At 44.5% G+C, this 144,179-nt stretch overlaps 2 protein-coding genes and 1 long non-coding RNA gene across 28 annotated transcripts; 1 reads left to right on the top strand and 2 right to left on the bottom strand.

The window, feature by feature from the left end:
• Positions 1-17,380: 17,380 nt before the first annotated feature.
• Positions 17,381-22,120, bottom strand: DRD1 (dopamine receptor D1). Of its 2 annotated transcripts, XM_014860043.3 has the most exons (3): positions 21,950-22,120; positions 21,036-21,600; positions 17,381-20,936 (listed from the first exon to the last, which is right to left on the bottom strand). In XM_014860043.3, exon 3 carries the CDS (start codon positions 20,449-20,451, stop codon positions 19,111-19,113), a length of 1,341 nt encoding a protein of 446 aa, XP_014715529.1. In that variant the 5' UTR covers positions 20,452-20,936; positions 21,036-21,600; positions 21,950-22,120; the 3' UTR covers positions 17,381-19,110. The 2 variants fall into 2 exon arrangements, with proteins under 2 accessions (XP_014715529.1, XP_070373178.1); XM_070517077.1 differs by lacking the exon at positions 21,036-21,600 and having other exon boundaries at positions 21,950-22,118.
• Positions 22,121-57,938: 35,818 nt separating this feature from the next.
• SFXN1 (sideroflexin 1) lies at positions 57,939-103,926 on the top strand. Of its 22 annotated transcripts, XM_070517059.1 has the most exons (15): positions 58,009-58,075; positions 58,968-59,020; positions 59,938-60,037; positions 69,612-69,807; positions 72,033-72,205; positions 83,960-84,130; positions 84,865-84,963; positions 86,572-86,647; positions 87,205-87,290; positions 88,217-88,344; positions 90,501-90,550; positions 96,250-96,322; positions 97,199-97,248; positions 97,654-97,701; positions 101,737-103,926. In XM_070517059.1, exons 5-15 carry the CDS (start codon positions 72,042-72,044, stop codon positions 101,764-101,766), a joined length of 975 nt encoding a protein of 324 aa, XP_070373160.1. In that variant the 5' UTR covers positions 58,009-58,075; positions 58,968-59,020; positions 59,938-60,037; positions 69,612-69,807; positions 72,033-72,041; the 3' UTR covers positions 101,767-103,926. The 22 variants fall into 22 exon arrangements, with proteins under 22 accessions (XP_070373173.1, XP_044633586.1, XP_070373176.1 ...); XM_070517064.1 differs by lacking the exon at positions 96,250-96,322; XM_070517058.1 differs by lacking the exon at positions 59,938-60,037 and having other exon boundaries at positions 58,013-58,075; positions 69,615-69,807.
• Positions 103,927-116,418: 12,492 nt separating this feature from the next.
• LOC139046130 (uncharacterized) lies at positions 116,419-130,333 on the bottom strand. 4 transcript variants are annotated; one of them, XR_011505714.1, is made up of 4 exons: positions 124,340-130,328; positions 123,886-124,208; positions 122,501-122,562; positions 116,419-120,743 (listed from the first exon to the last, which is right to left on the bottom strand). It is a non-coding gene; the product is annotated as an uncharacterized lncRNA (long non-coding RNA). The 4 variants fall into 4 exon arrangements; XR_011505712.1 differs by having other exon boundaries at positions 122,501-124,208; positions 124,340-130,333; XR_011505713.1 differs by having other exon boundaries at positions 123,886-130,329.
• Between the last annotated feature and the right edge of the window lie 13,846 nt (positions 130,334-144,179).

The raw sequence follows: 144,179 nt of genomic DNA, 5'->3' as shown, positions 1-144,179 counted from the left end.
CCAGGCCCAGCAAAATTGTGAAAGATGTTTGCTGGTGGCTTCAGGAAAGCAAGGTTTCACTCTTCTGAGAGAGTTTCTAGAAACAAACTTGTCTCTCTCCCTGGACATAGGCATCAAATCCCAGAAGATTTTGGCAGCCCTCTGACAGCTACAACAAGAAAGAAGACAGCCTTAGGCTGAGGCTGGCATGGCAGAAAGGAAAGACCCTGGATCCCTGATGATACCATTGAGTGGCTGAATCAGACCAGCACTGAAGCCCACCCAGCCTCCTTACTGCCAGGTTACATAAGCAATTAATCTTTTCTTTAAATTGGTTGAGCCCATTTGGGTTGGATTTTTGGTTACTTGCAACTGAACGCACCCTACCACAATACCAGATGTCAACGATTCCCAACAATTTCCGTCACCCCCAGTAGCACATGTTCTCAGATGAATGGCATCTTCTATCACGTGTCCTTGGTGGTTCCCAGAATCAAAAGACTATTACTCAGTATCCCTGTTATGATTCTTTCTTTCCATAGACCATGCTATGATGTGTGTTCAATAATGATTTAATAATATTAAAATGTAACGTCTGTTAAGTTCTTACTGCATGCCAGGCGTTGCAACAAGGCTTTTGCTGCATTCCTTCATCTAACTTTCAAAACATCCCTACAAGGTAAGCACCATTGCCTCCACTGTGCAGAGCAGGAAACTAAGACTTAGCCTGCTTAGCTACTTGGCCTATGTTTGTCATCAGTACCGTCAAGTCGATTCTGACTTCTAGCGACCCTCTGGATGGCAGAGCAGAGCAGAGCCCTGCCTGATCTTTTTGCGCCATCCTCTCACCTTCTGGCACTGTATCAGACAATGCTCCACTATTCGTAGAGTTTTCATGGCCAATTTTTTTGAAAGTGGGTGGCTGGATGCTTCTGCCTAGTCTGTCTTAGTCTGCAACCTATGTTACAGATCAATAAACTGATGAGTCCAAGAACCAAACTCAGATCTCCTTGACTCCAAAATCAAATTCTTAAACACTAGGCTGAAACATCTCTTAAAAAAACATTTACCCAGGGGCTGGCCCCATGGCCGAGTGGTTAAGTTCGTGCGCTCCGCTGCAGGCGGTCCAGTGTTTCGTTGGTTCGAATCCTGGGCACGGACATGGCACTGCTCATCAAACCACGCTGAGGCAGCATCCCACATGCCACAACTAGAAGGACCCACAACGAAGAATATACAACTATGTACTGGGGGGCTTTGGGGAGAAAAAGGAAAAAGATAAAATCTTTAAAAAAAAAAGAATTTACCCAGCACCACGTATATGCCAGTTACCAGAGCTACAAGAGGAATCAGACAGTTTTTGCTCGAGAGTCGCACACAGGCTAGTGGGATACAAAAATGTGTGCACAGATAATTATGACAGGGCACATGGGAGCAGGGGCTGAGGAGGCATGGTGATGCCAACTCAGGAAAAGTCTGTTAATTGTGCAAAGCAGCCAGGACTCTCCCCCGACGGTGATGGGGAGCCAGTGAAAGGTTTTTGGCAGAGGAGTGACACGATCAGACAAGGGTGTGTACACAGTGGGTGTGACTGTGATGTGTCAATGACTGACGGAGGTGAGACGGGAGTCAAGCAGACCTGTGAGGAAGGTGTGCAGTAGTCCAGTGAGATGCAGAGGAACATTCAGGTGACTGTCCTTCGAGGGAAAGAAAGAAGCATGAAGTGCTTCTATGGCATCCCCCTGCAAGCCCACACTGCACAGGACATGCAGCCCGGGGGGATCTGCAGAGGTTGGCAGCATGTCATGCGTTAGGAAGCCACGGAGCCACGGCCCTCTGACTGAGAATGAGCTGCACTCTCCAGGAGCCCTGCTGAACTGCCCAGCGAGCGCTCACCATAGCCGGATAGCAGAGAATCCCACCAGAGTCGGCCAAGAGGGGGTCGTGGCCTCCAGAAGAAGAACGTGCTTCGTAGCATTTTCAATTGTTGTAAAGACTAAATTGATTCTATGACTCATCCGTTCTCACCGTGGAAATTTGTCATTAACCCTGCCTAAGCACACACGTAAACACCCATACACACACAGAAACGTATAAACACACATAGACAGGAGGAAACTAAAGGAACGCTCAGTGGACCGACCAATCATTAGTTTAAACCATTTATTTCTTCTCACGTCCTAGTCTTTGCGGCACCACTTCTGAGCCGAGGTCATAATTGAATTGTAATTGGCTGACACTTATCAAGCACTTACCCTATATCAGGCACTGTGCCAAACATTTTACGCACATTAATCTCATTGATTCCTATAAAGAAAAAAAATCCTGTTATGTATTACTATCCCGATTTTGAAGATAAGAAAACCAAGGCTCATCAAGAGAGTGCCTGAGCAGACATTCAAACCAGGTCTGCCTGACTCCAGGCCCCCAGGCCTTCCAAAAATGAGCACCATCCCTCCCATTTATCCAGCACTGGAGAGTTCTAGTAACAATTTATCTTGTTTGATCAACACAGCAACTCTTTGTAAAACCACTGCCCTGTTTAAGGGGAAGAGGCTGAGGCTTGGAGAAGGACAGCGACTAATCTAGGGTCACACAGGAAGGACTGCCAGCAAAGTTTGCATCCCGCCTCCCCAGACAATGGTCCTAACCATCGAGATACACTGCCTGTTCCGTTCATGGGAGCTTCGCTCCTGCCTGCATGGATACACGTCTTCCACCTCTGATTCTGAGTGGCTGAGCAATGGTCTCAGGGTAACGTATCAACCTAAATTACAGGAGAAGAGAATCTAAAGTTGACCACTGCCCATGTATTTCGCCCAAACACACACAGCAAATAATAATAATGATGATAATATTAATAGTGGACATAGCCCTGGCCATGCTCTTAAAAAGCAGTTTTCTTATTATTTTGTTCTAAAAGTGCCTGTGCACCAAAATTGTACCATACTTCCCAGAACTGACTTAAAGCGCGTTTGGAAGTAGCGTGTTTCTCCTTCCTTTACCAGGCCTGGACTGAGGTCAGGGACACCGGTTTTATTCTAAAGGAGCTTGAAATCTCTGTCCTTTACTTTTTAAGAATCAAACAAAGCATAAAAAGAAAAGTCATCAGTAAGGGGCTTCGCGTGGCTGGCCAGGACTGACTCCACCAGCTTCTGTCCAGTGTCCGTCAGCTCTGGCCATGGGGAAAGGCCACGATGGCCATCCAGAGCGACCAATGAACCAGGAGAAAAGGTATTACCCCTTTACTAGACCCACCGAGTGCCAGGGGCTGTGCTCAGCACTTATGCGTCCGGGAGGGCGTTTGGCTAAAGGGCTAGGTGCAGAAGCTCAGGAACCACCTTGTCTAGGTGTCAAGTCCAGATCTGCCTTACTAGCTGGCGGTCTCAGTCAAGTCTCTTAACCTCTCTGTGCCTCAGTTTCTCCTCTGTAAGATGAGGACTGTAATAGTTCCTACCTCATTGGATTGTTATGAGTCGGTAAATGTAAACCTCTGAAAACAGCACCTGGCACACAGTAGGATCTCTTGTAAGTATCAACCCTAATTACTACTACTGTCTTGTTTAGTCCTCACCTCCATCCTGTGAGACAGGGGTTCTCATCCTCTCCTGGGAGACCAGGAAACTGAGGCTCAGAGCAGTAAAGCCACTATGGCTGGGGAAGTGGCTGAAGCCCAGGTCTGTCCGACAGCGGGCTTGTGGTCTCTCCACTGCACCCTCTCACTTTCAGCGGATGGGCTCTGTGCCCAGGCGTGCCTTCAAGGTGCATAGTCCACTTGAATAATGCCCCACAAGTAGAAATTCAGAAGTGCCATCACCATAGGACAGTATTGACAGGCTGCTGACCACCAGACACGCAATAGCCTGGTCGTGTTCAATTCTGCTACTGACACTGAGTCTCAGAAATGCAAATGGCACTGTTCCACCCATCATTCTAGCCACTCACTCACCCATCCACCATCCACCCACCCGTCCATCCACCCACCCATACATGTATCCACTTATTCAGCCATTCACCCACCCATCAGCAAATATTTACAGAGATCATTCTCTTTGCCTCTTCCTGGCGAAGCTGCCAAAATCTTTAAAATAGTACCCTGTTGAACTGCAGACTGAATTCTGTACTGGGTGTTGGCAGGACACAAAGGATTATGTGACAGGTCTTAACACAAATGTGCATTCTTTATCTTTGCTATCCAGGATACATTTACCATTTACCCCCTATGCCCACCTCCCCGACAGTGAAAAGATTACTCATGAGCCACTTCTCAGTCCACACCCAAGGCGAACTGACTAGTTATCTGTATAACTGACACATCCAATCGCACAAGCTTGAGATATAGTTTTTTCTTAGTATTCAAGTGAAACAGCTCCACCCTCCTACCCTATATATCAGGGCATGTCTTTTTTCTTTGTTAGCGTGACCCCATGTCCCTGAGGTGTCGATTCAGTCTCAGGAGGCAGGTCTGGTAGTCATCATCAAAAGGTCAGAAAACAGAAATCCCCGCTTGGCTCAATAGCTCACTACCCGGCCTAGGCGACTTGGACCGTCTAGCTTTTGTGGCTGATGGGGCCACACTACTGTATCTCCGATCCATCCAGGCCAACTCTGCCTGGGAGGTGGGTCCTCAGTGCTGGCCCTTTATTGTTTTCTCCAGACACAGAATAAGGAGGGCACGGGCTCCCGGGAGGTGGAGAATCCCCTGAGTGTTTCCTGCAGCTCTGGGTGCCGCACCCGCCTCTGCCCTCCCGAGGGAAGCTCCTTGGAGACTCAGTTCTCTCCATACATGCCACACACTTCCATGCATTATCCATGATCCAGGGAGCCTGTGTTAGAAAACTCAGATATCAAGCCACGTGCTCTGCCTAGAACCAGTCCACCCCTAAATTCTTGGGGCGTCTACACAAAGAGGTGGATGAGTCAGAGCACTGGGCCCCATAATACCTCACAAGGCCAAGGGGGTCATCCCACCATCAGACCCCTGGCTTGGCCTCCATACATCTGTGTCTGGTTAGAGGCAATCCCTTCTTCCCCTAGTCCCAGGGCCCACCTATAACAATTGGCAGTGGGAATGCCCATTCTTTTGCCCCCTGTCTTCCTAAAGAATGATGATGGTACATTTCCCTCAGTCTGGGACACCCAGTCACCATCCTATATTCCTTTCCAAATTTCCCACCACTTTGGGATCCTCTCTTCTTCCCCGGGAAGCATCGTTACGCAGTGGGCCAGGGGTGGAAGGGAGACTCTGCCGCTGTGGGAACATCTCACAGGACTGTTCTGAGCATCAAAGGAGGAAATGAATGCAAATGTGCCCAGCACAGCGCCTGAAACACAGAAGCACTGATAACCTTCAGCTCTCTCCCCTTTCTCAAACTGCTCATTTTCTTTGTAACTAAAACTTCTTATCTAATTGCCCTTGACTTCAAATGTCAGATTCCTTAGCCCATACCCTATTACTAATCCACTTTTGCCTAGTTCCTCCTACCTTCCTTTTGTTCATGTTAAAGACGACTTTTCTTTTCCCCTGTGTAAGTCTTGCTGCCTCCTACACTGATTAATTCAGCTGGATCGAGAAAGAGGCCTAGCTCGTTCTCCACGAAACTCCAGTCAGTCAGTCATCCTAAAATCAGATCCACCTGGTGCGATGGTATTTGGTAGAGTATTGATGTTGCTGTCAGTCCTGGGACATGGCACTTAAGAGCAGAAAGATCTCAGGCAAGTGACTTGACTTCTGTAAGCCTCTGTTTGCTGATCTGTAATACCTTTACTCATAAGGCTGAAGTTTGCAAATAACTAAGAGGCGTCTCCGGGGCATAGCCTGACGCGCAGGTGCAACGTAAGCTGAACTCAATGCACCTGGACAGACAGACCCTGGCCCTGAGTCTCTTTACTCCACTTAGCCTATGTCCATGAATAGAATGTATAGAATTCTCCACCAGACAAGAGCAAAACACACATCCTTCTCAAGCTCACATGGGACGTTCACCAAGACAGACCACATTCTGGGTCAGAGAACACATCTTGAAAATTGTGAAAGAATACGATCATACAAAGTAGGTTCTCAGGGCACAATGGAATTAACCCAGAAATCAATAACAGAAAGATAACTCCCAAATGTTTTGTAAATTAAATAGCACATTCCTAAATAATACATGGCTCAAAGAAGAAGCCTCAAGTGAAGTTAAAAAATATTTCGAACTAAATGAAAATGGAAATACAATTATCAAAATGTGTAGGATGTAGCAAAAATGGCTCTCCAAGGAAAATTTACAACATTAAATGCATATATTAGAAAAAAGAAAGATCTAAAATCAATAACTCAGCTTCCACCTTAGGAAACTAGAGAACCAAGAGTAACTTAAGCCTAAAATAAACAAAAGAAAAGAAAAAATAAAGAGCAGCCATCAATGCCAAGGAAATTGAAAACAGAAAAACACTAAAGAAAATCAACAAACCCAAGAGCTGATTCTTTGAAAGGATCAATAAATTGATTTTCAAAAATTGATAAATGAAGAAAAAAGGAGAGAAGACACAAATGGCAACATCAGAAATGAAAGAAAGTTCATCACTACTGATTCCAAGGATAATAAAGGGATGCTAGGAACAAGTCTATGCCCCGAATTTGATAATCTAGATGAAATGGACCAGTTTCTTGAAAGACACAAACTACCAAAATCACACAAGGAAAAAGAGAGAACCTGAATATCCCTGTATCTACTAAAGAAATCAAGTGGATAATTAAAAACCTCTGAAAAGAGCAAGGACTAGGCCCAGATGGTTTTACAAGTGAATTCCACCAAACAATTAAGGAAGAAATAGTACCAATTTCCTGTAATCTCTCCCAGAAAACAGAAGCAGAGGAAGCAATTCCTAACAACTGCACTCCTGGTATTTACCCAACTGATTTGAAAATTTACATCTACACAAAAACTTGCATGCAAATATTTATAGCACCTTTTTTCATAATCACCTAAAACTGAGAGCAACCAAGAATCCTTTCGATGAGGGAAGGAAGGCAGTCTGAAATGGTTACTTCCTGTATGACTGCATCTGTATGACTGCATCTGTATGACATAAGGGAAGAGGCAAAACTAGAGAGAAAGTAAACAGACCAGTGGTTGCCAGGAGCTTGGCAAGGGGGCGGGCAGGGGGTCAGTTGTTGAATAGGTGAAGCCCAAGGGATGTTTTTAGGGCAGTGAAGCAATTCTGTATAATTCTGTAAGGCCCAACACAAGACATCATGCATTTCTCAAATGCCATCGAACCTAACAGCACAAAGAGTGCACCTTAACATATGGAAATTTTAAAAAAAACCATTTGGGAAGTCAGAAGATCCGAGGATGGAATGCAAACCTCGACAAAGAATCCAACTGCTTTACAAATGTATGAAATAACCTCCCAGAAGGAGGTAGAGGAAAAAAGGGCTGACCTGAGTTCATTTGGAAATGAGTGGGGAAAAACAGACAAATCCCAACTGAGGGACAGTCTGTGAAATACCAACCAGTGCACTCAAAACTGTCAGGTCATCGAAAACCAGGAAAGTGTGAGAAACTGTCACAGCCCAGAGGAGCCCAAGTGGACGTGATGACTAAATGTAATGTGGTGTCCTGGCTGGGGTCCTAGAAGAGAAAGTGGACATTAGGTAAAAACTAAAGAAATCTGAATAAACTATGGATTTTAGTAAATACGAATATTTCTATAACGGTTCATGAAATGTGACCATACTAATGTGAGAGGTTCACAACAGGGGAAACTGGGTGCATGGGAACTCTCTGTACTATCTTTGAAATTTCTCTATAAATCTAAAACTTTTCTAAAATAAAATTTTTAACAAGTGAGATGCCAGCACATATTTCTTGACAAATCACCAGCTCTCTCCTCTGCCAGCTCTCCCTTCCCCCTCCAACCCCCCTCCCTCACCTCCACCTCCTTCTCTGTTGAATTTGGAATCTCTGTCCAGTGAACCTCAGTAGTTTGCTAACTGTCCCGGTGCAAAACCAGAGGAATAAAGCTGAGCCCCTGCTCCCCACTGCTCGTTACTGTGAAGCAGGGGGAGTCTGCACAGAGGTCGGGTGACAAAAAGCCTCCATCTCCCCACGGCAATTGGCCATCAACGTGAACTGATGTTCCGACCAGGTCCCCAAACACCGTCTCCCATATAAACTTGTGTCTGAAATAACTTCGTGGCTCTGTCTGCACGTGGCAATGACCACTTTCCCTGGTCAGTGTCTGGCCTCGCACCCTCTCTGCACTGGACCCACCGTTCCAGTCTCTCGAAGGTCACAGATGCTGAGGCTTCACACTGAAATCTTCCTCCTCTTACAACAAAGATCGAATCAGGAAGGCTGTCTTTTCCTCCAATCCTGCCCCAAATGCTTTTATCCTCACACTTTAAATTTACCACCTGAAGCCTTTTCACATTGATTCTCTTGAAACATCTAAAATGAGCCTGTGGGAGCATTTAACATAAAAATATCACTAAAACATTTAATATCTATGTCAATGATGAGAAAAATAGAATTTGAAAATCTCCCAAAAGGTTAATCCTAAGAACAAACGCTAGGGTGTTTTCAGTTTCGAAGTAATTCGCAGTGGTTTGCCTTGCGGTTGTAGACCACAATTTAAAAGGGGCCCTTGTGCATGTGCGCAGTCACAGCCCAGCCAGAGGGAGAGAGACCACCGCAGGGAAGCCAACATGGCCTCTCCTGAGACTCCGAATAGCACACGGAATTTCTGCTCTCAAACTTGGAGAAAATTCCTGCTGTAGTCTGTTCAGGGGCAAGGGAATAGAGGTCCTCAGGGTTCTCTGGGCTTTACAAAAGCACCCAAAAATATTTGAGACCAGAGGGGAAATGCACTGGTTCCAAAATATGACAAAGTAACTGCAAAATTGAAATTACAAATAATTTCAAAACAACGTTTAAAAATCCTTCTTTTTTGCAGGAATAAAATTATTTAAGAGAGGTGTGAGAGCATCTGAATTTGTTTGATGTGACATGCATTGGGACACCGCAAGTAAGAGTATTCTAAGATCTACACTATGTGTCTAGGTACCATGAAGAAAATAATAAAGAAAACTATATTAGAACCCATGAATAGTGTTCAGAGGAAAATCCATAGTTTCAAAGATTTGTATTAACAAATGAGAAGAGATAAAAATAAATTAAGCAATCACCATAAGAAGTTATAAAAGGAATACGAAAATGTCAAAAGAAAAAAGTAGCAAAAATGAAAACATAAAAGACAGGATATTACTACAGACGCCACAGAGATTAAAAAGATAAGAAAGAACACTATGAACAACTCTATGTACATATATTTGGCAATTTTGATGAACTAAACCAATTCCTTGAAAGTCATAAACTACCAAAAGTCACCCCAGAAAAAAATACATAAGCTGAATTGTCCTATATCTATTTTAAAAACGGAATCCTTCCAAGAAAGAACTCTGCAGGACCAGTGAGTCCACAAAGCATTTAAAGAAGAAACAACATTTCTCTACAAGCTTTCCCGGAAAGCAGAAGAGGAGGGAACACTTTCCAACTGATTTCGTGAAGCCTACGTCACCTGATTCCAAAGTCACACTAAGATAGCACAGGGCAACAACAGTACAGGCCAGTGAATACAGACGTCAGAATTCCCAAGAAAATATAAACAGTCCAGGCCCCTGAAGAGTTGGTCTTTGTTGGCTCCAAGGACTTCAGACACACTCTCACTAGTGACCCCGACCTGGGCTTCCCGGGGACCCCACCATGAGTGCTCTTCATCATTTCCCAAAAGCTGAACAGAGAAAATGCTGTAACCTATCGAAAGGCCACACGGCCTGTTGTTTTCTAAATGAGATGCGTCTGATCAACAAAATTATTCCAAACTCGGGCTCTCTGGAAGCTCAGTAAAAAAGGACCTTCTGCATGAGGACACTGTGACCCCCGTGTGGCGGAGGAGGGCCGTGTCCTGCGGAAGGGGGAGGCTTTGGAGCTGGCTGGCCGGGGGTTCCCGCTCTGCCCCGGTCCGTGCTGAGCCTGGCCCCGCCTCAGTCACATCAGGCTGCGCCCATCACACCACAGGTGTTCACGGGTGAGCACGCGAGGTGTTCAATTACTATTCTTTCTTCCAGGGACATGCCCACGCCCCCCAGCGCCACAGCCAGAGCTCACACCGGGCTCAGCATGTTTCTTCAAATAGATACATTTTAATCACACGTGTGATATATATAAACAGAAGCTTCTTGTAAATATCAAGAAATATACAAAGTAAAAAGTGAAAGCCCCTTGGTTCTCCTCCAAGCTCATGCTTCTCCCCAGAGATACCACTGTTCTCAGGGAGGAGGGCATTTTCGCACATCTTTTTCTACATATTTACATAAGAAATAAATATTTCTGGAGCTGGCCCCGTGGCCAAGGGGTTAAGTTCACGCGCTCCGCTGCAGGCGGCCCAGTGTTTCAAATCCTGGGCGCGGACATGGCACTGCTCATCAAACCACGCTGAGGCAGCATCCCACATGCCACAACTAGAAGGACCCACAACGAAGAATATACAGCTATGTACCGGGGAGCTTTGGGGATAAAAAGGAAAAAAAAAAAGAAACAAAAAAGAAACAAGATTGATTTCCAGGCTCTATGAAGGAGCTTCTTTAAAAAAAAAAAAAAAGAAATATTTCTTACACTGTTTAAACAAAAAGGATCATATCATCCACGTTACTTTGTAACTTGCTTTTTCACTTCACGAAAATCCTTCCATAACAGTGCATATGGATCCACCTTTCTTTTAAACCAGCACATACCGTAGACATCCTACACTTCAGTTTCCATTGCCCTATTACTGGACACTTAGGTTGTCTCCAGCTGGCTTTTGCAAGCAAGGCTGCATCCTTTACACAGACATCTGTGAGCACAGAGGGGAGGCTATATGTTAGTCAGATTCCTATAAGCGGAATTGCTGGGTCAAATCATGTGCACGTTTAAAGTTTGGTTGTTCCTACCAAATTTCCCTTCCAATTAGCCAGATCAGTCTACACTCCCGTGAGCAGTCAGGAAAGTGTCTGCTTGCCATCCCCAGCCCAGAGGTTCTGCTTCTCTACTGGATGATGGAGCTCCATCCAAGGGAGACATTCTAAATTGTGTGGTCCCATGAGCAAGCAAATAAGTTTTAATTTCAATAGGGGTGCAATGGATGCTTTCTAAAAATGACATTAAAATTTGCTTTTTCCGTGAAAGTATTATGACCAGGGTTTTGCAACAAACCGCCACTTTATAGCCCCTGGTTCCCCCTCAGAGTGGAGGATCCTCTTTAATCCTCCCCTGGGACAGTCAGGAACATGCTGATTTATAGCGACCCCACCATCGTGCTAGGAAAACCCCACAGCTGTTCTGGCAGATTTAGCACGGAGCTCCCTCCTTCCTCCTGGTTTAACAGCAACAGCAGTGTGTGCTAAAGCAGCATCTTACAAATGGGGTTGGACATTATCTTAATTACGGTCAACATGTTTATAATGCTAAATACATCTGACCTAAAAACTCGGTCTCAAAGCAGCACGCATGTGGCTTGATCATCTCGAACACGTTGGTGACATTTGGTTGACATTTCCTCTCTCTCCCATGCAAAAGGCTTGATCACTCACTCGCCATGCACATCGATAGATGAGAGAGCCCTAGTGTGCCATTTAAATACCGCTCCAATTATTTTCCTGCAACTGTGTCAGTGATGGAGAAACCTAACTTAGCAGAGAAGATGAGCCTTTATACCCGCAGCAGAGTCAACCCCACAGTGAAAATTAAAGGATGCCTCTAAGCAGCTACCTAAATCTTTTCATACAGTTTTCAATTCACCCATTCATTTAAAAAATATATTAACTTGGGCAACTCCTGTGCCAGGCTTTGCTGGGCACGGGGAATAGAGAGTTGAAAAGGACACACTCCGTGCCTCCAGGAGTTGCCCTGAGAAACGGGAGTAATGACAGCACGTGGGAGGGCTGGGCAGGGTTCCCAGGGAGGCTGGCACCTGAGACGAGGCTCAGAGGAAGAGCAGGATGGAGCGTGTCCCACCTGGAAAGAGGGCAAAGGGGTGTCACCAGAGTCTATTTCAGAGCAGTGAATAGGTGAGTATGGCTGCAGGGAGGGTGTAAGGAAGGGAGGGGCTCATGCTCATGCCTAGCCATTATCACCTGACGGCCTGAATAATCATCCAATGCACTGAAAGGGGCCCCGCAGAGGGTGGAGACCACCCTAAGGCAATTAATTTGACAGCCTGGGGGACCCCATTTGGACCAAACCTTCTAGTGAATTTAAGTTCATCTCTACGCAATTCCTGTATCCAGCAAATTGACCCAGGGCCCATTCCCCAGCCCCACGTTTGCAGACACTAGAGTTCCAACCTCAACTGTTCTCACTCCCTGTGTGTCTGCCAAAGTCCTGTCCACCCCTCAAGCCCACTGGTAATACCACTTCCCTCCCGACCCTATACCCAGTGCCCACACCCCTCCAGCAACACTGTCCCTCACTAAGTGTCTTCCCCAGCCCGTCCCGTCCTCTCATCCCCCTTCCCCACTCCTTCTCCCAAAGCAGAGATGAGCACCAGGCAGGTGGACACAAATGTTGGCTGAATTAAACTGTGTGCTTTGACCAAAGTGGTCGCCGGAAATGGAACAGCCACGCACTCCACAGGGTCATGTTTTCGAAACTGTCTTAACCGTCTTCTTCAACCTTGGCTCCATCCAAAGACACATACCTCCCGTTGTCACTGCTCCAAGACGATCAACCTTAGTCTTGCTAGCGTTCGAATCTGGGTAATGGGATGGGGATGCAGGAGTTTATTATATAGCTCTCTCTACATTTTGTATATGACTGAAAACATCAGTAATAAAAAGTATTTTTCACTCCACCAATATTTGAGGTGAAAACACAATATTTGAGTAACCTAAGTTACTCGTTTAGTTAGGACTAGTTCCTGGTAAACAGAACAGGTTCATATTCAAAAGAATAAGCTTTGAAGTCCTAGAGCCCAGATTTAAACCCACCTCATCCTTTACTAGCTGTGTGACCTTGGACACATTGCACGTCCTCTCTGGATATTTATTATTTTGATCTGTAAAACGAGGATGATGATAACGGTGCTCACCTCATAGAATGGGTGTGAGGACAGATGACATAATGAATGGACTGTGCTTGGCACCAGGCCAGATAGATGGTTACTGAGACTCAATGGAATGGAACTATTGGTATTACCTGGAAGAAAACACTTTCATTCTCCATACATTTCATTTTTAAAGCGTTCTTTGGTGATGGTTTATTTGCATATACGTCTCTACTTTAAGCTCCTCAAAGATCAGAATAGTGTCTGATTCATTGCCAGCAGCCAGCACGGGGCCTGAGTCATAGAAAGTGCTCACAAAGGTTACTGATTGCAGATGGCATCGAGTATGTACATAAACACACGTGTGCGTGTGTGTACAATGACCTCCATACAACCATGTCAGACCCCAGGGAAGTACAGCCCTCAGAGACCACGTGGAGATGACACCCACAGGCCATAGAGAGCCTAGCAGACCTGCACAGACACAGCAAGCAGCCCAGGAATCCTCTCCACTGGAAGTGTGGCTTCACCATCGCCTGTTTTGACTTGCTCGTTCTTTCATTTGTTCAACAAAGCTTTAATGAGCAACTGCCATAAGCCAGGCCATGTGCTGGATGTTTAGGAATACAGAGATAAAGGGAAAGAAAATAAGACAGCTTCCCTCTCAATATGCTCATAATCCAGGGAGAAAGACAAGGAAACAAGGAGATCATTTCATTACAGTTGGTAAGCCCCTGGAAAGAAATAAGAGTAGGGGCCGGCTCCGTGGCCGAGTGGTTAAGTTCGCACGCTCTGCTGCGGCGGCCCAGGGTTCGGATCCTGGGCTCGGACATGGCACCATTCGTCAGGCCACGTAGAGGCGGCGTCCCATATGCCACAACTAGAAGGACCTGCAACTAAGATATACAACTATGTACCGGGGGGGATTTGGGGAGAAAAAGCAGGAAAAAAAAAAAAAAAAAAGAAAGAAGAGTAGAGGCAGGAAGAAGGTGCCAAGAAAGGCCTTCTACACTCACGTCCTACTGAATCTTAACAGACGGGTAGGCGCAGGCAAACAAGGCAACAGGGAAGGGTGTTCCAGGCAGAGGGAACAGCATGTGCAAAGGCATCAAGACAAGAAAAGACTTTGTACACTCCACAAACTGTACAAAGTTCAGAATGCCTATGGGGCAGTGCTAGTGGGGTGATGGTAATACACAAGACTGCAGGGGCCACTAGGGGCCTGATCATGAAAGGCACTGAATGAGCTTGATTTTTTTTCCTGAAAGTAATTGGGAGTCATCAAAGAGTGTCAAGCAGGGCATAACAGCCATATTTGCATTTTATAAATATCACTTTGTTAGCTTTCTAATTGCAAAGAGAACACAGGCTTGGGAAACCTACCAGGGGAAATCTATCAGACTCCTATTTTGCCCATAATGGATCCCATATCTAGTACTGTCAAGCCAAAAAATAGCTTAGAAATCATCTCTTCTAATCCCCTTATTGTAGAGATTAAAACACTTATTTTCAAGGGATGTAAAGTGGTTTGAACTACTTATCTTTTTAAAAAGTTTTAAATGAAATAAAACACTCTACCCTGCAAATCAGTCCTCCTGGGGCCCACTCCCACCTGCCCCTTGGCTGGCATTTCTGCTGGGTGGGCTCACTTGTGTGGACATAACTCAGGGAAGACCGTCCTCGATGGCTCGAAACATTGCCCAATTGAGAGCTGGAAGAACAGCCCTGCTATGAACAGGAGAAAAACTGCAACTGGTTTGGTTTGGTTTGGTTTGGGTTTTTTGTATCACTATTTTCTCCTAGTGATTAAAAAGTTAAACCCTTTTAAATCAGAGATTATTCTTGAGCTTCTAATACTATTTAAATTACAACTCCCAAATCTTGGATGATGTAACACACTCAGTCCAAATGCTGCTTTTTGAAATCTGTACGTCACATGGAATTTACTTAACATGACAGAAGGCGGCGTGACTAGATTGGCCTGGTAACAAAATCTTAGAGGGGTTCTCTGTGCTGTAATGCTCACCATCCCCTCAATCCTCTATAAAAATAAACAGGTTGATGTCACGTTTCTATCCAGGAAATCTCAAAGAAATCCACAGGGGTGCATCTAATCTATATAATGCTACAATCTCACGCTCCACTGGTTAGTTCCTTCAAATGACCTCAGTAACCTCATGCAGAGCAGCAGATCCTAGTTTTAACAGCCCAGAGCCAGCTGGCCATCAATTCATTAATCCTGAAACAAATTCTGCAAGGAAAGTACGTTTCATAGCTAAAACATTGTGGACAGATTTATTTAGTCAGTATCTTGTGGTAAATTAAGGTAACTGTCTTAACTACACAGATACAAAAAGCCACTTGCTGCTGGAATACCAGATAACCACAGCAAAAGAGAATGGAGTCTGGCAAAATCCCACACTACATGAACTGTCAAAGTCACTTCCATTTGCTTCAAGCAAACATGCAAGAAGTCAGATGCAGAGCAGCTCCATTACTACCAATGCAAGAAATATTAAGTCATCGACCCCTTTGATGTAGAGATCCTGCGAAGAATTAGTGAGCCCAACATGCTACTGCTCAGTGCCCTTACAGACAGTAGCTTCATTGAAACCCTCACAAGAAGCTGCTTGTTTCCATTTCACAAATGGGCAAACAGGCTCAGAGAGACACACACATTTGCTCACTCTCACACAGCTTGAAAGTGGTAGCTGTAATGTGAACCCATGTCCTTCTGAAGCAAAGCCTGTGCTTTCTGCATTCCAGGCCCCACATGTGGACTGGCTCCACGGGGGTGGAAGGAACCAGCTAAAGTGCTTCTGGTGCAGGGCCTAGGGGAAATCACGATGGAGCCCCAGGGGGTGGAGAATTCAGGAAGTCCCTGAAGTTGGACTATATATCGGTTTGCTGTTTGCAGTGACACCCCGCAACACACACACTGAAGAAGTTAATGCAGAAGTTGTTTTGTTCCTCTCATTTAACGGATCAGGATAACTGAGACCATGAGCTGCTTAGATCCCAAGAGAAAGCGGTGAGTTTCCCGCATAAACCCCACATCCACCAACTAAAACTACGTGCTCAGTCTCCCTTCCGTAAAACTTGTTCCCTCTCCATTAAGAGCTCGGCATCTATGTGACAGGAACAGCACCTTCTTAGATGGGCAGGGAAAAGAACACCTTTTAAATTGTCTCTGTCTTGCTAAAATATTTCACACATACTGAGCATTACTAAGGCTCATCGCTATAGTTCAAAATGAAAATAAAATCATCCTGTAATTTTGCCTTTATAGTTGCAAATTAAATTCTCTGAAAGATTCTGTCAGTAGAACGAATCTTTCATAAGATATCCTTTATCAGTCCAACATGCCAGGAACCCAAAGCATAGTCTCATCCACGGTGTACTGAATTTTACAATTGTTTAGTACAATTTCTAGACATATCCTTTATTTTTCACTCTTTGCCAATGAAATAAATGGTGAGGCTTTTGTGCCATGTGTCATTGGTCGGACAACCCTGACCATTATAGCTGTGTTGCTGGACTTGAATTAAAGAACAAAATTAAACTGCAAAGAATAAAGATATCCAGAAAGTCATGAAGCAGAAAGGAAAGGCATCACGCTATATGGGTGTTCATCCTAGATGCATTCATTAGATGCCAAAGCCTGGGGAAGGCAAATGTGGAGTTTCAGAAGACGCCATCTGTTGTGTGATGCTACAAGTTATAAACTTAACCCCTAAGTTCTCCATCACCTGCTGTTCAGTCATTCTCCTTCTTCAGGATGAAGAAAGGGGGCCGGGGCACAGGCACCTCAACTCAGGAGTTTAGCAGGATCCATGGACGTAAGACAGTTTGATAAGCCCAGCATCGCAATCCGTGTATTTTCTCCAGAAAAAAATTCCTGTCATATTTTACTCTTAAAACAAACACTACACATACAGAGGTTGCCATAAGCTGAGGGCCCACAACAACCCATAGCACGCCACAGTTTTCTCTGTGATTTTTATATTTAAAATCCCTGGTCTCACTGAAAGAAAAAGCAGAGATTTTAGAAAGGTTTCCAATCTGTGAAATGAAAAGTAGAGTAATTCCTCAAGTGAAGGAGGATTTCTTAAAAAACAAATGTTTTTAAGACAGAGGGAAGACAACAGTATATAACCCAAATCAAAACATTTCCTTTTTAAATATTCAAAGGCAACATGTGGCATGCACAACAGGAGAAATTTCTACTAAAAAGAAAAAAAGTAACATATACTTGAAAATGCCCATGTTTTCTTACTTGCCAATCTGAAATATCCTAGTTTTTAAAACACATTTAACAAATGCAACACGGCTCATTCAAGGTTGATTTGAGTTCACAAAATAATTTTATTATATGTAAGAAAGCATACAGGCAATAAAATTAAGAAAACATTCACAATGCATAAATAACACAGACCTGACGCAGGAGATACTGTTCAGTAGATTTCTTTCTGTTACTCATTTCATCTAAATATTAAGAAAACTGCTTACAAGAAGGCTTTGTAAACATTTCAAAGAAATTCTCTTGAAATGCCCCACATGAATTAGAATCTAGCGAGGGGGAGTTACGATTCTTTTTACAGTCCAGGCGATGACATAGGAACGTGATTCCAAAGCACAAAGGAGGGCTAGCATTTGTCAAGAGGTACTGATGGCTTTGGGGTGCTTAACATAGCCCAAGAGAAGGGGTCTCCTGTTTTTCCCACCAACAGAAGTGTCTTACTCAAGGATGATAATGAGGCACGGTTCATTAGTTAGTACATCATTAACACTTAAAGACTTTTTAAAAAAATCAACTCTAAATTCAGATTCAAGCACTACAAAAAGTAGCCTCACTGAGTGGCTTGGTTTGACCTGGGAAGATGGAGATGCGGGTTTGAACTCTGCCTAGTGCTGAAGCTGCTGTGACACGAGAGTTAAGGAAACCCACTGTCTTCACTACACGCATCTGACCAGCAGGGTCATTGGTTCAGAAAAGCTGACACGTGAAATGAGAAAAGACACAGAGGGCCAATTATTTTACATAAATACAAAGTGGCATATACTTTTTATTACCACCTAAGATGATAAACTTTAAAGTCGGATTCTTCTTAGGCTGGCGTTTATTTACAGAGCTGCAAATCATTCTCCTGGGAGAGTGTCATTTGAAAAATTATGAACACCATAGTAGCTATGCTTTTGAAAATTTTCCCAAATCTTTTTAGAAAAAGAAACATTCACAACATTTGTCAATTCTCACCTCGTATTTATTTATGCCAATGAATTTCAAGGAATCATCACAGCTGCCTTTCCTATCAGGCTTTGCCGTGTTTCTGGAAGCTACGCATGAGCATTTAGAATCTGAGAGAGTCTGTGTGTTTGTTTCATTGGCTTATAAAGTGCTAGTTAAATGGACAAAAATGTGATTGTAAGGTTTCAGATAACTCAGTTTATGCTATTAAATATGATAAATATAGATTTATTATAATAAATTAAAAATATCCATATAATACCATAAATAAATAAAACCAATATCAACAAAGCATCTCTCAATTCTGAAACAAAAAAAGAAAACCCCTCCCCTTCCTCCTGTAAGGCTCGAGTATTCTTGAGGAATCGTTTATAAAGGCATGCACCTACCTTCACCATCTGAACTCTTTGCTTGGACCAGTGTTAGCACCTGTTTGTATACAGCAAATGCAACCCTTCTCATTTCCTTCCTGGAAAGGTTTAATTTTTAAGCGAAGCTGTTCTTGTTGATTCTTTGCCTTATTTTTAAAGTCCTAAGATAAGAATCACTTTCTAAAAGTAATTTTGGAGCCAAAGACATGTCCCTTGTGAACATTCGCTTCACACGCGTCCCTCTTTGATTCGCCATGAACAACACAGGAGACACACTGGAATGTATTTAAAATAGAGTCAGCTGTGTGTTGAGGGAAAGCTGCAGGGGAAGGCCTGCCTGACATCTCAGTCTCACCACACCTTAGGGTCTCACCAGCAAGCCCCAGAGAAATCTCCTCTGGCTTTTGGGATGAGCATGGCTGGCAGGATTCATCTCGGAGTTCAGGTAGGGTGCTGCCCATTTTGTGTGACAGGCTGAATCTTCTCCAGAGAGACATCAGTGTCATAGTCCAATATGACAGACAGGGCCGGGGACAGCTTCTCCAAAGGTCTGGCTACTCCACCTGCCTCCTCCTTCTTCAGGTCCTCAGAGGAGCCCACTGCATGTGGGATCAGATAAACCAGATTGCAGTCCTTGGAGATGGAGCCTCGCGGCTCGTGATGGCTGGAAAACACCACGGCCCCGTTGTTATTGATGCTAACTGTCTCTATTGCGTTATTTGTGGTAGGGCAAAGTCTGTAGCATCCTAAAAGGGTTGAAAATGCCTTCCGAAAATCAGCATTAAAGGCATAAATGATGGGGTTCAAGGAGGAATTAGCCCACCCAAACCACATAAACACATCGAAGGTGATGGAATCAATGCAGAAGGGCTTGGTCTCCCCAGACCCACAGAAGGGCACCATGCAGTTCAAGACGAAGAAGGGAAGCCAGCAGCACACAAACACCCCCATGATCACTGACAGAGTCTTCAGAACCTTAGTCTCTCTTTTGAAGGACATCTTAAAGGAGCTTTCGGGTTGAGAACACTCCACAGGGTTTCCGTTACCTGTAGTGGTCTGGCAATTCTTGGCGTGGACGGCTGCCCTCTCCAAGGCCGAGATGCGCCGTATTTGTTTCTGGGCAATCCTGTAGATCCTAGTGTAGGTGACAATCATGATGGCCACGGGGATGTAAAAGCTTATGAAGGAGGACGAAATGGCATATGTCCTGCTCAAGCTGGAATCACAGTTGTCCACGGTCTCCCCCAGGGAAGTGGCATTCCCATCGGCCGGGCTCGCAGGTTTCGCCTTGTGCCAGCTGAGCTGCACTGGGATGAAGGAGATGAGCACAGACAAGGTCCATGCCACACTGATCAGAATGAAGGCTGCCTTGGGGGTCATCTTCCTCTCATACCGGAAGGGACTGGAGATAGCCCAATACCTGTCCACGCTGATCACACAGAGGTTGAGGATAGACGCAGTGGAGCACATGATGTCAAAGGCCACCCAGATGTTACAGAAGGACCCAAAGGGCCAGAAGCCAGCAATCTCCGCCACCGCTTTCCAGGGCATGACCAAGACAGCCACCAAGAGATCCGACACGGCCAAGGAGATAACAAAGAAGTTGGTCACTTTGGACCGCAGGTGTCGGAACCTGATGACGGCGGCACAGACCAGTGTGTTCCCCAGGAGTGTGGACAGGATGAGCAGCGACAGGAAACAGCCTGTGAGGATGCGGAAGGAGAAGTCCCTCTTCCCTACCAGCCCAGCCCCATCCATGGTAGAAGTGTTCAGAGTGCTCATCTTCCTGAGGGAGAGCACACAGGTGGCTCTGACAGCCCTCAAGTTCCTAAGCTGAGAGTATGGGTCAGTCAGACCTGCAGGAGTCCTCCTTCACCAGGCAGCCCCCTGCGCAGCCCCAGCTGCTCCCCGGGGTGGGGGACCTCAGCAACACCCCATCAGAGCTGCAACAATTGTGCGGCAGGAGCCAGCCGTGAGCAATCCAGGCAGCCCTTCGGGAGAGCCCTCTTGCTTTCTACAACTGTCTTCTGACTCCCTTGCCCCAGGTCACTGTCACAGTGACCAGCTGGCCCTTCGATTGCCCAGGGAGAGCACTGGCTCTTTAGCATATTCTAAACTATCAATCCCAGAGACTCCCAGGCCTCTGCCGAGCTAGTCAATTGTAGTCACATTTCGGTGGTGACAGAATTCTCCCCTTCTGCGCTGCAGCTGAAAATACATGCCTCGGTCCTCCGAGCCCCTAGCTCCGCAGCAGCTCCCCAAACGCCCTAAAAAGCAAAGAGAAAGCGAAGGTCGTTTGCAAAGACTCGAGCAGACCACATCTTTACTCGTGTCAAGCCCAATGCAACCCGGTCCCAGCCACCCACCTTGCCTTGGGGTCCTCTCTCTCAGCGCCCCTGCAGCTCGGAAGGCGGGCTTCTCGGGCGTCACAGCTCCACAACGCCCAGGAGGTGCGCCCGAGTCCTGCCCCGCGCGCCCCGCGGGTTCGGCTCCCGATGCACCAACAGTCGCCGAGGCGGGCTGGGAACGGGATCCCGGGCCGGGGCCCAGACAGCCGGCGCTGCCCCACTGCTTCGAACGGCCAGAAACGGTTCAAAGCGTCCGAGACCCGAAAAAGAGGCTCCCGGGCGCTCGGCGCCTCCTCGGGAGACGGCACCTCCAGGACTAGTCACCTGGGCACCTTCTTGGCTGCCTTTCCCTCTGGCGGCCTCTGGCTCCTCGGGGCAGGACCCTGCGCCTCCCCGCGGCACTGCCCGCTACATCCCAGGAGCCGGTGGGATACTGAGGCAGGGAGAGCCGAGCTGGCACCGGCGGGCGCAGGGGCCGGTTCCCCGGGGCACAGCCCACCCCGCCCCCGCGTCCCCTCCCCTGCCCCGGGGGCGGGCTTCGCTTGACAGGCAGAGTTGCGGGCGACAGCCGCACGTGGTTCCCCTGGATGGTGAAAGAGTTGGAGATGCCCAGGTGAGCGCTCACCAGCCCTAGGTTACCCCGCCAACCCCCGGACCCCCGGACCCCTGGACAGCACGCGACAGGGCCCGAGAGATAAATCCCGATGTTAGAATCTCAAGTAAGCCCTAGTCTCCTAAAAGCAAAGCTCGGCCCGATATCCAACGCCTCTTGGTGTCCACCCCAAGCCCTTCCCAAAGACCACAGCCAGCAGGGACCCTGCCCACCCTCCCACGCACACCGACCGCCGGAACAGCCCGCCCGCGTCCGACCTGCGCTGCCTCCAAGTGCCCCCAACTAGGGTGAGACGTGCCCCGCGGGCGCCTGCACTCACCGCGTGCGGGGAGGGCTCGGCGCGGCGCCCCGCCAGGCCCGTGCGCGCCGCTGCGCCCCGCGGGCGCCCACTCGCGCTCCGCCCGAGCGGCGGGCGCGTCCCGGGCCGCGGTCAACGCCGGACTGCAGCCTGCGCCCCGCGCCGGGCGAGCGCCCCAACCCCAACGCCGCGCGCTCGGCGGCCCGGGGCGCCCTCTGCCGGCAGCTGCGGCTCCCCGAGGCCCGGCTGCGCCCTCGTGGGTACACCTCACCCGCAGGGGCTCCAGCATCCACGCGGGACCTGCGCTCGGATGCGCTCTTCCTTAACTGCCAGAACCTGGGGAAGGGGACTCTGATTAAAATACCCCTAAGAATTGACAAGGGTGAAAAATTCCCTTTGCTGGCATGCATTCATTTAACCAATGTATTTCTTGAGCGCTCGCTGTGTGCCGACAGCGACAGGGTAAGCCAGATATAAGCCTTCCTCTCAAAGAGACCAGAGAGAACTGGCCTTTACTGAGCAGCTCCTGTGTCCCAGGCACATGCCTCATGTGGTTCACCCCTTAAAACAGTCGCTCCTCATAGGCCTGCTCGGCTCCACTCCACCTGAGTGTGAAATCGGGTGCAGAGAGGTGCTCAGAGTCACAGGGTTAAGGAGGGCGCGGGCTGCCTGCCTCTCACCTGCCTGTTCTTCTCACTCACACGTCACTGCTCCCCGAGCTCCGGGTCTAGTGCAGGAGCCAACAGACTAAACAATTACGCAGGGGACTAAACAGAGGGGAGGGCAAGATAGAGGCAAGAGGGCCTGCGGGAGAAGGATCCCCTGAGGCCCTCCCCAGCCGCCCAGGCAAGGCCCCACAGGTCATGGGCTCCTTAGAAACCCGCAGCCTTATCTCCATGAGAACCCCGCGCCGCAGAGCGCCCGACAATTTTCTCTGTAAAAACCCTGAACCTAAATAGTAATTCCATTCAATCAGCCAGTACAAACTGCGCCTCGGTTTTAATGGAAAGGTCCACATTACAGACACAGACCCTCCTGTGCCTCTGCTCTCCACTCTGTCCTCCCACCCTGGGCCTCGCTGTCGCACACAGGGACGCCATGAGTCATGAGTCCTGCTCACAGACATAGTTTTTACCACATGCCCAAAGAACCACATTCTTGTCAAGCCTTAAGCCATGCTTAACATCATACTGCCAGATTGTTGATCTTAAGGCAGTCACTCCCCGAGCTTCTTGACTTTATTTCATCTTTCTTTCCCTTTTCCTAACAGACACAAATGAAAGGACGTGATTCTGGTTCGAGACGGTCATGTGAGCCTGAACGTTTTACTTCCACATTCTACCCACCCATCCTGAAACGAACGTTTCCACTGCAATTACCCAGAAACACACAGGGAAAGGAAATGCAGCATGAACCCCGGAAGGCAGGACGGGGTGGGATCCTTTTCTCCAGGAGAAAGGGCAGATGCGGCTGGACTGGAGGAGGGAGGACTCCCCTGGGATTTCCCATATGCGAAGAAATCCCAAAAGAACACATTACCAAGACTGAGGTAAGAGGGGCTGGAGGTCAGGATGAGGCCGATTTGAGGGGTAATATTTCTCTCTAGTGGCTGCCCTGCAAAGTGCCCCCACTGCCCCAGCCCTCCCAGAGCCATAACTCTGGCAATGCCCACTGCTCTTTACATTAAAACAAGGACGACAGCCACATCCTGAAGGCCCACGCCTCGGCGGTCTCAGCTACAAGAAGCCCGGTAGCAACTGCTCTGGTCTCAGCTGGCATCACCTTTAATGAAATACCAGTTCAACAGCCAAAACCTATTTGATATGAAGTTTAAATATTAACCAAAACCTTTTTGGAAGGAAGTGATATTCATGAGACACTTCTTCATATCTTTGCTTCTCTCAGCCTTGGCAGCTGCTGCAGAAAAAAAAAAAAAAAATGTCTTCTTTCTTTGCTTGAAAAATCCCCTAAAATTTTTCCAAACCAGCCCACACTGACCTGTCTTTTTCTCTCAGCTCATTCACCTGACAGGTCTGGGTGATCAGCTCAGCATCTGCCAGTTTGTAGTGACTGAGAGGTATTTCTCGTCCACAAGTACATTTCTGCCATTTTCAGTGGGGGCACTTTAAATCTCCTCCTTACCCATAACGCAAGAAAGGCTCAGGACCCCAGCTGGAGGACGAGGGGGGACCTGTGAATTTTGTTTTCTCTCACCAGGAAAACAAGAGCAATTTCTCATGACTCCAAGACAGACACCTGAGTGCTCTTCCTGCCGGACCTAGGTTGCTGATTTTTGAACCCCATTGCTGAGGGAACAGGAAAGGGTAAAATGGAGCTTAAATCTCAGGGTTTATTTCACTTTGCACAGTGTGAATTTCAGAGGAACTTACAGTTTGGCTAGAGGTTTGGGGGTTTTCCCGTTTTTTTCTCTCTTGAAGCCAAGGTGAAATCAAGCCTTCCATTTTTGTTCTACAAAAATCTCCCCCACAAACATGCAGGAGGGGAATGTTAAGGGCAGGTATTAGCGTCGATCATGCCGGGAATGGAAACCCAAACACAAAAGCACCTTTGTTTCCCAAATTGGCATGTCTTTTAAGCTCGACTGCAATTTATGCACTGCAGGAAGGGGAAGTTAAAACGATGCTTTTTCAACAAGTTTTATGTGGAGTGTGTAATAGTAAATGAATACAGAAGGCACACTATCACAGCGGGAGGTTAATCTCATAGAGAATAAATAAAACCATTGAACTGTCAAGTACAACAAATAATGTGTTTGGGAGGCTTCAGGATTATTAAAGCTGATTTTATACCAACCACGATTGCTTATAACGTCAGTGAAAAGAGATACAGCTTGGCTGACCTTGAGTTAGTAACTAGAATGCTTGTTTTAGACCATAAGTGCAGCTTCTCTGAAATCTCTAATCTCGTGTTATTATAGTTATTACACAATTACAGTTGTTACACAATTCAAAAGTCGACACTATTAATAATTTTTAAATCAACGACTATCACTTAGGGTGGTGGTTGAGAGGTCTTTCAGGGCCCAGATGTGTTTTGTCTTGTTGCTTCTGTTCTCAGAGTTCGTTTTCCTTTTCCTCTTTTTCTGCCTTCTCTACGCTTAACTGAGTGGTTTTTAAGATTCTGCTTTATCTCTTTAATTGCCTTGTTTTCTACAATCCTTTGTTATTTCATTTTCATGGCTGCTTTAGGGTTTCCATCACATACGTGTACGTCATGCTTGACAGTTCAGTTGTTTTGTTTATTCTTTTATGAGACTAAGCTCTTCCTTTGATAGCGTGACTTCTATATTCCTTTATTTTTAAAAACTCCAGATAAAAGTTTGTTGAAAAGCATCATTTTGACTTCCCCTCCCTGCAGTGCATAAGAGGTGTAGACCTTATACGATACATCTTTTCAGTGCCTGCCTTCGAGTGATGTTACACCATTTCATCACAGTGAAGAACCTTACAATAGTTTCTTCCATGTCTTCCCCCCTAGTCTTTATGCCGCTGTTGTCATTCATTTCACTTCTACATGTGATACAAACCTCAGAGTATGTTGTTAATGATGCGGGGTTGGTGAGCCAAGGAGTCGAAAGAAAGATTTCTTAGACTCTTAAGATCTGGCAGTAGTGCTCTTTTCTTTAGAGAATAGTATAGAATAGCATGGGGACAGGACCCATGGGCAATCAGAGCTTCTGCTGCATGGGGACAGGGCCCACGGGCAGTCAGAGATGCTGCTGGCATGGGGAGCTGCTGCTGCCACCACTGGCATGTGGAAAGGACCCATGGGAAGGCAGAGATGCTGCCGGCATGTTGCTCTTGCTGCTGCCGCTTCTGCTGCCCCAAGTTGAGGGTTAGAGCTAAATTTAAGGCATAGGTATGTGAGTTATCTCTTTACGAGACAAAGGAAAAAAAAGTTAAAATGGTACCAGTGCCAGTAGGGTCCAGCCATTGGGCAGTCCCACAACTTTTAGATAAGAATCAAACCGGACTGAGTAAATGGCAGGTCACCACTCAAATATTATCTTCAACTAAAGACAAAGGAGGATTTTGGGGTGGGGGGTCAGTTACATGAGGTTGCCAGACAGTAAACAACTTAAGTTCGTGCCTTCCCCGTTAAGAGTCTCCAGAGATAAGGCCATCCCCCCTTCCTCCTGGCGCAGAGAGGGAGGCATGGAGATTTCCTTCACAAATGCAACTGTCTCTGATCGAAGGGCAAGCAAATTCCACTCCTCGGAGCCTGCTTCTTATCTGTAGTTTTAAAAGTAACCAGCCTAAAAATCCTCGTCATAAACCGTTTTAAAATTAAGCAGCCTAAAAATCCTCATCATTAACTTTTCTTTAAACAGTCAATTATCTCGTAAAGAGATTTACATAATAAGAAAGAAATATTATATATTTACCCATTTATTGACCGCTGTAGTACTTCTGATGCTCTTATTCTTTTGCGTAGATCCCTACTTCCATCTGGTATCGTCTTTCTGCTTGAAGGACGATCTTTAACTTTTCCGGGACTGTAGGTCTGTTGGTGATTGATTCTTTCACCTTTTATTGTTTCTGAAAAGTCTTTATTTTGCTTTCATTTTTGGAAGATATTCTTGCTAGGGATAGAAGTCTAGACTGACAAATTTCTCCTTTTCGTGCTTTCAGAGGATTGTCCACTGTCACCTTACTTGCATTGTTTCCAGTGAGAAATCTGCTGTCGTCTCGGTCTTTGTCACTCTGCACCTATCATGGTTTTTTTCCTCTGGCTGCTTTTAAGCTTATTTTTCTTTATCCCTGGTTTTGATCAATTTAATCAAGATGTACGTTAGTGTCGTTTTCTTCAAACCCTTGGAGTGCTTGGGATTTGTTGAATTTCTTAGATCTGTAGGTTTATAGTGTTTGTCAAATTTGGAAAAGTTTTGGCCATTAGTTCTTCAAATATTTTTTTCTGTCTCCCCCTTTCTTCTCTCCTTTGGGTTCTTCAATTACATGTTGATAAGAATGCTTGAGGTTGGCCTACAACTCACTGATGCTATGATCTTTTATTTACTCTCTTTTCTCTCTGTATTTCATTTTGGATAGTTTCTATTGCTATATCTTTAAATTCACTAATATTTTTCTTCTTCACTTTCTAATCTGTAGTTAATCCCATCCAGTGTATTTTTCATCTCACAGTTTGTAGTTTTCATCTCTAGAAGTTCATTTTGTGTCTTTTTTACATATCCCCTGTCTCTCTTTAACTTTTTGAATTTGTGAAATATAGTTATAATAACTATTTTAATGTCCCTCTTGGCTAATTCCAACCTCTGTGTCAGTTCAGTTGCTTTTCTTCTCATTATGGGCTGTATTTTTCTAATTCTTTTCATGCCTGGCAATTTTTTATTGGATGCCACACATTGTGAATTTTATCTTGTTGGGTGCTGGATCTTTTTATATTCCTACAAGTATTCTTGAGCTTTGCTCTAGAATGTATTTAAATTACTTAAAAACAGTTTGGCCCTTTCAAGTATTGCTTTTAAGACTTAGTAGGTAAAACCAGAGCAGTGTTTCATCTGAGGCTAATTATTTTCCATGACTCAGGTGAGATTTTTCTATGTATGCTACCCGATGCCCTGGGAATTATGACGTTTCCCAGTTTGACTGATGGCAACAAGCACTATGCCTAGTCCTGTGTGAATTCCGGATTCTATTTTCCCTGTAATCTTCACACTCCCATTTCCTCACGTCTTCCATGGATTCGTTCTCTGCTGAATACTCCCAGGGGCTCTGGAGTTCTCTCATTCTGTCTCTCTGTGCAGGTCTCTCCTCTCCAGTACTCTGTTCTGTGAACAATAGCTGCCTTGGGGTCCCTGGACTCTAAATTCTGTCTCTTCAACTCAAGGAGTCCACCAGACTCCACCTGTGTTCCCTGCACCATGACCTGGAACTTGTCTGGAGTTAGTAAGCTGGGGCGTTATAAGGCTCACCTCATTCGGTTCCCATCTCTTGGGATTCCTGTCCTTTGTTGCCTGATGGCCAATACCTTGGAAACCATTGATTCATAGGTTCTGCCCATTTTATTGATTGTTTCAGGTAGGAGGATCAATCTAGTCCCTGTTACCCGATCTTGTCTGGAAATGGAAATTTCAACTTTTTAGATTTTAAATCTAAAAAGGCAAAGGAGTCTAGGCAGGCAAGGGAAATTCGGGTTGGAAATGAAGACTGGTTCAGCAACACTGATTTTCTTCTGGTTTTGTGCACCCTCACACTGCTACTGGCCCATGGCTCTGGGCTCCTTAAGCACTAAATCTAGCCCTGGCTCACCTGTTATTATTGGCTCCAGTATTGTCCCCTGTTCCCCATCTAAATCCCGCTGTTTTGGGAGATATATGGAGTCAGTTTGGTCCAGCCTGACCTTCTGGAGTTGTGGGCAGAGTTCCTTCTCTGAGAAGAGATGGAATGGTTACAAATGCCATCATGCATTCCATAAATATTGCCTGAGTGCCTCTTATTGGCTAGGTGCTTTCCTAGGTGCTGGGAATATAGCACTGACCAAAACAGACATCCTTGTCCTCAGAGCATTTATAGTCCAGCACTAAGTGATAACTATCTTACTCAATGCAGTATAGAATTGCCATGAGTTTCAATTTTGTTGGAAAAAAATTACTTCTCATACTAGCAAAATCATAACCCAAGCTAAGATAAAAGACAGGCTAATTCACAAAAATTGTTCATACTGTGTAAATATAGGCTCGATTTAAGTCACCTGAGAGAGTCTTCTTTAGGCCATTTACAGAAAACACGAAGCCCGGGGAGAGGTTTTGCGGAGAAAATGCTCAAAAAGGCTCTTGAGGCTGTAAATCAATGTCTATGGAGAAACAAAAGCTGCTAATTTGTCATGAGACAATGTGTGAGTGGAGGACCCCAGAGAGTATTCTTCAGTGCACAAAAGGATTCACGAGCAAGGCTTTTCCCCACAGCCTACCTCTGCCGTTGGGTAAGATGCTTCCCCTCCTGACAACGTAACTGCTGGTCAATCTAACCCGCTAGCTTCAGGTGTCCCAGTTCTGTGAGGAGGTAGCACGGGGCTGCAGAGGGAGAAACAATGAGTCAGGCAGACCTGGGTTTGAATCTTGACTCCACTAACATGTAGTTGTGGAGACTTAGCCAAGTTTCTTCACCTTTCTAATCTTCTTTTTCCACCCCCTGAAAATACAAATACTACTATTTACGGTGCAAGGTTGTTGAGAAGATTAAAAGAGGTCCTGTCTATGAAATAGCAGGTGGATAGACAGAGATCAGGAAATGTTACCTGTCTTTACACGCTGGCGGTTTGTCAAGTGTCATTTGTTGGGTTTTGCCAGCCCAGCACCCATTTCACCTTCTCTGGGAAAAATATCCCAGGTGTTTTGGAGGGGAATTACCTCTTCTTTATTGTCCGCATTCTGGTGGTCTGATAGGGTAGGCTGCCCCTCTGTAGGTAAGGGGGCGGACACCTGACCTGACGAGGCTTCTTCCTTGAGACTTGACTTGAGAAGAAGGGCAGAGAGACTGACAGTGCTTGGCAGTCATGCATCACCCTGACCCGCTGCTTCTGCTGTAAGACTGTTCATGCAACTCCTGCTTCTAGGACCCTGGGTGCTTGGTTCCCTGTCTGTTCCCAAACCTGGCTTTACAACCTCCCCTCCATGCAGTGTTACCTTTCTGGGGAATTTCCTTTTGTTTAGGCTAACCCTGGTGAATTTCTGTTGCTAAAACCAGAGAGTTCTATGAGAGCTCTATCAGCAAAACAAGAAACGAAAAAACATATTTCATGTTTTATTTGGATTCAAATGAAATGGATTCATCATTTTTACTTGCCTGGTCAGCAAGGAGAAAAATTAAATACAAGGAGTGTCAGGTTTTTCCTAACTAACAGAAGAGCCTGTATAGTGCTATATAGCGATGAGTCCTCCCAGTGACTTATCTCATTTACAAACTTCATTTCCCATAACAAACATTCAAGAGATGAAATGAACAAAGCAGTGTATTAGCTGCTTCCAGTGGGAAACCCCCTGCCCATGATCCCTAGAGTTGGCCCAGCCACCTCCACCTGGAAGCCTGTGAGCCAACAGGCTCTGAATCCCCACATTTTGGACCCTGGGGTTTACCTGATTGGCTACTTCTCCAAAGAATGGAAGCACCCATCCCAGATTCAGGAGGGTCGATAGGAGGACCAAGGGAGACTCCCCAGAGGAGACAACACCTAATCTGACCTTAGAAGAAAGGAAGGAAATATCCAGATGAAGAAGGAGGTAAAAGTGTATTTGGCAGAAAGAACAGTAAATCCAAAGACCTGGAGGATGTGATGGTGGTGGGAGGGGAGGGGGAAATAATGAGAGATAAGATTGGAAGACTGGAAAAAATATAAAGAAAAGAGTCTACCTTGCTTTGGAAACTCAAGCATTTTTAAGGTCAATATGCTTTTATTCAGAGGCTTATGAGGGTCTCCAGGGTATCCAACAGGTCTTGTGTTCATGGGGCAGAGAAACTAGAGGCAGAAGCCACCGTGAATCTCAGTGGCTCCAATTTGGAAGAGACAGGGAACACAGAGAAGGACCCAGAGAATGGCCAACAACCTTGCAGACAGAATCCCAGGAACTTTGTAAAAAGGTTTCCTTCCTATACCACCTATATATTGTGTGGCCCCAGTCTCCAGCCACCCACCCCTCTGGAACTCTTGTGTCACCAACTGCCTACTTAGCATCTCCACAAAATCATTATAATTGCGTCCTTTATTAAACTCACATCTTCCTTCAAAATTTGCTGCTTCTCTTGTGATTTCTTTCTTGGTGAAAGACACCTCTACTCCCCCAGACGCCACAATGGAAGCCCACACATTGCCTGATGTCTTTCCTCCTCCCATGTTCAAAGTCATCCACTCCTGCTCATTCGTCTTCTGAGATTCATGGAGACATCTGCCCCTTTTCTTCATTTCCCCCACTGCTGTTCTAATCCGAGTCTCAACATCTCACACAGTTGCTGCAGCCAGCCTCCCAATCATCATCCCAGCATTTGCCTTAGCGAGTTGGTAAGTCATGGGTTATGTGTCTCTAATCTTTGGAAACACCTGGTAAAATGGGATTAGCAGGGAGGAGAAGAACCTGTAGTTGCCCCTTCCATGTTCCTTCCTGAGGCTTCTGGGTATGCTAGTCACACATCACTTGTCCCTTTCTTTGAAACCTATTACTTCCTCGTATATTCTTTCGTTAGGTCTTAGATTTCTTTAAGCATTACTTTATTAGATTCGATTCTAGCAAAAGGAATTATATGTGCAGCCTTGCAAAGGAAACCCTCCTAAATACAGATAAAGGAACAAAAGAAAGCTGGTGTGGCTGCACTTGGAGACAAAATCCTAAATGCTACAGCCTTTTGGGGAAAAAAGTTTAGATAAAGTTGGAGGCAGGAAACATTTACAAGAATAAGACACAGTTCTCTGTTTCAAAACTACACAAGGGGCCCCACTGTCCGTACAAGTCTCTTTGGAGATACCTGGGCTCAGGGTCTGACTTGTGGAACGTGCTTCTCACCTCTCAGAGTCTGTCATGTGATTGGCCATCACAGGGAACATGTTCAAATTGGCATCTCTCATTCCTGGAAGCTTTATAAACTACAATTTTGCTTTTCCAGAAAGAGGAGACTCAGAATTCAACCTTGTCTCTTCTCTCTTCATTGCAAAGATAAGTAAGTGGATGAATCTGGCAGAGTCCTTATCTTCACAATAATTGCTCGTGATTAGGGTTCTATCCCTGGCTGTAGTGACACCTCTGTTTTGTTCACCTGTCGTCTTCCTCCCCATCTGTCATGGAACTCAACTGCCCCAACTACATAGGACAAGCACAGGACCCAGACTGCCCTGTTCAGACTCTCTCTCGGGCATCTGAAATTTGAGTGGAAACTCAGAGGGAAAAAAATAGGTCATAGCTTTGTTTTCAACTAATGTTGTGAAATCTGTATTTCTCCATGCAAAAGAGTTAAGTTGGACCCTCACCTAACACCATAGATAAAACAATTCAAAATGGACCAAAGATCTAAAAGGAAGAGCTAAAATTATAAAACTCTTAGAAGAAAATATTGGGGGAAATCTTCATGACATTGGATTGGCAATGATCTCTTGGATATGGCACCAAAAGCACAGGCAACAAAAGAAAAAAATAGAAAACTTGAGTGCATCAAAGGATACTATTAACAGAGTATAAAGGCAACCCACAGAATGGAAGGAAATATTTGCAAATCATATCTGATAAGGGATTAATATCCAGAATACAACTCAAAAAGAAGATTAAAAAATAGGCAAGGACTCAATTAGATATTTCTCTAAAGAAGATATACAAACAGCCGATAAGCACATGAAGAGATGTTGATCACTAATATTTAGGAAAATGCAAATCAAAACCCACAATGAGATACCACTTTACACCTGTTAGGATGGCTATTATCAAAAGACAGAAAATAAGAAGTGTTACCAAGGACGTGGAGAAATTGGATCCCTTGTGCATTGCTGGTGGGAAAGTAAAATAGTGCCACCAAGGTGGAAAATAGTATGACAGTTCCTCAAAAAATTAAAAATAGAATGACCAGCTGACCTAACAATTTCACGTCTGGGTATATACCGAAAAAAACTGAAAGCATGGGCTCAAACAGATATTTTTACATCCCTGTTCATAGTAACGTTATTTGTAATAGCTAAAAGATGGAAGCAACTCAAGTATCAATGAATAGATGAACGGATAAACAAAACGCAGTATATACATACAATGGACTATTATTCAGCCCTAAAAAGGAAGGAAATTCTAACACATAATACAATATGGATGAACCTTGAGGACATTATGCTAAGTGAAATAAGCCAGTCACAAAAGGACAAATACTGTATGATTCCATTTATATGAGCTACCTAGAATAGTCAAGTCATAGACACAGAAAGGAGAATGGTGGTTCCTGGGGCTGGGGGTTGGGGGAGAGGAATGGAGAGTTATTGTTTACTGAGTACACGGTTTGGGATAAGGAAGAAGAAAAAAGTACTGGAGATGGATGGTGGTGGTGGTTACACAGCAATGTGAATGTGCTTAATACCACTGAACTCCACACTTAGAAATGGTACAGGGGCTGGCCCAGTGGCATAGTGGTTAAGTTCACGTGCTCTGCTTTGGCAGCCGGGCATTCGAAGGTTCAGGTCCCAGGCGTGGACCTACACCATTCATGAAGACATGCTGTGGAGGCATCCTACATACAAAATAGAGGAAGATTGTCATGGATGTTAGCTCAGGGCAAATCTTCCTCACCAAAAAAGAAAAAGAAAAAAAAGAAATAGTTAAGATGGTAAATTTTATACTATGTCTATTTTACCACAATAAAAAGCAAAGGAGGTCAGAACTGAGCCATCAGATGGCAGCCTCCAGAGGGTGGCCTGGGAGTCCCCGCTGTTGAAGACCCAGCGCTTCCCTGACCTTCCACGGGAGGGTGCACCGGCTCTCCTTATCAGCCTCTGGACTCCCCCTTTTCCTTACAGTCCAGTCCCCTGCTCGCCTAAGTCATCCAGGGTTGGTTTCTTTTGGCCAAAGAATATGAACTGAAACGCTGACATTCCACAAGAAGCAGCTGCAGCTCTCTGCCTGCCAGGTGGCCTCCTTAACTTATTCTATGTAACAAAGAACGTCTGCTATGCCGAGCCTCAGTTATGCACCCTGTTTTCACTGTGCCCGACGCTTCATCCCAGGGTCACCTCATGTGTCCAGGCTCTTCTGGCTGAAGGTCTCTGACAACACACTCAGGCTTCTGTTTTGCTGTCTCTCCAGTATTCTTTCCCTCCTTCACCCCCCTAGGGCACATGCACTACAGCCCAGGGGCCAGAAAAGCCACCAACCTCCACGGGTCCGGATTCTTACACATGACACAATGGTCAGCACCCATCCCGCCTGGATGAGGAGACTGTTCACACAGAATCTCCACCTCACTCAACAGAAACGGAGGCGCAGAGATTTGTCCAAAACCACGTAACGAACAAGATGGTAGAGCCGGTCTTGCAAGGCCTGTCTGACGCCAAAGACCATAACTCCCCATGCTGGATAGAGGACAGCTGGGGTTCTGTATACCAGAGGCAATTATTGCATCAAATGCAAAGGAGCCAGGGATAGCTCTCCAAATCACGTTCGTTGATTTGGGACTATGACTCATCATCATTATAAAAAATTAGATTCCTTTAACTACTTAAAGGCATGAAAAAAAACCTGATAAATTGAAACAAAGCAGTCAGTTTATCAACAGATGTCATGTTTTTAAAGCCAGATTTAGAAGGTTAATTAGAGAATATGAGGCACAGTGGCAGAGCCAGAGATCACGAAGGAACACGAGTTAAATTACCGCAAAACACAGCCATTGCCAAATGAATGAGGTTTCTGAACCACAGCCAGCATAAAGATGTTGTTTTGTATTTGCTGCAATACGGTAAATACCATGTTCATGCTCTTATGTGCTGAAATGAAACACACGCCAAAAGAATGACAGCTAGTAAAGCAACAAATTGGGGCAGAAACATGTTTTTTAGTGCCACCTATGGGCCAACTCTGATGAAAGTTTTATCAGCCTTATTTTAAATATGGAGAACCTGAAGCTCACTATTATTTATTAAGTTGTCTGAGATCACACTAATGAGAGGCAGGCTGAGACTCATGCTTAATTCTATCCGACTGAAAGGCCTGGGGTCTCTTCATGTTTCTTCATGTTTCTATATTCATTCATTCAATTATGATTCATCAAAAACATGCCCCGGGCCGGGCCTCCGTGATACACACACACACACACTCACACACAGACACACACACACTCACACACACAGTTTTTAAATAAATGTGGATTTATTTACAATTTACACCTATAATAATTACTATGAAAGAAAGCAAAAAGAGAAATTAAGAGAGAATGCAGACAGAGGATGACCTTTTTGGTAGATTATATTATTGTTCAAAATATTTGCTGCCCTTCCCTGGGAGAAGGTTATACTTTGCCAGTTCCCTGCCTTCAGGGCCAGTCCCTTGACTACCAGGACTTGGGGTGCCCCCCAGGGAACATTGTTCACCCACACCCTGTGACACTCTGTGACACTCGGGAGCATCCATGTGTCTGTAAGTGATGCGTATTTTCATCAGGCGTATACCTTAAAACCAGCCCATGGTTCACCATCTCTCTTCTCTCTGCCTAAGTTCAGCAATGTCCCAGTGGAAGCTGTCCATCAGGCAGTCTCAGACTGAAGCTGACCTTGATGGACACACCGTTGTTGTAAGTCCCTGAGATCTGGGGTCACCCGTTAGCACAGCAGGGCAGTCAGTGAAGACCTCTTTGAGGAAGTGACATTTGAGCTGAGACCTGATTCAAGGAGCCCATGAGGTAAAGAGCAGGAGAGGAGAGCTTCCTAGAAAGGGCAGAACAGCCAGAGCACGTGCCCTGAGGGGGAAAGAACTTGGCACTTTTGAGGAGACAGGCCTGGGTGTGTGCAGCAGATGAGAGTGGTGAGAGACAAAGCTGGAGAGATGTCTGGGCCTGAGCAGCAGCGAGTCAGGAGCCAAGTGAAGAGCTGGATGTGTTCCCATGTGTGAGAGGAGGCACCGAGAGACTCCCAGCAGTGGGGTGAGGAATTAGACTCAAGTGGTCAAAAGATCGCCCTGAATTCTGTGTAAGGAAGCAGGAAAGGAAGCAGGGACATGAATAAGAGTCTGTTGCACTGTCCAGGCCTATTAGGGGCTGCAGTATGTCCCCCAGAATTCCCGTGTTGAAGTCCTAATCCCCAGGTCCTCAGAATGTGACCTTGTACAGAAGTCCGGTCATTGCAGATGTAATTAGCTAGGTTTCGATGAGGTCACACTGGAGCAGGGTGTCCACGTGACTGATGTCATTAGAAAGGGAGAAACTCGGACACGGACATGCACACAGGGAGAACGCCATGTGAAGAAGGTAGACATTGGGGCAATGTTTCTGCAAGCGAAGGCATGCCAAAGACTGTCAGAAAACCACCCTGAGCAAGGGGCGAGGCACGAGCAGCTCCTCCCTCACAGCCCCCGGAGGGAACCAACCCTGCTGACACCTTGGCCTCAGACTTCCAGCCTCCAGAGCCGTGAGATGACAAATTTCTGTTTCTTAGGCCCCCCAGTTTGTGGCTCTTCGTTATGGCAGACCCGGAAAACCAATCGAAGGCCAGACACAAGGGTACGTTGGACTACGGTAATAGCATTAAAAATAAGAAGCAGATAAATTCAAGATACATTTTGAAGGTGGAAATGACGTGTAAATTTCCTGTTGGGTTAGACATAGATTAAAACGGAAAGAGAGCAATCAAAGAGGAAATTATTGGACTCCCCCTTCGTCCAAAGCTTGCATGGGTTATTGCCTCATTTCATCTTCACGATATGGCCTGTGTGTCACTCGGGTCCCCTGGGCAGCAGACACTGAGGTGGAATTAGGGGGAAGTGCCTGTGAAAGATAGAAAGGGAAGGAAGCAGCACTGGACAGGAAAAGGACTCTGAGGCACATACGACAGCTGCAGCCAACCCAACTCAACCCAATGGGCAGCTCCAGAGCCAAGATTCCCCGTCACAGGAGTCCTGCATCGGGCAGAAATAGACCGGCCCGAGTGTTCCCACCATGCTTGGTCACTGGCTGAGGGCTACCTAGAAAGAGTGAGGCCCCTGCTCACAAGTGAAGGCAGACCCTGAGGCTCTAACAGCTCACCACTCAGCCACATTCACTCTTTGCAGGGAAACAGCGAATTCTTTCCTGAAGGGAGACCCAAGCAATGCACCGTGCCCTGTAAGGTAGGATTTTTAGCCACATTTTACAAACTAGGGAACAGAGGCTCAAAAATCACACTTTGAAACTTTGCTTCGAATGAGACAACATAGCCTCTGGCTCCCATCCTCGAATGGCATGGTCTCTGTCAACTCCAGGTTAGTCCTTGTGGGAGACACTGAAAGCAGGCTCACTCAGCACCCCTCCCAAGCCCCTCCCAGCTTCCTCTCTGTGCTGTAGTCGGTGAAGAACCCACAACCACATTTCCCAGACTCCTTTGCAGCTAGGGCACAGGTGTGCGACCTGGTTTCAGCTTGTCTGACACATCGCTAGACTCGGATGTGGCAGCGTGCGAAGGGAGGCGGGTAGCTGACGCATGAGAGGATCAGCTGGGGAGCTCTGTGGCAGATGTTTTCAGTCTCCAGCATCATAGTGTTTTTACACAATCCTTGATCTGACTGATTGTTTCTCCCAACTGTGTTTTTTCTTTTCCCAAGTCTGGTTCTCCAAACCCCTTGGAGGTTTGCAAACTATCGAATATCCCTTAACAAATCCCCTTCTATTTAAACCAGGAAGAGGGGGCCTCTGTTGACTGAAGCTGAGAATCCCCAGGGAGGTGGCCCTCAGAGCACGGCAGCCTGGAGGGCACACGTACCACCCAGCAGGGAAATGAACTTAGGTCCAAATACATCTTCCAAGCGCTGGCAGCCTTCAGTGTGGCATTTCTCCCAAATGAGTCAAATACATTTGGACTTTGCAGCATGTAAACACATCTAAAAAAGCAAGTGTACACCTGGCAGGCAGCGTTTGGGTTAAGGGAAGTCTAGATACTTTCAGATCTGCTAGAAATTGCCTTGAAAGAGCCAGAATATTTTTCTAATAATTTTCATAAATTAACTTCAGCATCTCTTAACAAAGCAAAATAACAGTGCTGAAAAGTTTGAGGGCCTTAGCTGCAATACACAAAAGCTGCTCACAAGATATTTTGTATTCAAGACCCTTTAAAAAACATCCCTCTTCGGCTTTGATGTAAATCAGAGAACGTATATGATCCTCTCCTCCCTACCTGTCCGCCGAAAGCAAATCCCAGGTAATTTTCCTCAAGAGATTTTTCAAACTCTGCAGCAGCCAGGAGCACGGGGGACTGAGCTGCGGGCCAAGCCCACACAGTGAGGACATCTTCCTGTGCAGGTGTGGATGCCGTGCGGGACAGTGCTAAAGTGACAAGAGGGCACACGTGCACCGTGCAGGAGAAACCGGGCCCGCCACCCCTCCCTGAGCCTCCACGGCCTGCTCTCCACACCCCCTCACAGGGTCACTGTCAGGACTGCACTGAAAAACCAACAAAGGAGGAAGCTAAGATGAGGTGGTCTGGAGGCCACAGAATTGAGGCAAAGAGGAGTTTCAGAGGCCACCCCTTCCTGCAGCAGCCATCCAAGCAGGAGCAGGCCCAGCACACCTGGAGGACCACACCACCCGAGGGCATCCTCCAGACATCCCAGCAATGACACTGTCGCCCCCGAGGCTTCGTGGTGAAAAGCCCCACTCCACTGAGGCTATGGCAGTAGCATTTCCTGCCTCCCAAGAAGCTGGCCCCCAAATCCTATCTGCTCATTAGGCAAAAAACGGCAGCATATTAGCACACGGAAGCCCACTCGGCGATAACAAGGGAGGAAGGACTCATGCACGCAACGCCATGGATGGAGTGCACAGGCACTGTGCTGAGCCAAATACGCCAGACACAAAAGACTAATGTATACGATCCCACTTATCTGACATTCTTGAAGAGGCTAGACTAGTTTATAATTACAGAAAGTAGGCTAGTGGTTGTTGGGCGTGAGGGCTTGACTGCAAAGGGGCCCAAAGGAAAATTTTAAGGGCAATGGGAATTTTGTATGTCTTCATTGTGGCTGTAGATACATGGATGTGTATACATTTGTCAAAGCTCAGTGAGCCATACAGCTTCCTGTGAGCTGTGCGTTTTGTTTTTTATAAATTATTCCTCAATAAAGCCAACCTCAAATTCCTATCAGGATGCCTGGGACATTCTGTGTGAAAACCTCTTTTTCATTTGTTCCTCAAATCCATGCCCCTTCCCCTCTCAGTGGGTGTAGATAGTATGCTGCCAACCATATCTGAATTATAGCTATCCTTATCACAAAAAGTTGAGTTAACCTTCTTCTGAAAAAACTATGTAGGCTCTGACATTTACTTTCTGTGTGACATTAAGCACAATACTTAGCTTCTCTGAGACTCAGTTTCCACGTGTGTAATATGGAAATAGTCTTCCTGGGAGAGTCATACAACACAGCCTACACGAACGTGCCTGGCCCAGAGCTGGGCATACGGTGGGTGCTCAATATATTGGTTTTCTTTCCCTATTCCATCAGTTAGGATTCTTTTGATTGCAAGTAACAGACAACCTGACCCAATTTATTTAAGCAAAGGGGAGTTTATTGGCTGAACAGCTGAAGAGCACAGGCTTGCCCTGGCCGTAAGGGAAGGCTGGACCCAGAGGCCGGGCCTCCTTCCCAACCCCTGGATTTCTCTCCGTCTCTCGGCTCTGCAGTCTACCACATCAGCCTCATCCTCCGCCTCCAAGGGGTCGACCCTGCCCAGCACTTCAGCCATTCCTTTTGCACTTCCAGAGCCCTACAGCTCCCGTTCTTGCAAAACACGATCCTGGATGCACTCTCTCCGTCCCAGACTGGGACTCGTGCCTATCCTTGAGCCAAGAACTGCAGCTAAGGGGGTGCGATGTGCTGTGAGGACGAAGACAATCTCCCTAGAGATGAAATCCGCTCGACCTCTCATGAACCAAACCGCTGCTGCGAAGTAGGGCAGAGGTAACTGCACTGAGTCAGGGCACTCTCGGCAGAAGAAGGGCTGTAATGGATGTTGAAAGGCAATCAAATGCCCACTGAACACAGTCAGGGTCACAAGCAGGATAACAAAAACTACACAAGCTGTTTTAACAGAGAGGATTTGATCTGAGGAATTGTTTAAACAGGGATTAGAACACTGGAACGACGAAAGGAGACACTAAGCCGTCCTGAGGTAGCGACTGCCGGAACCAGCTACCATTCCTAATGCGGGGGAATCCAGGGAAGTGGCTGGGCTCACTAAGTCTCAGGACTTGGGGAAGAGAGTGCTCCTCGGCTGGTGCGAGTGTCTCGGAGCTTGGGGGAGAGCGCTCACGGGTCTCGGACCCAGAACTCTGAGGAGGGGCACCCCATCTGTCAGTGCTGGTATCTCCAAAGGGGTGCAATGAGGCTGAGTCTGGGAGTGCGGAAAAACTTGGCTCAGGATGAAGAAGCAAGGCTGAGGTGATGCCAAAAAGAATAGCAAGCGGGGCCGGCCCCGTGGCGCAGCGGTTAAGTGCTCACATTCCGCTTCGACAGCCCGGGGTTCACCAATTCTGATCCCGGGTGCAGACATGGCACGACTTGGCAAAAGCCATGCTATGGCAGGCGTCCCACATATAAAGTAGAGTAAGATGGGCAACGATGTTAGCTCAGGGACCCGCTTCCTCAGCAAAAAGAGGAGGATTGGCAGCAGATGTTAGCTCAGGGCTAATCTTCCTCAAAAAAAAAAAAAAAAAAAGAATAGCAAGCAAACAGGAAGGGACATGTCCTCCTTCCTCCTCCATCTCCCCCTAGGCCTCCTTTGGTAGAACCTACATTGGAGCCAGCTGGCAAAGCAGAGATGTGGTTTGCAGAGTCCTGGAACCACAGAGTATACCAATTTGGGTTTGGTGCAGAGAGACAATTACTGAATAACTAGCATGCAAACCATTCATATGACCAGGGTACCAGTGAGAACACTTTGGCTGTAAGCAATAGAAAAATTCCAGTTTAATTTAATTCAGTTGCTTAAGTTAAACAATGAGGAAATTTTATCACCTGACCAAAAAAGAAGTTCCCAGGAAGAACAGCTCCAGGGCTGCTTAACTCCACTGTTCAATGTTGCCATCAAGAACAAAGGTTCTTTCTATCTTTCCACTCTGCAATCTTTAGAATGTATCTTCATCTTCAGTTAGTTCTCCTCATGGCAACATGAGGGCTGCCACAATTCCAGACATCACACAGGCATTACAAATCCAGACCCAAAGAAAAGTACCCTGTGAAAAATCTCTTTTTAGGGGCTGGCACTGTGGCCGAGTGGTTAAGTTCATGCACTCTGCTTCGGTGGCCCAGGGTTCGCCGGTTCAGATGCTGGGCTTGGACCTACACACCACTCATCAGGCTGCTGTGGCAGCACCCCTCAGAAGAACTAGAATGACTCGTAACTAGCATATACAACTATATACTGGGGGTTTGGGGAGAAAAAAAAAAAGAGGAAGATTGGCAACAGATCTTAGCTCAGGACCAATTTTAAAAAACAAAATCTCTTTTTAGAGCAAGAAAACTTCTCCCAGAAGACTCCCAGGAGATTTCTTCTTGTATCTCATTGGCCATCACAGGATTACATGGCCATATGGAACCAATCATTGACAAGGAAAGGAACTGGAACAGCAAATATTGGCTTGGAGTAGTCAAAATTTATTCCTGGGTGACATGTAGAGTGAGCAGATAGTTAGATAAAATTGAACCTTGAGCCAGACGTGTAGGTTAAATGTTAAACAACCAGTGCTCTGAAAAATATATATACATATGTAAGTTTATTATAAATATATGGATACAAAGGATGTGTAGAACAAAATTTGCAAATGATGATAAATTCTACAATGCTCTGTATTATTTTTCCTATAGGCAACAGATTCTCACAAGATGCTTCATTGATTTTCACCAAACTCTTGTATTCTTAGCCGAACTATGATTGCAATTATCAAAAAGTTTAATTCTGACATGATACTGGTTAAGGGGTAACACAACAGGGAAATAACAAAGATGTATGTTTGAATTTCACTCAGCTGATAACATGAGAACTTCCATAATTGAACTGAGTCTCCATCTCAAGCCCCGATTTCACTGAGGTGGTTGAAAGTTTATCTTGGTTAGTTAAAAGTTCACCTACCTTCCCATTTTCTTAGGGCTGCATCTAAGTTCCAAGGCATGGTGGGCGGTCCCATTGATCCTTCATTAATTCAAAGAGGTTGCTATTTACATATCCCTAGAAAATATCAATATTTACATATCCCTCGTTCCTATCTACCAGGACTCTTTGGATCTGCCAGCTCTGTTTCCATAACCCACACTTGGGAGTCTGACAATCTCAATGAAGATGAGACCTCATCTCCCTAGACTCATGATAGAGCCTGCCAGGGAAGCCGGAAGTGGGCTCCCTCCCCCGGGAATGTATTAATATCTGGATTTTGAACACATTCCCTCTTCTCTCCTCTTCCTTCATCCTGATGAAATCATGCCCAGTCTGGAGGAGGAGAAACTCTCTACTCCCTTAAACCCCTGATCCACAGTTCAGGCGACAGTGTAGTGAAAACCAGCTCACTCTTTAAAGGAAAATAAGGTAGAATCCCTACCTCACAGCCTATACAAAAGTAGGTTCCAGGTAGATCAAAGACCTAAATGTGAAGTGTAAAACTACATAACTAAAGAATGAAATATTGGAGAAGATCTTTACAACCTAGCATTGGGGGAGACCTTCTGAAACAAGACCTCAAAAGTTCAGAACACAAGGCAACAAGTTGACAGCTTTAATTACAGCAACATTCAAGATTTCTGTTCAACAAAGCATACTGCAGACAAAATTAACAGAAAGATGACAGGTTGGGAGAAGATATTTGCAATGTTTACAAGAGACATGGAACACTCAGAAAGTGACAAGGAGAGGAAACATGATTTTTTTAAAAAACAGGCAATGAATGTGATCCAGCAAGTGCTAACAAGTACATGAGAAGATTCTCAGGTTCATTAATAACCAAAGAAATAGAAATTAAAGCAACAATATGGTGCTTTATTCCCATCAGATAGGCAAAGACCAGAGAGAGGAACAGCACCGACTCTTGGTGAGACGTGGGGGAACAGGAGCATCTTTTGCACACCGCTGGTGAGTGTGTAGATGTTGCCACCATTCTGCAGAGACCTCTGGCAGTGTCATCTAAACTGTGTGCTTGTGTGTGCAGAAATCTCACCCCTCGGTCTGTTCTCAGAGTCTTTATTAACAGGAGCATAGCTGACTGTATGAGGAGGCGTCCATCACAGAGTTGTTTATGGCGTTGAGAAGTGGAAGGCATCCCAGGTGTCCATCATGAGTGGCAGATAAGGAAAATATGGTGGCTCCACTCCAAAGAATTTTATCAGCAGTTAGAAGGAAAATGCTAGATATGTACAAAAGAGTACAAACAGATCCCAAGAACTTAGAGGTGAGTGAAAAAGCAAGAAACAAAATGAGATCTACAGCAGAACATCATGTCTATAATTTAAAAACCACGCACCTGAAACTGCATTACAAGTCCTACAAAGATACAGAGGAACATGTGAGAACTGCTGCCTATGGAGGGGAGGAAAACAGAGGTGGAGAATAAGGATAAAGTGAGTGAGTAAATCTAAGGGGGCCTTTTCTTTCAAACATATTGTCTCCACTCAACCTCTCTCCATCCCCCTAAGGACTCAGATTTGTTGAAGATCAGAGTCTAGAAACTTCCTTCTGGTGCACTGAGGAAACTGGCCCAGAGCAGCTTGGTCATTTGAAGGGGAAGGACGGGGACAGACAGCAAAGGGAGTTGGGGGAGGAGACCAATTAATCAGCTCACCAGCTAATCTCTCGAAATATTATCCCCCACAGCTGTTTCAGATTTCTTTGTGAGAGTTTTCAAAACCATACAAAATAACCAGAAAAATAAAATCTATTCCATCCTGCATTTTCCTGTGACTTAGATGAGTCTGTTTTAAATGAACCTCAGTGAGGGTTGCTACGTACAGTTGTACAGTCTGTACACTGCACAAAAATACCCCCGACTCAGGGAGTGACAGGGAGCTAGAATCCAGCAGGGGCTCTGCTTACACACTGGGTCAGTCTTTTTGTAATCTGTCTACCAGAGAGGGTGACCTTTTATAATTCCCACAAAAGCACTGTATATGCCAGCTGGAGTCCTGAGTCTCCGTCTGATCAACATTCTCACCAGAAATTCATATATCAGCTCAAACGTTCCTTTGCAGCCTCAGCTTTTAGGAAAATCCTGAGGCTGTTTCACTTGCCCTTCCCTCTGCCTGGAATGCTCTTCCCTGGGCCTCTGCATGGCTCCTTCCCTCCCTTCATTCAGTTCTCTGCTCCAGTGTCACCCTGCAGAGGGGCCTGCCCTGAACACCCCTCTGACACAGCCCCGTCACACCTTGCTCTGTCCTCCTGCCCAGCTTCCTCCATCCCACTGCTCGTGCCCGCAGACCTCACATCTGTTGGCTTGTCTGTGGCCCCTTGAGGGAAGGACTCAGTTTCCCTGCCTGGTCCCCGTCCACTGCAGGCTGAGGAGGTGTTGGTTAAATACCCGTTGGATGGATGAATGATGGGACCTGAGCAGCAAGCAGGGCATCGCATTCTTCTCAGAAGAGTTACAGAAATGCAATAGCAAGTGCTTACCCAGCACAAAAAGAAATGTGAAGTATTATTTCTCCCTTATTTCTGCCCTATTTTGTTAAGATTAATTTGACTAATGAACCAGTTCCTTAAAACCAAGAATGGAGTGACTCAGCTTTCTTGGAATAATCCACACTGTATTTAGCCTCCGGGACCTATTTAAGACACAATTGGCTTCCCAGTGATATTTAGCGTTGCTTCATTTTTAAACAAAGAGCCAATTCGTGATGTGTTTTTCACATGCCTTGTACAAGAGACACACTGGACTTTCACTTCCAAGCAAGAATGCTTTTAGGATTATTGTCTGCACATTAGAAACACAAACCCAAGGCCCATCTACCTGCTGACCACAATCCAGCCTAACTAAGGGGCAGATGGCAGGGCAACTCAGTTACCACCAAGATCCTGCACCTAAAGAACAAATGGGAGGGGCCACTCTGAATCCACGATTCTGTCAGTTCTTTGGAATTTGGTCCTTCCCTTTACCACAGAGGTTGCCATCCCTGGCTGCATAGTGAAGCTTTAAAAATCCAGATTCCAGGAGTGACGTCAGCAACATAGCAGAGTGAGCTGTTCCTTTGTCTCTCCCTCTTTTGAACTACAACTAAATGGACATTCACTGACCAAGGAGGAAGCCCACACAGCACAACAGGACGCCTGGGAGACACACACAGATGTACATTTGAGGGTGGATGGCCTGGCCCCCCCGGGAAGTGGTGGAGATAGGTGCGCACTCCCCACTCTCCCCTGGTAGCCCTCTGCACACACACAAATGCTTTCCGGCCTGTACAAGCACCAGGAAAGTGGGAACACGCAGTGGGGTGACCGTGGGAGGAGGCAGTGGTGACCCTTAGCCCACACTCATGATTGCTCTCCTGGCAGTGGGGGAGCCTACTGTGCAAGTGCTAAGGAGTGGCCCTAGCTCAATCTCGGCAAGGAAGCCCCATCCACCAAGCACAGTGGCCCAGCGGATGGCAAGCAGAGACTGCAGCAGATCCACATGCCGGGGCAAGCACACTGCAGGCTCGTGCAAGCACCCATAGGGCCACCAGCCCCAAAAGAGGGAACATGTCTAAGGCGGCTGTGGGAAAAGCAGCAGCAACCCTTAGCCTACTGGCGATCACTTTCCTGGCAGGGGCGGGGAGCCCACTGTGCCCCTGTGATGTCAAGGAGTGGCCCTAGCTCAGTCCAGCAAGGAAGCCCTGCCCACAAAGCACATCCACATAAGCATCTGAACACACCCCAGGCTGGGCAAGTGCCCACAGCACCCCCACAGCTTCCAGGACATGGGCAGGGGCCAGAAACTCTGCTCCTGCTTCCCCCTAGTGGTAACAGGCGGAATCTGTGACCTAATATCACCACAAATGCCCCAACAAGATGAATTTATCAAACACCATGAGAAACCACAGCAACAACTCAGACCAGGAGGAAAATGACAATTCTCCAGAAACCAACCCTGAAGGCACAGAAATTAACAACCTAAATGACAGAGAATTCAAAATAGCTGTCACAAAGGAATTCAATGATTTATAAGAGAACTCAGAAAGACAATTCAGTGAGCTCAGAAGTAAAATGAATCTCTTCACCAAAGAGATTGAAACTACAAAAAAAAACTCAAGCAGAAATCCTGGATATGAAAAACACAATTAATGAAATAAAAAATAATCTAGAATCCTTAAGAAATAGAGCTGATATTATGGGGAAAGAATTAGTGATATAGAGGATAAAATGTAGAAATTCTACAGGTAGAGGAGGTGGCAGAACTAAGATTTTTTTTTAAATGAAAGAATTCTTCAAGAAATATCAGACTCAACTAGGAAAAGCAACATAAGGATTATAGGTAATCCCGAGGGAGACAGATGGAGAAAGGAGCAGATGGCTTGTTCAAAGAAATACTTGCTGACAACTTCCCAAACCTGGAGGAAGTTCAGATTTACAATTACACTAAGCCAATAGAACTCCTAATTACAGCAGTGCTAAAAGACTTTCTCCAAGGCATATGACAATAAAAACGGCAAAAGTCAATGACAAAGAAAAATACTAAGAGCAGCAAGGAAGAAGAAAATAACCTACAAAGGAACCGCTATTAGGCTTTCAGCAGATTTCTTGGCAGAAACCTTACAGGCTAGGAGAAAATGGAATTATATATTCAAAATACTGAAAGACAAAAACTTTCAGCCAAGAATACTCTATCCAGAAAACTATCCTTCAGATACAATGGAGAAATAAAAGCTTTTCCAGATAAACAAAAACTAAGGGAGTTCATTGCCACTAGACCTCCCCTGCAAGATACAATTAAAAATGCCCTCATGCTGGAAACGAAAAGGCAAAGGTCTACAAAGCTCTGAGCAAGCAGATAAATAGACAGACATGATCAGAAACCTGCAGCCCTCTATCAGAACAGGGAGGCAAAGACCCAATTATAACGTAAAAGATAAAGGGAAAGAAAGCATCAAAAGTAATGATAAACACTTCAACCTAGTCGCAAACTCACATTTAAAACAGAACAATTTGTTGCAGCAATAGCTCAAAAAGGGAGAGGAAAGGGAAGGAGCCTGCTTAGGTTAATGGAGATAAGAGGCTATGAGAAGATGGACTATTTCATCTATGAGATTTTTTATACAATCCTCATGGTAACTACTAAACAAAAATCAGAGCAGAGCCACAATTCACAAAAAGAGAGAAAGCCTCTTCAGAAAACCAGCAAGATGGAATGGCAGTCAGAAATACAAAGGAAGAGAAACAATGGAAACAGAGAACAACCAGAAAACAAGACATAAAATGGCAGTATTAAGCCCTCATATAAGAATAATCTCTCTTAATGTAAACAGATTGAATTGTCTAATCAGAAGACACAGAGTGGCTGGATGGATTAAAAAACAAGAGTCAACAATATGCTGCCTCCAGGAAGCACATCTCAGTTCTAAAGACAAACATAGGCTTAGAGTGAAGGGATGGAAGATGATACTCCAAGCTAATGGCAAACAAAAGAAAGCAAGGGTTGCCATAATTATATCAGACAAATCAGACTTCAAGTTAAAAAAGACAATAAGAGACAAAGAGCAGCAGTATTTAATGATAAAACGACATTCCACCAAGAGGATATAACACTTATTAACATATATGTTCCTAACACAGGGGCACCAGAGTACATAAAGCAACTATTAACAGACCTAAAGGGAGAAATTAACATCAACACAATAATAGTACAGGACCTCAACACCCACTTACATCAATGGACAGATCATCTAGACAAAAGGTCAACAAGGAAACAGTAGATTTAAATGAAACACTTGATCAGATGGACTTAATAGATATATAGAGAGCTTCTATGCAGAAATAGCAGAATACACGTTCTTCTCAAGTGCCCACGGAGCATTCTCAAAGACAGACCGTATGTTGGGTAACAAGGCAAGCCTCAATAAATTCAAGAGGATTTAAATCATCCCAACCATCTTTTCTGACCACAATGCTATGAAGCTAGAAATCAACTACAAGAACAAAACTGGGAAAGTCAGAAATATGTGGAGAATAAACAACACACTTTTGAACAACCACTAGATCAATGAAGAAATCAAAGGGAAATTAAAAAATACCTGGATACAAATGAAAACGAAAATACAACATACCAACTCTTACAGGATGTAGCAAAAGTGGTCATAAGAGGAAAATTCATAGCAATACAGGCCCACCTCCACAAGCAAGAAAAATCTCAAATAAGTAATCCTGGGATGCATCTAACAGAACTAGGAAAAGAAGAACAAACAAAGCCCAAAGTCAATAGAAAGAGGGAAATAATAAAAATCAGAGCAGAAATAAATGAAATAGAGATTACAAAAACAGTAGAAAGGATTAATGAAACTAAGAGCTTGTTCTTTGAGAAGATAAACAAAATTGACAAACCCTTAGCCAGACTCACCAAGAAAAAAAGAGAGAGGGCTCAAATAAATAAAATTATAAATGAAAGAGGAGAAATTACAACAGATACTAAACAAATACAAAGGATTATAAGAGAATACTATGCAAAACTATATGCCCACAGATGGGATAACCTAGAAAAAACGGGTAAATTCTTAGACTCATACAACCTCCCAAATTGAATCAAGAAGAAACAGAGAATCTGAATAGACCAATCACAAGTAAAGAGATTGAAACAGTAAAAAACCTCCCAAAAAACAAAACTCCAGGACCAGATGGCTTCTCTGGAAAATTCTAATAAACATTCAAAGAAGATTTAATACCTATCCTTCTCAAACTATTCCAAAAAATTGAAGAAGATGGAATGCTTCCTAACTCATTCTATGAGACCAACATTACTCTGATACCAAAACCAGACAAGGACAACATGAAGAAGGAAAATTAGAGGTCAATATCGCTGATGAACTTAGATGCAAAAATCCTCAACAAAATATTGGCAACCCAAATACAGCAATACATTTAAAGGATCATGCACCATGATCAAGTGGGATTTATTCCAGGGATGCAGGGATGGTTCAACATCTGTGAATCAATCAATGCGATATGCCACATTAACAAAATGAGGAATAAGAATCACATGATCATCTCAGTAGATGCAGAGAAAGCATTTAACAAGATCCAACATCCATTTATGATACAAACTCTCCATAAAATAGGTATGGAAGGAAAGTACCTGAACGTAATAAAGGCCATATATGACAAATCCACAGCCAACATCATACTTAATGGGAAAAACTAAAAGCCGTCTCTCTGAGAACAGGAACAAGACAAGGGTGCCCACTTGCACGCTCTTATTCAACACAGTACTGGAGGTTTTTGCCAGAGCAATTAGGCAAGAAAAATAAATAAAAGGGATCCAAATTGGAAAGGAAGAAGTGAAACTCTCACTGTTTGCAGATGACATGATTCTGTATAAAGAAAACCCTAAAGAATCCACCAGAAAACTATTCGAAATAATTAAAAACTACAGCAAAGTTTCAGGGTACAAAATCAGTTTTTAAAAATCAGTTGCATTTCTATGCACTAACAATGAGCTAGCAGAAAGAGAAATCAAGAATGAAATCCCATGTACAACTGTAACAAACAGAATAAAGTACCAGAAATAAACTTAACCAAAGAGGTGAGAGACCTGCACACTGAAAACTATAAGACATTATTAAAAGAAATTGAAGAGGACATAAAGAAATGGAAAGATATTCCATGCTCATGGGTCAGAAGAGTAAACATAGTTAAAATGTCCATACTACCTAAAGCAATCTACAGATTCAATGCAGTCCCGAAGAGAATCCCAATGACATCCTTCACAGAAATAGAGCAAAGAATCCTAAAATTTATATGGAACAAAAGACCCCAAAAAGCCAAAGCGATCCTGAGAAAAAGGAACAAAGCTGGAGGCATCACAATCCGTGACTTAAAATATACTACAAAGCTACAGTAATCAAAACAGCATGGTACTGGCACAAAAACAGACACACAGATCACTGGAACAGAATTGAACACCCAGAAATAAAACTACACATCTATGGACAGCTAGTCTTCAACAAAAGAGCCAAGAACATACAATAAAGAAAGGAAAGTCTCTTCAATAAATGGTGTTGGGAAAACTGGACAGCCACGTGCAAAAGAATGAAAGTAGGCCATTATCTTACACCATACACAAAAATTAACTCAAAATGGATTAAAGATTTGCATGTAAGACCTGAAACCATAAAACTCCTGGAAGAAAATACAGGCAGTATGCTCTTTCACATTGGTCTTGGCAGCATCTTTTCAAATACTATGTCTACTTGGGAAAGGGAAAGAAACACAAGAAAAAGTTAACAAATGGGACTACATCAGACTAAAAAGCTTCTGCAAAGCAAAGGAAACCATGAACAAAACAGAAAGAAAACCCACCAACCAGGAGAAAATATTTGCATATCATTTATCTGACAAGGGGTTGATCTCCAAAATATATAAAGAACTCATAACAACTCAACAGAAAGCAAGCAAACAGCCCAATCAAAAGATGGGCAGAGGACATGAACAGACATTTCTCCAAAGAAGATATACAGATGGCCAACAGGCATATGAAACGATGCTCGACATCACTACTTATTAGGGAAATGCAAATCAAAACTACAATGAGATATCACCTCAAACCAGTCAGAATGGCTACAATTAACAAGATGAGAAATAATAAGTGTTGGAGAGGCTGTGGAGAAAAGGGAACCCTCATACACCGCTGGTGGGAATGCAAACTGGTGCAGCCACTATGGAAATCAGTATGGAGATGTCTCAAAAAATTAAAAATAGAAATACCATGTGATCTAGCTATCCCACTAATGGATATTTATCCAAAGAACTTGAAATTAACGATCCCAAGAGACTTATGCAGCCCTACGTTCATTGCAGCATCATTCACAATAGCCAGGATGAGGAAACAACTCAAGCGGCCTTCTACACATGAATGGATAAAGAAGATGTGGTATATATATATATATACACACACACACACACACACACACACACACAGTGGAATACTACTCAGCCATAAAAAAGACACAGTCATCCCATTCACAACAACACGGATGGTGTTTAGAGCATTTCACCAGGAATCTGGCAGCCCTGGACCTGCAGCAGCTCTGTGGCATTAGGCGCATTACTTCACAGCTCTGAGCCTCCTTCTCTGCCTTCCAGAAGCTCCCAGACAAGAAGAGGAGAAAAACTGTGATCACAGAAATATATGCGATGAAATAAGTGCTTTAACAACACGAATCCCAAAGCATGAGTAATACCAAATATTAATACCAAAGTGTGCACCCAATAGAAGGTACGATAGAGTGCCTGGCAAACTGAAGGCCAGCTTCCTGGAGGAGGTGTCTTTTGAGCTGGGCTTTGAAGGATATGTATCAGTTTGTCCAGGAATCAAGACTCTCTGGGGCAAAGCATTCCAGACACAGTTTGTACAAAGGCAAAAGAGGAGGAAAACAGCCTGACACATTCCGGAAACAGTGAGCAGGCAGACATGCCTGCAGCAGAGGGTAAGGCAGCAGGTGGAACTGACTGGAGATTGAGACTGATGTCAAAAAGCCTTGAATGCCGTACCAGGGAGGGTGTGCGTGATCAGGAGGGCAAGAGCAGGCTTTCAGGTGGGGAGGGATGTGCGCTTCACACCCTGGAAATGCCACTCTGGAGGCAGAGCTGACGGTCAAAGCTTGTCCACCAAACGCTGAGAACTAAATGCAAAAAATAACTGTTCCTATGGCAGTAAAAAGTTTGTATGTGAAAGTTCATACAGAAGCTTTATTCATAAGAACTAAAAACTGGAAACGCTGGAAATGCCCATCAACTGGGAAATGAATACAAAAAACTGTGGTATATTCATGTGAAACAGAATTCTACACAACGATGAAAAAATCACACTACAACTAAACCCAACAACATAGATAAATCTCAAAAAGACGCTGAGTGAAAGAAACCAGACACACATGCAAAAAACTGTCTACTGTGGGATTCCATTGAGATAAAGTTCCAGAACAGACAAAGCTAATTAGTGAGAGAAATCACAGAAAGCAGGTGATAGGAATCAGGGTAGCTGTTGGAGCGGGAGTGGATTGACTGAGAAAGGGCTCGGGGGAACCGTCCGGGTGATTCAGTTCCCCGTGATGTGTACGTGCCTGTGCAGGGACAGAGACCACGACCCCTACCGAAAAGGCCAGATGTCGTGCTGGCACATGACCTCAGCTCAGCCAGTCGGATGCCCCTGCCCAGAGAATGGAGAACCCACTCCGGTTGTGGCTACAGCAAGCAGTTCCAGAGCAGGAGTGACTCTTGTGCAAGCTGCAGTGTGTGATGGTCAGAGCTGGAGCCAGAGTCCTCACCACAGTGGTTCTATGGCATGATTTGGGTGAGGGAGGGGCCGACTGTGGAAGGCACTGTTCGAGGAGCTGAAAATACAGTGGAAGATGAGGCAGACAAGATCCTCACCTTTATGGTGGAACATTCTAGCTGAAGAGACAGAGAAAAGACAATTCCACAAATAAATAAACAAGGTAATTTTGGATAGTGACAGTGCAGTAAAAGAGTGATGAATGATGAGCTCCAATATGAGTGGGAGGGGCTACTCCAGACAGCTGGTCAAGGAAGGCTTCTCTGAGGAGGTGACATTTGACCTGAAAGCTTTCCAGGTACAGGGAACAGCATATGCAAAGGCCCTGAGGTAGGAATAAGTTGGCCTATTCAGGATTCAGAAAGTTTGGTAATATTAACATGAGCAAGGAGGAGAGTAGCATATGGTGAAACTGGAAAAACAGGACAGGACAGATCATGAGGGTCCATAGGCCACGATGAAGAGTTCAAATTTTATTCTAAGTAAAATTGGGAGCCACTGAGGATTTTAAAGCAGGGATGATAGGATCTGACTCACATCTTCAAAAGATAAGTGGATGGATTATTAGAGACAAGAGTGAAAGTGGAGATGTAAAATCAGGTAAGAGTAGTATGATGTTTGGTTTTACGTGTCAACCGGGCTAGGCTAGAGGCCCAGTTATTCAATCAAACACTAGGTGCTGCCATGAAGGTATTTTGTAGATGTGGTTACCATCTACAATCAGTTGACTTTATATAAAGAAGACTGTCCTACATAATGTGGGTGGGCCTCATCCAATCAGTTGAAGGCCTTAAGAGCAAAAACTAATTTTCTGAGAGAATTTCAGCCTCTCAAGACTGCAGCATTAACTCCTGTCTAACTTTCCAGCCTGCTCGCCCACCCTACAAATTTCAGGCTTGCCAGCCCCCACAAGCATGTGAGCCAATTCCTTACCAGAAATCTCTCAATAGATAAATAGATAGATAGATAGAAAGGTGGATGGATTGATGGACGGATGGGTGGATGGATAGATAGATGGATAGATAGAAAGATAGATGATAGATAGATAGACAGGTAGATAGATAGGTGAATGGGTAGATGGATTGATGGATGGGCGGATAGACAGAGTGATCCATTGATAGATGGATGGATAGATAGATAGGTAGATAGACAGATGACAGATAGACAGATAGATAGATGGATAGGTAGACAGACAAAAAGGGATAGAAACCAAGACATACCCTATTGGTTCTGTTTTTCTAGTGAACCCTGATGTATATAAGTAGTTAACCACTTCAAGTTTCTGTGAGGACTAGAGAAGACGTTTGTGAAAGCGACTACTACGTGCCCAGCTCACAGCGGGCACTCGGTTACTATTATTCCCGTCCCTCCCTTCTATAAGGTTCTGCTGAGTTGCTGGACCCTGAATCTCCAGGTCTTCCCCTGTCCTGAGAAAAAACACCAGTCAAATGCCCCTGAGTGGAGAGTGGGAGTGAGGCCCCTCCCAGGTTGAGTGATGCTGATATAGCCACTCAACAGAAAGTTCTACAGTCATTCAAATGAGAAAGGACCCTCCCCCAGAGGTCGGCCCTGACCACACACCCTGCCACCTGCCATGATTTACGTATGGACAGCACTTGCCATCACCACTGCTGTCCTTGTTCATTGTGTTCACTGTCCGTCTGCCCCTCCTGGAGCATCAGCTGCCTGAGGGCAGGGGGTTAAATTTGTTCAGTGTAGAGTCCCCAGCACCTGGAACAGTTACGGATGCATAACTGGTGTCCGATAAGCATGTACTGAATAAAAGCATGAATGAACGAACAGTGAAGATTATAATGCAACCCAAGAAAATGTTTATAAAATATAACTTTAACTGAAGAAAGCAGATCATAAAATATGTGCATCATGATTCTAACCCCATATTTAGCAAAAAAGAATACTGAATCTTCCATATGTCCGCACTGTGCTGGGCACAGAAAGTTGAATAAGATCAACTTTCTCATTTTTACAGGGTTCACGGTCTAGCGAGAAGAAGGACTGTAAGGCTATGGTTAAATGCTGGGCGGTGAGAGCCTGCCGAGAGATTTACGGGGTGCTGCAGGAGCCATGACTCTGGAACCTGAATAACAGAAGCTCTCGATTATCAAGGCTCACGGGGGCCAGGCGCCCTGCTAGTCTCTGCAAATACATCATCTCAGGTCCTCTTCACAACAGCCCCAGGAGGCAGGTGACAGCCTTTTCCTACTCCAGAGAGAGAACCACGGCGCAAGAAGTTAAGGGACTCGTTGCTCAGGGTCTCACAGCCAGTCGGGGCAGAGGCGGGATCAGAGCCGGGTTGGTGGGGCTCCAGAGCCTGTGCTGGCAAGTGCCGGGCCCCGTGATCCTGGTTGTTAGTACAGAGAGCTCAGCCTCAGGCACAGGATGCACAGAAGTTTGATGAGTCAGAAAAGAAAAGGAAATATACTAAAAATCTAACAGGGAGGTTGCTGGGAGTGGTAGAGTGGGAATGTGAACTTGACCGTACTTTTCAAATTCATATGGTTATGTATTTTCTTTTACCACTGAAAATAACTTTGCTAATATAAGCTGGAATTGAAAGTTTTCATTAAAATGTTAATTGAAAAAAAATTTGATTCTCACTGAATGCCCGACTCTACCACGAGGAAACCTTCATCTTGTGACGGATTCAGCCAGCTCTTTCTTCAGCTCACTGAACTTTCACTGTGCTCAGAAATGTCCGCGTCTTTGCTGACTCGGCATTGAGTTGTTTTTGCTGTGCCCTGAAGGGTTCAAAGTCCATATTAGAATGCAAGGGTTTTGCAACCTTTGACAATGCAGGCCTAGCGAGAATTCCCAAGCACTCAGTTTTCCTATCAACAAAGCTGAAAAATACTATTTTTAGCTTCCGTGGAAGCTGTTTTTGAAAGATGCTTATTTAAACCAAAGGTGGGAACACACCCAGACACTTGCTTTTTATTCTTCAATCCTCAGCTCCTTTCTTCTTCCTTTATATGCCTCGTCTTCCTACTTTTCTCAAATTTAGTTACACTCAGCTCAAAAGTCACCACCGCTGTGAACCCCCACAGTTAGTCGAGGATAGAAATCTAACTCAAAAGAGCTTCTACTTAAAAAAACAAAAATATGCGTATGTGGGTGGATTTATTGGCTCCCATAACTGGAAACCCAGAGGGCAGTCCAGCTTCAGGAGTGGCTGAGCCCAGGGCCCAAAATGATGTCATCTGAACTCTCTCTCTCCTGCATCTTTCAGCTTTGCTTCACTTCTGCAGACTGGCAGAAAGCAGCACTGGCAGCCCCTGGTCCACGTTCTCCCAGTTTAGCAATCCCAGGCGGAACAGGAGAGGGGATGACTTCTCTTTCTTTTCGTATGTTGACATACAAATTCAGGGCTGGCTTCTGTTTGGCCCAGCTTGGGTCATGTACCCATGACTGTGGCAGGCATGAGAGAGAGAGTGTCATGACCGAAAGTCTGACCAGGACCATACGCTATCAGGGAGGGGAGCTCCGCAAAAGAAATTGGAATGCTCGGCAAAAAAACCTACGTGGCAGAATTTTTGAAGAATGATGTCCCCAATTCTCCACCTGTCTGTATATCTACACCTATTTACAATGTCACTATGTAGCTCCTCTCATCGGGTGATAAAGTCTATTTTTCCCTAAATCTGGGCTGGTCTCGTGACTTGATTTAACCAATAGCATCAAGTGGAAGTGAAAGTGTGCCAGTTGCAAGCCTTGGCCTTAAGAGACCTTGAGTCTCTCTCTCTTTCTCCCTCCCTTCCCCTGCCATTGCCACGTGAACGTGCCCAGGTTCACCTGCTGGAGGAATGAGACGTGGCACAGAGCCAAGTCAGTCTGTTTGTCCCGGCTGAGGTCCCAGGCACACAAGAGAGCTCTGCCAAGATCCACAAAGCCACTGATAGCCCACAGCTGACCACAGACACACGTGAAGGCCTTGCAGAGGCCGGCTCAGATCGGCAGAACTGCCAGCCAATGTATAGACTTGGAAACAAAAATAACTGTTTACTGTTGTATACTCCCGAGATTTTGTGGGTATTCTGTATGTAGCATTATTGTGGCAACAGATAACTGATGCACTGGGTATCTCCCATATGTCTCTTGCATCCCCATTCTGCAGGCAGAGCTTGTCAATCCCCACTCATAATACTTAGTTATATAGCTCACGTTATACTGTTGCAATTTTTATATTGAGTTGTAATCATTCATTGTAATTATTTGTTTACATGTTTATCTCCTTGCCAATAAGCTCTTTCGCCAATAAACTCTTTGAGAGAGGTTTTTCTTTATTAATCTTTTGAGTCCAACACTTGGCAGTGGGTATGGTAAAGAGCAGAAACTGGTGAACCACTCATAGGAATTCTGAGCTGGAGGACCATCACACACAAAAAAACTCTCTATGAAACCTAGGCTGAGTGCCCAAATTACTAGCCAGGGTCAATATGTTTTCTTCTGTATCAGAGCCATTTGTCTTCCCCGCTGTGTGAGTTCCAAGTATTCATGTTTGTTGTATGTTTTCTGTTGGGTTGTTTCTCTTTCTTCTTATTAATTTGTAAATGTTTTTTATATTTTCTGGATATGTATCCTTTGCCAGATCCATGTGTTGAAAATATTTCCTCCCAGTCTGCGAACTCTTTCACTTTTATTTTGGTGTCACTGATGAGCATGGATTTTTGAGTTTTAATGAAGCTTAACTTTTCGATCTTTCCTTTATATTTCATACTTTTCGTGTTTATTTAAGAATGCCTCCTTATCTCAGGGTCATAAACATACCCTCCCCAATTGTCTGCTAAAAATTTGGGAGTTTTGTTTTTCATCTTTTGGTCTTTAATCCATCTGGAGTTGAGTTTGTATGTGGTATAAGGTAGGGATTCAAACGCCCCAGGATCATTCAAAGAATCTTTAACCTTCCCCGCCATCCTGGGGTCCCAGCCCACAGCAGGTTTCTCTACCTGCAGGGGCACCCGATGACTCTGTTTGGCTGTGCTAAGCTGTTTGTTGATCCCTGAACGAAGCACTGCCTCTCTTCTTTACCATCGCTTTCAACAAGTTTTATATTTACTTGGTAAATATAAGGGTAAGTCAGCCCACCTTGCTCTCTCTCTTCAAAATTGTTGTGGCTATTTCTGGGTCTTTATTCTTCCATACACGTTTTACAGTCACCCTGTCAAGTTATACACACACAGTCTTATACACACTAGAGTTGTCAGAATTTTGTTTGGAATTACATTGTATTTATAGGTTAATTTAGGGAGAATTTACAACTTGAAAAATTAAATCTTCCTATCTATGAAAATGACGTCACTATTTATCAGGTTTCATCTGCCTTCAAAATATGCCCCAAATCCAATAATTCTCACCACCTCCACTGTTAGCCCCCTGGTCCAAGCCACCATCGTCTCTCCTCTGATTGGTTAACCACGGCAGCCTCCCTACTGGTGTCTTTCTGCCCTCACGTCATCCCCCCTACAACCTACTCTCCACACAGAGCCAGTGACTCTTTTTAAGACCTAAATCAGGTCGTGGCACTCGTACCACCTAAAATCGCCTTGTAGCACCAGTGGTGCCAAAGTCCACCCTTAGGGAAACACAGGTTTAGATGAATAAATGAGGGAGCGAGTGAATGGATGCTGACTCCATGCAAGCCCCTGGGAAGAAAGAAACGAGCAAGTGAGGGGCGGCTTCCCCGGGGAAACCGGAACGGCAAACAGCGGCACCGGCCAGGGCAGAGCCGCGCACCGCCCTGAGCGCGAACGTGGGAGCTCCGGATGCAGACCGGGGGCGCGGCGAGGAGCGCGGGCGAAGGCGCGGGCACGGGAGCGGCCAGTCCTGGCCGCGTGGCTGGCCGGGCACGCGCTCCGAGGGCGCGCTCCTGGCGGCGGCGCGCGGGGCCGCGGCGGCGGGCGAGGGCTTCCGGTGGCGCGGAGGCGGCCCTGCGCGGGTCCGGGAGCGGCGGCCCGGGGAGCGGTGAGTGGCGGGCGGCGGGCCCGGCGCGGCGGGTGGGAAGCGCGCGGGGACCTGGCGGGGGGCGAGGGCTCGGGCGGGAGCGCGCAGGCGGCAGGCTGCAGGGAGGCGCGGCGCTCCGAGTCGGAAGCCCCATCGGCACGCCCGGGACTCCCGGGGCCGGGGGTGTCTGCACCTGCGACCCCTGCCATGCCGCTGCCTGACAGCTCCCCACCTCCGGCAGCCTGACCTCCCCCCGAGCTCGCCGGAGCGCCCGCCGCGGAGTGGGTCCCGCCGCCGACGGGAGGGGCTCCGCCATCCACGCCCCCGCGCGCCCTGCCTAGCGGTCCCGGTGGCCGCATGATGAAACTCGCCGCGGGGAGGACATCCAAGATGGCTGCCGCGGGGACAGGCCACCGCGCGAGCGATTGCTGGGTGGCCGGGTGGGCCCGACCCCCAAGCCCATCATGCTCCCAGCTCTTGTCTTCTCCTCCTCGGGGCCGGTGCCCTAGAACTCAGTCTAGTAGGGAAGCGAGAGGCAAGGAATTGGATAGCAGTGGCGCTTGCATTTCCGTCCTGCCCTCCTTATCTTTCCCACATGGCACAGGTCTCCAGCCTTCCCAGAATGACCATAACCACAATATCTACGAAAGGTGGCAGGTGCTTTAGGTCTGTTTACTTGTACATTCTTACAGCCCTGTGAGGTACTTGGTTTTGCCTTCATGATCCTGATGAGAAAGTTGGGGCTCAGAGAGGCTGAGTAACCTGTACAAGGTCACACAACTGGCGTCTGTAGGGTGAGGCCATCTGAGTCTCAGCTTCCTCAAAGATGCTTTCTCCTCACAGTGTTGTCTAAAATTGCCCCCCTCACGCACACATCCTTTGTTACATTACCCCTGTGTGTTTTCTTTAATAGCATTTGTCACCAGTTGGAATTAACTGTGTTGGGGCCGGCCCGGTGGCGCAGCGGTAAGTGCGCCCATTCCGCTTGGGGGGCTGGGGTTCGCTGGTTCAGATCCCGGGTGCGGACATGGCGCGGCTTGACAGGCCATGCTGTGGTAGGCGTCCCACATGTAAAGTAGAAGAAGATGGGCGTGGATGTTAGCTCAGGGCCACTCTTCCTCAGCGAAAAGAGGAGGATTGGCAGAAGTTAGCTCAGGGTTAATCTTCCTCAAGGAAAAAAAAAAAAAAAAAAGAAAGGAATTAACTGTGTTTCCTTGCTTGTTTTATTCTCTCTTTACGATCAGGGCCTGTTTGTCTTGCTTCCCTCTCTCTCCCCTGCACCCAGCATTTGGCTGCACTGAGAAGACCCTCCATGAATATTTGTCAAGTGCCTCCTTGAAAAAGCCCGGCTCTTAGTGACTTCAGAGCATGGGCACATCACCAGTCCATGGGCCACTGCCGTCTGAATCCCCATGGCATTTTGTTTGCACTTTTCTCAAAGTCATCATCTCTCTTCTACCTCACTTTTGAAGTTTGACTTGGGTGCCTCTAGATTTTCCCTCCTTATGTCCATCCACAGTTTACTGAGCGGCTTCCATGTTCCAGGCATCTTAATGGATGCCGGGGGGTGGCAGGGGTGGGGTACACAGGGAGATGAGGGGGCTTTGCAGCTCTCACGGAGCTGGACTCAGCCTTGACACTTAAGATATGTAAGATGAAGGGGAGCTCTTCAGGAGGATGAGTGGAGGCTGTACCAAGAAGTTCTGGGGCCCCACGGAGGTCCTTTCTCCCCTCAGGACTGCAGGTGTCTCGCTTGTAAAAAAATGCTGTTTGGAGTGAAGGGTCTGTCCAGCTCTGATATCAGATGCCCTCAGTGTATTCAGGGTTAGACTGAGTGCACAGGCTGGTCCACCGTCCGACATATTTGCTCTCTGATGCCTTAGAATGAAATGGGCATTGAGACCCTACCACACAAGCCGTCGTTAGGTGCATTCAGCTGGACTGTGGTCATGGGTGGAACCAAACTTCTGCTTGAGGTTAAAGGTAAGAAGTCAGTAGCAGTAATTAACAGTCTCTTAAAAAAAAAAAAATAAGTTGACTGTTGTCTAGAAAGTGAAAAATTATGTCTCAGACTTACACTTAATTGTACAAAGTTCAAAGTTAAGTTTTTAGTTAATTATTAATTTGTAAAATATTTTCATAGGCAGTCTATCTAATCTGTGCATCAATTTCTCAAAGTGGTGGTGAAATATTCAACGATGACTATGTCCAAAATACTAGTTTGGTAGTATTTGATCATTTTTACAGGCCCATGCCACTGTCTCAAGTGGAAACCAATAGAATTTTTTTAAAAAAATGGGTAAGAACTTTATCCGTCCTAAGAAATTGATTAAGAAACCCAAACCCAAAGTTGATCTTAAGGACTGGATATGAACAATGACTGAATTGTCCGCTGGGTGTTTCAAAGTCAATAGAAGAAGGAGCTGTGCATTGTGCGCTGGGGAGGACCGTGGCAGGGAGACAGGCAGAAGGCAATAGTTTTCCATGTCTTCCTGATTCTAGAAAGGTTCCCTGGAATACAGGAGGGTGTGCAGCAGAAAGCCATTGTTGAGTGGAAATGCCCTTTGAAAGAATCTAATTCTTTGTACAGGATTCAGCTTTCTGATTTGTAATTTGGTCTCCTGCCTGGCGACGCCCATAAGAAAGGAATGCTGAGTGTGGAGGACCAGCCCAAAGCCAAACGACTGGGTAAATGTGCTGTGTAGGGTGATGGCCCTTGGCAGACATGTCCTCTCTGGCCTCCCCAGGGTCAGCAGTGTGTTGTAGTCAGGCCCAACCCCCATTTCCACGCTGTGTCATCTTGGACAAGGCACTTGATTCTCTGAGCGACTTTACAAAATAGGGGACATTTTCTTGGAGGGCTGAAATTAAGATTTGCTATCTAACAATGCATGGAAAGCCCAGTGTCTGTCACATAATGGGCACTCAGTCATGTCCCCCGTCAGTGACGTTGACAGGCTGTTTCACACCAGCCTGGCCCTTACTAAACAAACCAGGGCAGCCAGACTGTTAACTATTTCAAACTGCAGTGGTTGTAATCAACGCCAGGTTTCAGTTTTAATAAGTTAATTCTCATTGTTCATCTTTAGCCAGGGGTGAAGAGCTTTGTTACTGAATCCCTGATAAAGCACATTTCCTGAGAACTTGTTGGAAATTTTGGAAAATTCTTTTTCTAACAGTTAAGCATTTTCCTGGCATGTAGCTGAAAGTCTGAAATAAAGTTTATCTTGGAGGAAAGTTCTTTTTCCTAGACATTTCTTCTCATCTTTCGGAAGAAGCCCTGGCCACTGAGCCCCCTTGCATGCCTCCCCACCCCCGCCAGCAGTGCCTGCGCTGGTGGGCACGGCTTGAGCCCTTCCAGTCACCAAGGACTGGCTTGTTACAAATGGGCTCTGCCTTCATTTAGCATCTTGCAATAAATAAAGGTTCAAAAGCCCCCTCATACGCCTCAGCTTGCTCATCCTGCCAGCTCTGTGAGCCAGCCCTCAGCTCCATCTTCCAGATGAGGAAATTGAGTCTCAGAGCTGTGAAGTGACTCACCCCATGACTGCCTGGAAAGGAAGGGACGGACTCAGGACTCTGGTCCAGATTGCATTTGTTCAGGTCCAGTTCTGATTCAGTAGGTCGTCAGGGTAGGCACTGGGCCGTGGGACTGGGAGCCTCCCTCAACAGGAACCAGCCAGAAAGAACAGGGACAGCAAGCAGCATGATTGGCCAGGCAGTCACCTAAATGTGTATATTGCCCCTGCAGGAGGATAAGCATCGTCCCTCAAATGGCAGGGCCTTTGGTCATTATTTATTTATAATTTTTATATTCTTTCCAGCATAGTGTTTCCAAGACTTAGCTAATCATAGGATACCCCTGGGGTACTTCCTGAAATATCTGATTCCTAGGTCCCACCACAGCTCTACTAAATCCCGATGTCCAGGGAAATGCTTTCTGGGTCACAACCACCTCTCCAGGGAGCGGGGTTCTGGAACTGATGACTAGAGCTTGTAACCAAACTGGTCTGAGGGTAGATGAAATGATATAAGGAAAGCTCTTAGAATAAGTGGGTGTTATTAGGCCATATCCTAATTTTGTCGATAAAGATAGAGAAACTGGGAGCCATGGGCTAATGGATATGAGCTCACAGAGTCGTCGGTGCAGTTGGAGCTGGAACTCAGGTCTGCTGCCTCCACAGAGACGGTCTCTAAGCTCTGCTCATGCCTCCCCTCAGCCCTCCCGTCCAGAGGGTCCAAGTTACAGGACAGTTCGGGAGGTGCAGCCTGGAGCCAGGAATTCAAGTTCAGCTAACCAGCTGGTTCAGGGAGCGTATTTGGAAACTAAACTGATCACCATTGCCTCATTGCAGCAGACGTTAACCAGCCGGGAAGGCTTCTGTGTGGTGGGAGGCGGTCCTGGGCCTAGGAGTCAGGGGACGGTCCTCGTGCTTGCATAGCTGTGCGCTGACTGTGTGACACGCAGGCAAAAGGAAGGCAGCATTGCCCTCCCAGAATTGTGGATGAAGATTGTGATGTAATCTGAATAAGGACTTGACAAAAGATGGAGTTAACTCACATTTCCAATAGGCTTATAGTGTTATGAATAGAGAATCTGTGGCCTGGCCCTCACTTCCACTTTAAAAGCTTAGAAATCCTGTAACTGAGTTAGTGTGGATTTCAAAGCAGGTTTACTTCGTTGAAATAATGGGTATTTTTGAAAAGTGTGTCCAAACTTGGATACTAGGGTCATTCATATCACAGTCTTCAGTAAGATATACCCAGGTCAGTAAGAGAGTAAGTTGAAGACTTCACCAGCCGAGTTGGGTGATGTCCACACAATAAGCTCTGCGTGGGAAGGGCGTCTGTAAGTGTTCGAGGAAATTTAGGCTCTATTTATTAGAATGTGTTTGCTGGGGCTGGCCTGGTGGCACAGCGGTTAAAGTGTGCGTGTTCCGCTTTGGCGGCCCAGGATTCGCCGGTTCGGACCTGGGTGCAGACGTGGCACCACCTGGCACACCATGCTATGGTAGGCATCCCACATATAAAGTAGAGGAAGATGGGCACGGATGTTAGCTCAGGGCCAGTCTTCCTCAGCAAAAAGAGGAGGATTGGCAGCAGTTAGCTCAGGGCTAATCTTCCTCAAAAAAAAAGAATGTTTGTTTTTCAGCTTATTGTTTCTTGTCTGTTGTGTCTGTCCAAACCCAGGGCCAAGCCAGTGCTGGGTACAGTAAAGGCCTTCAGTGGATATTGAATGCATAAATTACTTTTGTTTTTGGATGAATGAATAAAAACACTTTGAGAAATTTATTTTGATCAGGCTCCATGATACTGTATTTACCCAAAGCCTTAGCCAAGAGATTAAATTTTAACAGGTTTTTTTCCCCTTTAAGAGGTTATTTCTGTCCCCTTTGAGGGCTTAATTAATGCATCAATAAATATATAATATGTAAAATAACCTCTTTAGGAATGACTCATTTTGATGCAATCTAATGCTGTAATTATTAATGGGCCCAGATAGCTGACATCCCTAGTAAGTGATTTTGTCTTTAAGTGACTTTGTTTCTTAGCATAAAGGGGTGTCACTCAACCATAGAAAAAAAATTTGTTTTTTTTTAAAGATTGGCACCTGAGCTAACAACTGTTGCCAATCTTCCTTTTTTTTTTTCCGCTTTATCTTCCCAAACCCCCCCGTACATAGTTGTATACCTTAGTTGCAGGTCCTTCTAGTTGTGGGATGTGGGACGCCGCCTCAGCGTGGCCTGATGAGCAGTGCCATCTCCGCGCCCAGGATCCGAACCGTGGGCCACCGCAGCAGAGTGCGCAAACTTAACCACTCGGCCACAGAGCCGGCCCCAGAAAAAAATTTTTTAATCCTACTTTTTTTCTCATATCAAAAAAATATTTTAATACCTTTGAAATCTAAATTTATCTTTTAAATCATTCGTGAAAAAGATTCTCAAGTCAGAATGAGCACTTCAGTTGGTCAAGCTTCAGGAAGCTACATAATGCTATTTAAACATAGAGAGACATCCCTTCACCGGGCATTTCCTCCTGAAGTCTCTGTTCCAGAATCTTATGCCTCCTTCGCTTCTCTGCACCCCTATTCCATCATTTCATCAGATCTTGGAAAATGAGTTTGTTGAACATCAGAAATCTGCCCATATGGTGTTGTGTCAACCGTAACGTCTTGCTGCTGACCGTCTGCAGTTGCTGACCTAGCTGGTCAGTGGTTAGTGAACTGCTGGGGGAGCTCTTCACATGGTCCCCCTGTGGCTGTGAGGCTCCGCCATCCCTGTCTCCTTTCCCAGCCTGAATTTGTGAAGATGTTTCGCAGGTTCTGCATAACTCTCAGAGCCTCAGGCAGACACGGCAGAGTCGATCCTTCCCACTGCTGTCTTCTGAGTCTCTCCATGGCGCCCTTTGCTTGCTCCAGGTGTTATAAAGCTGATGAAGTCACATTCTTGAACACTTTCTTCGGCGTGCTTTGCAGTCTGCCCCTTTGAGGGAGGACTGTCCCTTGTCCTTGCCACCTCTGCAGTTGGAAAATATCTATCTTGTTCTCTGAGACTTTCTTTTGAACCATGGGGCTCCATGATCGTCCATGCCACCCCCAGGGTCATCATTAAACTGCACAACGTGATGACTTCCCCCAGTGTGCTCTGCAGAAACTCCTAGTTGGGAAGCACCTGCTGTAAAACTGTCACCATCCATTGCTCATGAAATACTGTCACATTTGGGTGGTCGGGGTGCTTAAGAACACCTTCTAAAAAGATCTCTTAATCTGGACCAATTTCGGTCTCGGTGGGGAGAGGGACAAGTCCAGAGACAGCAGGTGCCAGATGGCTGTGCTGTCTCCACATCAACCACACTGCGGGGACCCTGATCCATCCCCTCCCCACCAGCCCAGCGACTTCGCCTCCTTCCCACGAAGGTGCCCGCGGAGGCCCTGGCCCCCCACTGCAGCCCGCTGGTCGGGACTGAGTGTGCTAGGAGAGGGGGGGGGGGGGGACGGCAGGACATGCCCCAGAGCACAGATCTGTGGGATGCTGCAGGCCGACCAAGTGGCCAGACCCCGCCCAAGCCACAGCGGGCGGGTGCAAAGGGGACTTGCCCAGGGACCCCGCGTGGTAGCCGAGGCCATGGGGGAGCCTTCGCCCAAGAAGCCACTGTGGGGTCAGGGCCCCAAGCTGCGGCCCTCTCTGTTGGCTGGCTCACGGTATAAAATGGAGCGGGTCCAGGCTTCGATGACGGGGATCTCCAGTGCCCCGTCGGCCTGCCGCCGGCGCCCTGACCCAGTGCAAAGAGCCGCTCCCCGCCCACCACCCAGGTGGCCAGGCCAGGCTGGCGGACGGTGGGTGAGGAGGGAGTCGAGTGACCCAGGACAGTGACGGGGACAATGCCTGGCCCCAATGTTTTCAGTGTGGAATAGGAAATAAGTTTAAAAAAAAAACATGGGACTCCTAAGTATGGAAACTGGTTGGTTTATTTGGAGTGGAAGAAGTGAAAACTCTGCATGCCCTTGAAGGTTCATGTGTGACAATGCCGTCTAATGAGAACAGGAGAGTCCTAGTTAATCATTAGAATGTTCTCCGGCTTGCCATCAGCCACCTGTGTGACAATGTTCCTTGGCATTCCTGATGACCTTTCTGTTTGTGACATTGGTGAGGCGGGGACAGGTTACCAAGTCTGGTGTTTCTCATGCCAGTATGCAGTGCTGTTTGAAAGCCTTCAGCAGGGAGAATAGTGGTGTGTTACCTTCCTGTTGCTGCTGTAACAAATTACCACATGTTTAGTAACTTAAGGCAACACATCTTCTCACAGTCTGGAGGTCAGGAGTCTAAAATGGTTCAGCGTTTCTTCTGGGGGCTCCAAGAGGGAATCTGCTTCGTGCTGTCTCCAGCTTCCAGAGGCTGCTCGCATCCCTTGGCCCATGGCCCTGCGTCCTTCCATCCTCTGCTTGTCCTCCCATCTGCTTCTCTGCCTCTCCTGCCTGCCTCCTTCTCTTGTAGGGACCCTTGTGATTACATCAAGCCCGCCATCATAGTCCGGGACAGTTTTCCAGTCTCAGGACCCTTAAATGCCTCACATCAGCAAAGTGCCTTTGCCATATGAGGTAACATATTCACTGTGTGTGGAGATTAGGATGTGGACCTCCTGGGGGGCCCGTCATTCTGTCCACCACATACAAGCCAATCGATCCGAGCTCTCAGTGTTGTTTTAGTGGGCGTGGCCTGAAGTCTGAAAATAAGCCTGCTTCCTCCCTTGCTGGATAGACAAGGGCTGCCTGTGTGTGACATCTCAGAATCTTACTTTCCTCTTCTGGAAACTGTGCACGGTGGGCATAAAGCACACCATTGTGAAAACTGAGATAGAATGTTCTGCACTGGCGCACGGCAGGAGCTCGCTCTTAGACAACCTCTAGCACAGTTCCTTGTATGTGACACAATCTCCAGAAACATCGTGGTTCCTTTCTCCATCTCTCCCCTGTTTCTCTGCCTGTCGAAGAAGAGTCTTCGTGAGGCCTCCGTGCCGTTCTCCTTGCTCACACGCGCTGCGGAGCCACCCCGGGGTTATCGTGGTCAGAACTGCGCATTGTCAGTAGACTGGTTTTTATTTCAAAGGAAAAAGGAGGGCCTCAAAGAGACCAATTCTGTGGAGACATCACTTGATATATTTGAGGGAATAAAACAGCTAAAAGTGAGTAGTAGAGTAGAAAGCATGGCCTGGCAGGGCTGGGAGTCCACTCCCACTTTGGGACCTCCCAGACTTTCTTCTACCCCAGCACCGGTCACACAGCCCGCGAAGTCACTTCTCTGTCTGGGCCTCGCTTTCCTCGTCTATATGGTGAGCTTTAAAATGGTGGCTCATTTTAAGATCCTATCCAGCTCTTATGCTATTAGAACATTTTTATTTTATAAAGTAGTCATATTTTAAAACTAGATCATGTTTGCCACAACGACCTAAATGTTGCTTATATTTAACAAATTGGTGATGGTTTGTTATTAAAACTAGAATTCTATGAAAGCTACTTTGTAATTTTTAAAAACTATTTGTATGAAGCGTAAAGGAGAAATAGCGACAGTGAGAATTATACTTGAAAGGGAAGAAAAATTACTCGGTGCTCAATTTTATGAGAAAAATCCGCATCTGATATCCGCTGGGGAACACGGCAGATTGCTCAGGCCGGAGAGAGGGCACAGGCAGTGCAGAGAAAGATGCAGGCAGGAAACGGCTCCCAGCTTCATGTATAGCCACAGCCTGGTGCCTAGAGAGCCGGGGGTGAGGCCCAGAGTGCCTGCAGAGTCACACGCCCGGCCTTATGCTAGACCTGCTGAACAAGAATCCTGAGAAGGGGGATGGCATTTGTCTTTGTCGAAAGCTCTCTGGGTGATTTCCATGTGTGCCATGGGTTAGGAACCACCGGTCTCTGCCAGGGGCTTTGCAGGAATAAACAGTTCCCAGAGAAGGGGCATCTAACAGGCCGTGCAGTCTCTCCCGACTTGCTACGACCATTGCTTAGAAGTTTCAGAACTTACAAAGGTGACTGTCTTTGCAGTGTTCCCACCCCTAGGCTGGCCCTCGGGAGTTATATCCCCCTCTCTTCACTAGCCCAAAATGGGAGTGAGCACCTGCCAAGGTATTCTTCCTTTTGGCCAATGGGACTGCGCTAGCCTCGCTTCCCCTGCCTTCCAGGACACCACACTCTCCAGATTCCCCACCACGGGTCCCTCCCTCAGCCTCCTCCGCTGTTAGACTTCTCTGACCTCTGAACGTGGAGTCCTTGGAGCTCTTCTCTATTTTCATTCGCTTCCTAGGTGATCCCACCCCATGGCGTGACTTTAGATACAGTCCCAGTATGGACCACGCCCAGATGTCTATCTCCTGATCGGGCCTCTCCCCTGAACTCCAGACTCACCTGCTCAGCCGCTTCCTGACGTCTCCGCTTGGACGTCTCCTGAGCATCTCAGACTTAATCCGTCCTAACTGATTCCTGTTTTCTCCCTGAGACTTGCTCCTCCTCCGGTTGTTCCAACGAAACGCCTTAGGAGTCATGCTTTTTCTTTCTCTCATACCGCACATCCAAGCTGTCAGGAAATCCTGTTGGCTCCATCAGTAAAATATCCAGAATGTCAGCACTTCTCACCACTCCTTCCTACCATCCCCGGCCTGCGCCTCCACCAGCTCTCTCCTGGATTACAGCAGGAGCCTCACAATTGCTCTTCTGCGTCTGCTCTATCTCCCACTGTATCCTCCACACAGCGGTCAGAGAGAGCCTTTTAAATTGTAAGTCCTTTTAAATTTTAGTCTTCTGATCAGAACACTCCAGTGACTGCCATTTCCTTCAGAGTAAAATGCAAAGGCCTTACAGAGGCCACAAGGCCCCAGAGAGTCTGGCTCCAGCTTCAGTGTCCCACCATCACCTGTCTGACCGCTTCATCCCCTGTCTGTCCTCCTCACTCCCCTCCAGCTGCAGGCCTTCTTTCTGTTCTTTGAAGACACCAGACACTTTCCTGCCTTAGGATCTTTGCAATGTCTGTTCCTTCTGCTCTTCCGCCAGATACCCACGTGGTTCAGCCCTACACTTCCTTCTGGTCTTGCTCCAATGTTATTTTCTCAATGAGGCCCACCCCGATGACCCTATTTAAAGAGGCAGTCTGTCCTCAGATCTTTCTTATCCCATCTGTTATTTCCCTACACCGTTTATTGCCTTCTGATATAATGAACAGTTGATCTGCCTTTGATGTTTTGCGCTGTTGCCTGTCTCCTCTTCCATCCCCACCATCCCAATGTCAGCTCCACTGGGGCAGGAATTGCTAATTTTGTTCACTGATGGAGCCCAAGAATGTATCATATGGTAGGTGCCTAATAGGTGAACACTAAAGGCAGCAGCATTTTCTAGACCTTAAAGGAAAAACAAAGCTAAAAGATTTGTCCTGCTAAGAATTTCTTCTGTTTAAACTGTGGTCTAACTGAGGGTATGAATTGTTGCTTTTATTCGCCCATTCAGAAATGGGAGGGGATAAGACCAGATTATCCGCATAATTATATTAGCAATTATTTGGTGACATTTAAGTGTAGAAACAAATTGTGAACTATACACATAAGTGTACATTCAAGTTATAACCCGTGGACAAGGCCAGTGGGACCTGTTTCTTACAGGTCCGCATTGAGGTAAGTACAGAAATTGAAAGTAAGCATTTAGAAACTTTCTTAACAATGTGACAGAGTCATATTATAGTTGCTGAATCTAATAATAAAAAATTAGGGCTTTTATTTTATAGCTAACATTTTCATTTAATTTGTCTCAAAATTCATTTTTAATATATTTTACGAAAGTATTGGTTCATGATAGGGATTGGAAATTAGAAAAACCAGAGCAGGTTCTTCCCCACGTGTGGTTTGAGAAGTGCTGGTCAGATGACACCAGGGTTGACTTATGAAGTTGGCGTGAAAAAAAGATTGAGAAATTTTGGGACCTTCTGGAACTTTATGAATCATCTCGTGGATTTTCATAGTCTTCTCTTGTAGTAGTTTTCAGCTTTTTCTACTTTTGTCTTTTTTTCCCCCCAAGCAGTAGAAGTCTCTCTTCAAATGATCGCTGCGATAAAACCCGGATGTAGACGGCAAATACAAGCACACCTGCTCTAGTTGAGTGAAGCTCAGGGGCTCGGAGCCCCCCGGCCTGCATCCCCGTGCTCCGGGAGGCCGCTGTGGAACCTCGAAGAGCCTCACGTCCCTGCAGACCAGTCTAGAAGCTCTGCCCCCTGGTACGAACTGGAATTTTGTTTGGCGTTTTGTATGTTTTATAAATAATGCATTTGATGTATTCTAATTTGAAATTTAGATATTTCTGCATACAATGACACAGCTCTTTGATGTCCATTCTATTTCTTGTATCCCTGGACTTATTAAACATGCATGACTTTGATGTGTTCTAATTTGAAGTCCAGACATTTCTCTTATCATAGCACAATCGGCGGAAAACCAGCAGGGACAAACCTGTCGTCTAAGGAAGTTGTTTCTTGGTTTATTGCAACCACACACCAGAGGAACCGGGGGTCTCTCACCAGCAGAGGGGAGAGGGGTCTTTCAGAGCGCCTTGGAGAATGGCAGGGTTCAGACGAAGTCTAATGAAGCAGCTTTGTTCGGCTCACAGCAGGGCTGGGTGTAAAGGTCTGGACCGTGAGGTGGACCCGCAGCCTTGTTTCCTTGGAAACTACAAATTAAGAAAGACGTGGAATGTCGAGTCCAGAGACTCTCTAATCGGAGACCCCGCCCCTGGATTGTAAATCCTGGCTCCTCTGCTCCATCGAGTGGGGTGCTTCCTTCTTCCTGTTCTGGCTTCAGACAGCACAGTTCCCAGTGGTCTGTGATTATAGAGAATAAGGTTTCTCAGTGAGATAAGAAAGCAGTGGTCACTCAAAGAAGGGGGTTGTGACACTCTCTGGCTGCATTGTGACCTTGGGAGAAGTATGGCTTCCCACAGACTCTGCAGCTGGCTTTCTCTGTGCAAGCTGTCCCAGCCTGCGCGAGTATGGTGGGGCTGAGTTTTACTTCCTCACTCTCACTGACCGGCTCTTTCACCTGCACTAGATTGCTCAGATCCATGGGCCTCACATGCTCGATGCTGATCCAGTGGCATGAGATGTATTCATTTGAGGTTGTGATACAGGACGAATGACGGGAGTGCCTAGCATCTGCACCTGACATCTTAGTGTGCCTGGGAACTAGTAAAGCACTAAGAAACAGCCTAGTGAAAAATGACCTAGGAAAGAAAACTGCTATGAGAACTGGTGTTAGAAATGCAGGAAAGGGAAACAGGAATAAGAAAGTGATGGTTTGAAGCCTTCATTGTGGCTGCATCCTTTGACCTTCTGATGCTGTGCAGAGCGATCTGGTCCAAGGCAATCACCAGCTACAAGGGGCTGACTCATAGACAAGGATGCAGCGTCATTTATCCTTGTGAAAACTGAAAATGACATAAACACTAGAGGTGTTGTTATATGCCCAAAATGAGTGCTTAGTACCCGGGGGAAAATTCATGCAGTAAGTGCAAAAAGTATCAGGATAGTAAGATATAGAGTATGGCATCAACTTTATTTTTTTTTATTATATGATAATATTTTAGAAAATGTCCGCAAGGAAATGGACTAAAACAACAGTGGTTACTTCAGTGTGGCTGAATTATAGGAGATTTTGTTTCTTTATTCTTTATTTCCTATAATCAGCTTATATTATTCAGAATGTTACAGTAAGCACATATTACAATACAATGCCATTCCAAAGATAAGCATGTATTACTCAGAGAAAGAAATTAGTTGCTTTTGGAAAAAAGTAATGGTTCTTAGCCAGAAAATAGGAGTTTTATGAGGGAAATTATATGCTGCAATGTTATTCCTGTTCAGGGGGTTGTCAGAATGTGTTTTTCCCATTATGTCCCAGTTAGATTTAAGAACATAATTTTTCGTTTTCAATTGGCACTTTATATGCTGAACTAGACTGAATGAATCTGAATGTTTTTTAATTGTAGAATTTTTAGCAATTAAGCCTTTTTTTGCACAATTAGTCACTTCTACTGGTAGAAATAACAAATTCAGTAAACCAGAGTACAGTAGTAGTTTGACATTGGTTATTTCACCCAGGAAAAGGGTTTCAAATTTCAGACCCTGTTACTGTTGATGTATTTTTAACTTTTATATTTCTAGTTTTTCTACAATTTTCTAGATTTCCGAAAGTAAGGAATGATAAAATACAGTGTACTTACAAAGAGAAATATGTGGGAAATTACTGAAATTTGGTTAAGATCAACTGAGATTTGTAGACAAAATTCACTTTGGATTTAGATTGTCTTTCTGCTGTTTATAGCAAAGTTATTTTTGTAAGCAGCAATGTGCTCAAATCTTTACTTGAAGATTAGTGTGACTATGAAGTTTCTAAATGTGTAGCAGCATTATAAATGTTAACTAGACTTGTCTTTTTGACCCTCCTCCAGCCCAGGACGATGTCTGGAGAACTTCCGCTGAACATCAACATCAAGGAGCCTCGATGGGATCAAAGCACATTTGTGGGACGAGCCAATCATTTCTTCACTGTAACTGATCCCAGGAATATTTTGTTAACCAACGAACAACTAGAGAATGCAAGAAAAATAATACATGATTACAGGTAACATTAATGACTGTGCTTTTGGCTTACGATATTAATCGATTGTCACGTTAGCCTATTGTCTTTAAACCTTCACTGAGTGATTTTACCACTTTTTTTTGCAATGGAATCCTTTCTACAAAAAAAAGAAAAAATGTGGGAAATAGGAAACTTGTTTTATCCCCCATTTCTGACCCTCAATGCAGATATCAAGAGTTCACAGTAATCTGAAAATTAGGCAACCCTCCAACTCCTAGGTACTAAGCTGTGAGGTCCCTGTTTCCCAGCACCCTGCCTCCTACTCTACCGCAGCCGCCCCCTGCATCCACAGCCGCCCCCTGCATCCACAGCCGCCCCCTGCATCCACAGCCGCCCCCTGCATCCACAGCCAGCCCCTGCATCCACAGCCAGCCCCTGCATCCACAGCCACCCCCTGCATCCACAGCCACGCCCTGCATCCACAGCCACCCCCTGCATCCACAGCCACCCCCTGCATCCACAGCCACGCCCTGCATCCACAGCCGCCCCCTGCATCCACAGCCGCCCCCTGCATCCACAGCCGCCCCCTGCATCCACAGCCAGCCCCTGCATCCACAGCCAGCCCCTGCATCCACAGCCAGCCCCTGCATCCACAGCCACGCCCTGCATCCACAGCCACGCCCTGCATCCACAGCCGCCCCCTGCATCCACAGCCACGCCCTGCATCCACAGCCGCCCCCTACATCCACAGCCGCCCCCTGCATCCACAGCCGCCCCCTGCATCCACAGCCAGCCCCTGCATCCACAGCCGCCCCCTGCATCCACAGCCACGCCCTGCATCCACAGCCAGCCCCTGCATCCACAGCCACCCCCTGCATCCACAGCCACGCCCTGCATCCACAGCCGCCCCCTGCATCCACAGCCGCCCCCTGCATCCACAGCCACTCCAGGCATCTTTCTGTCTCTGTATGGAAACAGCAGCATGCAGAAAGCAAGTTGCCAAGAATTAGGGTGAGTTGGTTGCTTCTGAGATGAAGCCCCGCTGAATAGGCCCCACAGGCAGGAGCTGAGATGGGAGGACGCTGGTGGCAGTGCCTGTGGGGATTCGTAGGTTTGGGATGCACTCCATCAGTTCAGAAGGCCAGGCAGGAGGTGAGAGAAGAGAGAGACTCTAAGGCAGTGGTCACAGATTTCTCAATAAAAGACCAGATAAGAAATATCTCAGGCTTTGTGGACCACCAACAGTTTCTGTCACATACTTTTTGTTTTTGTTTTACAATCCTTCAAAGCTGTAAAACCACCCTTAGCTAGTGGGGCCTAGAGGCCATGGACAGTAGTGTGCTGACTCGCGCTCTGTGGAAAGTCAGCCAGAAGCTGCGAGCTGGATTAGCGGGGGCAGATAGTACGCACAAGACAGGTGTGTGATGGGCGCGTGGGTGGTTGGGGGGCCAAGGGCAATTTATAAACTTTGTTGTGGAACACCGAGGTGGCCATATCTTACCATGTGCCAACGCGCATGAAAAGGGAATGCCCAATCAAAACAACAGAGCGTCAGGGAGCCTTCGGAGACAGTGCTGAGGACAAGGCAGACAGACAGCAGAAGCCCATGTCAGGAGCTCAGGAGAGTAACTTCTGTGAATCTGGAACAAAAGCCATAGAAAGAGGAGAGGTTGAGATGAATAGACAAGCGGAAAAGAAGACGTGAAGAAGATTGCAAAGAACTAAAACTGTTAAGAGTGAAATTCAAATCTTCGCTGGCGGCAGTGGGAGAGAACTAACGTGGCAGAAACCACACGGAGAGGAAGCAGAGGCAGAGACGCCAGAAGAAGGCGGAGACGCTCTCCAAGCATGGAGATCAGAGGCTGACAAACTCTTCCTGCAAAGGGCCAGCTGGTAAACATTTGAGGCCTTGCAGGCCATATGGTCTCTGTTGCATATTCTTTTCTTTTTGTTGTTGTCTTTTCTTTTACAACCCTTTGAAAATGTAAAAACCACTCTTAGCTCACAGGCCGTGGGCTGTGGCTTGTTATCTCCTGATATAGATGAAAAGGTGAGAGGTGTGGAAAAGAATCCTGTTTAAGGGGAATAGCGAATGGAGAGTGCAGAAGTCACTAACTGTTGCTTATACAGGAGAAACTAAGAAAATGCAAAAGAAGTGATATTAAGTAAATAAAGAAAGGAATTTGCCTCTGGTGAGTAAAAATATGTCTGCAGATTAAAGAGACTCACCGTTTCAAGCAAAGGGATCCACGCCTGCAGTTTTTTTTATTTTCTTTTTTCTACAAAGAAACTTTTAAAAATTTCATAAGCATCCAAGAACAGGAAAAAAGTTACTAAAAAAGAATAAATGACAGAAGGGCTCAGTCTTGTCATCTGTGCACTGAATCCAGAAGACGCGGGGCAGTGTGTCAGGAGAAAGCACTGTGACCCAGGAATTTTATACCAGATGGTCTTTATTTACAAAGGCGACAGAAAAATATTCAACATCAGAAATAAATTCCTCACAAATCCCTCCTGAGTTCAGGAGATGAAGCAAAATTGAGTTCAAAAATAAGAAATCCATAGTACGCGATGATTCCTCAAACAATTAAAAATAGAATTGCCATATGACTCAGCCATTCTACTTCTGGATATACACGCAAAAGAATAGAAAGCAGGGTCTTGAACAGATATTTGTACACTCGTGCTCATAGCAGCATTATTCACAACAGCCAAAAGGTAGAAGCAACCCAGTGTCAATGGATGGATGAATAGATAAAATGTGGTACATACATACAATGGAATACTAGTCAGCCTTTAAAAAGGAAGAAATTCTGGGGCCGGCCTGGTGGCACAATGGTTAAGTTCGCACGTTCTACTTTGGCGGCCCGGGGTTTGCCAGTTCTGATCCCAGGCACGGACATGGCACCGCTTGGCAAGCCATGCTGTGGCAGGCGTCCCACATATAAAGTAGAGGAAGACAGGCACAGATGTTAGCTCAGGGCCAGTCTTCCTCAGCAAAAAGAGGAGGATTAGCAGCAGATGTTAGCTAAAGGCTAACCATCCTCAAATTTAAAAAAAAAAAAAAAGAAGAAATTCTGGCACATGCTAAAATATGGATAAACCTTGAAGACATCTTGCTAAGTGAAATAAGCCAGTCACAAAAGGACAAATTATTGTATGATTCCATTTATATAAGGTCCCTAGAGTAGTCAAATTCATAAAGACAGAAAGGAGAATGGTGGTTGCCAGGGCCTAAGGGGCAGGGAATCAGGTGTTAGTGTTTAATGGGTAACACTAGTTTCATTGGGGAAGATGAAAAAGTTCTAGAGATGGATGGTGGTGATACACGTTGCACAATAATGTGAGTGTACTTAATGCTGCAGAACTCTGTACTTAAAAATGGTTAAGATGGCAAATTTTATATTACCTATATTTTACCACAATAAAAAAAGAAAAAATAAGAAAGCCATAATATAAACTATATTATATATAGTTTAATTAATATAGACTAGCAATGAAATTGAAACCTGTTAAAATAGAAACAGTTGTTGTATTTCTAGTTATACATTTTATAAGCCAAAAGCAATAAAAAATGTTTGTAAAAGATAGTGATATTTATCTGAATCTAAAGCTCTAGATTGTAATATCAAAAAAGAAGAAGAAAGTGGAAGAGTTCAAAGTATACCAAACATCTTGTTTTAAATAGCAGGTAAGCTCAAAAATATACATGGTTTTAGTCTTTACTGTGCTAGAGAAATGCGTTATAGAATGGCTTGGAGAGCCTTAATGGTAACTACTAGTCAAGTTAAACCTTAGTATATATCTTCTAAAACCCCAGAGGCTTTATAAAAGCAAAGACAATGCGATCAATGTAACTAAAACTAAAACCAAAGAACTGACATAGAAGCCTTAAATGCCACATAAAATGAGATGGAGCAGGCCAGAGAGCTTAGTAACAATATATGTAAAAAGGATAAAATCAGACTTTAAAATTGAGTGAAAACACTTAAAAAGCCCAATAATGACATGGCATCCCAGTTGGAAGGCATGAGGGTTTCCGGCCACATGACAATTGCATATGTGAGGTCGTTGCTCGTGGGAAAATGCAATGCATTCTTCCAAGAGCCTCTGAGGGCCTCACCTCCTTCCCTCTTCACCTTTCAAGGCATATAAACCCCTAAAGTCTGTGTGGTAAGCTGCCCAGGCCTGCTCCAACTGGGGGTTTAGGGGGATTTGTTGTGGTTTGATGCTGCTTTTGTATATGTCAGCTTATATATATATATATATAATCTGTATTATATAATATGTATATAATATTATATAATATATGTTCATCAGTAAAACCAATTGCTGAATTAAGGGGTAAGAAATACCCCAGGATTCCCCTTCTCCCCAGCAAGAGACACGTTCGCCATGGGCTTTCAGGGGAGGGAGCTCAAAGTGCCAGTTGGGGTCAGAGAGATGCTAGGTCATGTTGCACCTGCAGGAAGTGTGTATACCAACCCATAGTTCCAGTGGGACACCAACAATGCTATTTCACTATGAACCCTAAAGGAGGTAATAAAAATAGCTAATATTCCAAAGCAAGGCAAAGGTAACTGCAAATAAAAAGGAAGCTGTATGAAAATCAGACAGAATACAATTCAGAACAAATAGATCAAAAAATTTTGATGTTGATAAAGTGAACATAGAACAGACAGCATTCACGAGCCAGTTAATGTTGCATCAAAATAGACAAAGAAAAGACTGTTAGAAACACAAATAGAACTAGATTAAACCAATAATCGTAGGAAATCCTAACACGCCTTTCTCACTCTTTGCTAGATCGTCTAATCAATCACATCAGAATTTTTAAATACTTTCCTGTAACTGTACAAAAGAAAAACCAAAGGTAAAATTAAAAAGTAAAAACAATGAGGAAATTAATATGAAAACTTAAGGGATTGTGCCAAAATTGTACTCGGAGGGGAAGTTTATAGTTTTACGTGTCTCTATTATTAAACAACAAAGACTGACAATAAATGAACGAGAATTCAGCTTGAGAAATTAAAGAACAACACAAAATAACAAAAGAAAATAGCAGACACTGCCTAGTGCATACCGTGTGCTGCTACAGCTTGAAGCACATTGCATTCGTTAATTCAACCCACACAACCTCCCTTGAGGTAGATGCCGTTGTTCGCTCCTTTTTTCAGATGAAAGAACTAAGGTTTAACCTGCTCAGGGTCCTGACACCAGTAAGTGGTGGAGCCAGGATAGGAACCTGGACAGGCTGACTCCAGAGCTCATGCTTGAACCACGGCAGATACTGCTTTTCAAGAAAAGCGGAGGGGAGTTAATATTTTTTACCAGTCAGAAATTAACTACTAGAATTGAAAAATAAATGTAAGAAGTAGTTCTTTGATAAACCCAGTAAATAAGTAATAAGCCCCTAAACATGTTGAATCAATACAAAATAAATAAAACCCCAAGTTTGTAACAAGAGGAATAAGAAAGTTACCTAAAAGAGAAATAGAAATGTAAAAATAAAGATTACTGGGGCTGGCCCCATGGCCTACTGGTTAAATTTGGCACCCTCCACTTCAGTGGCCAGGGTGTAGTTCCTGGGCATGGACCTACACGCTCGTCAGCAGCTGTGCTGTGGCGGCAACCAACATACAAAATAGAGGAAGATTGACACAGATGTTAGTTCAGGGTGGATCCTCTTGAGCAAACAGATAGAAAGAAGTAATAAATAAATAAAGACTGCTATTTAGCTTTTTGCTAAAAATTTTAGAAATCTTGGTGAAATATATCACCTTCTGTGAATATACAAATTACCAAAATTGACTCAGTGCAGAGAAGGCAAGGAAAGAGAAAAAAGGAACAAGGAAGAGATGAGACAAATAGAAAACAAATAGCAACATGGTAAAAAAAAAAAAAAAAAAAAAAAGCTTTCTACAAAAATCTCTGAGGCCAGTTGGCTTTACAGGTAAAAGGAATAATTTCTTCATGGGAAGAAATAATACCAGTTCTATCACAAACTCTCTCAGAAAACAGAACAGAGGGGAACACTTCCCCATTCATTTTGTTATGTTCTTTTTTTTTTTTTTTTTGCTGGGGAGATTCACCCTCAGCTAACATCTGTGCCAGTCTTCCTCTTTTTGCTTGAGGAAGATTCGCCCTGAGCTAACATCTGTGCCAGTCTTCCTCTGTTTTGTATGTGGGACGTTGACAAACGGTGTAGGTCCATGCCCAGGAACAAAACCCAGGCTGCTGGAATGGAGCGTGCCAAACTTAACCACTAGGCCTCAGGACAGACCCTCCACATTCATTTTATGAAACCACAAATACCCCGATAACAAAAGCAGACAAAGGATTACAGGAAAAAAATAGAGATCAATATCCCTCATAAATATAAACACAGAAGTCTTCAACAAAACCCAACAAATTAAATCTAGCCGTATACAAAAAGGATAATACTCAGAATAAGCAGATTCCAAGTGAGGCTATAACAAGAATGCAAGATTGTTTTACATTAGAAAACCACTCTATCAGTAGAGTAAAACAGAAAGCCATATGATCATCTCAGTAGATGCAGAAAAACAGACAAAATCCAGCATCCATTCATGATGAAACTCTCAGCAGATTAGGAATAAAAGGGATACAGTACATCCACAAAAAACCTACAACGAACATCAAACTTAATGGTGAAAAAATGGAAACTTTTCTCCTAAGATCAGGAACAAGGCAAGGATTTCAGCTCTCACTAGTTCTATTCAGCATTGTGCTGGGTCCTAGCTAATGCAATAAGAGAAAAGGGCAACAGCAATAAATGATACACAGGTAGGAAAGGAAGAACTAAAACTCTCTTAATTCACTGAAAACATGATGTACTGTCATGCATCACTTCTCAGTAGGGATACCTAGACTGTGCGGTACTGATCTCATGGGAACACATCATCTATGTGGTTCATCGTTGACCAAAACATCATTATACAGCACATGACTGTATATAGAAAAAACCTACCAAAAAAAAAAAAAATGCAACTAGAGTAAGTGTGTTTAACATAGTCACACAATATAAGATTAATAACAAAAATCAATTATACATCTATATAGTAACATTTAACAACTGGAAATTGAAATTTTAAAAATAATACTATTTTCAGTAGCAACAAAAATATTAAATACTTGGAGATCACTTTAACAAAATATGTTAAATACACCAAAATACATAAAAAAAATTACAGAGAGAAATCAAAGAAGACAATAAATGAACTGAGAATTCTGCTTAAGAAATTCAAGAACAACACAAAATAATAAAAAGAAAATACAAACACTGCCTAGCACTTACCTGTGTACTGGTACTGCTTGAAACAATTTAAATGGAGTGCTATACCATGTTCATGGATTGGAAGACTCAATATTGTTAAGATGTCATCTCTTCCCAAATTGATTTGGAGATGCAGCATAATTACCTAAATCCCAGGGGGGGTTTTTGTAGAAATTGACAAACTAATCCTAAAATTTATATGGGAATACGAAAGACCTAGAATATTCAAGACAATTTTGAAAAAGAGCAAGTTGAAGGACTTATACTATCTGATTTCAAGACTTACTATAAAGCTCTAGTAATCAAGACAGTATAGCATTGCTGTAAGGATAGACATCGATTAATGGAACAGAATAGAGAATCCTGAGATAGACTCAAACATAAAAAGTCAATTGATTTTATATAAAGGTACCAAGATAATTCAATAGAGGAAGGATATTCTGTTCAGTGAAAGGTCCTGGCAAAATTGGGTATTCGTATAAAAAATGAATGTTCATCCTTACTTCACAACTTAAAGCAAAATTTAACTCAAAATGAATGACAGACCTAAGTATACAAGCTAACACTATAAAACTTCTAGAAGAAAGCAAGAGGAAATCTTTTTGACTTTGGGATAGGCAAAGATACCTTAGATAGGACATAAGCATGAAGAATAAAGGGAAAAATATGTCTTTCCACTTCAGAAGACACTATTTAGGAACAAAAATGCAAATCAGAGACTGAAAGAAAATATTTGCAAAACTTATATCTCATAAAGGACTTGTGTCCAGAAGTTATAAAGAACTCTTAATTCCAACCCAATTGTTTTAAATGGTCAAAAGATTTGAGTAGAAGTTGAGGCAATGCTTCACCAAAGGAAATATAGGAATAGGAAGTAAGCATATGACAAGATACTCAACGTCATTCATTGCTGGGGAAGTGCAAATTAAAACCACAATGAGATACCACTTCGTACTTACTAGTATGGCGAGAGAGAGAATTGATAAATAACTGTAGTTCATTCATGGAATGGAATGCTACTCAGTGATTAACCAACTATTGATACAACAAGAAAGATGCATCTCAAAGCGTTATGCAGGGCGGAAGAAGCCAGACGCAAACTACTCCTCACTGTATGATTCCATGTATGTGCAGTTCTCAAGGAGGCAATACTGAAGTGCTAGACAGCACATCACTGGTTGCCAGGAGGTGGGAGAATGACTCTGAGGGGGCCTGAGGGAACTTTTGAGGAGATGGAATGTTCTGTACCATGATGCTGGAGGTGGTTACGCCACTGTGTACATTTTTCAAAGCTCTTCAAATGGCACACTTAAAATAGGTGACTTTGATTATATTTCAGTTACACCTTCATAAAACTGATTTCGTTATTTAAAATGTTATGGGAGTATAGAACACAAGGAGATGCTTCCCAATTCTTTTGCAGCCCTGATACTATAGAAGGCAAAAGGACACAGAAAGAAAACAATGGTCCATCTTCCAAATTAAGAATGCAAAAATCCAAAATAAAATACTAGAGCATCAAATCCAACCTTATGTTAAAACATGAGTGAGTAGGATTTATTCCAAGAATAAAAAGATGATTTAATTTTAGGACATCTATCAATGTCCTTTATCACATCAAAGTAGAAAAAAACCCTTCTTAACAGATGCCCAAAAGAAGGTAAAATTCCATCTATTTCTCAGAAAATAATTAATGAGCTGGGAATAATGCGCAGTACTTTAGTATGATAAAGAACACATAGCCCGAGTTAGCAGCCAGCATCACACTGAATAGTGACACTTCTTGAAAACAGTTCTGCAGAGAAATCATCCTATGGAATATTTGCCCCAAAAAAAGAAGATGATGGTTTTAGTAGTGAAGTTTGGGAAAGTTTACATCGCACCTTTGAGGATGTCACATCCCATTAACTTTTTTTTAAGATTCCAGGAAGTCCTGCAGTAAGGAAAGTTGTTTAATCCATTTTCCCAGACTTAGGTACGGGCCCTTTCTTTTTTCCCATAACGTCTATCAACATCCGAGAGAACGCTCCCCTAAAGATGTTGCCCCGAGAGCCTTCTCGTTAAATCCAGCAGCCGCCCAGGGTTGCCCTTACCTTCACTGTTATGTAACGTTGTTCTGGAAGCCCTAACCAGTTCAGTAAAACAGAAAAAGAAATGAGATGGAGAGATACTGAAAAGATGAGAATTTTTTTTTTTGCACATGATGATATGCTCAACAATCAACTGGGAAACAAATGGAACAAATAAGGACCTATGAGGGGGCTGCTTATAAGACGCAAAAAGTCAGTAGTTTCCTATACACCAGCAATAACCAATTAGATGATATTTTTTAATCTCATTCATAAGAATGATAAATATGTGTATAAAATATCCTGGAATAAACTTACCTGGAATTGTGAAACAGTGACAAGACCACTAGGGGTCGTTAAAAGAAGCCTTTGAGTAACTGCAGAAATGTAGTAGAGCTGGATGAAAAGTCTTAATTTGTAGAGATGTCACTTCTCTCCAGATTAATAGTTTCCGTCAAAATACAATGTGATCACCCATAAAATTGCCAAAATAATTCCAAGGTTTATCTAGAGGAATAAATTAGTGTGACTAAGGCATTTTTGAAAAAGAAAGAGTAATGAATGAGGGGCCATTCTTCTCCCAGATACTAGAACGAACTGTCAAATTAAAATGGTGGGCGTTGGCCACCGGAAGATGCAGACCACGGGAACACTATAGAAAGTCCAGAAGTCCAGCCTGGCGTTCACCAAATCCCAAGTGGTGATGAATATAGCATTTAAATCTTAGCGTTGGAGTGGCAGACCAGCCAAGCGGAAAGGAAAGTTAAACAAGTTTCATGTTTTCATATCTTAAGATACATTCCAAATAGATTAAAAAGTTAAGTGACAAAGAAAACCATTTTGAAAATGCAAGAAAGTATAGGTGAACATTTCTATAATCTTGAAATGGGTCAGACCTTTCTAGACAGAAACTTCATTTGTTCCCACCTGACCACATGAAAATAAAGGTTTTCGAGACAGCTGATAACACTAACAAGATTATCTGCAGTGTATAATATATATACAAGTTACCTAAATAGTAATGATGCTGCTGCTGCTGATGATAGAAAAGACATACTCAAGTAGAGAAAAAGGATAAAAGACATATTTACAGTTTTCATGTTTTATGCAGCCTTTGTCTCAGCAAATGTACTCATTTCTTTCTAAGTAATCTTGGATGTGGGGAAAGATTTATTTATAAGGATATTCACTTTCTCATCCTTTACAAATGGGAAAGATTAGAAGCAATTCAAACGTCCAGCAGTAGGGAATCGGGATCATAGACTGTTTCACGGTCGTCCAGTGGAGTCCTGGGCAGCATTTAAAAGGATGATATGTCGAGTTTCCCGGGGCCGCCAGAACCAATTACCACGAACTAGGGGGCTGAAAACAGTAGGAATTTATTCTCAGTTCCAGAGCTGGAAGTCCGACATCCCGGTGTCAGCAGGGCCACGCACGCTCCCTCTGCCGGCTCCAGGGGACACTGCTTCCTCGCCTCCTCCAGCTTCTGGTGGCTCTAGGTGTTCCTTGGCTTGTAGCTGCATCACTCCACTCTCTGCTCTGTCATCACGTGGCCTTCTTTGTGTGGCTGCACAGGCCGTCTTAGAAGGGCACCGGGTATTGGCTTTAGGGCACATGCTAATCCAGCATGACCTCATCTTAACTAATTACATCTGCAAAGACCCTATTCCAAATAAGGTCATATTCTGAGGTTCCAAGTGGATGTGAATTTTGGCGGGACACTATTCAACCCGGTGTAGATGATATGGAAGAATATCTAAATGTAGAGAAACGTTGACAAGATATTATTGAATAAAAAGGGTGGTTATGAAGTAGCAGATTTGGTGCGATACCTTTAAATAAACGTATTGTGTATATAGATCCTAGCAGAGAGTGACAGTGTGTTCACCAGAAGATTCCCAGGGGTGATGAGAAGGTCAAGGCTTGAATGATTTTAGTTGCTCTAATGAATTTCTGTATTTTCTAAATTTCTAGCAATGAATATGTTTTTCTTTGATAAGGAGAAAAAATAATGAGCCTTTCTAGTGTAGGTTGTCCAACTATAGGTTTAAAAATGGATTACTCTTCCTGAGTGCCACACCTTTTGTCGAATCAGTTAAAAGTATTTGAGTTTGCAAAGTGCAAAATACATTTATAAATATGTCATTTAAAACAAAGAAGATTTCAATGTTGAATACTTCCCTATCATATAAGTCTTTGTTTTTCCAAATTGCAGCTAATTTGAGATATATGGGTTTGAAGTGTTCGTTTTAAGTGTTTATTGCTGTTTTTGTTATTAAAATTTCACGGGCTTTGTGATAATTAGCTGTGTCCTCCTTCCAGGCACAGTTGTCTAAGGTGAGTGTGAACTTGAGAACCTTCTAGCTGTGTGTGTCTCGAGCGCTGTGAGATATTTGAAATGAACAACTGCCGTGTTTGTTGTTGTCCTAGACAAGGAATTGTTCCTCCAGGTCTTACAGAAAACGAATTATGGAGGGCAAAGTACATCTACGATTCTGCTTTTCATCCTGACACTGGCGAGAAGATGATTTTGATAGGAAGAATGTCAGCCCAGGTGCCAATGAACATGACCATCACAGGCTGTATGATGACATTTTATAGGTAAGTTAAGGAAATGTAACAATGATTCCCTTTATAGGACAGAAGCTTAAACTACGTTTTTGTATGTAAATAGTTACATTGAAATAAATGTCATTTCATGTTACCATTTTGTATAAATGTTTTATCTCTGGGCCTTGTTGATGTTTTCCCTCTGCTGGATAGTATTCTCTTTCTTGTTCAAACAGAAGTTGAATTTTTCTTTAAATCTTAGACCCAAAAGAGAATGAGATGGAAAAAGAAAATAAAGAGAGTCTTTAAGCAAATTCTCTTTTTAATCCATCCGGATGATAAAGGTGTAAGCGTGGGTGCGGGTGTGGATGTGGACATAGACGCTTAGACTTGTACGTGCAGTGAGGGGATCAGGACTATTTAGCCTACAAAGGGCTTCTTTTTTCCCCCAAGAGAAGGGGCCTGACATTTATTGAGCGCTTACTCTATGCCAGGCTTTCTACAAAATTAAGTTTGCAAAATTGAGTGAGGTAATGTCATCCTCACTGTAGCCCTCCAAGCTTGGTGTTACCCACATCTAACAAATGAGGAAACGGAATCACAAGGACAAAAATCTTTCTAGCCGCACGGATCCTAAGCCTTTGACCCAGAAGGCACAGCCTTTGTCTCAGAGTTCTCCCCTCTCCAGCCCTCCGCCCTCCAGTTACCGGGGTTCCCACTTTCCGTTCTGCACAGCGGCCGGGCCCCGAGCGATGGTGGGTGTGTGATGGGCTGCTCTGTTGCAGGACCACGCCGGCTGTGCTGTTCTGGCAGTGGATTAACCAGTCCTTCAACGCCGTGGTCAATTACACCAACAGAAGTGGAGACGCGCCCCTCACTGTAAAGTAAGACTGTAAGATGTAGCCATCCTCTTCGCTCTCCAGCCTTCGTTTGATTCAGTGGTGATGCTCTCCTGTTTAGGTGGCCCAGGGTTCACCAGTTCAGATCCTGGGCACAGACCTACATACCACTCATCAGGCCATGCGGTGGTAGCGTCCCACATAGAAGAACCAGAATGACTTACAACTAGGATATACAACTATGTACTGGGGGTTTAGGAAGGACCGAAAAAAAGGGGGAAGATTGGCAACAGTTGTTAGCTCAGGGCCAATCTTCCTCACCAAAAAAAAAAAAAAAAAGTATATTTGGACAAATTGTTTATATTGTTCAGACTATTATGGAGCATATTTTAGTGCTTCTTTTCTTCCCTTTCTAGCAAGATAACTGTTTTCTCCAGCCTCCCTTCTAGGCACTCCTGGTGCTGTTAGTGGTGCTGGTGGGAGCATAGCTCTCCCACACCTCAGCTCCTTCTCCCTGCAGAACACACAGCAGGCAGTTCAGATATACCCTGAACCTGGGGACAGATACCAAGTCAAAATAGGGGATCAACAATGTGGTCTCTGCAGAAATCAAGACAGCTTTTTTTAGATCTGATTTGTCTTTAAAATAGGTCATCTTTGGAGCTAAAAAGAAAGAAAATGGGCTTAAAATTTTGCCTTCTGTAAAAGAAATTTTAGACAGGCTTAAGTGATTAGTTAACCAGAGCTTTCAGCACAACTTGTGTAACACTTCGAAGTGCTTTCTTTTTTGTGTTATCACTTTAAATTGCGTCTGACAGTCTGTATTCTTCTACTGTCATCACCTGGAATGAAGGATTTGGAAATCTGCAGCCAGCAGTGTTACCACCCCTTCCTTTCATCCATTCTTGAATTAAAATTTATTTTAAAATAAGGTAGACTTTCTTGGGCTTAATTGTATTTTGAAGGTGAAACTTTGAGGATTTTTATACACTAAGATGTAATTTTAAGAATGGCAGCATTGTATTTTTACTTTCAATAAATGAGAAGTTTTTTTTTGAGGAAGATTAGCCCTGAGCTACCATCTGCTGCCAATCCTCCTCTTTTTGCTGAGGAAGACTGGCCCTGAGCTAACATCCGTGCCCATCTTCCTCTACTTTATATGAGGGACACCTGCCACAGCATAGCTTGTCAAGCGGTGCCATGTCCACACCCGGGATCCGAACCGTTAAACCCTGGGCCACTGAAGCGGAACATGCAAACTTAACCCCTGCGCCACCAGGCTGGCCCGAGAAATGTTTTTGATTTAAGCAAACATACTAGAAGCATTTGGCCCAGTGTGTGTTTCTTTACGTTTGTGGGTTTCTGCACACTCGCAGCTCCCTTCCTTTCTTTCCCCTGCATGTCCGTATGCTCTCTGTCTGCTTGTTTTGGGTCCTAGTCAGGTTACATGTGAAGCAGCACATTTGTTGTGGGTCTACTTGCTTTTTCTCTGGATTTCTCTACTTGTAGAGTAATAATGAGTATTATTTTGTGGCATCTCCATTCTCCATTCTTAAGCATGCTCTTTCACATTTCCCTCTCATTTCTTCAAAAAATGTTGTCTCTGAGTTTCCTGACACGCAGTCGTTTATGCACTGTTCTCTTTCTTCTCAGTGAATTGGGAACGGCTTATGTTTCTGCAACAACGGGTGCTGTGGCAACAGCTCTAGGACTCAATGCATTGACCAAGGTACTTGGATTTTTATTCCCATAGTAAAGCTTCTTAATTTGTCCTCACCTGCCGGGCTCTAAGTCTCTCTATTATTTCTAAAAATAGCTCAAGTCTTGGTACTTTTTTATTATAGTCATTATCTTCAACTGTATATTTTAATTATATCTTCCAGTAAGCTTGGGAAGGGGTGTCACCGGTAAGATCTGCCAAGCCCCTGGTCTCTTCCTGACACTGTGCTTTAAGTGCTAAATTCAATGCTAAGTGCTCACCCTCAGAACCCCCCCTCTGAAGAGGTGGGGGAGCCAGCATCTGAACTCAGACTTTGGGACTCCAGAGCCCCCTCCTCCGACAACCACACTAAGCTCTCAGAATGTTCTAGAAGTCTGCATTGTCCCAGTGTGCCCATGCTGGAAATATGAAAATATCTCTAGGAAACAAGTTTTGAAAGTTCTCTTGGCCTGAGTTTCTGTACAAACAGGACTCTGCATTTTTAGCAATTTTCAAGAAGAAACAAGTATTTCCCTCCAATACTGCAGGGAAAGTCACACAACACTCTTGGACTCTCGTTTCTGCAGCACGTCTCACCACTCATCGGACGTTTTGTTCCCTTTGCTGCGGTGGCTGCTGCTAATTGCATTAATATTCCATTAATGAGACAAAGGTAAGACTAACGTGCACTCTTAGGACTTGTGCTTGACACTGGAATCTCTTGTAATAATTAGCTTTGTTGAAACTCTTAAAAATTTATTTTAATATTTACAGATGAAATTATATGAGATCTGAAATTTGCTTCAAAATAATCTGGCGTTGGGGGCGAGGATGGCTCCATTGATGAAACAAGCTTAGCCGGGAGTTGTTAATTGTTGAAGCAGGCTGATGAGTACCTGAGGGTTTAGAATAGTCTTTCTACTTCTGTATAATAAAAAGTTAAAAAAATATATCTCACACTTACATTTAGTTGTGCTAGGGCTGGGCAGAGGAGGTCTACGCAAAGAAAGTTTATTCTCTAAAAAAGGTTCTTTTTCACCCTAGAATTTTTGGGGGAGATTTAAAATAATCTATATCTTTGAAAGTACTTTTTAGAACGGCAAAAATTAAAGGAGAAGAAAGAATGAGAAAAAGCATTTAGGAGTGGAGAACGAAAAACGGGGTAACGCTAGGAGCTCTCCTTCTGGTGTTAGTGTAGTTAGCCAACGTCAGAAGTGCCGCGACCTGTGACGCCCTGTCAGTGTAGTCAGTTGGCTTACTAACGCTCTGTACTGTGTCTGTCTCATTTGAAGACTTGCTCAGATTTGCACATGAGCATAGAAATTAGCCTTTCCTTTATGTTAGCGTTCGCCCTTTGAGTCATATTTTTCTTAAAACTGCTATACCTTTTTTACAAAGTTTACTAGTGTTATTTTACTTTTGTGCCTATCACACGAGATTAAACTTGTCCGTGCTATTTAAAGTAGACTTATTAGTGCCGCAAATGACACTTGAGCAGGTTTTTGGATCAGTAGGGACCTGACCTTTCACAACGTAAGCGCTGTTTCCAGCCATTGCACACCGGGATCTGTGAACGTCTGTGTGCCGTTTGCTCCATAGGGAACTCAAAGTTGGCATTCCTGTCACCGATGAAAATGGGAACCGCCTGGGCGAGTCGGCAAATGCTGCCAAACAAGCCATCGCACAGGTAGTCATCTCCAGGATTCTCATGGCAGCCCCAGGCATGGGTTAGTAGAACTTTGTCCTCCCCTCATTTATTCCATAAACATAGATTGAGCGAGCGTTTCTGCATCTTTGAACCAAAGAAAAAGTCATTCCCCTTGGTGGAATTTACTTTCTAGAGGGGGAGGCCGAGAATCAACAAAATAAGTAAGTGAAATATATATGTGAGGTGATGATGAAGCCTGAGGGGAAAAGGAGGGACGGGGGTCTTGGGTGGAAGTGGACAGGATGGCCAGGAAGGAGTGCTGGGCAGAGGGGGAGGGAGCTGCGTGGCCCGGGGGCAGATTCTAGCAGTTAGAACAGCAGGAGGGGGGGCGCCTGCCTGGTGTGTCAGAAGCATTGCAACATGGCAGGTATGGCTGGAGTAGAAAGAGGGAGACGGGAGCAGGAGAATGGAGTGAACGAGGCCCCAGAGGGCAGAACATGGATGGCCCGCAGGCCTTTGGAGCCCTGGCTTTTAATCTGAGGGATAGGAAGCCATAGAGGGTTTTGAAGGGGAGTGGCATCATTCATGTGTCCACGACTCCAGGGGAGGCTGGTCGGGACGCTGTCGCAGTGCTCCAAGCAAGCGATGACGGCAGGTTGGACCAGGGCAGTGATAGTAGAGGTGATGAGAACTTGAAGGGAAAGAATTTGATCTTTGTAAATCTTGCAAAGAAACTTCCCGAAGTTCTTGAATAGGAATTTCTCCTGAAAATGTATTTGTATCAATTGGAAACCCTTAAAACACAGAGCAAGTTGGGTCGGCTGGAGCAGCCATGAATAAACTGTGTACCAGGTTCCTACTCAGTTCCGTCCTTAGGGCTTGGCAGCAACATGACCAACAGCAGAAAATCTACATTGTGTTTTCTCCTCTGGGAATCGCCGGTCCACTCCCAAGGCTTCTTAGAGCTCTCCTCAGGCCACGGGCCTAGAGAAGGTTCTCAGACTTACTCAGGACCTGGAGGGCTGGGAGTTACAGTGCCCTTTGCAGAAAAAATAGAAATTAGTGCGTTTAATTTCCTCATCTAAACTGAATGCGAACAGCACTTGGCTGTTAACTAAGCTCTCAACAGAAGCATACGTAATCAGCCACTCTCAAGTTTTCCCACTACTTGTTGTTGGCTTCAAATTCCTTTCATCACTGTGAATGCTCATCAGCAGACAAGTAGGAGTGGGCAACAAAGTTGAAAAAGAGGGCATGAAGGAAAGCTTTGATGACCATCATATTCACCTTCCAGCTCATGGGGGTTATCTGACTGAAGCCCCATTAACTGATGTAACGAGGTGCACTGTGGAAACCACAGTCGTGAAATGTAGGCCAGGGGTCCCCCGAGCCACTGACCTGCCAGGAGGTGGCGGGGAAGCCCGACACGCCTGCGGAGCCCAGATTTCCAGATTTGCCAAAATCCAGCTTCTCCGCCGGGCTTGCTTTTGGTTTTGTACTTTCCCATTTTGAAGTATGAGTCTCCGCTTTGGAGTTCAGCCAGCCCAACAAATCCATTTCCTCTGGCTTAGATAATAATCTAGCCCCCAGAGGAAGAACATAGTTTTTCTATCCCAGTGAAAAAGGTGATTGACATATTGGAGTTATGGATGTCACCGTTTAGTCTGATGAAACCTGTGAGTAAATCATCTAACGCTGCCCAGTGTTTTACGAGTGTTATTACATCCAATCATCCTGGCCAGTTTGGGCCAATTCTCCCCCTTTTATGGATGAGGAAAGCAGAAAACTAAGGCTCAGAGAAGTGAGGTAACTTTTCTAGGAGCACCAGCTAGCCAGTGGTCTGCCTGAGTCAAGGCAGCAATCTTTATGCTGCTTTATACACGTGGAATGGACACCCAGGGGAGGTTGGGTTTGTCTTATTAGTACGGGGGTAAAGGTCCTCATGTTTGTACTGTTACATATTTAATGTTAAATATAAAGTTCTCTTCAAGATTACAAAATTTTTTGCCTGGCAAAGAGCATTACATTATTTTTCAAAAATCTAGAGAATGGGAATAGTGGATTTTTTCTGAAATACTAAAGTAGTTTCAAGAATTATTGCAATTGGCTTCACTCTGCTAGTGTGAAAATAGCCTGAAAGTGACTTAAGCCTTTTGTGAAATTGTTGGGGGAAACAAATGTGAGCTAAAAATAGATATTAAGTGAAGATTTAAGTAGATCTATTTTTACTTGCAGCTATCCCTCCATTTATCATGAACACTTTGGAAAAGAAAGCCTTTCTAAAGGTAAGCCCCAATTCTCTTGATCATTGTCTCAATCTTTCAATTCACTTTCAGACTTCAAACTATACAGATATTTCCTCCTACATAAGTACTGAGTAAAGAATTCGGGGGCTGGTTACATTTGGACACTTATACAAATAAAAAGATGTTTCCAGAAACATTTTGTTTCTAATCTCAGAAAGTTGAAAAAGCTCTCATAAATGCAGACTGCTCCCCACTTCTGTTGAGAAGTTACAATGCAGGTACATGCTTAGCTTAGTCATCAACTGGATGCTTCGCTAGGTAACAATGAAGAGGTGGTGTGAATTTGGAATTCCATGTTTATAACTCTCCATACATACTATCAGAAATGAAGAAATAATATGGAGTAGTAGCTTCATGGAACACTGAATTTAGTATCCTGATGTATTTTTCTTTGGTGATCATATCTAATGATTCATTAATCTAGCAGCTGCCTCCCCTCAAGGTCTAAAAATATTACAGGATGAATTTGTAACCAAGGAATGTCCATGCACTGTATACATTCTTTCTACATTGCTTTTTGTAGTTTCCATGATTTAATACAATAGTATTTATCCTTCACTTTAGTTTTCCAGTTCTTGTAACAAGTAGGAGACAGTGGCGTAGGGTGACTCATTGGGCTCATGCTGTTTGGGAAGTGACACCATTAGATCTGCCAGGAGAAATGGGTCAGGCTCCTCGCTGGAGAGGCAGCTGTGTTGTGGTGAAGACCACAGCTCCCTTGGAGTGAATTGTTTTCAGTCTTAGAACTGTGCCATCGATGGGACACTATAGAGCTTTGAAAAAAGGACATAGTTCTCAGACCAAGCCCTTCCTGAATGATTTCAGTGATTGAGAAAATTCTAAATGTCAACAGGTGTGTTCATGAACCTGTAACCCTCCCTGTGGGCCGCAGATGGAAAACTAAGGCCAACACTAAGTCAACACTTCCTAAACACTCTTAGTACAATCACATTTTTCGAAAAATAAGCTAAGAAGTTTGCTATGAAGAAACAGTGCTGTCGAGCATCTCATTTGACTGACACACCCAGGTTGTTACGTGTTAACGCACCAACCCCGTGGGAGTGAAAGGGGCCCCTCTCTGCAGCACCCCCTCCTATTGTCTCTTGGAAACATTAGGAATCTGGAAGCCTCACATTCCATGAGCTTCCTCCTGTTGCAGTCTTACACAACGCTATGAAGTGTTAGGTAGAGCGTCACAGTGGCTCTGCAGTGACCAAATGGTCCCAGTGCTCCTTGTCCTCAAAGGGAATCCAGAGACCCCTGGGCTACCCCAGGAAGCTACACCCTCAAAAACCCTCTGAGTCTCCATCCATCTCCTTTGTGGGTTTTTGACAGCCTTCGTTGTAAGATTAAGCAGAAATACAAAGCAGTTACGTGTATTTAAGCGGTAAAGCTATTAGTGTGGACCAACATGTAACTGTGGCCTTGTTTTACATGTTACCTACTTCGTAGCTCTTGTTCTGATGTTTCTTGAAAAAGTTTTCCAAAGTCATTTTCTGCTGCAAAGTTTCGAAAAGATACATCTAACCTCCCCCTCCCACTGAATTTAAGCAAAAGCAGGTTTTTTAAAGCAAGACCAGATTTCTAGGTAGGTACAGGGCTTGGAAACCGTCATCTTACCATGTTAGTTTGTCTGACGTGAAAGTGACAGCTTTTGCGAAAGAAGAGAAGTAACAGCTTTTGCGAAAGAAGAGGGGTAAATGCGGATCATTGCACCCATAGGATAGCAGGGTTACGATTGCGTGAATTTGCAGGTGACTGTGAAAGCAGTGGGGAGGCCGCATGCCCACTGTGGAGGCTTCCCCATTCCTTTCTCTCTGCCTCTCAGAGCCACCCAGCGCCCAGGTAGCAGAGGGGTCCAGCAGCTGGGCTCTGGAGCAGAGGCTCTGAATCTTGCCTCTTGCCACTGTTGCTGGGACGTTATTCCGTGGTGTCTAGCTCCAGCCTGTGGATGTTGGGCACACTCTGGCTGCTAACATGTGTCCTGATCATGGCTTGGGATTCCAGAAATTCTCTAAGAAAGTCCACGTTTGTACCTACATTAACGCTGAAAAGTTAGGTCACCGGGGAAAACTTGATTTTCCCAATTCAGGCATTCCTTCGAACTCCTGGGGTCTCAGTGCTGTTGGCAAAGTTGCCACAGTTACTCTAATCTCTCAGTGACAAACACTGAATAGAAGACGTAGTTGGTCACACTGCATAATTTTCTTGCTGTGACAGACAGAAATTGCTATAGACACAGCCTGGCATTTTCTTACATGAAGGAACCAGCAAATGATACAAGCGGTTAGCTACCATTGCCACACTGTCCTAGGCTTTTTCACAATAAGAAGTGAATAAATCTTTTGTTTTCCTTCCTCGTGTTAGTTTGCGGTTTTTAGCTTTGCTTGATACCGTACCCTTCAGTAATAATTTGGAGATGTGCCATCTTGCTTCCCTTTCCCAAAGAAGCCCTCTGCCTGCCCCACCCCAGAGCCAGAAGGGGCCAGTGGCTGCCGAACCTCCGTGACAAGGTTGGGAGGAAGGATCAGAGTAGCTGGAACATGAGTCCGAGTGCCTCGCTAGCTGCAGGGGGTCTGGCTGGAACTATACTCCACAGCTCAGAGGAGAATGTTGCTTTGAAAACATAGCAGCTAAATGTTGTTGAGCTCCTCATACACACATACCACTCCCAAGTTCGTGGTTGCCGTTACACTGAAATACGGCATTCTGCCCATGTGGAGAAGACCGTAACACTTAATTGATAGTGTAGCCATTACAAAAACATAGGCAGAGTCGGCTTATATTAACTTCCATATGTTTCCATCTCCAAAGCATTTTCACGTGCTATTTTGAAAGGCAAGCTTTCCCGAGCGCCCTTACGAAGTCCCGGAGACGGTCCTCGGTGGCTCAGAATGTCCACGTGGGTGGCGTCTGCCTCGGTCGGCTCGGCCCTCTGGTTGTTCCCATAGCTCTGGAGGCCAGATGTGCCTCTGCAAGGATGTAATTATCTGGGCTTTTACCTTGGGCGTGACCCAACTCGTCTGCAAACACAAGGCGGATTGAACATTCTTGGCTTTTTAAGTGGAGAGCCTGGGGAGCTTTCGGCATGACTCATCCTTCCCCTCCGCCTTATCTTTGCCCAAGTGCAGTGCTGGAAGAAAGCAGCAGCTGCAGGCAGGTGGCTCACGGTAATCTGTGCAGTAAACCAAAAAGTTCACTGCCTGAAATCTGGTACTTCAGAACAGTCTTCAGGAACAAGAGCTCCTGTGGTCTCCTTACCTTGCTGGCACTCTCACTGGGAACAAAACTGATATGGTTTGGGTGAGAGAACAGTTCCTCATTCCTTAGGTTCTAGTTCTCTGTCCCTATAATAAAGGTAGGCCGCTCCGCCTACTCGGTAGGTTGTCAGGATTGTCTGCTAATTGAGTGTGAATGTAGCATTTCTTTGTTCATTCATTCATTTATTCAGCAGCCCTTTGCCGAATGCCTTGCATGCCGAGCAACATGCTAGTGCTGGAGTCATAGAACAGGGCTTGAGCCCTGCTCTCAGGGGCCTTATAGCACGGTGATGGGAAGAGGCACAGGGAGTGGCTCCGATGCACGGTGTCTACAGCACAGGGCTCAGAGCAAGTAGTGGAGGCGTCTCCCCCGACTGCAGGAGTGGGCAGAGACTTGAAGAGGTCTGGCCAATGGCACATGCTCTGCAGAAGCTCAGAGGGGACACAGAGCATGGCTTGTAGGGAGACTTGTGGGTGGTCAGGTCCTAGGATGTGGGCCATGTGTAGGAAATTGACTGTAGCATATATAAAAATTAATTTCCAATGATTCATAGATTGCAAATGTAAAAATCTACAATTGTCAAACTTCTAGAAGAAAATATACTAGAACATCTTTGAGACCTAGAGTTAGGCAAAGGTTTCTTAGACACAACCCCAAAAGCATAGTACATAAAAGAAAAATTGACAAATTGGACTCCATCAAAATGTTAAAATTCTGGTGTTTGAAAACTACAAAGAAAATGGAAAGACAAGAAACAGACTGCGAGAAAATTTATGTAAAGCATGTATCTGATAAAGGAGCTGCATCCAGGATGTGTAAAGAGCCCTCAACACTCGTTCAAAAAAACAACTCAATAAACAGATGGGCAAAGTGTTTGAACAGACATTTAACCAAATATATGCAGTTTTCAAATAAGCACGTGAAAAGATGCTCAGTATCTTTAGTCATTGGGGAAATTCACGTTAAAACCACGTTAGCTACCACTCAACCTATTGGAATGGCTAAAATTAAAAAGACTGACTATAACAAGTGTTGTGGAGGATGCAGAGGAACTGGTACTCTTGTCTTCTGCTAATGGAGCTGTAAAATGGCACAACCACTTTGGAAAATAATCTGGCAGTTCCTTAAAAGGTTAAACATATGCTTACCATGTGATGCGGCCCTTTCACTTCTAGGTATTTACCTGGGAGAAATGAGAGCATGTGTCCAGAAAAGACAGACCTTCACAGCGGCTTTATTTGCAGGAAAAACTGGAAACAACCCAGATGTTCTTAGCAGGAGAGTGGATTATCAAATTGTGGTACATGCACACAATGGAATACCCAACTCAGCAGTGAAAAGCAATGAACTATTGACACATGCAGCAACATGAATGAGTCTCAAAAGAATTATACAACAGAGTAGATGCTCTATCTAAAATCCCAGAAAATATAAACTAATTTATAGATCAGAGGTGGCCAGGGAACAGGGTGCAGGGTTTAAGGGAGAGGGTGGAATTGCCAAGGGCACAAGGAACAAAGAAAGCCTTAGGGATGATGGCTATGTCCGTCAGCTAGATTGTGGTGATGGCTTCACAGTGGAATACCTATGTCAAAACTTATACTCTGCACATTAAATATGTGCAGTTTATCATAAGTCAATAAAACTATTGGAAAAAAGATCATTGGGAGGAGAAAGAATTTAGAGTCATAGTAACTTTTTGAGCTTTTACCTCATTGAGTATCTTTTAAACTTGTGATTGCTGTCTGTAATTCCTTCACACTTTTATTTAAAATACCCTCTGTTTGCACAGTTCTGTGCTATGTGAGACATGTCCCTACCCCGAGGAGTTCTGTGAGTGTGTGGGCGAAGACGAGACATTCACAGCTCGCTAATCCCATCTCAGACTAAGTTCTGTGGAAGAAGGAGGGATGAATTAAGCAGGACAGGGTGCTGGAGAGGAGGCAGGAGACCGGATGACAACCAGGTTGGGTTCCGTGGGATCAGTCAGATCTCTCCAGGATCCTTGTCCTTACCAAGAGCCTTTCCAACCAAACCATCCTTGCCACCACGTCGGCCTTTCATTTGCATGCGTTCTTCTTTGAGATTACACGAGCTGTTCCCCAGGATGCAGGCAAGAGTCCACTTGAAATGAGGAGGCTGCTCGCAGGGGCTCAAGTTCCTTCTTCCACAGGATCTCGTTCAGTACCTAGCTTGCCTTCCCATCACTGAGTCTGTCTACCAGCACAGACATCACACGTCTGGGAAGTGCTGGGGTGAGGATTTACCATCTCCTTGTAAAAATCCTTCATCCTCAGACAGAGCCGGTTGCCCTGGATACAGTATTTTCTTATCTTGCTCTCCTTTGAGGGGTGGGCCCTCTGCGTGAGCTCTGTGGGTCTGCCTCCTCTTGATGACGTTTCTCCCTTCCTCTCTAGTCCATGCCTCTCTCCCCTCACGTTAGCCCGTGTGACGTACCTTCCCACCAGAGGAGCCTTCTCGGGGACGAGGGTACGCCTCTCATGCAAGCCTCTTTGGGACCCTGATCTTTTAACAGCTTGTGTTGACTCGTAACTAAGTCGGCTGATTTCATTACACCAACTCACAGCTTGGTTGCAGCTTTTTCAGTGGCCTCCTTTATATAACCATCTATCTCATCGCCCTTTATATTGTGTATTTTGCTACCACTCCTTTTTGAAAACTGAAGGTCTAACAGCACTTACTCTCCAAAAGACCAACCAACTTACTTGTTTCCGTTAAAAAAAGTGGCAGTCAAACTTTTTTTATGCCGGCGATAGTTTTAACCATACCGACAGCAACGAAAACTAAGAAAGGCAAGCTGCAGGGAGGAGGGGGGAACGTGTGTTGGGTTTCGGCCCTGTCCCCAGCCCTGTACTCAATGAGTGTCATCTGCATGTCTCCCCCACACTTTCAGGAGGCTGCTGTGATCCTCATTAGCAGGTAAGGAGGCCAGAACTCGCAGAGGCCGGACTCTGCCCTTCCCACAGCCGGGCGGAGGTCTGAGGGCAGGTGTGTTTGTCTTCCAACCGGGCGCCAGGCTAGCCTGCCTCCTGAGCCGGGAGATAAGTTAGAACTAAATGATAGCGATTTCTCCACCTCCGGAATACAGCCCGGCGTCACTCAGATGGTACGTGCACCGGGAAAACGAGAGCCACTGGTCTGTGCATGCGCATTCCTCGAGCGATCAAGTGGGGCTGCAGGGAGTCAGGACTAACACGCTTGTTGCAGTGTTACCCCCGAATGTCGCTAATCACCTTCCATCTTGCTCTTGTGATGTGGAGAGTTTCCTTCCAGTGAGTCAGCAGGAGAAACTGTCTCTACGAGCCCCAGGTAAAAAGTATTCAGATAATTTATTTCTCAACACAGAGGTTCCCGTGGATGAGCGCACCTATTCAAGTTGGACTAGTTGGCTTCTGGTGAGTAGAGTTACTTTGATATAATTAACTTATTTTTTAAAGATACGTATATAGCATATGAAAGATGAGGGAAAGAAAGGGTAGATAATATGGGACACAAGTTTTGAAAACGAGACCATCCCAGAACATCTGGATCTTATGGTCCCAATAATTAGCTAGAAGTAAACTCCAGAGAAACCTACATTTGGGGCTAGTTGCATGATTCTCTTTTAAACTCCTGTTATCTCTTTGATTTAAAAAATATTATTTTGGCAGTCCTTGGTAATAAAATTACACAAACAGGCCATATTTTTGTGAGGCAATATAATGCTCGAAAGAAAGAAAAGGGTTTGTTATAAAAGCAAAATAGAATCCAAAAAGCCAACCATTTCCAAATACTCTGATTTGTCTTTTTTTTTTTTTAAGTTTGGTATTTGCCACACCCCTGTGCTGCGCTCTGTTTCCTCAGAAAAGGTACGTATTTGTTACTCTTCAGAATGATCATGCGTTTTAATCCTGGAAACCAGTTGAAGACGCAGGGGCCGTTGCTCCATTTCACTGGTGGGGAAGTTGATGCAGAAAGTGAGTGAAGCCAGGGTCTCTGAGCAGAAGAGAGACGCAGAAATCAAACGCGCGTCTGTTTAATTTCAAAACTCGCTACCTAGCTCTTTTCTACCCACTGCCATTACATTTGAAAACACTTTATTCTTTGATAAGAGTCAGGTTAAGTCTGATGCAAATTTGCTTTTATAAAAATTTAAGCGTGGTTCATTGTCCTTCAGCCGTTGGCAAATGCGTCTCTAATGCGGACAGAGTAGCATTCCAGGCCCGCCCCCGGGACGGCAATTGCACACACTCGGCTTAGGTGGGTGGGGTATTTGCTTCCCTTCTGCCTGCTTAGTTTTTTGCCTTAAAAGCCTTATTGTGCGCTTGTCTTTCATTCCGAACTGCCCTTGAATCCTGCTTTTGATGTCAGGCCCGGAGTGACAGGCATTAAATCGGCGTCGCATGAATCTAGGTCTCAGCCTTCTCCTGACGGAACATCAAGGCACGGAGAGCCAGCATTTTGTTGTCTTGCTTTTGTTTAAGTGTCACCAGGCTCCTGCCTTTGTAACACTATTCTGGGGCCAACCGGTCCCAGACATCTGGTCTTTAAGGCCCTGGGCTTTCCAAGCAGGTCCGGGATGAGGTGTTCTGTTCTCGAACTGACTTTCTCAGGTCCTTCCACCTGATGAGAACCCCAGCTTTCATCCTCTCCTCCCCACTTTGAGCCCCACTGTTCTTAAGGAAGGAATTAAATCTCAAGGAGAGGGACCCTTTTCTCACCGCGGTGCCTGTAGCCAGACCCCCCTTGGAGCAGGCGGCCCTTCAGGACCTGTTCTCCAAGCCCAGTGCAGATACATTTCCTCGTCTCTAAAGAGGAATACCCATACTGTCTAACTGTACAGACCCCAGAATCTCAGGCCTTAACGTAGGACGAGTTTGTTTCTCTGGTATATGGCACTGGGATCCCAGTGTCCAGCAGCTGACCTTGCACTCAGAGATTCAGAAATAGTGCCTGGGAAATGCTGAGGAGAGCGCCTGATACGAAGGAAACCCCTCATAAATGCAGCTGTTATGATTCTGAGATTAAAAGGATTTGAAAATCCATAAAGAAGCTTCCTACATAGGCTTTGATCTTGTTTAAGTGTTATGAGAAAAACAATATATTCATTCTAACATTTGTTTTATGATTAATTTAAACTCTAGGTATGGAAATTAAAAGTTTTCTATAACTGCTAGTGCCATGAAGCCCCGTGTCCATGGAGAGTACTTGGTTTTACATTTGGGAGTCCAAGAACACTCTTAGCTTCCTCTGTTTAAAAATGATTAGTCTAGTTTTTTTACTTATACATTTGTCTGTATGTTTGTTTTTATTGTTTCTTTCTTGTCAGTTGCATAGAGTAGGATTAATCATATGTCTTAGCTCTTAAGGCACTGTCCTCGTTGGTCCAAGCATGACCCTATTTTATTTTATTTGTTGCAATGATGCGGTGAACATCCATGAATCCACTGCCCAACCCATGAATGAAAGTATTACCCTAAAGTTAGCTCTATCTGTGGGTCCCTCCCAGCCCGCCTCGCTGCCTCCCCTGCGGATTTAAGCACTGTGTAAATTTCACATTTACATGCAATTACATTTTTAAATTTTCATGTGATATATGTGTGCCTACTGTTGTTTAGTTTTATTCTCTGGGGGCTGTTATACTGTACCTATGTGTACTATGTAGTCTTCTGGTACTTGTCCTTTTTGTTCAACATCTTGTAACTAAGATTCATCCACATTAGTGCATGGAGCTACCGGTCATTTCATTTTCTGACTGCTATATAATAGTCCATTGTATGAATACGCCACAGTTATCCATTCTTCTGCATGAATGAGAGAGAATGAAAACACTCCTTATCAGAATTCCTGGGGAGCAGCAAAAGTATTGCTTTGAGAGAAATTTATCACTTTCAATGTCGATATTAGAAAGGAAGAATGGCTGAAAGTCAGTGCGCTGAATGTCCAACTTAAGTTTAAAATAGTACAAAAGAACAAATTCCAGAGAAAGAAAAAAGAAAGAAGTAAGACCAGAAATAAATAAAATAGCTAACAAGGAAAAATAAAGGATCCACAAAGTCAAAAGTTGGTTGTTTGAAAATTGTAGCAAAGTAGACAATTGTCTTGTGATATCAATCAAGACAAAAGGCACAAATAATAATATGAATGAAAAAGAGGCATAGGTATAGATTCAGCAGAGACCAATATGATAAGAGAATATTATCTACATTATCGTGTCAGTAGATTTTAGAACAGGCAACATGGACAAATTTCTAGAAAAATGTTAACAATGCTTAAAAATTAGAAAGTCTGAATTGTGTTATAGCCATTAAGGAAGTTGAAGTATTATTTAAACTGCTTCCTACAAAGAAAACACAAGAACCAGGTGGTTTTACAGGTGAGTTTTCCTCAACTGTCAAGAAACAGATTATTTCAATTTTAAACAAACTCTCCTAGAAGATAAAAAAGAGAATATTCCCCATCATCCAATAAGGTTTGAATAACTTTAACTCCAAAATTGGGTTAGCCTTTAAACTATCTTAATAGTAATTATGTTATAGACCCGTGGAAAAACAGAAGGACCAAGAGGCAGTACAGCCTAGTGGTTAGGAGCATGGCTTTTGGGTGGAGAAAGACCTGGCTTCACATCTCAGTTGCACCTCTGGTTTCCTTATCTATAAAATGAGGATAATACCTGACTTTGAGGGTTTTTATAAGGATTAAAATGCCTAATGTCTGGCCCAAAAGCTGATCAATAAGTCAGAGCCATTACCATTATCATCAGCAATATCCTTTTTTGTGAACAAGTGTGGGGTGAGGAAGATTGGCCCTGAGCTGACATCTGTTGCCAATCTTCTTCTTTTTGCTTGAGGAAGATTGGCCCTGAGCTGACATCTGTGCCAGTCTTCCTCTATTTTATATGTGGGACACGGCCACAGCATGGCTTGACAAGTGGTGCTAGATCCACACCTGGGATCTGAACCTGCAAACCCTGGGCGGCCGACGTGGAGCACGCGAACTTAACCACCACGCCACCGGGCCAGCCCCAGCAACATCCTTTTAAAAGTACTCAAAGTCCCACTACACAGAAAATAGCCACTGCGTTTTTTTCTATATTCTTAGTTTTTCTTTTCTTTGCATATATCTGTCTGTAAATCTATAGCTTATCCTTTTTACCTCATGTTTTATCACATCTCAACTATAGTGCAGACCAAATCTTTTGAAAAGACTAATTCCACATCAAAATGTTAACAGTTTTTCTGGTAGTAAGCATTCTGGATAATTTGTCTTCATACTTTTATGTAGTAAGTACGCCTGTATAACAAAAAGATAAGCTTGAATACGTACATACATAGAATACATTCAGGTACTCGTTTTAAATGCAGAAAGCGAAAACTAACAGTGATTATCTCTCAGTGGTGCGACTACCAGAGGTGTTTTTCTCGTACAGTTTAGTGTTTCCTGAAAGCTTTAGGGTGAGGATGTATCATAACACAGTGGACAAAAGCACATTAGTGCAAGTGAGTTGTTAGCATCCAGAGTCCCACTGAGCACACAGTGTCTTTTCCATTACTGCTGAACAGCTGTGTGCTTCTCCCCGGGAAGCCAAGTTTCCACAGACAGTTTTCCAATACCGGCAGGGTCTGAGACTGTCGATACCATCCAGCCTTGCCAGCGATGAGTGGTTTTTAAGCTTTTAGTAATTATTGGATCTTTAAGGTGCATTTATTTGATTATTAGTGACAGCTGATTTTCTGAAAGGAACAGGTCTCTCATTTTCTAGGCACATGAAGCGTTGCTTAAACAGGACTCTGTTTCACTGCCCCAGTCATGGGGGAGTGGGTGGCGGTCCTCTCTCTGCCCTCTCCAGATCTGGGTCTCACCCCTGCCCGTGTGATAACCCTGTCGTTTCTCCCTTACCCCAGTTCCATGTCTGTGACCAGCTTGGAGGCTGAGCTGCAAGCCAGGATCCGAGAGACCTCCCCTGAATTACGACGGGTCTACTTCAATAAGGGATTGTAGCTTAGGGAGAGCAGCTCGACAGCTCACCTGCCAACTGCGCACCTGGGCTCGCCACGCCGCATGGGTGAGGAAAATCCTGCTCAGCCCGGGTGCTCCCAGTTACAGAAACCTTTTAAAGATCCGCGTTAGCCTTTTAGAGTCAAGCTGCTCCTTACAGTACAGCGCCTGGTGTGGGCCAGGTGCCCGACGCCTGTCGGCCCCCTTGCATTTGAATCACGGTATAATTTATAGAAATACCCTTCCTGTAGCTTTTATAGTAATTGTTTTTCAAGACAACATCCAAGTCCTCACCCAGAGTTTTAAAGAGCACGGCTAGGCATAGAGTAGATGTTCAGTGTATGCTCAATAAATACTTATTGATTACCAGTCCCTGAAAAGGAAATCTGTTTAAAATATTGAATTTTTAATCCCATTCTTGTTTCAAATCAAAGAGGTCTCAGCACTGATTTGGGAAAACATGAAAGCTCTGAGGCTCAGCTGTGAAAAATGTCTCATAAATATTAAGGGTAGTTTGCTGCCAGTTTGGGCAGCCAGCAGCCCAAGGTAGATGATGAGTTTTTGGGTCTGTAGGATAACAGCTCCTTCACAGACCTCCCGGAGGTCATGGTGATAGACAAGTGTAGCGAGCCGTCCCTGCTGTCAACGCCTGGATGCTTTCATGTCGCTGGGGGGTTCTTTGGTTGACTTTTAAATTTATTCTGTTTTACATTCTTATGAAGATGTTAATCCTACCTTGCACTTGTTGACTTTATCATCAATTATTTGCATCAAATAATCGAATAACTGAAATGTACAAATGTCAAGTTTTGGCAGAATATTCAAGACCAACGCTGTGTGACGGGGTTGAATCTGGTTGGTTTGATTCTTTAGCAATGAGAGCACGGTTCCAGCTCCTACCTGTCTTTTCTTGTCAAGCTTATACATCTCTTTGGCCTTCAGAAAGATACAGAAACAATGTGTTTGTGAATCAGTGACTACATGAATTTTACTTGAATGATGTATATCACATTCCAGCCTGTTTGAAAATAACGAATCCTTGGACCGCTGTTTACGTCATCTGTAGTAGTTTCACGTATGATATATTTAATGTACTAGAGATTATGTTTCGAGTCTGTAGGTGTTCAAAGGCATACACAAGGTAGTGGTTGAGTGTAGACCACTCAATTCAATTTGTAATTCAGAGACTTCTAAGTGAAAAAAGTGTATAACCTAGTTTCGACAGATTTTCCTGGCAATGCGACCAAACTGAATTTCCTCATAAAGAAAACATGGCGTGCCTTGTGTCTGTGTTTCTCTTTTCTCCGAAAGGATCAATGGATCTGAAGGTTGGGGCCACTCTGAGCCTTCCTTTATGCTGCCAGAATTTTCTCATTTCGATTTTTCTGTCTTAAACCATTTGAGGCAAAGTAGCTTCCCCACGACATTCTGGCCTTGGATGCATTTTGTTGCCATAGATGCTTCTCTTACAAAGCGGTAAAAGCCTGAAATTCAAGGCAGATCTCCATGAGGTGCTTAAAGGGCGCTTTTAACAAGAAACTAAAGGACTGAGGCACCCCCCACCAGCCCCAGCTCACCTCCAAATTCTCACCCCCCGGGTGATTGGTAGCTCCATTTCAGAATCTTAACCTTCACTGAAAAATTAATGACTGGTTGGAAGATTGACGAACTAACTGAAATTTTACACGCACCAGGAAGATAGAACCAAAGCTCCGTTATAAAGGGGATAATGAACATGGAGATGTGTCTTTGTAAACATTGAACCTTCCAACTCTTGATGCTTTTATATAGAAATATTAACTGTATAGTTTAATCATGGTTTATAAAAGAGAACAAATGAACCGAGATTGGCAATCGTTGCTGATCTCTTAGAAATACCTTTTCTGGAGAAAAGTTCACATGAAGTGCAATAAGCCTGTAAAAGTAAGTAGTTATTCATATTTCTATTAGCGTGATAGGAAGAATTATGATTGTGCGTATTTACTGGCTGGCAGTTTTTATTTCAGTATTAGCACAGTGTCTTGCCAGTGTGGGACTCAATGTATTATTTCAGTTCAACTGGATGAAATGTTAAATAAACTCAGAATGAAAATAAATCCTCTCTTTTATTTGTATGTGAAAGATAATGCAGTTTTGTGTTAGAATCGATGGCACCTTCCATTGAGACTTACTATGTGGGTACCATCAGGAACGCCTAATGCAGAGATATTTTTGTATTATGCCTTTAGCAGAAAATATGTTTCTAGTTTTGGCTGCCAGTCTTCCACCTTCTTGAACACCATATGCATAGAGCCCCCCACCCAAGCCCCACACAGTGTAATTCCAGGAACGTAAATTATGAGCGGGGGGGTGATTCTGCCTTAGATTCCGGTGACTAAGGCCACTGCACATGGTGGTGAGGCAAATTTGCTTTTATATTGTCAGATTCTAATGTGGAACTAACATTTTCCACAGTTCACAGAGAAAATCTAAATTGACCCAAGACTGGGGAGTGCCTTATTAACAGACATGCTAAAGAACTGAGCAGTTTAACCTTCTTGGTCACATCTCTGTATCTGTCCTGCTACCGTAACTCTGTTCATCACTTCAATTATTTAAATATGCTCTAGAGCTTGGGTTTAGGAGTCAGACAGACCCAGTACAATCTTGGTTGTACCCACTTGTAAAACATACGTATTTGGGCTGCTGACATTCTCTGCGACCTTCAGTTTTGGTTGTTTGGAGAAAATAATCGAATCTGCCTCATAGAGTTGTTTTGAATATTGAACAAGATGATCCCTGTGCAGCAGTTCGTTCACTGAACGGTGCCCATCGTGTATTCATCTACAGACACTGGACATGCGTTCAAAATGCCTGTATATATCAGTGTTAATGGTAAGATTTCAGAACCCTGGCAGCTTCCCCAGAGATAAGCCACAACCTAACTAAAAATATCAGATTAAAATGGTCAAATGGAGACACTTGAATCCATCCTTTTAAAATGTCTAACAGTTAAGATTTTGCCTAAATGAGACAGAGATGGGAAAAGTGCCTGCTCCCAGATGAGAAAGCTGGGGCTTCCAGGAGTGACAGCGTGCTCGCACTGCCCCTGGGCACTTGAAAACTGGAGTGCGAGCCAAGATCTGACACCCAGACCTGCATCCCAGCCCAAAAATGTAAACCGCTGAATACTCTAATAAAATTAGTCTTCCCTTCGTGCATTCAGAATTTCACGGAAAGCTGAAGACAGTCAAGGTTACATTTGGTGGTGAATGACATAATATGTCACGTAAGCCCTAGCTATTCAAAGTGTGATCCCTACAACCAGCAACATCCAGGCTTGTTGGAAATGCAAGTTCTTGGGCCCCACCCTGGACCTGCTGAACCAGAATCTGCAGGATGACAGGAGCCCAAGATCCTCGTACATGTCATAGCTTGGGGAGTTCTGGCTTTAGCCACATCTCTGGGGTTCCTGGAGATCTGAGCTTCGTTGGATCCATTTCAGACCAACTTAAAATTTTCTGTGAATTTGCATATTTACCCCTTACCAGATTGCAAGAAAGCATCCGACTTCAATGTTGACATACTTAGGGACACAGTATCAACAAGCTTTCGAGGGCAGGGGTTTCTCTTTTGTCCGCTGGCACATCTCCAGCAACTAGAACAGTTGGCACCAGCCAAGGGTCCACTTGGGCATTGGGTTCAACCTGGGCTCTTTCCAGGAATCTAAAACAGTTCTTCATGTTTCCAATTTCCAGTTGCGGAAAAGAGCCCATTTTGTGTCACAGAGACATCATCACCAGGATGTGGAAGGAGTAGGGAATATGAGATTTTCTGAGAACAGAGGTGTCAATGAACATTATTTCTGAGAATCTAGAGGGGAAATGACTGTGAGCAATGAAGTTGTACCCATTGTTCCAGAACCAGCCCTTCTGTCACTGAGGGCGCCACTGTCCCTGGAGCTTCTGGAACAGAAAGAGCACTTGGGACAACGCACATAGGGGCTTGTTTAATGCTCAAGGAGCCCATAATATCCCTATTTGTAAGAAAAGGAATTTGAGGCTCAGAGAAGTGGCCTGACATCTAGTGTCACACACTGGCCCAACCGCCATCTCAGTCCTGGCCTGTCCAACTATCCTTCACAGCTTCTCCATCAATAGGAATGTTTATAACTAGCTTCGGAAGAGTGTTTATGATCTTCAAAGCATTTTTTTTTACACACGTGCATGCATGCATTACTCCTTGCAATCCCCCCCAGGGGTTCCTCTGAGCATCATCTCAATAAAAAAGTGGGGGGACAGTCTTGAAGAAGTGAAATCACTTGCCACAAACCTGAGTTGGTGCATTCAAAGGACTATGAAAGGTATATTCACATTCCCACACGTACACAAACCACAGGTCTGCAGAACACATAGAGTTCAAGCGAGCACCCAACTGAGGTCGAAGGCAGGTCAGCAAGGTCATGTCCAGATCGGGTCCCATATGAGAGTAACAGGAGCGATGGTTCTCCAAGTGCGGCCCTTGGACCAGCAGCATCAGCGTTACTGGGAACTAGAGGTGCGTGCGCCCAGGCCTTCTCCACACACGCTGGATCAGAAACTTGAAGGTGGGGCCCAGCCGGCTTTTAACAAGTCCTCTGAGTGGTTCTGATACATTTAAGGTTGAGAACACCGGGCAGATGTTAGGATGAATGCTGGCGTTGGAATCAGTTCAGGTCTGTGCATTGAGGCGGCTAAGCTCGCTAAACCTCAGTTTCCTCACCTGTGAAGTGAAGATGCTACTACCTCCGTCCGTGGGTAATGGTGAGGATCCAGTGAGCACTAAGACACAGACAGCTCTGAGCCTGGTGCTTGGCTCGGTGCACACTCAGCACAAGTTTGACGACATTCTGTTAGTGATCCTACTGGGAAACAGGCGCTCTCCTGCCTGCTGGCGGGCGTGCAAATGGCTACGATTTCTCTGCAAGCCAGTTTGGCAGCATGTATCAAAACTTATAAAAGCACATACCTTCTATTAAGCAATTCCACTTCGAAGCATCAGTCCCACAGATGAATCCACTCAGGCTCATGCAATGCCTGGCTACTCCCGTGGGGCCATGTGGATGGAACGTGTCAGCGAGAGGTTGGAGGATGTTTCTGGAGAAATTGCATGCAGGAAAAAAGAGAAAGTGTACACTACTGTGGGGTAATCCAAGATATAAGAATGAATATTCCCTTAGGACATTTTTTTAAATTTCTGATTTGAATTCTTGCAAAATAGATATATGGTTCTCACAAATATAAACTAAATTGGGGGGAAAGGCTGTCTCTGCTGGGATTATAAGTGATTTTTAAATTTTCTCCTTTATGCTTTTCTGATTTTCCAGGTTTGCTTCTATTTCTGAACTTAGGACATATTAAATGCTATTTTTAAAAATCTCTCTAGGTTATTGTCCCAATTTTGTAATAATGCATTGATAGATGTAAAAGACAAATTAGAAAGATATCACCAAAATGGTTAACAGACGCTGCCTCTGGGTTGACAGGTAATCTTTATTTTCTTTACAGTTTTCTGTTTCTTAGATTTTCTGGAATGCACCTGTATTCATTTTATGCCACTGAGTCATGTCGGAGCTTGAGGCAGCTCCCACTTCTCTAGTGCCCCCTAGGGGTGGGCAGTGACCTCCACCCCCCCCCACCCCCCCCCCACCCCCCGCCCAGCCTTGAAAGTGGGCATGCCTGGGCTGACAGCTCCCCACTCACAAGCGCTGGGGATACTGAGGCAATCACCAACCCTCCCCTCGAGTCCAGCTTCCCGCTGGAAACGATGAGGGTGCTACCTGCTCACAGGATCCTCAGGCCAGAGCTCCAGGCCGGAAGGGAGCCGCAGCACGGAGAGACGCCACCAGGGTGCAGCATTGCCTGCAAGATCCCGGGGCAGGAGCCAGGTGCTCCCCAGGAGCAGACGGCAGGTGGCCCCAGGCAACCAACTTGGGCCGTGAACTTGGATCTCTGAACCTCGAAGGCCAAGTCAGGAAGGCGGTAGAGGAAGATACGAGAAAACGTGGTCTCTCCAGCTGCGGCATGCTGGAAAGATGTCCTGGTTTGGTGTCGGACAGGCAGGAGTGGATCATCCACTGGGGCTCATGGTACAGGGCACCTGATTCTGGGTGGGAGGGGGCGGGGCGGAATGCAGAACGATGGTAGACCAGACCCAGTCCCTACCCTCAGGGCCGTCAGTGCTGTGACACGGGCCAATGACACTAGGAAGAAGAGCCCTGAACCCAGCTGGGGAGGGGTGCTGGGACTCAGAGAGGGCTTTGAGGAGTGGCACCTCAGCCATGCGGGGAAGAGGGTGGGAATCACTCACAGGGAGGAGAAAAGGGGCAGGAAGCAAACTAGGGCTCTGGGTGGAGGGAACAGTCTGTGTGAAGACCTGGAGACCAGAGAAGGTGTGGATGATCAGAGTGTGCAGGGGAAGGGTCTTCAGGGAAGATGCCACCAGGTTCTCGGGGGGCCCGTCATGAGGCCCTTCCGTGCCCAGAGACGGAGCGCGGTCTTCCTCCTGAAAGCCGGGGCTCATTCTGAAGGGTTTCATGCAGGGAAGAACAGCATTCAAACCTCAGCTCTGCCCCTACTATTTTGATAATGTGGGACAAGCCAGTTCCGCTCTCTGAGCCTCCGTTTGGTTATTTGTAAAACGGAGACAATAAAATCCACCTGACAGTCTTATTTTGAAGATTACAAGGGGTAAAGGGTGGGACTGGCCCGGTGGCAAAGTGGTTAAATTCAACGCGCTCCACTTCAGTGGCCTGGGGTTCACAGGCCCAGATCCCGGGTGCGAAGCGAATTTATGCATCGCTCATCAAGCCATGCTGTGGCACCATCCCCACGTACAAAATAGAGGAGGATTGCCACAGATGTGAGCTCAGGGACAACCTCCCTCAGCAAAAAGAGGAAGGTTGGCAACAGATGTTAGCTCAGGGACAACCTCCCTCACAAAAAGGGCGGGGGGGGGAGGGGTAAACGGAGACCCCCTATGTCATGCCTTTCCCTCCCTTGCCCTTTTACTGTCTCTGCAGTAACATGAAACGGAAACCACAGACAAGCAGGTCCTTTCTGCAGAGCCACAGCGTCAGCTCACAGACGTCAGTTGTGCTGGGGAGTCGTCCCAGCTCGTTTCCAGGGGTCAGACGATTGTTCCATCATGTGTGGCTGCAATCAAGAGCAAGCTCTGCCCCCTTATTCCTGTTTCTAATGAAAATATATTTTAATCATGATCTCCAGGTATGGTAGCATGAGAGAACAATTTTAAAAAAAAAGAAAAAAAAGCTAAAAATAGAGACGAAAACGTCAACTCTGTTGAAATTCCAAAGGACACAACCTCATGATACAAACTCCGCATAACAATCTCAGTGCAGAATGTGGGAGGGGGATGCCGGGAACCCAGTCCCCAGGACGGGGGTGTCAGTTGAAGCAGAGCGGTAAGTGCTGGCGGCTTTCCCACTGCGCTGCTCAGTGCAAGAAGCACAGGGACCAGGCACAAGGCTCTCCTCTGACCCGGCCTCCTCCCCAGGGAGCACGTCATGGCGGAAAGTCCAGTGATGACGATCCAGTGAGGACGGAGAGGACACTGTTGCCAAGAAAGAAGCTCAGACTGCATCCCACTTTCCCAGCAAACCTCTAGCTTCCCAGCCCACCTTTGAGAGGCCAGATCTGGACAAATGGGGGAAAGGAAACAAAGGAATTCCAAGATGCTGAGTACAGCCTGACAGTAAACCCTGGAGAGAGCGAGGGGAGGAAGCGGGCAGAAAAGCGCCTGGACGAGTGTCCACAGCAGCTCTAAGTCTGGGAGTTGAAAGTGGGGTTGAGAGGGTTTGGGGGACCCTGCACAGAGGGGGGGCAGCAATGGGGAGACGCTGGGCATTAAGAGGGCACCCCGTTTGGCCTAGGGCAGGGTTTCTCACCCTGGCTTCACTCCAGAATTGCCTGCAGAGCATTTCACAATCCCTATTGCCCAGGCCCCATTCAAAACAATTGCACCCCAACACCTGAGGGTGGCCTGGGAATCGGCATTTTAAGCTCCCCAACCTGTTCCGAGGTGCAGCCAGGATTGAGAACTGCTGTTCTAGAGATCAGGGGCCGGCCCGGTGGCGCAGTGGTTAAGTGCACATGTTCCGCTTTGGTGGCCCGGGGTTCACTGGTTTGGATCCCAGGTGCGGACATGGCACCACTTGGCAAGCCATGCTGTGGCAGGCGTCCCACATATAAAGTAGAGAAGATGGGCACAGATGTTAGCCCAGGGCCAGTCTTCCTCAGCAAAAAGAGGAGGATTGGCGGCAGATGTTAGCTCAGGGCTAATCTTCCTCAAAACAAATAAAAATATAAATAAATAAGAACTGCTGTTCTAGAGATCAAGAAGAGCTTTGAATAACTTCATGACTTTGGGGGTGCTGGCTTGGGTTTTAATGTTCTGCAGTGATATGAATGGCAGCACCGAGCTGGAGGATGGAAATGAATCATCAGTTAAATCCACTCAACCACCAGTGGGCCCCCATTTACGTACAGCGATGGCCAACGTTCACTGATTGGTGATTTTGCCTCTCACCACCTCATTTCATCTCACAGCAGCCCATGAAATAACTGCTGTAGTTGTCCCCACTTCACAGATGCAATTGCCACATTCCAGGAACTCACTCAAGATCGACTGGAGGCAGAACGGAAGCTGGGCATCTGGCTGTACACTTCCTGGCCAATATACCAGCTGCCCCTCCTGTCCTGGCCCAGCCCTCCCCTCAGCCGGCCTTCCCTCTGCAGGAGGGGACAGAGCCAGCCTCTGACCCCAAGGTAACCACCACCAAGACTCCATTCAGACGAACCCGGGAGAGGGGAACCTGGAACCACGCCGAATGCAGACAATCGATGTCCCCAAGACCGCAAGTCGTTGGTTCTGGAGAACATGGCTCTGACGCTTCCAGTATGAAGGAGGCTGTGATTTGAAAATTGAAGCTTCTGGAGCCCTGCAGGGTGCTCTGTTCTGGGCCGGCACCTGCTTCCTCCATTCATTCCCATCCCAGCTCCTGTCCACCATGCGCTCATCCTCCTCACTCTGCCTCCTTTCAAGCCTCAACCTCTCTGACCTAAAAAGCTTTTTGTTTCTACTACAAAAATAACACATGCTCATAAGAACAGACTAAGGTAACACAGAAGTGTATAAAGTGACAGCTTCCCCCTTCTCCTTTCCTGATCCCAACCAGCACCTCCAGGGCTGACAGCCGTGTAACTTGGTCTCTGTGCCTCCAGACCTTGTATACACCTATGCAAACATATACGCTCACTGGTAAATGTTTTTGGTTTGGGTTTGTCTATAAACATGAAATCCTGTTATACATATTATACTATAACCTCATTTTTCCCCTTAAAAAATAAACCATAAGTATTTTCAAGGCAATATATATAAATCTTCCTCATTCTTAAGAGCTTCATAGAATTCTGAAGTATTAATCCCTATAATTTATTTATCATTCCCCTTTCGATGGACATTTTGGTTATTTCTACGTTTTAGCTATTACAAAATAAGACGCTGTTGTGAATTAACGTCGTGTGTAGCTTTACATTCTTGTGCTGTTGTTTCTTTAAGAGAGGGTCTTAGAAGTGAGATCAGCTGGGTCACAGGACATGAGCTTTTAAAGTTTTGTTAATGATGGTGATGATGATGATGGTGATGGATGATGATGAAAGCTAACCGTATTTGGCATTTATTTTGATGTGCCAGGCATTATACGCACTTTTATTCATCATCTCATTTAAGCGTCTCATCACCTCTATGAGATAGATTCTATTATTATCCTCATTTTTTATGCAATGAAATTGAGGCCTTTTGAGAAGTTGAATCCCTTGCCCTCAATCATACAGCTGGTAAACAGACTGTCCTCCACAAGGGTACTCCCAGTTTTCACTCTAGCAACAGGGCCCCTTTCCTCACTCCCTCCCTGACAGAGGACAGGACTGTCTCTGTAAGAACTCACACCTCAAGGTTCAGCCCCTTGAGGTTGAACATCTTCTGCGGCCTCCGCTGCCCCCACCCTGTTTCAGACCATTGACATCTCCACTTGGGCCAGAGCTTCTGCTGGCCCCTGCTGCGAGCCTTCCTTCTTCCAGCACCCTCCACACCCCCTGAGTAGGCACATCCTCTCCTGAAGCCCTTGGACAAAGTCCTGGCCCCTTGATCTGACATTTGAGGCCCTCCATGGCCTCTTTCCTGCCAGCCTGTCCAAGTTTGTATCCTTTCTTGGGCCCTCCTGTCTGTTTCCAGTCAGCTTGTGCAAACCATGTCCGTGCACTGTCACATCTTCTGGACGCGTGCCGTTTCCTCTTTCTGGAAGGCCTTTCCATCTTTCACATGCCTGGCAAAACTCCTACTCATCCTTAAGAGACCATTTAAACCGGCCCATCTTGAAATCAGGGTGAAACCAGGAAGAACACCAAAACATTTATAGTGACAGTAAGACTGCAAGTGATGTTTTTTTCTGTTTTATACTTTTTTGTGCTTTCTAAGTGTTTTGTAATGAGTAGCTATTACTTTCATAATTAGAAAAAATAAAATAACTTTAATTTTTGCACATTTTTCAGTTGAAATGTCTTAGTCTGCGCTTTTTATAAAATAGTGCTTTAGGGCCCTGACCTCGATAATTCTAAATTACTCTCTGAGTCTTGGCCTTGTCTCTTTGTTCATAATTGGGTCAAAGTAGGTGTCCTTTTCCTTTGAGAAAATTGCAAGGGTGCCTGGCATACAGCTGACCCTCCATAATTGCTGAGTCAGCAATCAGTTGCTGACAAATTGCAGCAAAATGGTTGCTGAATGCATTAATTAATTAACAAAAGAGTCCAGCACACACACGTGCCTTGGCTGACATCTAAAGCAAAGGCTCTTCGTGTATCCAAAAGAAGACACCTCCGTGGTCTCTCCCACGGAAACTAGGGATGGGCATGACCCCCATCAAGTCCCTGCATGTGACAATTTTAGGGCTTCGGTAGCTAAGGGTGCAGACGGTACATCTGGGCTCAGTGATGGCCCTGTGCTTCACTCCCAGAGGCTGGGAGGCACAGTCTGAGAGCCAAGGGATGGAGCTCGGCACTGTGATGGAAAATCTTGACCCCTCTGACCCCTTGGTGTGAGGTGCAGCTTTGAAATGATCCAGCAGCTGGGAACCATGTCTCCGCCTCCTGGTGGACTGACATTGTGAGGTTCCAGAGAATGATCTTTTCTTCTTGGGATACACGTGCATCAGCTATCTATTGCTGCGTAAAAAACCACTCCAAACGCAGTGCCTTGAAACAAAGGTTTTTGACTTTGCCTGATTCTGTGGGTTGGCTGGGTAAATCTTCTGCTGGTCTCCCCTGGGCTCACTCCTGTTGCTGGAAGGTCCGAGATGGCCTCAGCTGCATGCCCGGCAGTTGGTGCTGCCTGTTGGCTGGGGCACATCAGCGCACCTCCATATGGCCTCTGATCTCCCAAGTGGCTAGATGGGCTTCCCCACTGGTGGCCTCAGGGCAGCTTTCCAAGAGGATAAGCCCAGGGCACAAGCACTTATCAAGCCTCTGTTTGGGCCATGTTTGCTGATGTCCCCTTGGGCAAAGCAGTCACAGGCGGAGGCTTAGAGCTCACCTCTCCCTGGGAGCAGTGATAGAGGGAAAGAACTTTATCCTCACTTAGCTGCTGGGCAACTGAGATTACAGACGGTGTGTCTCTAGCACAGAGGTGGGGAGAGGTCAAAGCAAGTACATATGGATGACACCCACACCTGGGCCTGTGCTGAGGGAGCTGGAGCCCCAAGGCCACCCCTGGCTGTCCCCCCAGCCCCCTGGCTCCATGAGGTTCTGCTCTAGACAGACTGGGATTTGAGGAAACGCACTGCTGGGGGATGGAGGTGGATCCCGGGGAGAAACCAGTCCCCATGGGTGGGGTGGGGTTTTCCGAACTGGATAGAGACCAGAGAACGACCAGTTTCTCAGGAGGTGGCAGACCTGAGTGGGGTTAGGAACTGGGTCTGCTTACCAGGAGATTCCCAGTGGCACCAGGGAGGGGGCGTGCTCCGGTTTCCTTCAGAATGTTTGCCTTTCAGTTACAAGTGCGGCTGGCTGCTGGCCTCCTGCTGCTGCAGTCCTCAGGACCCAGCTCAGCATCCTAGTTCTAACTGGAGCCAGCTCTTCCCCAGAAGCCGCGGCCCCTGACCAAGTGTGACGGGGTACTTGGGCCTGGCCATTTCTGTCCAAAGCTGATTCTTCTAAAAACAATCTTCGCTCTAGAACTTGGTGCTGCATTGGCCGAATCTCAGATCTCAAGGTCTCCCTGCCTCCTCCCTGCTTTGTCTTCCTTGCACAATATGCCCAATAAACCCTTCACTCTGCTAATATTTATCCAGCATCTATTATGCATAGGGCCTATGCTAAGCAATCTGCATGCACCGCCGTTTAGACGCCACAGCAATCCTATGAGATGGGAACCTGTGTCATCCCCACTGCACTGATGAGGAAACTGAGGAGCAGAAAAGCTATGTGGCTCACCTGAGGACCCCCAGCCAGGAAGGGGTCTGCACCCCTCTACGAGGGAGGACAAAGGCAGCTTTTCAGCATCCCCACTGCTCTGTCCTCTCCCTTAGATGCTGTCCAGACTCTAATTTCCTCCTCATTAAAAAAAATACAGGGGCCAGTCCGGTGGCATGGCAGTTGGGTTCGCACACTTGGCTTTGGCAACCCAGAGTTTGCCGGTTTGGATCCCGGATGTGGACCTACACACCGCTTATCAAGCCATGCTGTAGTGAGTGTCCCACAAATAAAGTAGAGGAGAATGGGCATGGATGTTAGCTCAGGGCCAATCTTCCTCGGCAAAAAGAGGAGGATGGGCAACAGATGTTAGCTCAGGGCTAACCTTCTTCAAAAAAAAAGAAAAAATACACTTTCCTTCTTGGAGTTTGTCTAATTTCGAAATTAAGTTCCCTGGTAATCTGATCATAAATTCATTGGCAAGAGCTAAAATTAAAGGCTTCTCCTCAGTGAAGTTGCATCAGAAGTCCCGCCATGGAGACTAGAGTCCATGATGGAAAGGAAAGCACTCTGTGCTCAGCGTAGACTGCCAGAAGAGACGCCTCAGTTTCCCCAAGGTCAGCAGGCCCTCAAAGGCCACAGACCCGAGTTTGGGAGGTGCTGTAGCCTAGAGAAGAGTTTTGTTTGCCGACCCCTGTCATGGGACATGTGCTTCAGAGAACAACACGGGGCACCCCTCCTGCTCTAGGAAGACCCCCTCCCGTGAGCGCAGCAGAAATGGCTTTTGTCAGCGAACTCGCTCCTTATGCCTCTGGTTAGGTCCTCAGAACACAATTATGGCCTCTCCATAAGGCCCGCTAGGCTCTTCTATCGATCAGAATCCCAATTTCATCACTAACTCATGATCCATAGATCTCTATAGCCTACATCTTCTCCGCGCCCCCCACCCCCACACTGAGGTGGTCTCCAAGGTCCCCTTGAATGAGATGCCTCAGATCAAATTCATGAAACAGACATGTTGGAACAGAATCCACCAGTGCAGACTTGGGTTTGGGCCAGGTCCTCTGTCCTGGAAAATTACTAAGCCGCCGTGTGAATTCGGACAAATCGCTTACGTCTTTGAGCTTCGGTTTTCTCAATTGTAAAATAGAGATAGTAATACTACCTGCCTCATAAGGTTTTCTGAAGAATGCACACAGTGGGGCAGGTAAAGTGCTCAGCAGCGGGTGCACAGCCGGCGTTTAATATGTGTTGGTCACTGTCTGAGTCTGTTTGAGCTGCTGTAACAAAAATACCACAGACTGCATGGCTCATAAACAACAGACATTTGTTTCTCACAGTTCTGGAGGCTGGAAGTCCAAGACCAAGCTGCCAGCAGATTCAGTGTCTGGTGAGGGTCTGCTTCCTCATGGACAGCCTCGCTGTGTCCTCACGCGGTGAAGGGGTGAGGGAGCTCTCTGGGGTCTCTCTATAAGGGCACCAATCCCATGGATCAGGGCTCCACCCCACGACCTGATTGCCTCCCAAAGGCCCCACCTCCTACTCCCAACACCTTGGGGGTTGGGATTCCAACATATGCATTTGTGGGGACACAAACATTCAGACCAGAGCTGTTACCAGCCACCAGCTCAGTCTGGCTTCCTCAAAAGGTAAGACTCGGCTTCATGGTTTATTTATAAGGCAAACCCAGGAAGCACAGCGGGGAACTGGGGAGAGGGAAGGGAGGGAAGCTGGAGCAGGGCGTCGCTCTGAGGGGCTCCTGCTGTGGGCACCTGGGGCTCAGGCCCTCCAAGGGCCTGAGAAACAGCAGGGAGTCACATCAGAATCATGTCCCCACAGATGGGAGGCTGTGCTTTCATCCAGACCCTCAGTCCCAAGACGTAAGGGCTGCCCTGGGAGGCAGAGAGAAGAGACAGAGAGAAGGCCCGGGCAGAGAAGAGAGACGCAGATGCCGAGGAGGGCCGTGGTCGGCTCACAGGCTGACTCAGGAGGGCCGGTGGGGGGGGGGGGGGGGCGGGGGGGGCTGCATCAGAGCATTTGTCAACAAAAATAATCCACAACCAATCTGTAAGTGAAAATTGGGGTGAGTTTATTCTGAGCCAAAATGTAAGGACCATGGCCAGGGGCCTTCCTTCCCCAAGGAAGGAAGGGCACCAAAGAAGTGGGGTGCACAGAGTGGTCATATACCCTCAAAGAGGATGTTTCACATATGATTGAAATGTCCCTCTTACAATAGTCACGTGACTGCTCTGTCGGCACAGCGATTGATGGACACAGCAGGTAGTAGGTCTGCTGTCTCAGTGGACACAGCAGGGTGGCAGATCTGTTGTCTCAAGCTAGGTGGTCACAGGTGAGCACAGCAGTCAGTTCCTAGCCTAGGCAAAGATGGTTATCCTTAAGGAAATGCCAATGTGGGGGGAAGTTGCATCTTTATCTTAAGGGCATTCGTTCTTACCATAGGAAATGCTTAAAGCGGATGTACAATGCATGCTCAATGGCCATGTCAGGACCTTTGGAAAAACCAAGTCAGGTCGAATTAGCTTTACACCAAATGGCTTCCTCATATACTCCAATATATCCTATTGCTTGCCATTTCTATTTGTCATTTTCCCCTTTTGATCTATGAAAGCATTGATGATCAAAATATTGTCCCTCTGTGCCAGGGTGGTTGCTGCCTGCCCTGGGTCCATCGTGTCCCTCGGTGCCAGGCTTTCATCTCATTTGTTTGCCCAGTTGTCTACGTTGGGGGGAAATAGTTGACAAGCATAGAGGTATATATATTCACAAAGGAAGTATTTCATATGTTATATAATTTTCAATTAATTTTAGATTGTTGCACATTGTATATGTGCTTTTCTATGACACCTCGGGTTTACATTGCATATGATCATAGCACAAGTACAGTAACGATGATAAGAATTCAACATATTTGAAAACTTTAGTTTAAAATGAGTTCTTAGACATAGTCCTTATCAGAAAAGGAAATTTGTCCAAGGTTATAAGATAGATCAACCATCTGGAGTCACCAAGCAACCATTATTCTAGTTTGTATGCCAGTCTTACAACACAAAGTAAAGAAAACAACGAGTTTGAATATTATGATTTGTACAGGAATTTCAAGAAGTAATAGAAATAAGAATTGTAATCCAGATAGAAAAAGGGAACCCATAACAGAAGGGAGCCAACCAAACAAATCAAACTGGGTGTAGGATCACATAAGGCGTTCACCTGTTCTTTCATGTGCTTTAGCAGAGATGACACATTGGAAGATCCATCACGTATAAAAGCACAGCATCCAGTCTGAATGATTGTATAGGTACCACCTTGGGATGCAGTAAGAATATCTAAAGCCATTCTGTTCTGAAGGACAGCCTTTCTCATTAAAGACGTTTTGGTATTTAATAAGGCTATTCCTCCTTGACTATCATTAAGGGCTTCTTGAGTAAATTTAGTCAGGGCTTCCATATGTAATAACGACATCTTTTAGCCCCAAAGAAGGAGCAAATATAGCCGCTTGGTGGCCATACCAGTGGACACTGAATGAGCCCATCTGGCCTTAAAGAGAGGGAGATTGGCAATAGGTTTTAACTCAGCCTGACGCCTTCCCTACTTTTAAAGGAAACTCAGGGTGCAGTGTTTTAGCCATCCAGGCAGTAGCCAAGGCCGAAGATTTGTTCAGCAAAACCATTGAGTTCTGTTAGGAGTCGCTCGATAAATTCCTGGCCTTCAAGACCAGTCTGTTTCAAATTTATCACTTTCTTTAAGTATGATAGTATTCCAAACAAATTATAAAATAGGTATACAGTTTAAGCATAACAAAGGTTTAAGTGAGGAGACATAAGGTTGGGAATACAGGCCTGATCCGGAGTCTTGGGACAGCTGTCTACATCAGATGCCATCTTCTTCTCCTCCTGGTGTGGTCCTTTCCACCAGGGCTGCATAGAGTCTTTGATTTGATGTCTCTTTCGATAAACAAATTCTCCAGGTTATAGTCCATGATCCTTAAGTTCTGGGAGCTCTCTGTGAAAGAGTCAGCTATCAATCTTTCATTTCTTTTAAGCACCTCAATAAGACCCTGACAACAATGTAATACATCCCTTACGCAAAGTTGGTTCATATATTTCTTCATTTAACTGCATAGGCTGTTTTATTATTATTTCAAAAGGAGACAGCCGATGTTTACAAAAAGGGTAGATCTGAGATTAAGGAACACAAGCACAAGAGCTTTTGGCCATGAGAGAGTAATTGCTTCTGAAAGCTTTGCCAATTAAGCTTTGACTGTGCCATTAGTTCTTTCCATCAGTCCTGGGGATCAGGGATGGTAAGCACAGTGGAAATGCTGCAATATTTGCCAAATATTACAAATAGATTTAATGAGTTCCTCAGTCACTGTGTAACTCTGTAGGAATGCCTCCAACAACAATTATCCTTTTCAATAATAATTTACCTAAGGCCTAATGTCACTCTTCTGCAAGGAAAGGCCTTAACACAACGTGAGAACATACAGATCATTACAAGATATATTTATCCTTGAGATGGCGGCATTTGGACAAAGTACAATTGTTATACCTCAAAGGGTCCCTTAGGAAGGGGAAAGTGGCCTTGTGACTCATGAAGTGGTTTCTCTAGATTATTTTTGGGCATATAGCACAATAAGTAGAGGCTGTATGAGCCACTGTAGGAGAGTTTCCAATATATATATATTTCTGTAGCAATTTCCTGAGCCTATGGAAGGAAATCTTTTTACTGCATTAGCAGAGTTAATAGAGAGTAGCAAGCATCCTTGGGGCCGGACAGCATATCCAGCTTGATAATATCCTTGCTTATCGTTCAAGTAAGACCTATCTGTAAACCAAGTTAAACAATAGAATGCAGTCGTGGTCTTCTCCCCTTGTGATGTTGGAAGCAAGGTAGCAGGGTTAAAATAGTGAATAATATTTACCTACATAATATAACCTAAGGTTTATCATCATCTACTTGACAATGCTTCCCATGCAATTTAGCATCCCAAACAAGCCTAATTAGTATCCCCTCTTTATAGGAAGAGAGAACACATTTCTTTGAGAAGTCCCAGGGGCCCTCTGAAAATTCTCAGAGAAATTCTCTTCCTTCATCCAGGTCAAAAGAAAGCCTTTATTCAGGACTTGAATATTTTTTGAGGGAGAAGCTTGTCAAAAATATCAAAAGGTTTTAAAACACTTTTTTAAACAAGATCAAGAGGTTGCTGATCTTGTCATCATGAAACAAGGGTCACTGAAACAATGGTTAATAATATTTAACCAAAGTGACAACAGAAACAGTAAAAAAATCTGAATAGAGACCTCAGTTTTTTTGAACATAGGAAATTATCTTAACAAAACATAGATCTTCTGTCCTTTAGGTAAACTTACTCAGAAGGAAAAACGTTTTATAACCTCTTTATCAAGAGCAGACTAGAGTTTAAGAAAATTATCCTTTTAAGAGAGAAAGTCAGATTCTAATTTTTGTACCAGTTTACTTTTTCATATTAAAACTCATTTACTTAATTAGATTCATTTCAATCTTAGCTGGCTTGACCATGCATAAGAATCCTCAGAGTTTATACTTCCACCAACTTTTTTGTCACTTTCTTTTACATCCAGAATTTGTCCAATGTCTTTCTTTTTTCCTACTAATACTTTAGGACAAATTTTATCTTTCTTAACCAACCAAACAAAATATTTCCATTCTTTATAACTTCTTTACTGAAAACTTACACCTTACTTTCCTTGAATACAAATATGTTTTCCTTATTAATTTCCAGTAGCTTTAATCGCATATATTAGAATTCTTTAACCTTTAGATACCTTAATTTTTAGTGAAAATTAAGAATAAGCAATTATAAACATTTTTTAGCATTTTGTGGCTTGGCAAATTTATGAATACCTTTTATAATTTCTAGAAACATGTTACTTCATAACGCAAGACATGTTTACCAATAGACCTAAACACCTTTCAGTTTTTCTGGTAATAAAAAGACAAAAGTAGACAAACTTACATTTAGTAATTAATGTCCAATACTCTATCTTATTTAGAGATGATCTAGATACTTAATGAATCTTTATCATTTAAATTAACCTAGCAAAACTTCAAAGTTTCAAGTTACCAAAGAGATTTTGGAAGCTATTTTAAATACATACATGTAACATATAATTATTGTTAAAAGTTCACCCAACATTCATCTTTTTCACATCTATTCACTTACTTGTTCCCAATAATCATTTAGATTGCCTATAAGGCTTCATGCGCCATTAGAAAAAATTAGCCATCATTTTAAGTTATTATTTTTGTTAACATTTTGTAAGAGGTAACATCACTTATCTGACCAATAAATACAGAATAAACGCTGTGCGTCGGCATCATATCCCATGGTGATAGCTCTGCAGACATACCTGTTTTAATTAAACCAACAAACGTAAACAAGCTTTCATTTACCAAAAGTTATTTCATCTCATGTTAACTTGAAAGACATGTGCATTAGTTCTACTAGAAAAACTTTTGTAAGTGCTTACTTTAAGTCAATCGAATAGGGCTCTTTAGAAATTGTACCATCCAGAGGTAAAATACCACACAGTTGTAACATACATAGACACACACAAACAACAGATAGATACAACAAAGATTTTCCTTGGATTTCTGAGTCAGGTCTTCTCATAGCAGACCACAGTGGAAAACTTGTTTTCCTAGGTTTTTTCCTCTTTTTTTTCTTTCTTTTAGCCTTAGGAATCTGGCTTGGGAATATTCCCCTTTGTTAAGCAACTGCAGTCACAGTATGAAGCCAACTAGAGCTGGGAAGAGAGGCTGCCTATTCAAAAACTGATTGGGCTGTTTTAGAAGCTCCATTCCTGCTTCTCTTTTAATTTTGTTTTGTTATAAAGTCTGAACAACTTCTAAGGACAGTGTAATGGGTCAGAAAATGTACTGCTTGTGAGCGTTACTCCCTAGAGAAAAGTCATAAACACCCTCTTACGTGCCTCAGTTTCTCTCTCTGGCAGTCTAAAACCACCGTGGGGGCTCTGAGTGCTTGGGTGACCAGCCCTTATATGCACGTCCCCAGATGAGCCATAATTAATTACCGTGAATGAGAGTGGAGTTCCCTTTTCTTTGGAGCTGAACACATTGAGTCTCTCATTTCTCTATCAAGCAGTTTGTTCAGACTTTATAAACACAATTCTTTCCAATTTAAAGCCAAATTTGAAAGGTCAGCCTGCCCCATTCACTCCCAAGTTCCTCTAGGCTCCTCTGGCTTATGAAATTCCTCCTAGGTTCCTCTTACCTAGGGTGTGTACCAGTACCCCCTTAAGACACCTAGTCTTAAGACCTTACCCAGCTCATATAAACTCTTGGACTGCCAACTTAAAATAAGGAGGTCTGGGTTTCAGGTCCAGGGTTCCTCCTTATTTCTGGGGGGCTCAATGGACCCCTATTGGTACCGAATGCCAGCTCAGTGTAGACTCCAGTCTGTTTCTCTGAATAATAATGGTACCTGGAGCAGAAACGATGGATGAGACAAATAGAAATGGCAAGCAATAGGATATGTTGGAGTATATTGTAGAAGGGACATTTCAATCGTATGTGAAACATGCTCTTTGAGGGTATATAACCACTCTGTACACCCTACTTCTTTGGTGCCTATCCTTCCCTCAGGAAGGAAGACCCCAGGCCATGGTCCTCACATTTTGGCTCAGAATAAACTCACCCAAATTTTCATTTATAGATTGGTTATGGATTATTTTCATTGCTGTTTCTTGGCATAGTCTGCAGGATTTCAGAGAAACCCACCAGAGTGGTTATATATCCTCAAAGAGCATGTTTCACATACGATTGAAATGTCCCTTCTACAATATACTCCAACAAATCCTATTGCTTGCCATTTCTATTTGTCTCATCCATGGTTTCTGCTCCAGGTACCATTATTATTACTCATAAGGACAAGTCCATGTAACAGGGTATCTTTTCTTGCAGTATTCACTTAAATATAACAGACTATTACAACCAACTCAATCTAATTTTCATTGTCCTCTCTGAAGCTCGAATTTCAATAAATGTTTGAACAGTCTCCATGGTTCATGTAAAGAAATGAAGGGAAACCACCAGTTAATGAGGGACTGTGCTCAGCACCCAAACCTTACAAAACTCATGAACTCACATTTTGCAGGAGACAAAATTGACGCACAGAGAGGTTACATATCTTGCCCAAGGTCATACATCCTGTAAGAGGCAAAAATTGGATTCAAATACATAAAATAAGACTCCAGTGTCAATCATCTCAACCTCTGTTGAATTAAACGGAGAAGCACATGATCCTATGAGTGGCCTGGAGACTAGCGGGTGGGTAGGACACAGCCAGTACTCAAAGTCAGGGGCCTGAAGGGCAGAATTAACGACCTGGGTAAGCACTTCCAAGGGCCCTACTCCTGGAGCATCTTAGAGAAGCCGAGGTGACAATTTGCACACTTAGAGCAAGGATGGCCATGCATTCAAGTTGACTGGGTGTCATTGTTAATGACACCTTCTGTTCTCAATTGCCCTGGTTTGCACAATAAATTGTGTGTCTCTCTGTACAAAATGCTATGAAATTAATGAAGAGCTTCCCTGTGGATTATTGTATTTCATCCTCCCTGCACCCTTGAGAGGGAGCTGTTTCTGGCACCATTTGATGGATGAGAAAAGTGAGACCTGGAGAGGCCAAACAACTTGCACAGGCCACACCCCAGGCCCCTGGCATGGCTGACACTGGAACCCACAGCTCTGATTCCGAAGCCCATGTTCTCTCTGCTCTACCATCCTGCATTGTTCTTAGCTTGGTATCCATTCATTCTTTTTCTTTTGAGCACATTTTGCCAGTCCTCCTGTTTGACTCTGCTTCTGGAAGCCCAGGGTCCAGAATGATGCAAAACCCAGGTATGGGCCCCTGTCAGTGGGGTTCTGTGCATGTCGTGTAGTGGAGCCAACTCTTTAAACCTGCCTCTGGGTTTCCATCCTGGTTTTGGTGCTTACTAGCTGAGTGACTCCACCTGGGTACGTGTTGGACTCTTCATCTGCAATGAAAGATAATCAGAGCCAGTGCCCACCTCGTGCAGCTGTGGGCAGGATGGAAGAGAGAACAGATGGAGAGGGTGCTTGGCGCCATGTCTGGCACACACGAAGCACTTGATGGAAATGCGAGGCATTATTTCCACTACCAGGCAGGAAACACCACCCAGATCTGAACCTGGATGATGGAGGCAGCTCTAGGAAATGAGAGAATCAGGGTTTTGTTTTGTTTTTATCTCTTAACGGGTAATAATAATTCAAAATGCCTTTTCCCCCAGGGAACACGGACCACATTCCTAAGAAAATAATTGGGCTGTGGAGAGGGGAGGTATTTGGCTTCCGAGGAAAGAGGACTTGAGAAGTGTGGAACCTTTATTTCTGCATCTGCGCTCCATTTATCCCAAGAGTCTCCATTTAATCACACTTGGAAGGCAGACTCCAAGGGGACCTATTTGCATAATAAAAGAGAGGATTGAATTCAAACGTGGGAGTCCTTACCTTTCAGAGTCTCCAGTCCTTTTGTTCTCCTTTCTAATCATTTCTGGCAGTTTTTTAAAAGGCTAAAAAATGTGGCACAGGGAGATATCAATTCAGAAGGAAAAAATATGGTCATAAAAGCAGTTCATTTGAATTGTGAGCAGAAAGTCTCTTTCTTTTTCTCTGCCTGTGAGGGGCCCTGGCCTGGAGGGGGAGAACAGTGATTGACAGCAGCAGAAGGAAATACGACCGAATTCCTGGTTTCCTTTCCCTTTCTTCTTCTTTTTTTCCCCATCAGGGGGTCTCTCTTCAAAGAGGAATTTTAAAACATTCTCAATACACATCTGTTTTTAAAAACAAAACAAAGTGTAAAATGATTCAATAAATGCAAACAAAACACTTGAAAATGTACTTGAATTTCAGTGCTATAACCAGCTGGAGAGGCAGAAAGGCGCAATTGCAGACCTGCACGTACCTAATCTTCCCGAAGTCCTCAAAGTATGTATATTATTTCCATTTGACGGATGAAGAAGTTGAGGTTTAGAGAGTTCAAGAAAGTCCCTGGAAAGTGCCTGAGGGAGAGAGTGAATCTCATTCTTTTTACTACTGTTACCAAACCTGAAGTGAGTTCGCTCCCCCGTTGCGCAGCAAGCCAATCTCTGACACCGGGGGTGGTGGAAGAAAGTAGGAATTTTATTTTTGCACAGCGATGAGCAAGGAGAGAGGGCAGCTAACGCTGAAATCCCAAACTCCCCGAAAAGCTAAAAGGAAGGGTTTTTATTCGGGGTTTTAGGTAGGGGAGGGGAAGCACATGGCCTTGCTGGTCAGAGCTTTCCCACCAGCCTGTCTTTGGCCTTGAGATGACTTGCAGAGAGGAGGGAGCCCATGACCTTGCTGGTCAGCAGCTTTCCCACCAGCCCGTATCTCTTTACGGGGAGGAGATGGTCCAGGTGCTTGTCCTTGACGGTGTCTGTCTCCATGGAGGATAGCGGATTCTGGAGCCAGGAAGCCAGAGAATAAACAGAGAATGAGTGTTTTGGTTTTAACCCCATATATGCTGGGTTTAATGTGGGAAAACTGATACCAGGGTCGGTATCAACTTCCCCCCTATTTTATGTCCATCCCTCAGTGAGGGATTTGGGGCGGCGACCGATCTAGCTACTTCCTGCTGAAATGGGGCGTAGGTCGTTTCATTTCATTGAACCAGTCTTTTAATAAGGCGGTGATGCTGGTGGGCTCCTGAAGTTAGGCCTGTATCATGTAAATAAGTAACCAGGTATTTAATAAGAAGTTTTTCTAGAGAAACAAAAAGAGAAAACAAGGTTAATGATTGGAGCAAATTATAAACCAGTTTCTGAGCCCAGGGGGCAGCCAATCAAGATTCCTAGAAGTCAGGGTCAAAGCATCTTTTGCAGTTTGAAATGTCTCTGATGGTGTCATCGGGCACTCAGGTAGCATTTTGAGTGGCTTCACAGCAGTAGACATGAATCTCTCGTAAGTTTCTATTAGGTCCTCCAGCTTCAGTTTGTGAGGCTTTAGGAAAAAGGGCAGATTTAGTTTTCAATGACTCCAAATGAAAATAATGGGGAAAAAACCCTGAAAATGTTAGTTTGGAGGTTTTTAGCCAGATATTTCAGGAGACGAAGAATTCAAGATCCAGTCCAGTTAAGAGAAGTAAAACAAAAATTTCAAAGATAATTGAAAAAACTAAAATCCAATATTTATAAACATGTATATGGTTTCTATTGAAACATAATCTTCCTCCCTAAAATCACCCCCAATTTCACTAGACCTAGCCAAATTAAGACTTACTGGTTTGCAAAATAAGTCTAGTTTTAATAAATTTGGCATAATTATTTACATAAGTACAGCAAGAATAGTAGTTGATCATATAGGCTCTTTTAAATCTGCTTTGCTGGAACCTTATAAGGAATCTCAGGTTGATCTTTAAAGGTCTCTCAAGGAAAGCCAAGCAAAGGACACGTTATCAGATTCTGCCTGCAGTACCTACAGATTTGAGTGAATCCCTCTCTTCGTGAGGTTCCCCAAAATATTGAGGTTCCTTGTACCTGCCAGAGGGAGCGACATTCTTTGCTCAACCTTACCAGGCTACAGAACCCATAAGCACGGTACCAGGCCAATATTTCCAAGTGGCTTTATTCCAGAATGTCAACCTTCATTCCTCAAAAGCTGTCTTGTTATATCCAAGCCTGTATTTTTTTTTAAATATGATGTTCCAGTCAAAGCCTTGGTAATATAACCAGTGTTTCCAATTGTGTCCTGTTCAAAGAAGAACACATTCTTACTGGACTTACGCAAATAACTATATTGCCATACGAATAAGAATACTTACTCATCAGAGGTTTTTGCGTTTTGGGGGGCTCAGATAGGGAGGAAAACACAAATGCTTCAATTTTGTTTATAAATTGCTGTAAGTCATAGTTCTTTAAGAGAATAGAGAAAAAGGTTTTCTTAGCTCTGAAAAAAAGCAAAACATCAAAAATTAGCAATATCTCAATCAAAAAGTCATAAAAATTATAATCATCCCTATCAGTTTATTCTGTCCTGTGTAATTGGTTCTTGATCTTAATCTTCTGTCAGCAGTTTGTGAGGTCATCAGTTTCTCTGTTGGAGTTCTGTAATTTTTACCTAGTTTAGTTTTACAATCTGAACGTTTATTAGAAACCTGTCTAGAGTGTCAGTCCTGTCCATGAATTTCTCTGAAGATGAAACATACTTGAAAAAACATCAAAGTGAAATAGCCACTGTTCATAAATAACAAAACATTCAAAAATGGTAATTGACAGAGGCATTTGACCATGTCTGTGATATATAACATTTTGAGATAATAACCAGGATTATAGCTGACAATCAGAATTGATCAGATAATTTTAAAATATTTATATCAGTAACATTTATATAATATCATTTAAGAAAGTATATCATTACTTATTTGACAATGCTTCTTATGTAATTTAAGATAAAAAATAAGCCTTATTAGTTTAGCATTCTTATAGGAAGAGAGCAAATTTCTCCGAGAAGTCCCAGGGCCCTCTGAAAATCCCCAGAGAAACTCTCCCTCCGCTTCCAGGTCAAAAGAAAGCTTTTATTCAAGACTTGAATATTTGTGTGTGAGGGGAAGCTTGTCAAAAATATTAAGGGCTTCAAAACATTTGTTCAGATAGGAAACAAAGTTCACTGTGAAACCATGTTCAGGTATCTATTCAAAGTGACAACAGAAACAGTCAAGGGGAAACAGAGTTAAAATAGTCAAAAAAAAAGCCTTTTTATGATCTTTTTATCAAGAGCAGATTAAAAATTTAGGAAAATTAACCTTTTAAGAAAGACGAAACCAAGTTTTAATTTTGTACCAGTTTACTTTTGACGTATAAGTTTATTTACTTAATTGGATTTACTTTAATCCTGGACAACTTGACCATACATAAATCTCTTTAGGGTTTTGCTTTTACAAACCTTTGGTTACTTTTTTACATTCAGAATTTGTCCCAGCACTGTAGGACAAATTTCTCTTTCTCAACTCAAGAAACAAAAATATTTCCATTCTTTATATCTTTTTATTGAAAACATATATTTTACTTTCTTTGTATACAGACCTTTTAGAAATATATGTTTTCTCATAGAAAATTTCTCAGCATACATATAACATGTTTATCAATAAACCTAAACACTTTTTAGTCTCTTTGATATAAGAAACCAAAGGAAGACAAATATATGCTTAGTAATTAACCTTTAATATTTTATCTTATTTGGAAATGACCTAGATAACCAATAAACTGTTATCATTTAATTTAACTTAGTAAAGTTATAAAATTTAAGCTTCCAAAAAGATTTTGGAAGCTGTTTTTAAGTATGCAGACTATAAAACATAATTAATGTACTTAAAACTCTTACCCAGTTTTAACAATTACTCTTAAAAACTTCATGTGACATTACAGCATGAAGTATTATCCTCAGTTGTTTTAAGTACATATATCACAATATAATTATTATACATATAATTATATATATATTTATTTAGTTTATCTGTTCTTAACAATTATATTTAGATCATCTACAAAAACTCCATGAGACATTAAACAAAATTAGCTATTATACTGAGTTATGAGTTTTGCTGATAAATTTTCTAGCATAGTTGACATGAGCTCATTTGACCAGTAAACCCAGGCTGTATGTCTGCATTGTAGCCAATGCTGATAACTTCGAGGACATGTTTATTTTAAATGAAACCAGCAAACTTAAACAGGCTTTCATTCATCAAAGATCATTTTATATCATGTTAAATAACTTTGTTTCTTAGAAGTTTTTGCATATTCATTAAAGACTGCATTCCATTATGAGAGATTTTGAATCCTCTTCTGAAACAGGTTTTCATAGTGGTCGTTACAATTCCAAATTATCTCAAAAGGTTGCTTATTTTTACTTGTTCAATTTTAGGTCAGGAATTTTAGGGGAGTTGAAGCGAAGCTCAGCTTGCTAGGAAGCTCAGCAAGAGAGTAGACAAAAGCAGCAGATTTGGGTTGGCTGCTGGCATGTTTAATTATTTAATTATTTTCTCTTAAAGAGGCAGTAAAGTATTTCTAATTTTATTTAGAAGCCTCAAAAGATTAAAACAGGCTCCCTATTATTGCAGCTGGCTTTTCCAATAGTATACATCAGTTTGGGTGAACTGAAATTGGCCTGTTTAAGTATATCAATTTTTACAAAACTTTATCTTAGTTTTACTAACCCTTATACTTGTAATTATAACTTACATTAGAATTCTATTAACAGGTTTTGGTATTACAATATTGTTCAGCGGAAGCATTCCCAGTTAGACATGACATTTATTCCCAAAGAAAACATCCAGGCAAAGTTGACATAACCTCTTCATATAATATTAGCTTAAAACACTTTAATCTTTATAATCTTATTAATCTTAGTAGCCTAACTGTTGCCCCAAACAATGGTTGGTCAGGTTTTTCACTCTGATTTTTGCCTCCTGATCTTTTAAATTTTTCAAACTGGGGTAAATAGAACAGATTTGTCTGATGTCCTTTAATGTTGGGGAGCCAATAGAGGGGGTCCCTTTAGCCCATCCAACCTTAGGCAGTGTTTCATTAAAACCTTTGTTTTAACTTCATTCATGTCTGTTCCATTTATCCCATTGGGATGAGTCGTATGACTCTTCCCTTTCTGATTTCTCTTTGTTAACTTAACATTTTCATTAGCATCTATAAGATTAGGAGAAGCTGAGACCCCAAGTTTGATTAAGTTCTTAAGACTAGTCATTATAGTTTCCTCTTAATTTGGTCTTTTCATAGGTACCAGTAAAACAGTTGTTTATCATGAGAGCTGTCTAAAAAGTTTCCCAACTTGAGGATCCATCGTTTGGCCATTTTTTTTTTTCTCTCCGGAGTCCAAAGAATATTGTGGCCACGTGGTGTTACAAAAGAAAATCATCCCTCTTTAGACATTGGCTTATAGCTATAGGTCGACCATTAGCCAAAGGTTTTCCTAAGGGGCTCTTAGATGGAATAGATGCAGCATCTCCCATGTTAACACTTTTAAAAGGACAGACAAACACACAAACAACAAGAAATACCAAACAAGCGCACTTTCCCAAAAACACTTGGCCACAAACAGAAGCCAAAACAAAGACCAAAACAAAAAACCAAAGTGCTTCCAGTCCCAGCTTAGTCCGTGTCCTACACTCGGTGGGCGCCCAACAAATGAAGATCCGCCATGCAGATCTTCCCAAATGAGCAAGGACAGGGGACCTCGGCTGTGCACACCCGGGGGACTTACCAAAATTTGGCTGAGGCGTCACGGTGACTTCAAAACAAATGGAGCCCAGAGGACTGCCAAGGTACCCATTATTTTTGGCCGGTCCTGTTGGAAAAGGTTAACACAAGGACAAAGGCAAAAACTACCAGCTACTTACAAGAGACGTCTCCCTAAGTCCTAATCCTAGTTTCTTCCACCACCAAAGCAAAGCGCCATGGGCCAAACGACCTCTGGCTAGCAGCCAGTCGCTTGGGGCTGTCCCTGAGACAAGGGGCTCAGGCAGCTGCAGGACAGCTTCCAAGAGAGGCCTTTAGCCAGAGGCTAGTGTGCCACAGGTGAGACGCCCACCTGGGACATTGTCCCTTCGTGGTCGCTAAATTGTTACCGAACCTGAAGTGAGTTCACTCACCCGTTGCACAGCAAGCCAATCTCTGACACCGGGGGTGGTGGAAGAAAGTAGGAATTTTATTTTTGCACAGCGATGAGCAAGGAGAGAGGGCAGCTAATGCTGAAATCCCAAACTCTCCAAAAAGCTAAAAGGAAGGGTTTTTATTTGGGGGTTTAGGTAGGGGAGGGGGAGCATATGGCCTTGCTGGTCAGAGCTTTCCCACCAGCCTGTCTTTGGCCTTGAGATGACTTGCAGAGAGGAGGGAGCCCGTGACCTTGCTGGTCAGCAGCTTTCCCACCAGCCCGTATCTCTTTGTCGGGGGGCGATGGTCCAGGTGCTTGTCCTTGACGGTGTCTGTCTCCATGGAGGATAGTGGATTCTGGAGCCAGGAAGCCAGAGAGTAAACAGGGAATGAGTGTTTTGGTTTTAACCCCATATATGCTGGGTTTAATGTGGGGAAACTGATATCAGGGTCGGTATCACTACAAAGCAAAGAGAGCAATATAGGAAAATACCAAAAGAGAAAGAGAGAGAGAGAGAAAGAGTGGGAGGGAGGGAGGGAGAGAGGAAGAGAAAGAAAGAAAGCGAGAGAAAGCAAGGAAGGAAAGGAAGAGAGGGCAGACGGAGGGGGGAAGGAAGGCAGAAAGGGGAACAACTCCTTAGGTATCATAAAGGGAAGAATTTAAGCAGACAGATTCTGAGACACACACTGAACCAGAAGCTGAGAATCGGAAATAGACGCAGAAAAGTAAAGGCTATATGGAAATAGACCTCCGATGACCAGGGGGTAAAATGTCATGAGTAAAGAAGTGAAGCTGCCCGGTGGGGACCCTGGCGCTGTGGACAGCTCATGTCCTGTCTAAAAGGTTGCAGCCAAAGATGGTGCAGACGGTGACAGTGCAGTTTCTCCATCTCTGCAGCTCCTTACAAACACATACAGAATAACAAAGATAGCAAAAGAAAAGAAGCCACAGACAATATTTTTAACAAAGCCAGATGACCAAGTATCCCAGAATACAGGAGGCTGGAGCGACGCTGCTGCTGGCGGCAAAGTCACCTGGGTCAAGGCTGTGTGGGGGCAGGTGGAGGGGAAACAAGGACTTCCAGAAGTCCTAGGAGCTGGGAACTGCAGAGACTGCCAACAGTTTGTCACCTTGAGAAGGTGGCCTGGAGGACTGGAGAGGAAATCCAAACACAGAAATGGGAGGGGCCTACACGCCTCCAACTTGCATGTGAGTGCACGGGGACAGCGTCAGGGCTGGGTGCCAGGTGACCTGGGCCCTCAGGGCTCCCTAAAATGCCTAGGGAAGAGACAGAGCCACCCGGAGGGGAAACTGCCGATAACAGAATGGGAAAGGACTAGGACAGGCAGTTTGTGGGAATGGGGGAGAAAGGTTTAGTTGCTTGTGGGAGGGGACCAGAGAGCTAGGTCTCCGGAAGTCAGGGGAGCTGGCTGCACTGGAAGATTTTATGTTTTTACACTTTGCAGAAGCAACAGAAGAGAGAGCCCTAGAACTGTGCCATGACAAAGAGAGAGAGCAGCAGACACTGGTCACCTGTGGCAGGTGGCAGGACGGATTTCATTCAGACTGGTGCAGGAGGGCACAGACTCCGTGTAAAGAGAGCTCAGCCAACTGAGACAAAGGTGACCCGCGGCTTTTAATGGGAGAACAGAGAGGGAGCAAAAGGGCCATGAGGAAATGGAAGATTACCGAAGAGAGGGAAGTGGAGAATTACTGAAAATAGTTTGATTTTCACATCATGGATGGGGACAATGTACATTTTGTGGTTTGGCTGTATTGTGTTTTCTGGAGCAAAGACTCAGCGTGGGGGCCAAGGTCACCTTTGGGCACGGCCTTGCAGAGGTGGGAGCCAGGCTAAGCTTGGGTCAAGTCTCAGCACGGTGTGGGCAAGTCCTCTATGCCATGGGAGAATCCAGTCACCGCAGCCAGGAGAGCTAGCCCATGCCCACCTCCTGCACAGTGTAGAAAACATCTAGCACTTTGGTGGAAAACTACGTGTTGTCTACAGCACACCCTTACCTTCTTAGATTCTGGTTCTGTGGGGGCTCTTTTACAACTCTGCACGTAGTGTGTAACTGATAGACATGTGGGTTCTGTTCTGTCTCATAGAGGTTTAATCGACTTCTCTCCACACACATGCCTTCACTTGCCATTCATTTCAACGCTCCTTTACTCCACATGAATTTGTGCTTTTCTGACTTTTCTTTTGACCTGGTTATAATGTCTTCCTGGTTCCCTTGTTGGTTAACAAATAGAATAATTTTTTAAATAATATTGTTTTTGTTTTTTGTGAGGAAGATTGGCCCTTAGCTAACATCTGTTGCCAATCTTCCTCTGTTTTATGTAGGATGCTGCCACAGCGTGGATTGAAGAGCAGTGCCAGGTCCACGCCCAGGATCCGAACCTGTGAACCCCAGGCTGCCAAAGTGGAGTGTGCAAACGTAACAACTACGCCACTGGGCTGGCCCCTAGAATAAAATTTTTAACATGTGTTCATATTTATATCTATATGAGAGACATGCTTTTACCTGTTTCTGAAAATTATCTTTTATCAACAGAAACTTCCTCTGGAAATTTCACAGAAACTCATCTCACTTAAATATGAGTAAACAGGAAAAGGTTGTGGTCAAAGAATAAGACAAAACAGGTATATTATCAGAGTAATGTATGTATGAAAAATACCATATTAGAAATATAAGTCTCCAAGCACAGGAAAACTATAACCTAATATTTCAAAATGAGCTAGAAAACTAAAAAAAAAAAAAGATAGTTAAGAAAGAACAACACAAAACAGAATGAGAAAAGCTCAGGAATAAGTTAGAGATAAAATGAATAGACATCACAGAAAATTACCATTAGAGAAATAAAGGATGAAGAGGAGGGGAAAAAAAGAAAAAGAAATGAAGACGTTACAAAGAAAAGATTTAAGAGAAAGTGAAATATAGAAGATAGATTGGAACGTCCAACATGCGTATAATAGTTCCCAAAGGGCGGAGGGAGAATGCAACACAGGAACTAAATAGCAAAAACTGTAATCTAAGAAGCTTTTCTGGGGAAAAAAACAAACCCTGAATTATATAACCTGGGAAAAGCAACCTCAAATGATCATATCAAGCCGTGTTTTAGAAAAAATTTTGGACTTTAAAAGAATAAGTACATTGGGTATCCAAACAAAATGAACAATTTACTTAAGAGGGAAAGAAAGTCAGTTTGCTATCAAACTTGTCGTCAGAAACACTTTATATCAGAATTCGAAAGAGTAACATATTTAAGAAGCTCAAGGAAAGAATACGAGAGTCAAAGATTTTATACCCAGCCGTGAACGTCCAAGAACTCAGAGAATATTATCCCATGATCTCTTCCTGAGAAATCTGCTAGAGGACAAGCTTCAGACAATCAGAGAAAGAGTGAAGAGGACCCAGCACAAGGACTGGTGGGGAGCACCAGGTATGTTTAACAAGAGAAGGAAGAGTGAGTGATGGGGCCAAGAGTAATAAGGTGGCATATAATCGTTCAGTGTCCTGACAACTAGGTATAATACAATTTTTGAAACATAGGGAGAGAAGAGGGAGATTGTATAAAAAGTAGGATAATCTCATTGATGGCCTCATTGGTATTAATTGGAGGTAAAAATATGTTACTTTAAAATATATAAAATATTAACTTTAAAATGTATGCTGAGGAAGAAGCAGGGAAGATGAAAAAAGTTCTTAGTTAATTTCAGTATTTCTCATAGTAAGAAACCAATAGACACTAACTAATAAAGAGAAGACTAAGAAGATTGTGTAAAGCTATTAATATAAAGGCAACCACTAGAATGAAAATACAAAACTTTCTAAATACCAAAAGAAATAGACGTGGATACAAGCTGGACCTCTCTGAACGCACAGTGTTTTATAGTTTTTATTTTGTAACCATGTAGATGTTTTATATAATTTTTAAAAAATCAAAGCAAAAAAAGATCTCTAAAAGAAAAAGGAAGCAGAAAAAAAATAAAACCTAGGAAATTAGTGGCACAACTAGACACAGAACAATTGTTTCAAGTTACTTTTTAAAAGTAACAAAAGAAATAGAAAGATTTTATACTGCATTCAGTAGTCAAATACTTAGTAAAAAGATTAGTACAGTATTGTTATGTTAAATCTATATATATGTGTGTGTGCTATATATACATAATAAAGCAAATAAATAATTATATTAATTTCATTAGAAACAAAGATAATTAGCATAATAGAAAAAAATGAAAATATATGAAAACTATTAAATACAATCTGTAATTTTCCATTTGAATTGGAAACAGCTGTATGAGCTCATTATTTTTTCTATTTCTAAAAGTATCTTTTTCCTACTCTGTTCACTGACAACTGGAAGCACCGACAAGCACGTAGCGTTGAGCACCCTTAGCACTCAGAGTGGCCTCTGAGTACCATTTCCCTCTGAAAGGAACCCGTGCTCCTCAGAAACAGGTGTTTGAAGGTCTGGGACAAGAAATGTCAAAGATAAATCTGGGCCGTCTCCTCATGGCTGAAAGCAGGAATCTATCAGACTACTGGGAACACGCCAGTGCACACAGGGGCCTGTTTGAAGGGGCTCTCGTTGGACAAAGCAACATTAATTTGAGCATCAAGAAGAATATTCACTGAAATGGATTGAAAAGTCACACAAAGTATGTGAAATCTGTAAATTCAAAATAATACAAAAGAAAATCTCATTGGTTCCTTTGGAAGTTGCTAAGCACCAACTCATTACACTGAAAACTGATACATAAAAAATAAGATTCAAGCATTTATCTTGCCTTCCCTGTGTGGACTGGATCAGGAAAACCAAAGGGTCGAGAAGGAAAGATTCTTCTTTATAGAAGAATCATAGCCAAGGAATGATAGCATTAGAAAATTACTAATTTGCAATCTCTAATGAAATAATACATCCACACCAGTTATTTCCCAACCTTCTTTTCCATCCACACACCACCATCCCTACCCCACCCCCCGAGACATTTTAGACTTTTTTCTCCCTAATCACACTCCTCTCCCAGGAAATTTTAATACTGCAGATATACTATAGAGAGAGAGTATAGAATCTATATTCATGTGCTATATGTATATCAATGCTTTATAATTATAAGAATAAGACTTTTTTTCTATCCTCCTCGAAGAACCAACTTTTGCCTCCTTGGAGGCGTTATCACCACCCCCATTGAGAATGCGTGATCTAGACAATGATCATTGATGGTTTGAGGGTGACCTTTATTGTGGGGAGATCGACTGACACCATCTGAACTCGCTAACCATTCTTAAAAATGTGGCGCATCAGGGCTGGCCCCGTGGCCGAGTGGTTAAGTTTGCACACTCTGCTTCCGCAGCCCAGTGTTTCACGAGTTCCAATCCTGGGCGCTGGACATGGCATCACTCATCAGGCCATGCTGAGGTGGCATCCCACATGCCGCAACTAGAAGGACCCACAACTAAAAGTATACAACTATGTACCGGAGGGCTTTGGGGAGAAAAAGGAAAAATAAAATCTTTTAAAAAAAGAAATGTGAAGCATCAGCATCATGGACCTCTTGATATAAGGCAATAGGAAGTTAACAGCATTACCAACAAGTGATATTTGTTAAAAAAGAAAAGAAAGAATGTGAATCTAACAAGTCCCTAATTGGTTTAGAGGAAATGCAAGGAGAGACGAACGAACGTGTTGAATGCAGTCGGAGGAAACAGTCAGTTAAACCCTGAATGTGCCAAGTTTACAGGGCAAATGACCCAGTTTCCCCAACACACGAGAAAGAAAGAAAGAGAGGGAGCAGGAACTTTTAGAAGATTAAAAGAAATTTGGGAGACTCGTCAACCAAATGTAATGGGTGGGTCTTATTGACCATAGTTTGGATATTAGATGATATTAAGGAATTTATTAATTTTGTAAAGTGTGATAACAGCATTGTGGTTATGATTTTGTAAAGTCTTTATTTCTCAGAAAATCATGGGTGAAATTCTATGATGTCTTGAATTTGATTTAAAATATCACCCCCACCACCCCCCCTCCAAAGAAAAAGTTTGGGGTTGAGATGGAGGAAACAAGAAAGGCAGAATGCTAATAATTGTCAAAGCTGGGTGATGACACAGCAGCTCCCCCTATGTTATTCTCGTCTCTGCTTCTCAGAACGTTTGACATTTTTCATAACAGAAAGGTTTTTTTATTTGCTTAACCAAAACATTCAAAACTAAATATAAAATAAAGAGGGCAGCTAATTGATGCCTCCTGGGAATTAGGGGCCAGCGTTTCCAAATCTTCTAGTTTTTCAAAGAAGCTTGAAATTGGGTTTTCATGTGAACTCTCCCAATTTTTAAGTGTTAGCAGCAAATTCTTCATTTTTTAAGAACGCTTCCTGGTCCCACTGTGGTTCCAGTGTAACTGGCAAATCCCACTCTGGGACCTTGGGAAAGAATGCCCCACTCCACTGCTCTGAATAAAAGCAGTCCTTTGCACTAGGAGTAACGTGTACTCTCAGTTTCAGACCTTGTAGTTGTTTCTGAAATGCCAGTTTATTTTCCCAAGGACAGCTGAAACAATGATCTGAGAAATGCATTTCCAGGTCTCCCCGTCTCCCTGTGCCTGAAAGCGCCGCCATCGCCCCAGCCTCCCCTTCCTCGATGGCCCTGTGACACCTGCCACTGGGCCACTGGCCGCGGGACCTCCTTGGCTCTCCTCCTCCCCCTCTGAAGCCCTGTCTAGGTGTTCATTCCTCACTCCTCTTCGTCCCGCCAGGCCACACAAGACAGAGCCCCCATTTCTTCTCATATTCGCACACGCCCACAGGCAGGGTCCTAGGATTTGTGTTACCATCGCCACTGTGCGGATGACTCCTGAGTCCCCCTCCGCAGCCCAGCCCGCCCTCCTGCTGATCTTCCCCTGCTGGACGCCTCAGTGACAGCGTTCCAACCAGGAGCACCACCGTCTTTCTTTCCCTGCCGCTCCCCTCTCCTGAAGTCACTGTGAACTCAGAAATGAAAAGTTGGGACATCAAATAACTGTGTGATCTCAAACTCGGGTCTACTGTCTTTTATTTATTCATTTAACAAATATTTATTGAGTCCCTACCATGTGCCAGGCACTTTCTGGGTGCGGGGGACACAGAATATGTCAAAGTCTCCGCTCTGATGAAGCTGACAATGTATAGACAAGTCTGTGACGTAGCAGGGCAAGGTGATAGAGAGTGACTCTGAGGAGGTGACACTGGAGCAGAGACCTGACTGATGTGAGGAAGTGAGCCATGTGGATCTCTGGGGAAGAAGATTCCAGGCAGAGGGAGCAGCATGTGAAAAGGTCCTGAGGCAGGGCTACCTTGGCAGACTCCAAGAACAGCAAGTAGACCAGAAGGGGGGAACCAAGTGAGTGAGGGGGTTTGTAAAAGAAGGGATCAGAGAAATAGCAAGGAGATGGATGGGGCAGGGTCTTACCAGTCATGGGAAGGGGTCTGGGTTTAGTTCTAGTGCAATGGGAAGCCATTGGAGGGCCTTGAGCAAAGGAATGACATTATTTCTTTGATGTTTTTATAATATCTCTCTGGTTTCAGGTTGGAGAGTAAACTGTAGGAGGACAAGAGGAGCAAGGAGACTGGAGAACTGGTGTTTCCATGAGATCTTATTCCCAGAGATTCCTTGCTCTCATCTGGACTGTTGATTGCACGCTAAAAATGTTTGTTGTTATCACTTGGAAGTTAACACCATGTGTTCTGAACCCCCTGGATGGCCAGTTTAGAACTGGGTACCCGCACCAGACTTCAGTGCTCCTGGTAGTGTGCTGTTTGTGATGGCCCCTGGTCGCACCAATTTACTTGTCGCAAGCTGAGGAGGTGAGAAGCTGAGCTGTTTCTGCATCAGGGACCTTGTACGTGCTGTGTAAATGCCTGAGTCTCTCCTCCGCAGCCAATCTCACACCCGGCTCCTTCTCTTACTCCGTGCCTTCGCCTAAACGGGAGCCTCAGAGACATCTCCTCTGATACCCTCTGGGAGTAGAAACCCCTGTTGCTCTCTGTCACTGTGCTCTGCCCATCTTCATGGCATTCACCACACGTCGCATTCAGCATGTGCTTGCTTTCTAGTATTGCCTATCTTCCCCCCACTAACTGGAGAACCATGGCTGCCATCTTGCCAACGTGAAGAGAAGCAAAGAGATTCTCAGAGAGGCTGCCTGGAAGTCCTGACAAGCAGAGCTGGGGCATTAAACCTGGAGCCATAGACCTGCAGACTTCTTGTGAAGTGAGGAGGTAATAAACCAATGTTTAGACCACTTTTGTTGTGTATTTTGTTACTTGCAGCCAAATCTCAGGGGACATACCCCATCTTACAGAAGAGGAAACTGAGTCTCAGACCAGCGACGATGCTGGAAGAACCATCTCTGCCCTCTGCCTTCTATTCTCTTCACCAAACACCTTCCTCTCCCTGCCCTACATCCTCCTGGCCAGGACAGCGTGTTCCTGTGGGGCCTCCTCTAAGGCCTCTCTTCTAGGAAAGCTGTGATCCCACCAGGCACCAGGCCTCCCCTCCCCAGAGAACTGTTGTGAGTGCCCAGCGGCACCAGCCATGGAGAGAACTGAGGGTGGGGTGAGGGGATGCAGGGAGCCCTGAGAGTGAGGGCTGCTTCCAAGCCTTCCAGAGAGAGGACTTAAACATTCGCATTTTTAAAAGCTGCAATCATTTTTCATGTGGCGATTAGTGTTAATTATTCTATTTCCTGCTGAGTCTATGCCAAGAAGCAGCTCATTTCCCGAGAGTCCTCAGAGGTAGCCCGGTGCCCCAGGGACTCTCTGGGTCTGCAGGAGAGGCAGGGCCGTTTCTGTGCTCGCTTAGAGGTCGCAGCCTGAGGGGTGCGGAGGCTGCTCTGGGCCCAGCCACAGCTAATGGCTGTGACCTTGGGCAAGTCCTCTCTCTCTCTGAGCCTCCGATGCTTCCCCAGTAAAGTGAGGCTGCTGGACTCAGCAGATCTTCCCATCCAGTGTCTGGGGACATCATTCTGAGGCCCTGAGCATCAAGGAAGTTCCCATTGAATTCTGAGCTCATTTCTCTAGTCAACTGTGCTCTCCCCAGGAATGGAGAGTGACTTGGAGGACCCAGGACCAGGAGGAGCTCCATGAGATGGGGGGCCTGGCGAAGCCTCCTTCTATGCACCATCTCCTCTCTTGTTTTTCATCAAGTCCTCTCAAGGACCCTGGGTTATGGAGAAAGAATGGTCTTTTCAACAAAGTGTGCTAGATATGGACAACTAGATATCAGGTGGAAAGAAATGAAGTTGGACCCCTGCCTCACACCGTATACAAAAATTAACTCAAAATGGACCAAAGACCTAAATATGTGTCAAGCTATAAAACTGTTAGAAGAAAACATAGGAGTAAATCTTTGTGATCTTGGATTGGCAGTGATTTCTCAGATATGACACCAAAGTCACAAGCAACAACAACAACAAAAATAGGCAAATTGGACTTCACCAGAATTATGAATTTTGGTGCTTCAAAAGACACTATTGAGAAAACAAAAAGACAACCTACAGAATGGGATAAAATATTTGCAAATTATATATTTGATAAGAGACTTATAGGGGCCAGCCCCATGGCCCAAGTCTGCACACTCTGCTGTGGTGGCCCAGGGTTTCGCCAGTTTGGATCCTGGGCGCAGACATGGCACTGCTCGTCAGGCCAAGTTGAGGTGGCGTCCCACATGACACAACTAGAAGGAGGTGCAATGAAGATATACATCTGTGTACCAGGGGATTTGGGGAGATAAAGTAGAAAAAGAAAAAGAAAAGATTGGCAACAGTTGTTAGTTCAGGTGCCAATCTTTAAAAAAAAAAAAGAGAGAGACATATATAGAACATATAAAGAACTCTTACAATTCAATAATAAAAATATAAATAATCCAATTAAAAAATGGCTGAAGGACTTGAATAGACATTTTTTCAGAGAAGATATATAAATGGTCAACAAGCACATGAAAGAATGCCCAACATCATTAGTCACCAGGGAAACACAAATCAAAATCACAATGAGGGGGAGAGTTCTTGTCAAGATGGCACTGTGAGCAGACGTTGAACTGGCCTCCTCCTACAAACACAACCAGGTTACAACAATTTTAGGAAGAATCACCCCGGATTGAAAACTGAAAACTGGATAAAAAGAACCCCCACAACGAGGGACAGTCCTGACGAAAGCAGAAGCGGCAGTAACTCCAGCCAGAGAGGAAAAAAGCCACCTTTGGGAGCAGCGGAGCTTCTCAGCTGGCCAGACGGGAGCCAACCTAAGGATATCTAGATAGCATCTCAAGACGCCTAAGAGTCTTGTACTACTATACATCGGAAGGCGGATGGACTTCCCCCCCAGGAGGAGGTGGAAATAGGTGAAAACTCTCCAACCCCCGACCCCCAGACAGCCTAGTTCCTGCAGGAGGCTCTCTTCCAGCAGACTTCCACATAGCATCACCACACACCAAGGGCGGGAGTGTGTACTCACCAGCAGAGCGACGGTGGAAACAGGTGACAACAGCCCTACTCAAGCCCCCTGCGATTACACCTAAGCCCAGGGGGAATCTCCAGGGTCCCGCACCCACCAGCAGGGAATGTCTCCGCTCACCATTAGCAGGGAGGCCCCGCCCAGAATCCAGAACAAAGGGAAGCTCCCGGCTGGCGGATTCCCCAGCACAGCACCAGACCGCAAGCTGCTGCTGGGCCCACGGTCTCCAGTGCACGGGTCGGTGAAGGGGGCACCTGGACTTCCCGTGGATGTGCTTAGGGACAGGGTTGGAGCTCCAGTGCCCAGCTCTGCAGCTTGGGGGGAGGCTCCGGGGTCCTGCACCCCCTGGCAGGGAAAGCCTCTGCTTGCCATTAGCTGAGAGTCCCCCGCCCAGAATCCAGAACAAAGGGAAGCTCCCAGGTGGCAGATTCCCTGGCACTGCACCAGACCACCAGCTGCTGCTGGGCCCATGGTCTCTGGTGCACGGGTCAGTGCAGGGGGTGCCAGGACTTCCCATGGACGTGCTTGGGGACTGGGTGGAGCTCCAACACCTGGCTCTGCAGCCTGGGGGGACGCTTTGGGGTCCTGCACCCCCCCAGTAGGGAGGGCCTCTGTTCGCCATTGGCAGGGAGGCCCCACCCAGCATTTGGAACACCAGGAAGCTCCTTAGAGCAGAATTCCCCACAAGGCAGCAGCTTACAAGCTACTGCCAGGCCCATGGACTCTGGCCGTGTCCCAGACAAGGCAAGGGGCTCCCAGAGATCCCGTGAGAGTGGAGTGGGGGCAGAGTGGAGCTCCGGTGAAACAGCTACGTAGCCCAGGGGGGATCTCCAGGTTCCTACAGCAGCCTCAGTGAAAGCCTCTGCACAGCACTAGTGGAGAGGTCCCGACTGGCAATCGCAAGGCAGGAAGGCCCTGGGGCAAAAGCAGCACAGCTAGGTGAGCTAACGACAGACTGCAGAAGATACCCATAGCTCTTCTGGGACCTATAGTGGACAAGTGTGATCTTGGGGGCTCTGTTAGGGGCAAAGCGGCGATTATAGATGATCCTGCTCCTGACTGCTGGGAAAGCCCACTTCACCGCTGCAGACCACAAGGAGGGAGCACATCTAAGTGGGCTGCAACAGTAGGCACCAGCAGCCTGAGGCCCTCTTGTGATTGCCCCCACAACCGACGAGGGACCCCACAGGACCACTGTGACTACGAGGAGGGGTCCAGGTCCAGTCAGTAACAGCTGACAGGGTTCCTGGTTGGTGCAGTCTAAACAGCTGTCCCCCAACACACACCAGTTGCAACAAGTGGAAGCAGCGACTAAACTCTATCCCTATGCGGAGGCACAAATCCACACCATCAAGCAGTATGAAAAAATATATTAAATCTCCAGAACAGAAGGAAAATGATAAGCACCCAGAAAACAATCCCAAAGACAATGAAATCTATAACCTAAATGATGATGATTTCAAAACTGCCATTATTAAAAAACTCAACGAGTTAAAAGAGAATTCAGATAGACAACTCAAGGAGTTCAGGAGCTATGTCACAAAAGAGCTTGACACTATAAAGAAGAACCAATTAGAAATACTGGAGATGAAGAACACAATGGAGGAGATTAAGAAAAATCTGGACTTTCTGAACAGTAGGGTCGATAATATGGAGGACAGAATTAGCAATTTGGAGGATAGGAATATAGAAATGCTGCAGACAGAGGAGGAGAGAGAACTAAAACTAAAAAGAAATGAAGAAACTCTCTGAGAATTATCCGAATCAATTAGGAGATGCAACATAAGGATTATAGGTATACCAGAGGGAGAAGAGAAGGAGAAGGGGGCAGAAGGCCTGTTCAAAGAAATAATAGCTGAGAACTTTCCAAACTTGGGAAGAGAGATGGAACTTCATGTGACAGAAGCCAATAGATCTCCAAACTTTATTAATGCAAGAAGACCAACCCCAATGCATATAGTAGTGAAACTAGCAAAAGTCAACGACAAAGAGAAAATACTAAGGGCATCCAGGCAGAAGAAAATAACTTACAAAGGAAACCCCATAAGGCTATCAGCAGATTTCTCAGGAGAGACCTTACAGGCTAGAAGAGATTGGAATGAAATATTCAAAACTCTGAAGGACAAAAACCTGCAGCCAAGAATACTCTACCCAGTGAAAATATCCTTCAAATATGATGGAGAAATAAAAACTTTCCCAGATAAACAAAAGTTAAGGGAGTTCATCGCCACAAAACCTCCTCTTCAAGAAATTCTCAGGAAGAACCTCATTCCTGAAAAATCAAAAAAAGGAAAGGGGTTACAAAATCCAGAACAAAGGAGATAAGCAGACGGACAATAACACAAAGTAACAGCTCTCCAACAGGACAAAATGCAAAAGAACTGGAAAACAAGTGATAAAATGGCAACAGTAGGCCCCCACGTTTCAATAATCACTCTAAACGTGAATGGATTGAACTCTCCAATCAAAAGGCACAGAGTGGCAGGATGGATCAAAGAACAAGACCCAACAATATGCTGCCTCCAGGAAACACACCTCAGCCCCAAAGACAAACACAGACTCAAAGTGAAGGGATGGAAGACAACACTCCAAGCTAATAATGAACAAAAGAAAGCAGGTGTTGCCATACTTATATCAGACAAAGTAGACTTCAAAGCAAAACAGATAAAGAAAGACAAAGAGGGGCAGTATATAATGATAAAAGGGATGCTCCACCAAGATGACATAACACTTATAAATATATACACACCTAACACAGGAGCACCAAAATTCGTAAAGAAACTATTAACAAAACTAAAAGGAGACATCAACAGCAATACAATAGTAGGGGACGTCAAAACCCCATTAACACCAATGGACAGATCATCCAGACAGAAAATCGACAAGGAAATTATAAATTAAATGAAAAATTAGATCAGATGGACCTAATAGATACATATAGGACACTTCATCCAAAAACAGCAGGTTACATATTCTTCTCAAGCGTGCATGGAACATTCTCAAGAATAGACCATATCTTGGGAAACAAAGCAAACATCAATAAGTTCAAGAGGGTTGAAATAATATCAAGCATCTTTTCTGATCATAACGCTATGAAACTAGAAATCAACCACAAGAATAAAGCTGGGAAAGGGCCAAAAATGTGGAGACTAAACAACATGCTACTGAACAAACAATGGATTATTGAAGAAATTAAAGAAGAAATCAAACATTATCTGGAGACAAATGAAAATGAAAACACACCATACGAAATTATTTGGGACGCAGCAAAGGCAGTCCTAAGGGGAAATTCATTGCAACACAGGCTCACCTCAATAAGCAAGAAAAATCTTACATAAACAACCTCAAATGATGCCTAATGGAATTAGAAAAAAGAAGAACAAACAAAGCCCAAAGTCAGTAGAAGGAGGGAAATAATAAAAATTAGAGCAGAAATAAATGATATTGAAACAAAAAAGACAGTAGAAAGGATCAATGAAACAAAGAGTCGGTTCTTTGAAAAAATTAACAAAATCGACAAACCCTTAGCCAGACTCACTAAAAAAAAAGAGAGAAGTCTTAGATAAATAAATAAATAAATAAAATTAGAAACGAGAGAGGAGAAATCACAACAGATACTGAA

This window comes from Equus asinus, chromosome 9, assembly GCF_041296235.1.
Source record: "Equus asinus isolate D_3611 breed Donkey chromosome 9, EquAss-T2T_v2, whole genome shotgun sequence".
Taxonomy (NCBI): Eukaryota; Metazoa; Chordata; class Mammalia; order Perissodactyla; family Equidae; genus Equus; species Equus asinus.
The sequence above is the reverse complement of the archived record's forward strand: the minus strand, read 5'-3'. Positions and strand labels throughout refer to the sequence as shown.

Coding starts and splice junctions, on each gene's coding strand:
- DRD1 (XM_014860043.3), bottom strand. CDS start 20,451: ATGAGCACTCTGAACACTTCTACCATGGATGGGGCTGGGCTGGTAGGG.
- SFXN1 (XM_044777651.2), top strand. CDS start 72,042: ATGTCTGGAGAACTTCCGCTGAACATCAACATCAAGGAGCCTCGATGG. Junction 84,131..84,864: donor TGTATGATGACATTTTATAG/GTAAGTTAAGGA, acceptor GCTCTGTTGCAG/GACCACGCCGGCTGTGCTGT. Junction 97,249..97,653: donor GTTGGACTAGTTGGCTTCTG/GTGAGTAGAGTT, acceptor TTTTTTTTTAAG/TTTGGTATTTGCCACACCCC.